This window comes from Phacochoerus africanus, chromosome 5 (genome assembly GCF_016906955.1).
Source record: "Phacochoerus africanus isolate WHEZ1 chromosome 5, ROS_Pafr_v1, whole genome shotgun sequence".
NCBI lineage: Eukaryota > Metazoa > Chordata > Mammalia > Artiodactyla > Suidae > Phacochoerus > Phacochoerus africanus.
The window spans coordinates 11,172,951-11,314,309 of record NC_062548.1 but is presented as its reverse complement, the minus strand read 5'-3'; the positions used below and the strand labels follow the sequence as shown (position 1 = coordinate 11,314,309).

At 49.9% G+C, this 141,359-nt stretch overlaps 4 protein-coding genes across 12 annotated transcripts in view; 2 read left to right on the top strand and 2 right to left on the bottom strand.

The window, feature by feature from the left end:
- The window catches only part of LOC125127177 (NADPH--cytochrome P450 reductase), a 62,130-nt gene extending 17,649 nt beyond the window's left edge, over nt 1-44,481 (top strand). For 3 of the 4 annotated variants that reach the window (XM_047779822.1, XM_047779823.1, XM_047779821.1), the window contains exons 2-16: nt 18,950-19,141; nt 33,830-33,878; nt 36,539-36,667; nt 38,122-38,271; nt 38,703-38,827; nt 39,237-39,326; nt 39,679-39,777; nt 40,560-40,676; nt 40,780-40,898; nt 42,635-42,816; nt 42,898-43,047; nt 43,200-43,470; nt 43,570-43,715; nt 43,789-43,874; nt 43,978-44,481. In XM_047779822.1, the coding sequence (XP_047635778.1) occupies nt 18,963-19,141; nt 33,830-33,878; nt 36,539-36,667; nt 38,122-38,271; nt 38,703-38,827; nt 39,237-39,326; nt 39,679-39,777; nt 40,560-40,676; nt 40,780-40,898; nt 42,635-42,816; nt 42,898-43,047; nt 43,200-43,470; nt 43,570-43,715; nt 43,789-43,874; nt 43,978-44,122 (2,037 nt within the window). In that variant the 5' untranslated portion in view covers nt 18,950-18,962 and the 3' untranslated portion in view covers nt 44,123-44,481. Of the gene's footprint in view, nt 1-6,599; nt 6,678-18,949; nt 19,142-33,829; nt 33,879-36,538; nt 36,668-38,121; nt 38,272-38,702; nt 38,828-39,236; nt 39,327-39,678; nt 39,778-40,559; nt 40,677-40,779; nt 40,899-42,634; nt 42,817-42,897; nt 43,048-43,199; nt 43,471-43,569; nt 43,716-43,788; nt 43,875-43,977 lie in introns of those variants that run through there. The other variant, XM_047779820.1, reaches the window with a different exon arrangement.
- A 122-nt stretch (nt 44,482-44,603) lies between these two features.
- On the bottom strand, nt 44,604-50,609 carry TMEM120A (transmembrane protein 120A). Its single transcript, XM_047779832.1, has 12 exons — nt 50,433-50,609; nt 48,676-48,794; nt 48,332-48,448; nt 46,343-46,402; nt 46,085-46,180; nt 45,922-46,011; nt 45,739-45,804; nt 45,591-45,652; nt 45,397-45,489; nt 45,208-45,272; nt 45,041-45,109; nt 44,604-44,945 (listed from the first exon to the last, which is right to left on the bottom strand). Exons 1-12 carry the CDS (start codon nt 50,511-50,513, stop codon nt 44,832-44,834), a joined length of 1,032 nt encoding a protein of 343 aa, XP_047635788.1. The 5' UTR covers nt 50,514-50,609; the 3' UTR covers nt 44,604-44,831.
- A 1,386-nt stretch (nt 50,610-51,995) lies between these two features.
- Nucleotides 51,996-128,571, bottom strand: STYXL1 (serine/threonine/tyrosine interacting like 1). Of its 6 annotated transcripts, none has more exons than XM_047779829.1 (10): nt 127,601-127,802; nt 117,408-117,511; nt 85,188-85,249; nt 81,471-81,612; nt 76,825-76,970; nt 70,147-70,292; nt 64,799-64,896; nt 63,118-63,230; nt 52,440-52,488; nt 51,996-52,236 (listed from the first exon to the last, which is right to left on the bottom strand). In XM_047779829.1, the coding sequence occupies exons 2-10, from the start codon at nt 117,508-117,510 to the stop codon at nt 52,208-52,210; spliced, it is 888 nt and encodes a 295-aa protein (XP_047635785.1). In that variant the 5' UTR covers nt 117,511; nt 127,601-127,802; the 3' UTR covers nt 51,996-52,207. The 6 variants fall into 6 exon arrangements, with proteins under 6 accessions (XP_047635785.1, XP_047635783.1, XP_047635784.1 ...); XM_047779827.1 differs by lacking the exon at nt 52,440-52,488 and adding an exon at nt 120,321-120,505 and having other exon boundaries at nt 127,601-127,800; XM_047779828.1 differs by lacking the exons at nt 52,440-52,488; nt 127,601-127,802 and adding an exon at nt 128,318-128,571.
- Nucleotides 127,816-141,041, top strand: MDH2 (malate dehydrogenase 2). Its single transcript, XM_047779824.1, has 9 exons — nt 127,816-128,006; nt 131,566-131,734; nt 133,144-133,227; nt 133,669-133,778; nt 134,875-135,000; nt 137,619-137,696; nt 138,656-138,755; nt 139,005-139,156; nt 139,905-141,041. Exons 1-9 carry the CDS (start codon nt 127,941-127,943, stop codon nt 140,034-140,036), a joined length of 1,017 nt encoding a protein of 338 aa, XP_047635780.1. The 5' UTR covers nt 127,816-127,940; the 3' UTR covers nt 140,037-141,041.
- The last annotated feature ends 318 nt before the right edge of the window (nt 141,042-141,359 follow it).

The following is a 141,359-nucleotide window of genomic DNA, read 5'->3' as shown; positions in this document are numbered from 1 at the left end:
CTTGTCCACTGCCGCCTGTCAGCCTATGACTCTGAGAACTTGTATCATCGCATCAGCTTCGGGCCCCAGAGCTAAATTAAGGCTTCGCTGTTAGAAGTCGAGGTGGGCCCATCGAGAGTGGCCGAGGGACGATGAGTGGAAACTCCACGTGCTCCTGCTGTGGGAGGCGGGGTGGTCCCTCCACTGCATCTCAGCCGCAAGGCAGGCTGCGGGGATGGGACAGCGCTGGGGGTTGTCTTTCGTCTCAGCAAAGGTCCCATTTCTCCAGAGCTTTTGGGGAGGCTCTCCAGATCCAGGAGTTTGAGGAGTCACCTGGACTGGCTTCGAGGGCCAGAGCTGTAGTGTCTGCCCCTTACCTGTGTCCTCCTGGTTGTAGCACACCCAGAAGACAGGGCGCAAGACAGAGTTGTGGTTGTCACCTTTCCTTCCGCAGGTGTCACACTGGGCACCTCTGTTGTCTCACATAATGTCAGCAACCGCCCCTGTGAGATGGTACCATCAACCCTGTTTATAGATGAAGACACCGAGGCTCAGATTTCACGATTCGCGTGTGTGTACATGTCAGGGCATAAGTTTAAACGTGTGATGCGTTTTCAGGCACAAATGGTGTGCGTGAGTATCGAGATGTGCTTTCCCAGGACCCTGCTGCCTGCTTTCCGAGTCGCCCGCTGCCCTGCCTTGACGGTCTGGCTCAAGGTCTCAAGGAGCAGGTGATGGGTGAGTCCGCAGCCAGACAGCCCAGAGGTGGAACTTGCGGGTCCCCAGGCTGGTGTGTGGTTGTGACCCAGGCCGTCACCTCCGGCCGTACACCTTTCCCACTTAGTAGCACAGAGGGTCTCATCGACCGGCGCGCTTTCCATGGTTGGAAGGGCCCCGTCCGTCTGTACATCCATCTCTGCAGTTTCTTGTCTTCGTCCGCCCTTCTGGGCACAGGTGTCCTTACCTTCCTGGGCGCTGATGGATTCTTGTATTTAGGTGGGGGTCTCGCACCCCCACCCCCCCCCGGCCCCGGCCCCGTTTCCTTCCCGGGCTTATGGACTCGCTGGCGTACTCTCCAGGTTAGCAATGTGCCTTAGAGAGGGAAAGAAGGCTGCAGAGAAACATTGAAAATAAATTGCTTTTGGAAAATAATTAGACAGTCAGTCAGGAGTCTTTAAAATACTCCCTTTGATTGGGAAATATTTCTGAGATATATTAAGAAACTCTATTTTTGAGAAAATAAGCAGAGGTGCACAAAGATTTCTCTTGAAAAGGGATCAGTCTTCATGTTTACCATGGTGTTGTTTATAATAGAAATATCCAGCAAACTGCTCCTATATTCATAGGCTAGAAGAACATTTGAGATTTTATAATGTTCACAACTCAATCAATGAAGACAGCAGGACAAAATTATATGTAGTCTCAAAGTGATAATGTTAAAAATAAATGTGTTTTATATAATGTACATGTAAAACGCAGGTGGGACAAAAACAACTAGGTGTTCCTTTATGTTCTTAAACTTAGCATATTTTCTCCAGCAAGCATGTATTTATTTTTAACTTTTAGTTACTGTTTTTTTTTTTTTTTTTATTCTTTTTATGCCTGCACCTGCAGCATATGGAGGTTCCCAGGCTAGGGGGCGAATCAGAGCTGCAGCCGCCGGCCGACGCCACAGCCACAGCAACGCCAGATCCAAGCCTCGTCTGCACCCCACACTGCAGCTTCTGGCAGCCTCAGATCCTTCACCCATGGAGCGAGGCCAGGGAACAAACTCGCATCCTCACAGAGACAGCGTCAGATCCTTAACCGGAAGAGCCACAACGGGAACTACTACAACTTCTTAGTTTTCAAACTGTTTCAGATTGACAGGAAAGTTACAAAAATAGCGCAAAGAATTTTTGAAGACTCCTTACAACAGGTCCCCAGATATTAAAATTTTGCTATGTTTATCCTCTCCCGCTCCCTTTTTTTTTGAAATTGAAGCGTAATTGACATGCAGCTCTATGTTAGTTCCAGGTGCCCATCTTGGCACCTGCATCACAGAATGATCACCAGGCCAAGTCTGCTCACCCTCGGTCACCGTACAGAGTTATTACACTGTTGGCTCTAGTCCCCATGCTTTACATTTCGCCTCCATGACTCAGATGTTTTGTAACTGGAAGTTTGTTCCCCTTAATTTCCCTCATTAATTTCATTCATTTCCCTATTCCACTCCCCTCCGGCAACCACCGCAACCACCTGTTTGTTCTCTGTATCTGTGAGTCTGTTTTCTATTGTTTTTTTTTTTTTTTCTTCTTTAGATTCCACATATGAGTGCAATCTTATAGCACTTGTCTTTCTCTGTCTGACTTATTTCACTTAGTGTAATACCTTCTAGGTCCATCCACGTCGTGGCCAATGGCAAGGTTTCATTTTACGGCTGAGTAATTTTCCCTTTTATACATACACCATATCTTTCTTCATTTGTCTATGGATGGGCACTTAGGTTGCTTCCGTAGCTTGGCTGTTGCCAATAATGCTCCGATGAACATAGGGGTGCATGTATTTAAAAATTTGTGTTTTTATTTTCTCTGGAGAAATACCCAGAAGTGGAATTGCTGGACCATATGGTAGTTTTATTTTTGATTATTTATTTATTTTTTTATAATTTTTTTTTTTTTTGGTCTTTTTAGCTATTTCTTGGGCCGCTCCTGCGGCATATGGAGGTTCCCAGGCTAGGGGTCAAATCGGAGCTGTACCACCGGCCTACGCCAGAGCCACAGCAACGCAGGATCCGAGCCGCGTCTGCGACCTACACCACAGCTCACGGCAACGCCGGATCATTAACCCACTGAGCAAGGGCAGGGACCGAACCCGCAACCTCATGGTTCCTAGTCGGATTCGTTAACCACTGCGCCACGACGGGAACTCACTATTTTTGATTTTTTGAGGCCCCTCCATGCTGTTTTCCACAGTGGCTGCACCAATTTCCGTTTCGTAAGCAGTGTATAAGGCTTCTCTTTTATTCACATCCTCGCAGCACTTGCCTCTCTCTCTCTCTCTCTTTTTTTTTTTTTTTTTGTGTGTGTGTGTGCTTTTGGGGCCACACCTGCAGCATATGGAAGTTCCCAGGCTAGAGGTCAAATCAGAGCTGCATCTGCCAGCCTGTACCACAGCCACAGCAATGCCAGATCCTTAACCCACTGAGCGAGGCCAGGGATGAAACCCGCATCCTCGTGGATACTGATCGGGCTGTAACCCACTGAGCCATATGGGAACCCTTCTCTCCTCTCTCTCTCTCTCTCTCTTAATTGTGTTTTCTCTTGACCTCATTGCGACTAAGTTGCACATATGGTGCTCATTTACCCCTAAGTACTTCAGTGTTTCTAAAGTTCAAGGGCATTTTCTTCCTTAGCCATACTATAATAATCCATACTAGGAAATTAACATTGACATACTGTATTGTCACATCATAGCACTTATTCAGATTTTTTTTTTATAATCTTATATGTTTAATGAGAAATCATATTTTGGTGACTTTTTTCAAAAGTAGTTGAGGGTATTTGGCTTGCCAAATAAAATGATTAAAATACGGAAAGAGGAGTTCCCATCGTGGCGCAGTGGTAACGAATCCGACTAGGAACCATGAGGTTGTTGGTTTGGTCCCTGGCCTCGCTCAGTGGGTTAAGGATCCGGCGTTGCCGTGAGCTGTGGTGTAGGTTGCAGACGTGGCTCGGATCCCGCGTCACTGTGGCTCTGGTGTAGGCTGGCAGCTACAGCTCCGATTGAACCCCTAACCTGGGAACCTCCATATGCCGTGGGAGTGGCCCTAGAAAAGGAAAAAAGACAAAAAAAAATACGGAAGGAAAATATACTTATTTATTTACACATCAGGTTGCAAGAGATCATGCATACGTTCCGATTTGCCACTAAGGTCTTTTAGAGCCAAAGAAAAAATCTACCCCCAGTCCCCCACCCCAACCCCGCTTCTAGTCCAAGATTGCATTGAGCTGTAAACACTCCTTAACTTCCTTGGATCTGAGGCGCCTCCGTCTTTCTTTATCCTTCGGGACCTTGACATTTTTCAAAAAGTCAGGCTCTCCCTTTATAGAATGTCCCTCCGCGTAATTTGTCTGATGTTTCCTCATGATGAGGTTCAGCGTATATGTCTTTGGCCGAAATATCATGGAAGTGGAGTTTTTGTCCTGAGAGCACCGTGGCAGGTGGCCGGTGATGTCACTGTGCCCTCTCCCTTGGACTTTGATTGTTGCCCTTGTTTATGGTGTCAGCCAGGTTCTCTGCCACCAGGTTCTTCTCTTTTGGATGTGATCAGCGTGTTTCTCATCACACTTGCACCCCCAAGTTTTAGCGTGTTGCTGATTCTCGTCAGCATCAGTTATTACCATGCTTGTTGCCCGTTGGTCATTTTCAGAGTCCTTCACTCCCTCTCCACTTGTTAGCTGCACTCTGTGCCAGGGAAGACGTTTCCCTCCTCACGTCCGTGTGTGTTCATTTATGTATTTATATCAGTATCGACTCATGTTATTCTTTTATCCTATGGGTTATAATCTGTCGCCGATGGTATTTATTTATTTTTATTATTATTATTATTATTTTTTGCTGTTTCTTGGGCCGCTCCTGTGGCATATGGAGATCCCCAGGCTAGGGGCTGAATCGGAGCTGTAGCTGCCAGCCTACGCCAGAGCCACAGCAACGCGGGATCCAAGCCGTGTCTGCAACTTACACCACAGCTCACAGCAACACCGGATCGTTAACCCACTGAGCAAGGGCAGGGATCAAACCCGCAACCTCATGATTCCTAGTTGGATTTGTTAACCACTGTGCCACGATGGGAACTCCGCGCCACGACGGGAACTCCCGCCGATGGTATTTAGTTTGATGCTCGAATTGTCCCAGATTTCCCAGTGGGGACCCTTCAGGTGGACAGACGCCTGTGTCCTTGAGACCTGTCCCTGTCATCCGTCAAGCCCCTCCCTCCCCGGGCACAGCAAGGTGATCCGGGTTCATCCACTACTCTTTGTGCCCTTGGAGAAATGAGTCAGCCGTTTCTCCAAGGAGCCCTGGTTGGGGTCCCTTTGATGGAAAACGGTGTTTAGAAGCCAAGATTTAGGTGCTAGATGGCTCCTTGCTCCTGGGGTATCATTGCTTCTAGGCCCTCGCAGCAGATAAAACTAGAAAATAGACACACACACACACACACACACACACACACTTCTAAGTCTGTCTTTATACAGTTAGAAAGCGTGGTGTATACTGACAGTTCCTGTTTCAGTCCATCCCACAGCATTTGTTCCGATCTCCCTTCCCATACTCGTACCTCCCTTCTTCATCAAGAAATCCAGCCCCCATGTCTCGTGTCAGAACTAACACATGAATACCAACCGTCTCATTTCAAAGACCAGACCAAGCAAAGGTCCCAGTCGTAGACATTTCCTTCAGGAAATCACTGTTGTATGTGTATATCCTCTTGGATCATTTTTCTAGGGAAATACATACTTTTGCTTTTATTTCATTAAGGGTTGTGTAATGAGAATATAGCTTTCTTTTTGATTTAATGCATTTTGGCAGTCTTGCAGTTGCGAGCACCGTGGGTTCCATGTAACTGTTTTGTAACTGTTGCATAGCGTTCCATGACTTGGGATGGGAAACCCAAGCATCCAATGTGAGACTGGTACGCGCCGTGCTGAGCTCAGGGGGAGGCACAGTCCGAGAAGAGAGCCACTAGACCCAAGAGTCTGGGCTTTTTTTTTTTCCATAAGAAAACAGCTTTAAAAATGTTTTTCTGGAGTTCCCGTCGTGGCGCAGTGGTTAACGAATCCAACTAGGAACCATGAGGTTGCGGGTTCGGTCCCTGCCCTTGCTCAGTGGGTTAATGATCCGGCGTTGCCGTGAGCTGTGGTGTAGGTTGCAGACGCGGCTCGGATCCCGCGTTGCTGTGGCTCTGTCATAGGCCGGTGGCTACAGCTCCGATTCGACCCCTAGCCTGGGAACCTCCATATGCCGCGGAGCTGCCCAAGAAATGGCAACAACAACAACAACAAAAGAAAAAGACAAAAAAAAATGTTTTTCTGGAGTTCCTATTGTGGCTCAGTGGGTTAAGAACCCGACTAGTCTCCATGAGGATGCGAGTTTGATCCTTGGCTTGCTCAGTGGGTTAGGGATCCTGCATTACCTCGAGCTGTGACATAGGTCCCAGATGTGGGTCAGATCTCAGCGTGGTTGTGGCTGTGGTGTACGTTAGCGCCTGCAGATCTGATTCAACCCCTAGTCTGGGGGCTTCCATATGCCGGAGAAGCGGCCCGAAAAAGAAAAAATACATGTATTTTTCTGATTAGGTAAAGAGTGCACACCCATTGTTTTAAAAGAAGCAAGTAGTGCACTAGAAATAAAGTGGGGAAAAAAAAAATGAAACTCTCACCCCAGAGATCATATTCTGGGGATCCTTTCATTTATCCTCTTATATATACTCTTGCATAAATATTTCTACATCACTGAGGCATGGTACCTATGCTGTTAGGTTGCGGATATTTTGCAGTGGAACTTACATTCGGTAAAGTGCACTATTTTTAATGTTGACCTTGATGAATTTTATGTAACTCCCCCTGTACCTTCCACTGCAGACAAGACACTGCACATTGACCAGCACGGCAGAAGCTTCCCTTGTGCCTCCTCCCCCACTCGTGACCCTTGACCCAAAGGTAACCACTGATCCGAGCTCTTTTTTTTTTCTTTTTCTTTATTTATTACTCAAGTGAATTTATCACATCTGTGGTTGTATAATGATCGTAACAATCTGATTTCACGGGGTTTCCATCCCTGATCTGAGCTCTTGTCCCCATAGATTGCTTTTGCCTTTTCCTGAAGTTCAACTATAAATGGAATCATGGAATCATACAAGCTTCTCTGCTGTGTCCGGCTCTGCTCATTCAGTATTTGGTCTGCGATTCCCCTGTGTTACTTTTTCTTGGCTGCGGGTACTTTATCCTTTTTATTTTTTACTTCTTATCTTTCAGTTTCTATAGGGCTAACAGCTACGTTTATCATAGCACATACTCTGTGCTAGGCACTGCTCTAAACCCTTTACAGGTTCAGCTTGTTGAATCCTCACAGTAACCCAGTGAGGTAGATACTGTTATTGAAATAACATCTGTGACTCTTTATCAGGTCGATAAAGCGCCCTGTCATTCCTAGTGTGCTGGGTTTTTTCATCATGATGAATGAATGATCAGATGCGATTTCTCCATCTGTTGATGATCACATGGGGTTTTTTTTAAGGCCTGTTGATGTAGCGAATTACAACGATGTTTGGATATTGAACTAACCTAGTATTGCTAGAGACAACTCCGTTTGATCATGACATAGTATCCTTTTTACATAGTGCTTGATTTAATTGGCTAATGTTTTATTTATTTTTATTTATTTTTTGGTCTTTTTAGGGCGGCACCCGAGGCATATGGAGGTTCCCAGGCTAGGGGTCCAATTGGAGCTGTAGCCACTGGCCTACGCCACAGCCACAGCAATGCAGGATCTGAGCTGTGTCTGCAACCTACATCACAGGCTCATGGCAACGCCAGATCCTTACCCACTGAGCGAGGCCAGGGATCGAACCCACCTCCTCACGGATGCTAGTCGGGTTAACCACTGAGCCATGACGGGAACTCCGGATTGGCTGATATTTTAAAAAGATTTTTTGCGTCTGTGCTCATGAAGGCAGTTGGTCTGTAGTGTTCTTTTTTGTACTCTTTCTGTCTGGTTTTGGTATCAGGATAATACAGGCCTCATAAAAGAGTTGGGAAGTCTTCTGTCTTCTAAAGAATTTCCCAAGCCAGGGATTGACTCTGAGCCACAGCTGTGACCTCTGCCACAGCTACAGCCATGCCAGATCTTTAACTCACTGCACTGGCAGGGACTGAACCCACATCTTCCCAGTTACCCAGGCTGCTATAGTTGGACTCTTAACCCTTGGCACCTACAGCAAGAACTCTTAAATGTTTGATAGAATTTTCACCAGCAAAGGAGTGCCCATTGTAGCTCAGCAGAAACTAATTCGACTAGGAACCATGAGGTTGCACGTTGATCCCTGGCCTTGCTCAGTGGGTTAAGGATCTGGCCTTGCTGTGAGCTGTGGTGTAGGTCACAGGCTCGGCTTGAATCTGGCATTGCTGTGGCTCTGGCGTGGACTGGCAGCTGTAGTTCCAATTAGACCCCTAGCCTGGGAAGCTCCATATGCTGCGAGTGTGGCACCAAAAAGAAAAAAAAAAAAAAAGAATTTTCAACCAGCAAAGCTGTCTGTTCGTGGGGTTCACTTTTGGTGAAGGTTTTAAACCACTAATTTGAATTCTTTGAGAGAACTCTTAGCTCCTCTGAGTGAGTTCTGATGGTTCAGGTCTAAGGAATGTGTCCAGTTCCTCTAAGTTACCAAACGTTGACATGAGGTTGTTGGTCGTGTCCCACTTACCTTTCAGCATGTGTAGAATCTGGGGCTATCCGCCTTCTCATTCCTTGTATCGGTAGTTTATTCTTCTGTTTTCTTCCTGGTCAGTCTGCCCGAAGTTATCTTCTTTGGAAGCAGTGCATACGTCAAGAGTTATAAACATTCAAATTGAGTCAAGAACTTAAGGATTTTTTTTTTTTTAAAGCAAAAGCTTTTCGTGGATGCTTCTCTTAATATTATTTAGGGGGGATCAGAATGGGGCTTAGTAGCAGACACACATTTTAACTCAAGCTCTACTACCGCTGTGTGACCTCAGGCAAACCTCTCAACCTACTTGAGCGCTGGCAGTTACCATTCGCGATAATAGTAACTCCCACATAGAGCAGCGGAGACAGTGACGTGTGCCCCAAAAGTGCCAGCCAGGTGCCAGCTTATGTGGGGCACCCTGGTACCTGTTACTCAGAGTGAGGGATTGGAAACAGCTCTGCCAGAATCGCCGTGTGTGGCGTGTGCCCGCATCTCCCTGGGCAGCTGCTCACCTCTCCCTTCTCTCTGTCCCCGCGGCACTTCCCAGACACTGGTTTCATAGCATTTCTCACATGTTGACCGTGGGATCTTCTGTGTTTCCTTGACCGGATCGTGTACTTCTGCTCACCAGGCCGGGGTCTTTCTCCTCGCTTTCCCCCTGGTGGCCTATACGATTTTAGTGATGAAAAAAATCCTTAATAGGTGTTTCCCGCTACGGCACTGTGGGTTCAGTGATCCTGGCTTGTCTCTGTGGAGGCGCTGGTTCGATCCCCAGCCTGGCCCAGTTGGGTTAAGAATCCAGCGTTGCACAGCTGTGGCACAGGTTGCAGCTGCAGCTCTGATTCAGCCCCTGGCCGGGAAACTTCCATATACCGCAGGGCAGCTGAAGAGAAAAAAAAAAAATTTTTTTTTTTTCACTAAACCAACAGAGTAGGAAAGTAATGAATAATGGTACATCGAATCAGTGGTCTGTGAGGCCCATCAAAGTCCACATGAGCAGGAATATCATTATAAGGATCCTCTGGCAACCTAAAACTGGTTTACAAAACGAATACATTTGATCTGCTTTTCATGTGTGTATGTAGGCAAGTGGATATCACATATGTGGGGGGGGATGCAGGAGACGCTAAGAGAAAACAACTCCGAGGGTGCCTGCCTCAGACCTGACCTCTCGGCATTTAAGATACCCAGGTGAGAAGGGGGTGGGAGGCGGTGAGTCCCCGGTCCAGGTGCCTTCTCTTTAATAGGTGTTCCCGCTACGGCACTGTGGGTTCAGTGATCTGGCTTGTCTCTGTGGAGGCGCTGGTTCGATCCCCAGCCTGGCCCAGTTGGGTTAAGAATCCAGCGTTGCCACAGCTGTGGCACAGGTTGCAGCTGCAGCTCTGATTCAGCCCCTGGCCGGGAAACTTCCATATACCACAGGGGCGGCTGAAAGAGAAAAAAAAAAAAATTTTTTTTTCACTAAACACAGAGTAGGAAAGTAATGAAATAATGGTACATCGAATCAGTGGTCTGTGAGGCCCATCAAAGTCCCACATGAGCAGGAAATATCATTATAAAGGATCCTCTGGCAACCTAAAAACTGGTTTACAAAACAGAATACATTTGATCTGCTTTTCATGTGTGTATGTAGGCAAGTGGATATCACATATGTGGGGGGGGATGCAGGATGACGCTAGAGAGAAAACAACTCCGAGGGTAGCCTGCCTCAGACCTGACCTCTCGGCATTTAAGATACCCAGGGTGAGAAGGGGGTGGGAGGCGGTGAGTCCCCGGTCCAGGTGCCTTCTCTGCCAGGGTTTAGACCCCAGTCCTCCCTCTTGTGGCCAGAAGGAGCAGTGACCTGCCATCAGGGACCAGCACTGTTGTCTCTGCAGACTGAGCTGAGTTGGAAACGACGTGATGCAGATGGGATGACGGTGGGCTTGGGGGGCTGAGAGCCTTAGTGACCCCTGAAGATGCTCCCCCTCAAAGCCAAAAGCCCAGCTCCGTTGGAAGCACGGACCGTTCTTGGAACCCGTTTCTTAATTCAAAAGAGTTCGTACTTCCCTTTCCTTGCCCTTTCAGCGTCTGCCCCGAGCCTCCCTGGTTCTCTTCCTCTTTCCTGAGTCCTTAGGCGGTGCGGTGGAGCACGTATCCCTGTGTCATTGTCTGCCTTTACTTTCCATAGTTCCTGTTTAATGTAAACTGGAAATTGTGTGTGTGTGTGTGTGCACGCATGCATATAAGCGTGCATTTGCAAGGGCTCAGGGACAGAAGGTCCGAGGGTCAGTGCTGACGTATTAACTCAGGTCAGAAACTAGGGGTTTTCTTTCTGTCATTGTCACCAATCAGCCGCTTCGGTGTAACCATCCTTAGTTTGGCAGGTCTGTGTCCCAGGCGCCTGGGGTGGCAGGCACTCTGCCCTTAAGCCCTGGTTCCCCCGCCTTGTGTGAACACAGCTCCAGCAATGGGGGCCGAGGCTTGCCTCTCATCAGCTCCTTCTCTTTCTAAGCGCCTTTGTCAGAAGGCTCTTCTTGGAGAATGTGGCTCTCTGTCCTCGTTTCCACGTCTGCGCTCCTCTGTCTTCTATGACAACCCAGAGAAGGGTTCCGCTGCCTTGGAACCTCCTCTTCAGGGTAAACCTCTCTGTCCCTTTGCAGCTTCTCCCAGGACGTGTTTGGGGGCCAGCCCGTTCCAGGGCCCTCTCTGCTGGTGTCCCGGGTGGTCTCTAATGCTCGGCATGGAGCCCGTTTGTAACTCTGCTAACAGGCCTGAGCTCAGGGTTGCTGCAGGGGGGTCCTGTTCTCTTCCGTAAAGGGGAGGCGGCCGCACCTGTGCCTCAGGCATTCCGTGTGGATGTGCCAGCTGGATATGCCAGGTGAATGGTAACGTGCTCTGCCAGAGGCAGGCAGTGGGGGGCTCCGATGGCCCCCAGGGGTTCTCATCAGACTGTCGCCCCGTACTCCTGATGGTGCGCTGGAGGCAGAAGCTGGCTTCAGAGCAGGCGTGCCCAGAACTCGAGTAAGCCAAGGTAAGTAACCCATTTCATCAAGGCTAACGAAGACAAAGGAGGGATCAGAAGGATGAGCCGTATGAACTTGGCTTAGAAAAGCCCAGTCCTTCCTCCTGGGTCCCTTCTTTACTCTCTCACTGTGACCACCCGCACAACACTTCTGACCCAAGAAGTCTGTGCCACCAGCTGGGTGTCCTACAGTCTACCTCACCTGAGGCACTGTCACCTGTGAGTCAGATCCCACAAGTGAGGCTGAGCCCTGGAGACTGACCCCACCCCCACTGCAGATGCCAGTCGCAAGTCTAGGTTGTCACCTGTGCTCCTGTCCAATCGGCCGTAAGTGGGGGTTCCCACAGCCCCCCCCCCCCCCCGCCTCGGGTTTGATTCATTTGCAAGAGCAGCTCACAGAACTCGGGAAAACGCGTTTAGCGGTTTATCATAACTGAGATCAAACTGATAAACACGTTGATCGTATTAAGCCTGTGATGGAGGCTACAGGTAAACAGCCCAATGGAGAGGTTCGTAGGCCAGGAGGGTCTGGGAGGGTCCTGAGCCCAGGAGCTTCTGTCTGCGTGGAGTTAGGGTCACCCTCCCAGCACGTGGATGTCTCCAACCTGGAAGCTCTCCGAATCCATATTTCCGGGATTTTAGGAGGCCTCCTCATGTAGGTGTGGTCAGTCTTTTCCTCCATTTTCAGCTGGGCTCCCCTCTCTGGAGGAGGGGGTGGGGGCAGGGGCTGCAGACTCCAAGCTTTCTCATGGGGTCTGGTCCTTCTGGTAACCAGACCCCATGAAGCCCACCCAGAGCTGCATTCAAACAAAGGATGCGCCTATGCTCGTAACGCTTAGGAGAGTTCAAGGGTTTGGGGAGCTCTGTGCCAGGAATAGGGGGCCGGAGATCAGTTTTTTCTATTATCTATTATATAGTTTCTTGTATTATCTCACTGACCTCCCGCGAAGTCCCTTGTGCCCATAAATTGCCCGGGGCCAACTCGGAGTCGTGTTACTAAGCTGTACCCTCAGAATGCCCCAGAGTATGTTACCAAGGGCTTAGGGGATCTGTGGGTTTGCCCCACTTGGACGTAAGGCCATGTGGCCAAGGCCCCAGAGAGGCTGATAGAAACAAGGCCGCCTGGCCGTCCCGACCGGCTGCAGCTCTGGGGGTCAGCGCCTCTGGGGCTTTGTCAGCTCCACTTGTGCTGAGTGATGCTAGCTCGCTCTTCTGCCTGATTCTTGCCGAGTCATGCTTTCATGGATCCAGCTCCCCTGGCTGCCTTCCTCTTTCGCATCATTGCATCAGACACAGCGCCAGTCATGTGTGTCCGGACCCCACCCGCAAGCCCTGTTAAGTGGGGGAAAGGTTGTCACCTGGGGCATTTGGGCATGTGCTCCGGAACACTGGCCCGAGCGTGTTCTCGTCTAGGGTGCCTTAGTCATGGCTTCAGGACTGTATTGATCCTTTGGGTGCCGCCCCTGTTGAGGGTTACCACCCTGTGGCATGACTCTAATCAGGCCACACCCTCACCTTGCCATCGCCGCTGCCCAGGGCCCAAAGATCGCAGACACGTAAGCGCTCCCAGGCCTTCCTCACGCTGGTCCGGGTCTCTTTTTAAAGGTGTATCGCTTACTCACCACCCTTGCCCCCCACCCCACAGATGCCTCCCGTCATACCACTCTTGAGTCACCCCAGATTCTGTGACTACTCTTCTTTGATCATTTATGTCTTGGCACGTGCTTCCTGTGCCTGGAACTTCTCTTACCTTCCTTACCTGACTCTTGGGCCCTGGTCCTGTTTCATGCCCCAGCTCAGAGGTTGGCTCCTGGTGTCCCTTCTTTGACTCTTTGGACCGTCTTACCTCCTCCTTCCTCAGAGCTCCCTTTCCCCCTGTGCCTGGCCTCCCCATGGGGTTGAAAGGGTTGGAATATACCTACGAAGGACTGCAGTGAGTTGGCACCCTCTATCCCCCCCAGGGTGGCAAAGGAGCCCTGACAAAAGAGAGGATTTAAATAAGGTTTCGAGTATTATACTACCCCACGTGTTCAGGAGACGACAAAAAAAATCACTCACCGTACCAGGAACTAGGGAATTCTCAACCCGATTGAGAAAAGGCAGGCATACAAGATTTAAAGACGAGCCAAACACCTTAGAATTGAAAAATACTATAGCAAAAAATAGATAAACCAGAACTTGGTGGATGGCACCACAGGACAATGGAGACAACAGAGGAAATTGCCAGCAAACCTCAAGATAGAACGCTGGAAATTACCCAGTCCGGGCCACAGAGAGAAACCAGACTGATGCAACTGAGCCGAACCTCAGGGACTCGCAGAACTATTAACACAGCACGTTTCTCTCATCGTGGCCCCTGGAGAAGAGCGAGCATGTGGGGCTGAGGACATGTTTGGAGAAATAATGGCTGAAACGTTCTCAAACCTAGATGGAGATTCAAGACCCTAAGCAAATCCCAACTAGGATGAACCCAAGGAAAGCCACCCCTGTCTTGTCTTGGTTTAGATGATCTGTGCTGTGGACACCTGAGCTAGAGGGGAATCTGTTCCAGCTGCTCTTTTCTGGGGGGGCGGGGAGTGGCCACACTCATGGCATATGGTTCCCAGGCTAGGGGTCAGATCAGAGCTGTAGCTTCTGGCCTCCGCCACAGCCAGAGCAACGCCAGATCCAAGCCACGTCTGTGACCTACACCACAGCTCACAGCAACCCACTGAGTGAGGCCAGGGGTCGAACCTGTGTCCTCATGGATCCCAGTCAGATTCGTTCCTGCTGCGCCACGACGGGAACTCCCCAGCTGCTCTTTTGAGCAGTGCGTCAGCAGGCTGCTGTGGGGAGGCGCTTTCCGTGGGCATCCCTCAGGCTCTGGGGGATAAGCTGTTAAGGAAGAGCGGGGTAGCTTTCCCTGAGGGTTTTCCCTTGTCTTGAAGCCACTGAACCTTGACCGAGGTTTGTGGCACTGAGCAGGCCCTGCTCCCTCTGCAGCTTGGGGGTCTGGGCTGCCTGGAGGTGACAGTGACTGTTTGCCTGGGCGGGGTGCACGCGGAAGGGGACGACTCGATTGCTTGCTGGCTGCCTTCCTGTTTTGCATCCATGACCGGCTCGGTGTGACATCAGCGCCAGCTTGGCTGATCAGTCAATTACTGGCCAGAAGCAAAGGCAACCGAAAGTACTTCCTGGAGGATGATTTTATGCTCCGGTGTTGTAAACAGTCAGATGGAGGAAAAACCCTTCTGATCTTGCCTCATTTGCCCTTTCAGACGCTGGCAGAGTTCTCTCCTTGCCCTTGGCCTGGGCAGCCAGCATTTTGTCCATCTTGCTCTGTAGGTTATCAGGGTGCCTGGAGACTGGAGTCGCTGCCTTTGGCCTTCGGCCTCAGTGGGAACCGGCTAATTGGTGAAATTTAGGAGACATAGCACCTGTCTATCTATCCATGCCTCTTTCTGTATGTACATTGTCTTTTATGATACAAGTGAAAACCTAAGATACAGACCTAATTTGTAATAAAAGATCAGATCAGATCTGTTCTGTTCGGGGTGAGGTAGACCTACTTGGCTGATCTTTTGTGTCCTGGAGGATTTGTTTGGGGACCTGAGTGTGCTACATGGGCACACTCCCAGCCCCAAATTTGCTTCTTTCTTTCATTCTTTTTTTTTTTCCATTGCTGTACCTATGACATATGAAAGTTCCCAGGTTAAGGATTGAATTGGAGCTGCAGCTGAAAGCCTACGCCATAGCCTCAGCAACACCGGATCCGAGCCACATCTGCGATCCACTCACCAAGGTCAGGAACTGAATCCACATCCTCCTGGTTACTAGTCGGGTTCTTAACCCACTGAGCCACAGCGGGAACTCCTTCCGCCCCACATTTCTTTTTTGGTCTGCCTGCGTCCTGTTAGTGGTTCATGTAGATGTTACATTCTGAGTGTTGTAGTGAATTCATGGACTCTGTTCATTGTACGGGAGTTGTCACGTACTAACTGATGTGCCAGGCCCTGTGTCAGGGAAGTGTGAGCCCAGGAAGTGACGGTCGAGCCTGAGGTCTGAGCCAGGAAGCAAGTGGAGGGTCACCCTGTGGGCAGTGGTAGAGATGCAGGCTGGAGAGGTGGGTGGGCGAGTTCGTGGGTGTTTAAGCACCAATGGTTTAAGTGAGGTTGTAATAATGGATTTAAAGCTTTTTCTCAGCTTCAGCGCCCATGCATGCTGCTCGGATCTAGTGGGAGACGTAGGGGTGTTTTTCCTCCCAGGTTGGCTTCCTTTGTGCCAGCCTGCCAGCCCCTCCTCCCACCATGTGTCTGATACGGGGGTGCCTCCAGGACTGTTCTTCCCTCGGATCTCACGGCAGAGCAGGGGCGAGACCCGGGTCTACTGCCCCCCCCCACTTAGATGGGTAGGGAGCCCAGCCCTCCCCTGGGAAGCTGGTGCCCCTTGTTGTGCCGCTCAGGTGAGCCGCTTAACCTCTTGGGGCCCCCGACTCCCCGTTGTGGATCCGCTGGTCTCCAGCATCCTCTCTTCCCCCTTCTACAGCCCGTGTCTGTCCGACGTCAAAGCTGCTGGGGACACTTTCAGACCCGTGGTGTCCTCAGGTCTGTGCACCTGCTGCGGGGGCTCAGCCACATTCCGAGCACCTGCTCATCTCTGCAGCAGGGTGGGGACTGGTGGTGTCCTGACTGGGCTCAAAGGGAGAGGCCCGAGATGCCGAAGGAGGCAGCAAAAGCACAGGTGTCGGAGGTGGAGGGAGAGTGGAGAAGAGGGAACACAGCCGCACGCCCCGTCGTCGTCCTGGCTCCGTGTCCTGCTTTTCGGGTTATGATTTGCGTGCTGCGCTTTGCCCGCCCAGTTACCCTAGAATCCCATGCTTGTTCACTCAACGAGCTGCTCCGTCTGACGCCCATTATTGGCCCCTGGGGACTGACCCTGTAGTGAGGGTGACGGCCAGCGGGGGAAATGTGTAAATAACATACTGCCAGCGAGTGATCAGGGCTGTGACGGGGGAAGCGCGGGGAGAGTGACCAGACACTATAGCGAGGCCACGTCTCTCTGAGATGGTGACCACTGAGTGGAGACCTGAATGAAGCGAGGGAGGGAGCCCTGCTCATAACTGGAAGAGAGTCCAGGCAGCTGTCTTAACAGGTGCAAAGGCCCTGAGGCACGAGCAGGCCTGGAGGCTTGAGGAGTAGCTGGGAGGCTGGCCAGAGCAGTGCGAAACGGGGTGGGAGTGGTCCAGGGGCCAGGCCAAATGGGGCTCATTGACTGGCGTGGGACATTAGATGTTGTGCACAGTATGACATGAAGCCGTTTGAGGGTTTTGATTAAGGGAGGTAGCATGCTCTGACCTGCATTTGCAAAGGCTCCCTCTGGCTCCTGGGTGGAGAACAGCTCGTAAGGCGTCTCTGGCAGCAGTTTGGGTGGCTTGAGCCACAGGTTGTTAGGACAGGGTTGTGAGGAGTTACCTGGTGGCTCACCCGGTGAAGAATCTGGCATTGTCACCGCAGCGACTTGGCTTGCTGCTGTGGTGGCAGGTTCGATCCTTGGCCCAGGAGCTTCCACATGCCGTGGGCACAGCCCAAAAATAGCAAGCAAAAGCAAACTAAAACAAACAAACAAACAGAAAAGAAAGAAAAGGGTTGAGTAAAGTTCGTGCAGTTCCCCTCGCTCTGCGGCACCGTCATTCGGACTCCTCCTCCAGGGCCGAGCTTCCTCTTCTGCGTGATGCAGTCAACTAGCAGGCATGTCAAGAAACAGTCATTCAGTTTCATGGGCATTAGCCCCCGGCCCCGCCCCCATCAGTAAAGGAAGGGCCTGGTCAGCCGGATTCCAAAAGGCGGGGGCACAGGGGCAGGCGTCCACTGACTGCTGCAATGTGAGGGGCGGCAGCTGGGAGCTCTCCCTCGTCAGCACATCAGTCCTGGCCAGAACCAGAGCTGCTTCCAGCCGAGCTCTGAGGGCCTTTCGCATCCCAGGCCTGTGGAACAGGTCCCCTCCACGTCCCCATGACAGAAAACATGTGGGCATGACCAGTGGTGACAGGAGAGAAAGACGTGACTAACCTTGAATATGCATCGTGTTTACTTATAAAATTAATACTTAATTACAGACAGTTTTCTCGGGGCTCCAGGGTTAAGTGTGTCTTTTAATATCAGAGATCTAGAAGGGTAAGTTGAGATGATCTCAGAAACTCAGCCTCTAGGAAAGTACCTCAGATGAGTGATGAAGCAAGAAGCCAGCTCGGGGGCCATCCTGAATGGTCCATTCCGGGCAGGTTGCACAGGATGGCAGGGCTGGTGCCCGGCCCCTGGATGCTCAGGTGCTCTAGCTGCGGGGGCCCACTGTGTGGTTTCCCAGAGGCAGTGACAGCTAACGGAAGCCAGATATGAAGTAACTTCCCATTGCCTGAGTTGCTGGGCTCTGACTAAGACATTCCTGACCACGTCTGGGCTCACAGTTGCAGCAAGAGCAGCCCACTCTGTGAGAGCAGTGATTGCAAAAGGCAAGATGCAGATGTCAGCTGTGCCCAGCCATGGGGATGAGAGGCAGAAGCCTTGATGGACTCACAGCTCCGTACCTGCAAGGCGTCCATGGTGGAAGGGCCAGTTGGGCACCTTTCAAGGCAGCTGAGTAGGTAGGTGTGGTGGGGGTCCCTGAGACCCTCTGGTTCAGTGGTTCAGCAGGACTCAGATAACTCAGAAAAGCTGTTTTACTCCCAGTTATGGTTTATTACGGCAGAAGGAAACAGACCAAAATCCACAAAAGAAAGACACTGTAGGTCTAGGAGGAACGAGGCAGGAACTTCCAGTTCTTGGCCAGTGGAGTCACATGACACCACGTAAGTCTCCCAGCAACCACAAGTGGCATCACATAGAAAGTGTTGCCATCCAGGGAAGCCACCCCCAGGGATTTTACTGGGAGTCAGCCTCAGAGGCACCTGTCTAAGCCACCTGCTCCATCTCCGGCACCCTGGAGGCCACAGCAGTGTGCGATTCAGAGCCCCGGATGTTCCTCTGAACCACATCATTAGTCTAAACCCTCTGCACAACCCAAGGTCTCAGGCGTGTGGAGATACTCTTATCAGGTGGCACATTCCAGGGGCTCAGAGGTTATATCCCAGGAGCCCTCCAGGGGCCACTCTTGAAGACCTTTGGAATGTGCGGGGTTCGGGCCATCCTGGCCGGGCCGCATGGCTAAGAAAGGGCTTGCTGTGAAGTGACTCCTCTCTCTGCTGTGTCCTCGTGGGGCCGGAGTCTGTGTTCTATGTTCATAGGGGGCCCGGTCCCCCTGGAGCCTGCGCCCAGGGCTGCACAGATGCCGGCCGGGCCACATACTCTTGTCATTCCCATCCGAGGCTGCAGCTGCACCCTGCCTCGGCCGGCAGCCCCGCGCCCATGCTCCGTCTGTTGCTGCAGCCTCTGGGGCACGAGGCCCAGGCCGGGGCCTCCGGGGCTCCCCAGCAGGCCTCAGGCAGGCCCTGTCCCTCCCTGCTGATGTCTGTCATCTCTCTCTCCTAACAGTTTCGTGATCAGCATGGGGGACTCCAACGTGGATGCTGGCGCCACCGCGTCCGAGATGGTGGCTGAAGAAGTGTCCCTTTTCAGCGCCACAGACATGGTCCTGTTTTCTCTCATCGTGGGTCTCCTGACCTACTGGTTTGTCTTCAGAAAGAAAAAAGACGAAGTCCCCGAATTCACCAAAATTGAGACCACGTAAGTGACACCGCGCAGGATCCCTCCAGAGCAGGCCTCTGCCATCCCAGCAGTGCCCTGGGCCTGGGCCTGGGGCAGGAGTGAGCAGCTAGAGATGCAGGATCCCTTGTGGCCTCTTGGCCCGAGTCTCGAGTTTGGCTGGCTGGCGGCCTCTTCTTCGGGTCTGCTTAACCAGCTGTCATGCTCACGCTGCACCTCGGCCTTCAAGGTCCTTTGATACCAGTGCTTGTTCAGACGTCACAGGAACCATGCAGAGAAGAAGGGCCCCTGCCGAGAGGTAGCCTGAGGCTCACGGCCCTCAAGGTCAGCAGCCTTCAAGGTCAAGCACCGAGGCAGCAGGGGCGCTGGCGCCGAGTTCATTAATATCCCACTCCAGACCCTCAATCTTTCCTTTCGTAAACCCGGGCTCGTAGAGGTGCTGTCCGCAGGCCCGGGAGCAAGGCGACCGCTCCTTTTGCAATTTCCTTTCAATCTTTTTCATTCGCGACAAGAAAAGAGGAAACCGTTTCTCCTCCTCTCGTCTCAGTGCCCACACTGAGCTTCCGTGACCAGACTGGCAGGCAGTCTGGTGTTGACGTCACCTAGCGCGGGTCCTGCCACCCGGTAGCCACTTAGTGTCTGTACCAGAAAGTGTTTAGTGCCCGCGCTGCCCTGGGCGCGCTACAGGGATGCAGAGATGGCCTTTACAGTAATGAGGCTCAAAGTCAGGACATTGAAAGGTCGTTTTTAAAGACAGTTTATGAAGTGCTTTCGCATGCGTTATCTAATCAGGGCTTCCTTGTGACAGCAGTGCCCACATGGCAGGGAGGGCAGCCTCATTGCACGGTATGAAGAGAGGCTGGGTGGCCAGGAGACAGGGCTCTGAGAGCTCCAAGAAGGAAGTCCCCCCTGGAGGGAGGGACCGGCAAGGTGGGCCGTGCTGCTGCTGCGGGGGCCACACCCCGAGGCTGCGAGGGCTTTGCTGGCCGAGGACCAGAGGGACGGGAGGCCGGGCAGGTGAGCTGGCGCCAGCCTGTTCCAGCCGGGGCTGAACAGGGATGTTCCTGGCGTGGCCAAGTATTTTTGGTGAAAAGGTATGGCACTCACGATAAGGGGACCAGCACCCAGGTCCCAGTTGAGGGGGGCCCCTGCGTCTCCCTGTCTGTAAGATGGAGGTGTCCTCGGCCTGTGCGACAGGAGGGCTCGGCACTCCCGTCCTCCCCGCCACCAAGGTCTCCGGCCTCACAAGATGGACTTGAAACAAAACCCCGGAGTTGTGTTTTGCAGGTTCTAATTGTCCCTCTTTGCCAGGCTGCGGCAGTGATGATTCCCTTCCGCATAATCCTAACGACGCCAGCCTGTGTGTTTCAGTCCCTTCCCGGCCCTCGCTCTGTCACGTGGACCGCCCCGAGCCCCGCCAGGCCGGGGAGCTTTCCTCGCGAGGCGTTAGGTCCTGGGCCCTGAAGCTGGGGACTGAAGGTTTGAATCCCGACTCTGCCCCTGTCTTAGCCGTGTGACTTTTGCCTCCCCTTAATCTTTTTGATTAAACTCAACTGTAAATCGGCGATGATAACAGAACTTACCTCCTAGGGTTGTAAAAATTAAATGGCATAATCCACCATAGAGCTCTGTGCCCAGCCCGGTGCCTCCGAGCCCACAGACGCCGTGTGTTTATCCTTGTTATTAATGTCATCTGCAGGCTTATAAGAGCCCTTCGAAGACACCGTTATTACCCCATTTCACAGAGAAGGAAACTGAGGTGCTGGGGATTGAGGCATTTGCCCGAGGCCACCTCACTTAGAAGTAGCAGCGCTGCCTTTTTTTTTTTTTTTTTTTGTCTTTTTAGGGCCGCACCTGCACCGCATGGAGGTTCCCAGGCAAGGGGTCCAATTGGAGCTACAGCTGCCAGCCTACACCACAGCCACAGCAACAGAGGATCCGAGCTGCATTTGTGACCTACACCCCAGCTCACGGCAACACCAGATCCTTAATCCGCTGAGCGAGGCCGGGCATCGAACCCGCAGCCTCATGGTTCCTAGTCGGATTCGTTTCCACTGAGCTATGACGGGAACTCCAGCGTTGCCTTTGAAACCAGATCTGCAGACTCCACAGCCCCATCTCCCCGACTTGCCATACGTGGCCTTCTGTCTCTGAAAGAAGTCGTTAATCTTCCTCTTTCAAAGGGGAGGAAACGGAGACTCAGAGAGGCCCTCCAGCGGGACCTCCTGCTCTGTGGCCTCATTGTTGTCCTGCCCACTTGCAGTTTCAGTGAACACACGTGGTTCTGGCCACAGCACAGAGCCTCCCTCACCCACCAGGCAGGGGACAGTGATCCGTGGGGGCTCGACTCAGCCCGTAGCCGCTGCCTGCAGATGCACCCGGGCCAGGATGGCACTCTGGGCTGGGCAAGCATCTGTGCTGGCAGGTACTCCAGGCAGTCCTTGCCCTCAGCGGCGGGGATGGGCAAGGGTTTAACACACCAGTCGGAGGAGACTTTGCCCGAATCCTCCCCCGGGGGCAGGTTCCTGCTCAGGCGCGGCCCTGTGGGACTGGAGTGCTGCGGGCGAAGCACCTCTGCCTGCTAAAGGGGCGGTGCGGGACCCGGCCAGAGATCCCGGGGACCGGCCTGGGGCTCGTCCCATCAGACGGATGAGCCCTTGCGACGGGCCCGTGAAGCGGAGGCCCGCCTTCCGGTCCCCTGGGAGGGGCAGTCCTGGGAAGAGATTCCTCTGGCGTCGCCGGAGCCGGGGAGCTGGGGAGCGCAGGGCGGGCGGCTCTGAGGCGCCTTTGGGTTGGTCTGTGGGTGGAGTCGGCTGTGGCCCGGGGGCGAGGAGGGCCGGGCCGTGTGGGTGGCAGTGCTCCGATTGTGGGACGGGGTTTGTGTTTGGGACGGGTGCGGGGCGGTGGACAAGGCAGGTGGGAGCCCCGCTTGCAGAGGGTCCTCTAGACCAGTGAAACGATGCCGCCCTGGCGTCAGAAGGGCCCCGGCTGGGGGATGGATGCAGGGCCTTCAGGAGGCAGGATGCAGGGGGCAGGGTTGTTCCAGTAAGGGGTCCAGAGGGAGGTGATGAGCCTGACAAGAGGGTCCCCAGCGGCAAGGACAGTGAAGGCACAGTCGGAGGGACCCAGGGCTGGTTGGGCACAGAGAAGCGGGAGGGACGGTTAGTTGAAGGGGAGGTGGAGCCGAGGTGCAGGCTCAGGTTGGGAAGGAAAGAAGGAGGGACCGGGTGGACGTCGCGGAGTCCCCGGGGAGTGGCTAGATGGGGCAGGGGAGCCGGGCAAACCCCACATCTAAGAGGTTTGGACCCCTCGCAAGCCGTGAGGCTGGGGTTGGTAAAAGGGAGAGTGAGGCGCCAGCAGGAAGACAGCGACATGTCTTTCCCCGGGGCCGAGGGAGCCCTTCACCTGCCCGCTGGTCTCAGGGCCGACAGGGAGCCGGAGACCAGGGAGGGCTCAGGGGCAGGTCGGTTCTGGAAGGCCTTGGTGGCCTCCTCCGTGGCCTCCTTGGGTCTTTGTTCCTAAGTTTTTCACTGAAGCACAGAACGTGGGGACGTAGAAGTGGACAGATCCTAAGCGCCGGGATTGAGTGCTTGTCACCAAATGAACACATTCACCTAAGAAACGGCCCCTCGGGCCCCTCCAGTCTCACTGCCTCCCAGGTCGCCTGCCCTCCCGACATCCCGTGATGGAGACAAGTGTCTGTGCCTCAGGTGGTGTCTTCATCGGCCTCTTTCTCAACACTTTTTTCAGGTTTAGCCACAGCTCTCTCATTGCTGCATAACGTGTGCTGTCATTCATATTATTCTGTCGTGGCAGTAAGCCGCTATTTATTCATTCCGATGGTCACGGCCCGTTAGATGGCTTCCAGCCTGAGGCGCTATTGCCAGCGGTCCTGCAGGGAACAGGCAGGTGCGTGTGGCCTTAGCTCCGCCAGGTGCGTGGTGGATGTGGCATCGGGGGTCTGCGGGAAGGCCCACACGCACCTCTGTTAGAAGTGGCTGGATTTCCCGCGTGCTGGTACCAGCGTCCAGTCCCACCCCTGGCATGCAGGGGGTCAGCCGCTTCCCATCCTCACCAACTTGTCACTTTTTCTTTTTTTTTTGTTTTTTTTTTTTTGCCTTTTTAGGGCCGCACCTGCGGCATATGGAGGTTCCCAGGCTAGGGGTCCAATCGGAGCTGTAGCCACAGCAACTCGGGATCCGAGCCGCGTCTGTGACCTACACCACAGCTCATGGCAATGCCAGATCCTTAGCCCACTGAGCAAGGCCAGGCATCGAACCCGCAACCTCATGGTTCCCAGTCGGATTCGTTTCCACTGTGCCGCGACAGGAACTCCAGCTTCTGCCACCTTTTGTATTTTAGCCAATCTAATGGGCCTGTGGTGGGATCTGTTTTAAAGTCTGATGACCCTTTCGTGTGATTTTTTTGACCGCCGAGATACCTGTTGTGAAGGTCCATTCAAGACCTTGCCCATTTTTTTTTTCTGTGGCGTTAGTGGCCTCGTTGATTTGTCACAGCGGTTCATATAGTCCAGATTCAAATCCTTTGTTAGGTGTCCATGTGTGGCCAGTATTTTTCTGTAACTTGCCTTTTTCCTCTTTTAAGAGTGTCTTTTGATGATCAGAAGTTCTTGCCTCAAACTACTCCAATTCGTTGACATTTTGGTTGGCCTTCACTTTTATTGGTAAGGCTTTTACATCCCATTTAAGAAACCTTATCTTGAGGTCGTAAAGCTGCTCTTTTGAGTTTTCCTTCTGAAAGCGTCACTCCTGTAGCTTTTATACTTTCGCCTGCCAACCAGCCGAAATTGATTTTGGCGGGCACACTGTCACAGCGCTTCGAGACTCGTTTGTTTCCTTATGGCTCTCCATCCTCTCGATCCAGGGCCAGTTCCTTAGTTAGTTTTCGGCCGTCCCCCGGCATGTGGAGTTGCCGGGCCAGGGATCAGATCCAAAGCCACAGTTGCAACCTGTGCCACAGCTGGGGCAACACTGGATCCCTGTGCTGGGCCCAGGATCAAACCTGCATCCTGGCACTGCAGAGATGCCACCGGTCCCTTTGTGCCACGGTGGGAACTCCTAGCACCGTTATTAAAAAAGGTTGTTCTTTTCTCGCTGCACTGAAGCCTCGCTGTGGATGTAAATCAGGTGACCATATAGATGGGGGCCGGTTCCTGGATTCCTTGTTCTGTTGATCTGTTTCCCGTCCTTTCACCAGTAACCGCACGGCTGTGTTTTGTCTGGTTTTACAGTGACTCTTGACTTGGCATCTGGTGGTCCAAGTCCTCCAGGTTTGTTCCTCTTTCTTAAGCTTCTCTCGGCTTTTTTGGGTCCTTGGCATTTCCGCTTCTCTTGGAGTCGCCTTGACAGGGTCCACCAAGACAAACCAACAAGAACACCTGCCGGGATTTCAGTCGGGATTGGAATCTGTCGATGCATCAGCGTCTTTTCATTATCGAGCCTCCTACTGTGTGAACCTGGTTTTTATCCCCCTGGGGAGATCTTTGGAAGGGTTAGTAAGAGCGTTTAAAGGCTTGTTAAAGAGGAGCAGTTACCGGCCTCGCGTTCTCTCTGTAATAATCCTGATGACGTTTGAAGTCATTCTTTGAGCTCCACTCCCACTCGCTCCCCAGCTCGCCATCCCTGGGCAGAGCCTCCAGACCAGGGAGCTCCGGATGGAAGGGAGCCCGCAGGATGGTGGCTCCCACAGGAGTCCCAAGTTCGGGATCCCCTTGTGCCCCCACAAAGTTTTTTCTCACACAGGGAATACGGCACCCCTCTTGTTGGGTGGCAATTTGTGGATGTTTCTGCTCCCACAGGGCAGAGATAACATCCCCGTTCCTCTCTGGGTCCCTCTGTGAGCACAGGGCCTGCGTGAAGATGCTCAGAGACAGGCGGTTGAATTAGTAAACGCCAAATCTGTGCGGGTGTCTGTCTGCCTCCAAGGCACGGGGGGCTCACAGGCTGGCTGCGGCTTACCTGCATATTTTTTCGATTTTTAAATTAGAACATTGAAAGCCTGGCAGGTTCACAGCAGCAGAATTCATGATTCGAAGGGATCCTCCGCGTTTTCCATTGTAAAACCAGCGTCAAATGAATGTGCCACACCGAAGAATTCTAGTTTTAAAATGTGAATTATTAAATAGGTAATATGCTTTCATTGAAAAACCTATCAGTTCTGGGTTTCGTTTTGTTTTTTTGTTTTTGTTTTTTAAAGAATCCGGTAATTTCACCTCAAGTTTTAACCTCAGACATAGCTTCTTTTGGGGGAGAAAAAAAAATTTTTTTTTAAAAAGACAACCTGGCCAAACTGGGCTCAGAATGACCCCTGTCAGCCGTGGCGGGGTCCGAGCAGGGCCTTTTTTTGAGACGGGGCCTGCACCGCAGCCTCTGCTGTGCTTACAGCCCCGGGAAGCACCCTCCACCCCAGCTCTGCTTCACCTGGCACCTGCGTGCTTATGCAGCATTTCCAGCATCAGAAAGCATGGGGCTCATCACCCGGTTTTAGCAACTGTCCGCTCCCAGCCAGGCCCGTTTCCCTCCCCCCTCCCCACGGTTCCCGGATTGTCTTCAAACATATAATTTTATAATTAATCATGTAATTCATCTGAATTATGAAATATTTCCTGTGGAATTTTATGGAAGTAGGAACTCAGTCCTCTCAAATTCAAGGACTCCCTGTTTTAAACCTTACACGGCGCCATGCCCCTCAGCCCTGAAAGTCCACAGAACGCCTCAGTGTCATCCCATACCCAGCTGGCATCGTTCATAGCTCCCTGAGTGACTGATCAGGTCTTTAAACCATTTTTTTTTTTTTCTTAAGTTCAGGCTCTTAATCTGTGCTTTGCAGCTGATGACTAAATCTTCTAAGTGTCTTGAGGGGTCCGTGGTAGTCGAGGTGTCATTTGCATAGAGTAAAATTCACTTTTTTAAAGTGTACAGGTGGGAGTTCCCGTCGTGGCTCAGCAAAAACGAATCTGACTAGCATCCACGAGGGTGCAGGTTTGATCCCTGACCTTTCTCAGTGGGTTAAGGACCCGGTGTTGCCATGAGCTGTGGTGTAGGTCGCAGATGCGGCTCAGATCCCGAGTTGCCGTGGCTGTGTTCCTGTTCGACCCCTAGCCTGGGGCGAGCAGCTATAGTTCCTGTTCGACCCCTAGCCTGGGAACCTCCTTGTGCCTCAGGTGCGGCCCTAAAAAGAGCCAAAAGAAGCATGTAGTTTGATGAAGCCTGATAGGTGTGTGCAATTGTGTAACCAGTGTTACAGTCAAGATACAAAACACCCCACACCCCAAAAAGCTCGCCCACCAGGTCCCTTCGCCGTTGGCACCCCCCAGCCCCCAACCCCAGATCAGTGGCAACCACTGATCTTATTTCCGTCCCTGTGGTTTTGCCTTTTCCAGGATGTCATGCCGATGGCGTTAGGCCGCGCTGGCCTCCAGGGCTGGGCTGCCTCCCTTTCTCGCGGTGCCAGGGCCGCGGGCTTCCTTCTCCTCCTGTGATTGCCTTGAGGCATTTTTGTTGAAGAACCCGGACCATATGTTGCCTGGGGTTTCCCACAATCTGGATTTCACTGAGGATATTCCTCTGGGGGTGGCTTCCGAAAAGCCACTCGAGAGCTCATTCTTCCCGCGCGCTCTCGCCAGAAAGGCCAGGAGAGCTGGAGGCAGGGCTCGGGGCCGCCTCTCTCCAGCCTTGTCTCCTTCCAGCAGAGGGAGAGGGAGCTGTTTTTTTCCACACCAGCTCAGGGCCGCTCTTCCCAGAGAGAGGACATGACAGTTTTCTTACAAGGAGAGAAGCGGGAGGAAAGGCTGCTGTGGCCGCGGGGGTGGGCAGTGCCCGAAGCCTCCTGCATCCGAGGAGGAGGCGGAGGCAGCGTGGTCTCGGGGTGTTCACGCTACCCCTGCGAGCACAGGTGTGGCTTTTCTGCTGCCACCTGACTGCCGAGGGCCCAGTCCTGTCCCCTGATGAGACTGGATAGCTTTGCTGTTGAAGCCGCTGCCTGAGACCTCCGACTGGCCTGTCTGGGAAAGGGATTCGGAGCCGAGCATCAGCGCCCCTGGCCTCACCGGTCCTCATCAGAGGCACTTGGCGCTGGGGGCCCCACCTCTGTGGGCCAGGCAGGGACACGCGACGTCCTCAGGGGCTCACGTGCGTTGGGGGTCATGCGGGTGGTACAGTGGACGGTGCCGGGAAAGCCCAGGTGGTGGGGCGCAGAGGAGGGACATCCCTCCCTCGGGGGCACATCAGGCTGCAGGTGCCCCTACCCCCGAGCTGAGTCTGGGAGGCTGAGGACAAGGCTGGGAAGAGGCTGCATGTGCAGGAGCCCGGGCCGAGGACGAGCAGGGCCGCTCTGGGCAGGGCGCGTCTTGGTAGAGCCAGGGCGTAGGTCCCCAAGGGAGTCGGGGGTCGTGAAGGGAGCCGAGACAGGAGAGCAGAGGTCAGGGAAGCCCTCAGGAAGCCCAGGGAGGGCTCGTGCTGGGACAGGGCCCCGAGAGCAGACGTCCCCGAGTGCAGTTTGGAGGAAGGTCGTCGGGGGCGTTGGCATCGACCTGGGTCTGTGGCATAGATGGTGAGCAGGGCACCAGCGCAGAGGTGTCAACGGCTCGGAGAAACAGTGGGTGACGGTGACAGGCTGTTCTGACACTTCCTTCTCCGATCCCCGTCGCACAAAAGGCAAAGCTCATTGGAGGGGAGGCAATTTAGCCACGGCTGAGAATGAATAAGCCCCAGAGCAGGACCTCAGGCTGGGGCCTCGCTGCCCCCACCCTGCCCTCGTCCCCCTCCCACCCCGCTCTCTTCTCCCTTTGATTATACTCCATGGCAGGGCCACTTTCTCTGTGACAAGAGCCAGGTCATCCAGTGTCAGAGGACGTGGCTTTCTCTCTGCCCCGGACAGGCTGGATCCCCTGAGCAGTACCCCGGGCCTCCATCTCGGCAGTAGCGCCAGCCCTGACTGGCACCTGCCTGGCCCGAGAGGGGACAGGCCGCCTGGGCCACGCAGGCTGTGGAGTCCTGACGAGCACGGTGCTGAATACATGTTGAAGGCTGTTGGGGGAGCCATGTGGGGGGAACAGCCGGCCCCCGAGCCTCAGAGCACCCTGAGTCCCAGGGGGAGGCTCCCACACCCACCTCAAGCTCCCACCTGCCAGAGGCCAGTGTCACAGGAAGCAGTGTCCTCACCGCCTTCCGTGGGTGCTGGTTCCCGTTCTCGGCCGTCAGTGGAGAGAGCTGCTGTTTTTTGCTTAAGCTCCTGCGAACCACTTTGCCCCAAAGGCAGCTCTTCCAAACCATTAGCCTCCTGCCCCGAGGCTCTGGGCCAGCTCAGGCCGTGGGAGAGACACCGGCTCCTTCCAGCCAGCCTCCCCCGCTCTGCCGCCATCGTCATCGTGTGTCTGTCCCCTCTCCCATCATGGGTGCCTGCTGCCCCCAGGGATGGAGAACTCGGCCCGCTCTAGGCTTCGGGAGGGCACTGGTCAAAAGCAGCTCGCTGCCCTGTGTGTCACCGAGGGCAGGGAAAAGTCCCGGAAGGCATCAGGTCCATTCTGCAGAAAATTAAATTGCAGCAACCCTTCTGCGCGTTGCCTGGGACTGGAACCAAAGTGAATCAGGCCGGGCCATCGTGGTTCATCTCTGTCCAAGTGACTCAGTGCTTTTGTCCACCCTCGTCTCGCCTTCCCGACCCAGCGGGGCCGCAGGTGACTCTGAAGCCCAAACCAGAGACACTCGGCTCCCAGTTGGGTGTGGGGAGCCCTCATTGGAACCTTTTGGGCTCCGTGCTGGGCCGGCTGCGGCCTCTTGAGCTTGGGTTCCTCCGAAGGGGGCTCCTCCCTGGGAATGTTTCAGCCACATGTGCGGTGCCCGCCTTGCCCGGGTCCCGCACGCTGCGCCACGGGAGGCGGCGGGGTGCCGCTTTGGCACCCGCTCTGCTCGCAGGTGACCCGGCATCTCGGGCTCTGTTGCCCGCGGTTGAGGTGTAGGGAGAAGGCCGGGAAGCAGATGTAATTTAATGTGACCCGAGGCGGGATCGATGCCTCGCCTCACGGGAGCCGTCCTCCCATGGCAACGCGCGTCCAGAAGAGCTTTGTCCAGCCGGCTCGACTTCCTCTCTCTCTCTTTTTTTTTTAATGGAAAGGGGGGTTGTGGGGAGAAAGGGCTGTGATATTGTCAGTTACCAAGGAGACCCGAGCCGGGGTTGGAGAGGTTTTCTCCTTCCCTCGCCCCGTGCAGGGCTCCCGGGAGGCCTCAGCCTGGAGTCCCGGGCCCTCCCTGCCGGCGCCGCCGGATGCAGCAGCATTCCCAGGCTGGGGACCGAGGCGGGTGGGTGGGCGGGGGCTCGGCGGGGCTTCCGAGAGGACCGGGTGTCCAGGAGGATGCTCAGCGACCGGGGGCCGGGCCGCCTGCCGCCAGCGCTGGTGGAGCGCGGACAGAGCCCAGCTCGCTAGCCGCCGGCTCCCTGCCTGTTCCCCAGAAAGCAGCCTGCCTTTCCTCTCAGTCCCGGAGCTGGGGTGAGAAGCCATGGGGTGCGTGTACTCGGCTCCGCAGGACGAGCCCCCCCTGACAAGGTCAGTTATGGAGAGCATCCCCGCGGGCAGCCCTCCCAGGAGGGCATGGAACTTCCTCCCAGGCGGGGACACCTGGAGGCACAGGTGTACAGGTGACCGGCAGATTTGGGGGCGGTTCTGGGGGGCTCACTGGGGCATGGCCACCCTGGCCCCTTCAGTCCTGGTTTGCCGGCCGTGTTTCTCTGCTTGTAAAGGAGGGGGTTTCGACTGGAAACCAGGAAGGCGCCAGCGCCCCCCTTCTCCGCCTGTGAAAGCTAAGGTCCCAATGCAAGTCCCGGAGCGAAGTTGTGGGGGGACGGGCTTGGTAAAGCCACCCGAGGGCACCCAGGTGTAGACCTGCTTGGGGGCCCCCAGCCAGGAGTCACAGTGGGCAGGCCGCTCCCAGTCCCACTGCTGCCCAGCAGGCCAGTTATAACCACTGGGGATGTGGGGAACCTGCCCGGGTCGGCCAGTGACTAGCGGCTCGGACGGGCCTTCCCTTTTCCCCTCGGGGGTCTGAGGGAGGGGTCCTCCCTTTCCCGGGGCTGAGGCTAATGACGGGACCAGCGGCGGCCTTCAGAAGTGCAGGCCCTTCTCGGGAGCACCTGCTCCCTGGGGCCGGGGGGCACCCAGCACATCTTGCCTGCCCTCTGACACCCCCAAACAGACCTGGGGGGGAGGGCTTCCCTCTGCTCCTCTCCCCACTGCCCCAGCCTCATCCAGGGCCCCTCAGCTGCCGGCCTCTGTGCCTCCCCTCTCGGGAGCCGTCTTCCTCCATGAGAAGAGTGCCCAGCGCTTCCCAGATGCCTTTCCCCGTCTCTTCGGCCACGGTGGCCGCTCCCCCGGAAGCCCCGTGGCACGGCGTCTGCTCCATCCACCGGTCTTCGTACATCCCACCTTGTGCCCCTGGGTGTCTCTGAAATCACAGGGTGACCCGGATGGCTTTCTTCTTCCAGAGAGCACCCTCTCTATCCCTGAGCGTTAATCTCCTTTCCAGGCGCCGTGCAGGGCACCGGGGCGGCTGCAGAAGCCGAGATGCAGTGTTTTCAGTTGAGGGATCCAAGGCCTCGAGGGGCCTGACCTGTCTAGTCACAGGCCCACTTGGTGGCAGAACCAGGACCCGAGTCTCTGCTCCTGATGTGTGGCTGCTTCCCTTCCTCCTGATTTTCCTGGGTGCTGCCTTCCCAGCCTGGTGATTGCCCTTGGAAGGTAGAGGCTGCCTCATTTAGTCTGGCACAGTGCCCACCCACCCTGGCGCATGTCACCTGAAGGTGGAGGGAGGGCAGCCGGGCGCTCACTATGCACTGGGGGTGCCTCTGGTCCCTTTCTTCAGCGAGGCCTCACATCCACCTGAGATGAAGCTTTTATGGAAACCTCTGTCCTTTGAGAAAAGTGGGCTTTTCCATGGAGGTCAGATCCTCTCAGGGGGCAGGGGAGCCTCCAAAGGCCTCTCAGGCCACCTTGGCCAACTTTCCACTGGGCAGACTCAGGACTGACTACCAGAAGCCAGTGAAATGCCATGTGCCGGGCGCCAGGCATGGTGCCAACCGCAAAGAGCTATGCAGATGGCTCCGGAGTGTGAAGCCCAGGCTGCGAGCTGAGCAGCGAGCACACACTGAGTTGGGTGCCCCAACAGGGCACGAAGACGGCTGGAGCTAGTGACAAAAACCTTACGTTTGACAGGTGCTGTGGGGCGGAGCTTGCGCCTGTGCGGTGGGGGATGAGCAGGAGCTGGCGGGCAAGGGTTAGAGAAGGACGCTCTAGGCCCAGGCCACGGTGGGTCTGGGGGTACAGAGGAACCAGAACGGCAGGTTGGCTCTTGTGGGCAGAGCAGTGGAAGCTGGGGGTGTGGATTCTGAATCGGTGGTCTCTCCTTTCTCTTACGTGGACTAGCTTCTCTGGTGTGGTTTTATGTCTAGCGGGTGATATGTGCTCAGGACTCAGTTCACAGCTACTCGGTGGAGGAACCCGTGTCATCGCGTGTCTTGCTTCCTTTCTCTAAGGGCAGGTCTTGGCGAGCACGCCGCGTTAGTGCCCAGACAGCGTCATAGGTCAGGTTCTAGTTCAGGCTCCACATCACTAGAGGGCTTGAGAGGACACAGCGTGGTCACATGTCCAGACCCCAGGCCCCTTTGGAGTGTGGGTTGCAGTGGGCGTGGGAAGGTAGGGTCCAGGCCTGAGGGCCTCCATCCGTGCTCTGGCCCTGGCCCTGCTGAGGGGAGGGATGGGCCTGCCCAGGGGATGCCGGGGTGATGGGGGGTCGGGGATGGGCCGTCAGAATTGGAGGAGAGAGGCTGGCGTGGCCGAGCCAGGCGCCGGGCTTCTGCTCCCCCAGGGCCCCAGTGTGATGTTTCTTAACAGCGAGGCCCTGAAAGCAGCATTGGTCCTGTACCTATGAACCTAGTGAGAGACCCAGCCGGGACTTGGACATGAAACTTCCGTGTCTCCATGTTTACAAACACCTGTTGAACAGCTTTGCAGGCACCTTTGCAAAAAAACCCTCACGTAACACGTGTCTCCGGGGACTCCAGGCGTCTAGCCGGGGTGCGTCGCTGTCACACTTGACTGTGCGCCGGAGGCCACACAGGGTGGTGAGAAGGGCAAAGAACGCGTGTCTTTTGGGCGCCAGGAAAGCACCCCCTGCGGGGCGCATATTGCAGACTGAACCACTGGGCTCTCCGGTCCCGAGCTGCCCAGCCCCCCGTCGCCCTCCCCCAGCCGCATGCAGAAATTCCAGTTGCTCCATAACGTCACCTGCTGGGGACCTTGTCATCATCCTTGAGCCGCCCTCCGTGGGCGCATCGTAGACCCCACTGTGGTTTTCATTTCCAGTCGAGCAGCATTCCCTGCATTGCTGGGCCATTCAGATGCTCTGAGGAAATACCTTCCAAGCCTTTTGACAGCGTTTCTGTTGGATTATGTGTCTTTCTGACTGGTTTGTAGGGACCCTTAGGTTCTCAACCCTGGCCCTGGTCAGTCAGGTGTGCGTGCGCCGCGGCCTCGTCTCCCGTCTCCCAGGCCGGGGCTCGCCTTGCACACCCTTCACAGCGTCTCGGAAACAGAAGCAGCTGTATTTGAGTGTGCAGGTTTGTGCCTTGATTCCGACGAGAAAGGGAACGCGTTGCCTGCCTTGCTGTCCTGGGCCTGGAGTCCCCGGGAGGCTCCCCAGGCTGCTTTCCGAAGCCCCGCAGGCCTGGGGACAGGACCGAGAGGAGAAGGACAGGGCGTGGAGGCGGGGGCCGGAGGCCGGAGCTGGGAGTGGGAGAGCCGTCAGGCGTGCCGGGCAGTGACGCTGCTCTTTCAGGGGACGGGGTCACAGACAGGGGAACACGGAAGTGTGGCCCCAGGGGAAGGGGGCGAGGAGCTTTGGAATCCCAAGGGAGTTGCTATTTAGGTGGGGCCTGGAGGGGAGCAGGGGGCTGGGGGGTGAGGACGCTCTGGGCAGAGGCGATGGTGTTGACAATTCTGAGGCCCATCCTGAAGGGATGGTGTGTGGAGGGGGACGGCAGGCGAGGCGGGGGACAGGTGCTGGAGGGACTTGTGTACCCCTGTCCTGAGGTCATGGGAGCCATTAAAGGTTTTAGAGTGGAGCAGTTGCATAGCCAAAATCTTACTTGGGGGTTCCTGTGTGGCTCGGCGAGTTAAGAACCTGGCTGGTAGCCATGAGGATGCAGGTCTGACCCCTGGCCTCGCTCAGTGGGTTAAGGATCTGGTGTTGCTGTGAGCTGCAATGGAGGTCACAGTTGCAACTCAGATCTGGCATTGCTGTGGCTGTGGAGATACAGCTCAGGTTGGACCCCCTAGCCCGAGAACTCACATATGCCGCAGGTATGGCCCTAAAACAAACAGCTTATTTGGGAGACTCCTGGTTGCCTTGTGAGGTGGAGACCGGACGGGAGACCAGGCTGCAGGAGCGCGGGCTGTGGTGCTGAATGAGCCAGGAGTGAGCATGAGCCTTTGTTGTTCTCATGTACCTGGTCAGGCAGGCCCTGGCCCTGCAAGGTGTTGGACTTGGATTTCCCAGGCCTCGGAGCCCGCTCCTGCCTCTTCCAGCCCCGGCTCTGGACAGGGGTGGCCGCTGGCGTGGCCACTGGCACATGCTGGGCTGCAACGCCCATCTCCACGGCACGTGCCTCCCTTGCCCATCGGACGCTTTTGTCTTCCAGGACCTCCTCCGTCAAAGACAGCAGCTTCGTGGAAAAGATGAAGAAGACGGTGAGTTTTCTGCCGGGGCTCCTCCCAGGGAGGCATGGTGGCCCTGGGGGGACGCCTGGGGGCCCACTGGGCAGGGGGAGAGGGCGGGCAGGCCCCAGCTCAGCTCAGCGCCCACGGCCACTTGCTGGTCTAAGCTCGGCCTCGAGGCTGCTGCTCTGCCGTGGCCTCTGCTGTCTGGATGTTTGTCTCTTGCACAAACCAAACTCTAAGAAGAGACCGACTCTCTAACGCACACACGCCGCCCCGTCCCCTCCCTCCCAGACCCGGCTCTGTCCGTCCGTCTGGGGGCAGATGGAAACCTCTCGTGGGTGCGGTCGCAGCACCGCTCCAGCCTTATCTCTGTTTTTGTTTCTTGAAGGTGTTGGCTTTTGTGACAGGGCCCTTCACTCACGAGGTTAAAAATCCACACCATAAACTATTCAGAGGAAAGCTGCTCTCCCATCACTGCCCCTCATCCCTGTCCTTGTATGTTATAGATCATTCCAGAGTTTCTTTCTGCGCATATCTTAAAAAGAGACTTTTATTTTGCACTTTAAAAAAATCCATACACCGTTACAGACCTGAATTTTCTTTCCACGGAATGACACGTCTTGGAAGTCCTTACCCAGGAATTCAGAGGCACCTCCCTCTTTCTTTGCAGTCATCCAGTGAGTCCTTACGTGGCCACAAGTACTGTAATTTGTTTTAACACTGCCCTGTCAATGGCACTTGGAATATTTCCGATAGTTTTTACAGACCACGCAACCGCTGCTGTGACTGTGTAGATCAATTTACCAACACGATAAAATCCCAGAAGTGGAATTGTTGGCGCAAAAGGTATATCTGCATTTGTGATAGAAGCTGCCAGATCACACGCCACCCCCGACAGGGGTCACACCAGGGCCGTCCCTGGCAGTGTGTGAGAAAACCTGTTCCCCACAGCCTTGCCAACAGAGACTTTTGCTTTTTAGGGCCACACCTGTGGCACATGGAGGTTCCCAGGCTAGGGAGTCGAATCAGAGCTACCGCTGCCGGCCTACACCACAGCCACAGCCATGTGGGATCTGAGCCATGCCTGCAACCTCCAGCACAGCTCACAGCAACACCAGATCCCTGACCCACTGAAGGAGGCCAGGGATGGAACCCACATCCTCATGGATACTAGTCGGATTCACATTCAACTTTAGAGTGTTTTTTCATCATCCTCCAAAGCAAGCCCACGCCCCTTGGTAGTCAGTCCCCCACCGTGAGCCCTAAGCCCCCGTCCACCTACTTTTTGTCTCTGTGGAGCTGCCTGTGTGGACATTGCCTGTGGAGGGAATTGTCCAGTATATGGCCTTTCGTGGCATCTTTTTCTCAGCGTGTCCTCGGGGCTCAGCCACGCCGTGGCAGGTGTCAGCGCGTCATTCCTTTGTGTCGTCAGGTGCTGTTACAGTGGATGGACGCCTGCTGATTTTTCCACAGGACTTTTAGGATCACATTGTGGATGAAAAAGCAGTTCAGGGTTTTCTTAGGGTCGTGTGACAGTCCTGTCCTGATGGGGGAGAACTGACATTGTGTGTGTTGCGTCTTCCTGGGCAGAATCAGGGTGTTTTCCCAGTTGGTTGCGTCCCTGTCACTTGGAAGCTTCTCGCATGCTTCTTGTCTGGCTTATTTCTAGGTACTTCATATGTTTCGATACTACCGCACATGTTTGGCTACTGTTTCATATCTTGCTTTGTTTCCATAATGTGATATCATAAGCATTTTTTCCTTTATTAAGTAGTTTTTATAGTGGTTATTTTAAAAGATCTCCTTTTAATGACTTTAAAATGATTTCTAGAAAATTCAGGGAACGTAAAAGGGATGAGAATACTTTATAGCAGTTGTAATCCCTGCGCTTTATTTTGCCACTTGGACCTGTCAGTTGGGGCTCGGTGCAAAACCAGAGACCCCTACAGGCATTTGGGGCCTTGAGAGGCTGTTGCAGAGAAACCTCACAGCCACACAAAGGGGCCAGACGATAGCCTGGGCCTCGCGTCCACGTTACGGCTCTTGCAGAGTGCCTCCGGTCGGCTGGATCAAATTTGCTGCATCTCTGGTTTCAGGGAGTCTGGGGAGTAGCGTTTGGGCTTTTCCAGAGCTGCTGCAAAAGGGCACGTGAGGAGGGCGGAGGGCGGGGAGGCGTGTGCGAGCTGGTCCATAGGTTTAGGTTTTTATTATAAAGCATATGTATGACTTTTGTAAACATCCAGAAAAATGTACATAAATTCCCCATTTGGGGACTCCTATTTCATGCCATTCCTTTCCTTTGAGTGTGTATATGTCTAAACGACATGCATACACACAGATGTGGGGTGGGTACGTAAAAAAATGGGTTATGCCATACATAGTTTTTGCACACCGCTTTTTTAACTGAATGTTACTTCTGCTTTTTTCACACGTCATTTGAGACTCTGTCCAGAGTGTGCTTTTGAGCAGCTGTGTGTCGGGGGCCTTGCTGGCTCCAGCCAGTCGGCTGGGGGACCTGCGACCCCACCGGCTGCAGCGAGGGGGCTGGCGTGAGTGCCTCAGGAAGGGCCTGACGCAGGAAGGAGAGGGGGTGCCGTGGAGGGGCTCGCCGGCCCCGCGGTCACCGTGAGCCTCCGGAGGAGCCCGCGGCTCCTGGCCGCTCGCTGACCCCGCGTGTCTGGCGCCTCCAGGGCAGGAACATCGTCGTGTTCTACGGCTCCCAGACGGGGACGGCGGAGGAGTTCGCCAACCGCTTGTCCAAGGACGCCCACCGCTACGGAATGCGGGGCATGGCCGCGGACCCCGAGGAGTATGACCTGGTGAGCTCCCGCCTCGCCCGGCCCCTTCCTGTCCCGCAGGGCTGCCGCACAGCCCTAGGGATGTCGTGTCTGGGTCATGGAGACACCCGAAGGGCCGAGGTCGCCAAAGCCAGAGCCGGGAATAGGCATCTCTTGTCATTGGTTCCAGTAGCCGGGTGGCCCCCATTTTAGGGACGTTAGGAACAGTTGGTCGGGTTGTGCACGTGGGTGCTCCCCGCACCACCCACGCACCTTCCTTCTTGTGGGCTTCCCAGTGCCGGGCAGGTGCAGGCAGAAGGGATGTGGGCACCTCGTGGGTTGACCGTAGTTTAGAAGTTGAAAGGGTCCCAGCAGGTCAGGAGAGGAACTGTTTCGCATCTCCCCTCAGCCCCCCACCTCCTGAACTGCAGGGGGTGGGAGCTGGAAGGAGTCGGGGGTCTGGGCGCTCAGCCCGCTCTGCCCCTGGGCCGGCCCCACCCTGCGCGTGTTCCTTGCCGTCTGCCAAGGGGAGGGGTGTTAGACCATCTCCAGGAACCCCGGAGCCGGGCGTTGGTGTGAGGCTGTAGATTTGCGTGTCTGGGCGTGGGGAGAGGCCAGGGGAGCCTGAGAACAGGGGGAAAGGCCCCCACTGGGAGCTGCAGGATCCCTCCCGTCAGCCATCCTCAGCACGTGGCTCCTTCGGGTCAGCACAGGACGTGTGCAGGATTCGGTCCCTGCGTCCTGGCCCCAGCCGCACGCAGCCTGACTCGGAGGGCCGTCGGGGGCCAGCTCACTTGGCTCACTCTCCTGTTCAGAAACTCCCAGCAGCCTGCTTGCCTGTTTCTGGGGCAGCCAGGCCAGCGCCCAAGGTGGACGCAGTTGGCAGAGGTGGGGGAGGAGGTGATCCTCAGGCACCCAGGGTGGGCGAGGCTGGCAGGAGCAAGTTGTCAGGCTGCCCTGGGAAGATGCCCCCAGGGAGACACCTTCTTGCTTCTCTCCTGGTGGAGCCTTTGCCAGCCATCATGTGGGCTAATGCTGCTCCAACACAATGAATGAACTTTCCCTTAGAACCGCTCTCCCCCGAGTGCCAGCTGCTTCCCACGCGAGCCACTCCTCTCCCACACCAGACCCCCATTCCAGTCCTCTGCTTTTGGTCCTGGTGGGGGCCCCACAACCCCTCTCTTCCAGCCTGGGGTTGGAGTTGGCAGCCAGCTGGTTAGGAATGCGTGCGAGCCCAGGCCCTGCTGTGCCCCAGGGACCTTATGGCACAATGAGGTTCTCCCGTGGCCAAGGCTGATGCCCAGGGAACCATGTTCCAAGTGCCAGCTTGTACCTGGGAAACTGACAACACCCCAGGCCCTCAGCTGTGCTCTTCTGGGGCTGTCCCCTTTGCTCTTGAAACGCACCCCGTGCACTCGAACCCTGGGCACGCCCATCTGCACCTGTGTTGGCAGCAGGCCCAGTCATGGTCACTGGGCCTGTCCCTGCCTCCCCAGTCTGACCTGAGCAGCCTGCCAGAGATTGAGAACGCCCTGGCAGTGTTCTGCATGGCCACCTACGGCGAGGGGGACCCCACTGACAATGCCCAGGACTTCTACGACTGGCTGCAGGAGGCAGACGTGGACCTCTCTGGAGTCAAGTATGCGGTGAGTCACCCATGTTGCGGCAGCCTCTGGAACCCCATGTCCAAGGGGCCCTCCTCCAGTGTGCACCTCGTTCTGATCAGCCAGGGCAGGCTGAGGTGCCAGGATGGGCTTCAAGCCCATGGCCTTGTGGGGAACTCACAGGGCGACCCTCCCTCCACCCTAGGGCTGGGCCCTAAGAGCTCCTCCCCATGTCCCAGCCCTGCTCTGCTCCAGGGGGCATTTGCTGCTGGAGGTTAAAGAGGAGTGGTGGGCTCACCTGGATTTGTCTGGGCAAGAAAACCGAGCGGTGAACACCCTGCTGCCACCAAGGTCAAGGCCGACGTGGCTCTGGACGGCCTGGGCTCCAGGTCACCAAAAATAAAGCTGCCTCTGGGGCCTCACAGCGCAAGGTGTGGCAGGGACCGCTGACTGCCGACCCCTCCTCCATGCAGGTCTTCGGCCTTGGGAACAAGACCTACGAGCACTTCAACGCCATGGGCAAGTATGTGGACAAGCGGCTGGAGCAGCTCGGGGCCCAGCGGATCTTTGATCTGGGGCTGGGCGACGACGACGGCAAGTGAGTGTCCCTCCCCTTGTGTGCACACGTGCAGACGCACACGCACCGCCATTGTCTGTCAGGAGCCTCAGCTCAGGGAGGGCAGAGCCGTGGTGTCGGCGCAGCTCCGTCACCCGCCTCCCCAGGAAGGGAAGGCGATTCCCCACACCCTCCCGCCTCATCCAGCTCCGACAGGGGCCGCCCGTGGCCGCTGCAGACCCTCTGGATGCTTCCTGGTGCCCTGGGCTACATCACTGGACAGGCTGGTGTGAGATGAACCCTCGAGCTTAGGGGTTGCCAGGGGAGAGAGTCCGGGCTGGCTCGGCAGCCCCACCTGGCACCAGGCTGTTGGGGGTAGTCAGCGCGCCCTCAGGGTCTCGCTGCCATGCTTGGGCTCCCTGGGGCCCGGCTCATCCCCTCTCGTCCCCAGCCTGGAGGAGGACTTCATCACGTGGCGAGAGCAGTTCTGGCCGGCCGTGTGCGAGCACTTCGGCGTGGAAGCCACTGGAGAGGAGTCCAGGTGAGTGCCACGGTGGGCGGGGCCTCCCGAGGGCAGGAGGCTGGCCTGGGGGTGCTGGGGCCGGAGGAGGCTCGGTCCGGATGCCAGAGAGGCTCAGGCCCGTGGGCTTCGCACGGAAGCGACCGTCAGGCAGGCTTCCTCACCTCCCCACCTCGGGCCTGCCGGAGCCAGGCTGCCCAGCCCGCCCGCGTCCCGGCTCTCCTGCCTCCCACGCTCACACACCTCCTTCCTCGTGGGTCCCGTCTGGTCCCGCAGCCCCCAGGGCACGTCCCGTCTCCTCACAGTCCCCCTCTCCCCTCTCCCGGCCCTGCCAGCCGCCGCCCTCACCTGGGTCTCCTCCTCCTCCTGCTAGCATCCGCCAGTATGAGCTCGTGGTCCACACAGACATGGACGCGGCCGTGGTGTACACGGGCGAGATGGGGCGCCTGAAGAGCTATGAGAACCAGAAGCCGTGAGTAGAGAGCGTGGCCCGTCCACGGGCCTCCTTCGCCCGCCCTCATCCTGGAACGGCTTAGGTGGTCCCGCGGGCCCCCGAGGAGACGGGCACTCGCTCTGTGTGGACCTCATTTGGCCCGTACACATCCCGGGGTGGGGCGTCCACCAGCACCTGGACCAGCACCTGGCGAGCGCAGCTCTGGGTCTAGGCTGCACTTCGGCAGAAGGGTTCGCTTCCTTAAAATCGGCCTCGACAGTTGGCCTTTTTGTCCAAAAACTTAGTGTTCCTCTCTGGGGCCCCTGACGTGCCCCTGGGTGCCTCCCAGACACCTGCTGGAGCCGCCCAGGAAAGTCCTTGAACCCCCGGGCTCTGAGATGGCACCCTGCTCTAGGCAGCCCGTGGCCACAGTGGCCGGGAAGCCCGACGGGTCAGTGCCTTCCCGAAGTGCACGTTCCCCTCCTGCTCCCGGTTCCAGGCGTGTAGCCAAGGAGCTTTGCTCCAGTCACTCGGGACCCAGGCCTCTTCGGGCCCTGGAGCCGCCTTCCAGGGCCTGGCCCTCCCTGTGCTCAGTCCACCGACGGTGGGGTGTGCGGGGGGGCCCCCAGGTTTTCAGGGGCCAGCCTCAGTTTCCATGTCTGTAAGTGGGACCCTGAGGACGAACTCTGCCACCTCGCGGGTGCCATGAGCACTGCTTCGACTGCCCTTCACCCCCACCCCGGGGGGAGGCTGCCCGTGCTGGGGGCGGGGAGGTGTAGTCTGAAGCCCTGGCCGGTCACAGCACTGCTCTCCCCACCCAGCCCCTTTGACGCCAAGAACCCGTTCTTGGCTGTCGTCACCACCAACCGGAAGCTGAACCAGGGGACCGAGCGACACCTCATGCACCTGGAACTGGACATCTCAGATTCCAAAATCAGGTACCAGCTGCCGCCAGCCCCTCTCCCCAGGCCCTTCGCGTGGGCCTCCTATTGGGGTGCAGAGCTGCCTTCCACCCTCCTCCTGAGCCTCGAGTCTCCCCAGGTATGAATCTGGGGACCACGTGGCTGTGTACCCGGCCAACGACTCTGCCCTGGTCAACCAACTTGGCGAGATCCTGGGCACCGATCTGGATGTCGTCATGTCCCTGAACAATCTTGACGGTGAGTCCTGAGGTCCAGCCTCCGCCCCTGCCTGGGCCTGGGCCGCTGGTGGGAACAGGCGCCCTGGCAGGGCCCATAATTGAGCTTCTGTTTAGCCTCAATGGCGCCTTAGTGCTCTTATTCCCAAGATCCCAGAGTTTCAGGTTGTGGAACAAACTCAGGGCCGGGGGGCAAAAATAGCTGTGGGGTCTGGACTCTCTCCCTTGAGGACCCCCCATCCCCCACTGCCATTCTCCCTGGAGGGAGGGGGCCCTGGAGCCAGAACCAGCCCCACTGCCCACCCAGCCCCCATCCTGAGGGGAAGAGGGCACAGCTGGCCACCCAAGGCCCTCTCTCGGCTCCCGGGTCTCCTCACCCATGAACGCAGGGGTCTGAGCCCACGATCCGCAGCCTTCCAGGTCCATGCAGGGTGCTTGGTGTGCCGTGGGGCGGCCAGGCCTGAGCCTCTCTCCGTGAAGCCCTGGGCAGCCCTGCTGTCCACTCACCCGGGGCCCAGCCACCCTTGTCCACAGTGCCCTAGCCTGGGCTCCTCCTCACCAGCTGGAGTCAGCCCTGAGCAGCAGTGCGAAGGGCCAGGTTTCTATCCGAATTCATCCAGCAGCAGACGCACAGTGGGGCCCTGGCGGGGGGTGGGGGGGCCATCCCTTTTGCCATCTGAGGCAGGACTTTGCTGGGGAGCCGTTTGGTGCTCACTCTCCCCACAAACAGAATGTGAGCCCCTGCGAGGAGCCCCTCGCTGTGAAGAGCTGCTCGGAGAGAGGGCTGTGGAGGCACAGAAACTGAGACAGAAGTGGGGCTTTAAAAGAAGCGCCCACACCTGAAGTGCGAGGCCTGAGCCTGGTTTCTGGCCCACACAGGCGTGCTGGGTGCAGGAAACACCTGCTCCTTGATGTGGGGGGCTGGGGAGGGAGGGCGTTCAGGTTAGGAAAATCCGGCAGGCACTGGATGCAGGTCATATTTCAGTAAGAAGCACAGCTCCCGCCCCCAGAATAGACCCAGACCCCTAAAGGCTGAGCAGCCCTCTGCTAGGCCCTTCCCTCCCCCCTCCATGTGGCCCGGCGGCCTTCGCAGGTCTTCGGTGCCCAGGAATAAACACCCTTGCAGTCATGCCTGTAAGAGGTGGGCTTGCTCCTGTGTCCAGTCCCACTCTGGCCTGGTTGCAGGGAGGGTCAGTAGGGCCGACCTGCTCACTGGCAGCGGAAGGCCCCCGGCAGGGGGCTCACAGGAAGCCTGTGCCAGCTGCTGCCTCTGCACGTGCTGGCTACTGCCCAGGAGCTTGGCCTTTGGGTGCCCCACGCACAGACCTCCACATGCGTCCAGCACAGAAACTGACCTGGAGGTGGCCCTGCTGTCACAGCTGAAGGCCCCATTTAGGCCTCGCACAGTCCTGAGGCCCCAGAGGACCAGGTCCGGCCCACAGGCAGACAGCACACACCTGGGGCGGGGGGGGGGGGGTCTGCTCCTGCACCCTCTGTCCCAGCAGCTCTCGGCAAGGGGGGTCCCCCGCGGGCTCAGAGTCTCCTGGACGGGGCCGTGACTGCCAGGCCTCCCCCAGCAGCATCCTGCCTCGGATGAGGACTGCCTGTCCAGCCTAAAACTTGAGGGCAGCCAAAAGCTGAGACTTTGTCCCAAGGCCGAGGAAGGACCAGAAAGAGCTGGCCCTGCTCCCAGCGCCGGCTGGGCCACCTGCTCCCTGGGAGGCTTCACGCTAAGCCCTGCCTGCCCTGTCCCTGCAGAGGAGTCCAACAAGAAGCACCCGTTCCCCTGCCCCACCACCTACCGCACGGCCCTCACCTACTACCTGGACATCACCAACCCGCCGCGCACCAATGTGCTCTACGAGCTGGCCCAGTACGCCTCGGAGCCCTCGGAGCAGGAGCAGCTGCGCAAGATGGCCTCGTCCTCCGGCGAGGGCAAGGTGGGCGCCCGCAGCCCCGGCCCCTGCGGCCCAGCTGCTGCCCGGGCCCCCGCAGCTCACCCGCATCTGCCCCTTCCCCAGGAGCTGTACCTGAGCTGGGTGGTGGAGGCCCGGAGGCACATCCTGGCCATCCTGCAGGACTACCCGTCCCTGCGGCCCCCCATCGACCACCTGTGCGAGCTGCTGCCGCGCCTCCAGGCCCGCTACTACTCCATCGCCTCGTCCTCCAAGGTAGGAGGCCCGGGAGCTTGGCTCCGCGGAGGTGCCGGGGCAGCGGGCTCGGGGGACTGTGGGCTGCCAGGGGAGCCACCTCTGCCGAGGGCTGGGCGCGTGAAGGGGACCCTGGGGCCCGGGGCACTGGCACGCTCCCTCCTGCCCCCCAGGTGCACCCCAACTCCGTGCACATCTGCGCCGTGGTGGTGGAGTATGAGACCAAGTCAGGCCGCGTCAACAAAGGTGTGGCCACCAGCTGGCTGCGGGCCAAGGAGCCGGCCGGCGAGAACGGCCGCCGGGCCCTGGTGCCCATGTTCGTGCGCAAGTCCCAGTTCCGCCTGCCCTTCAAGGCCACCACGCCCGTCATCATGGTGGGCCCGGGCACCGGGGTGGCCCCCTTCATCGGCTTCATCCAGGAGCGCGCCTGGCTGCAGGAGCAGGGTGCGTGGCGGGGGTGGGGGGACCCCGGGCGGCAGGAGGCGGGGAGCGGGGTGGCGGGGGGACCCGGGCGCCCCCTCATCCCGGCCTCCGCGACCCCAGGCAAGGAGGTGGGGGAGACGCTGCTCTACTACGGCTGCCGCCGCTCTGACGAGGACTACCTGTACCGCGAGGAACTGGCCCAGTTCCACGCGAAGGGCGCCCTCACCCGGCTCAGCGTGGCCTTCTCCCGAGAGCAGCCCCAGAAGGTGAGGCGGCGGCCGCGCCCCGGGGCAGGCGGTGGGCGGCGAGCGGCCCTCCTCACGGTGCCCCCGCCCCCAGGTCTACGTGCAGCACTTACTCAAGAGGGACAAGGAGCACCTGTGGAAGCTGATCCACGACGGGGGCGCCCACATCTACATCTGCGGGTGCGTGCGGGCGGAGGGTGGCAGTGGGGAGGCGGCGGCGGGCTCGCTGTGGCGGTGGGAGCGCTTGGCGCGGCCCCCAGTGCCACCTCCTCTCTGCCCCCAGGGACGCTCGGAACATGGCACGGGACGTGCAGAACACCTTCTGCGACATCGTGGCTGAGCAGGGCCCCATGGAGCACGCCCAGGCTGTGGACTATGTCAAGAAGCTGATGACCAAGGGCCGCTACTCCCTGGACGTGTGGAGCTAGGAGCCGCCAGCCGCCGCCTTTGCCCTCACGCCCCAGACTCTCTTCCCCTCCTAATCACTTCCTCACTCTCTTCTGCCAGCTGCCCACGGGGAGGGGCGTCTGCTGGGCTCTGCCCAGGGAGGCAGGCCCGGAGACGGAGACGGAGACGGCTCCAGGTCCAAGTTGTGCCTCCCGGACCCGCCCCCGGGGGCGTGGCCAGGGGTGACAGGCCTGAGGTTTGATGAACACCCGGGGTCCTCCGGGGCTGAACAGAAGGGGCTCCTCTCAGCTGAGTGGGGCCTGGCCTCCCTGTGATTTTCAATGAGTGTAAATAATTTTAAATAAGCTCCGGCCCTTGGAATAAAGTTCTGTTTTCTGTATTGGCCTGGTATTGCTTGTGCAGACCCCAGAGAGACCTCGGCAGTCCCTAGGCCTCGTGCAGTGGTGGCCCAGAGCCTCCAAGCTCCTCTCTCACCCTCGGGAGAATACACACCGAACCACCTGAGCCTCCGGTCCTTTATTGAGGCTGCTGTCCCACCTCCCTGCAGGGCGGGGACACAGGCCCAGGTCTTCCTCTCTCCAGCGCCGCCTTCAGGGCCGACAGAGCCCACAAAACCCAAGGGAGAGCAGACGAGACCTCCCCGGATGAGGGGAGCCTCCACCCCTCAACACGAGATACAGAAGCCCCCTCTGGGTCAGGGGTGTTGTGGGGAGCTGGGCCCACCCAGCCTCAATCTTTCTTGCCCCCGTGCTGCTGGTTGTGGAATTTCTGGTGTACAACCCGCAGGGTGGTGAAAAAATTGCCGAGGAAGAGGAGGAGGAAGGGGAGGCCGCACATGAGCACCTGGGGGAGGAATTGGGGTTAGGGCAGAGCCAGCCCGGTCCCCACCCACCAGCCCACCCCCCGGCCCGGCATCCTCTCCAGGGGCCCCGGCTCACCTGCCACTCCTTGCACTCAGGGTCCCGGGCCAGGCTGAACAACGTCAGTGCGTTAAAAAGCTGCCAGAACTGGGAAGGAGGGGGGTTTACACAGTAGAACACAGTCCCTGCTCCAGCCAGAGCTGGGGACGGACAGCCAGGGGCACAGGGACACAGGTACAACTTACCTGTCCAAAGAAGAGGAAGGGCAGCAGGAAGGTGAGGCCCCGCCACATCCAGGACTGGAAGCCCTCTGCGGGGGTGGGCACAGCCAGGGACAGACACGGACCCCATCACTCAGACCCCAGTCAGGAGAAGGCCTGCCCTGCCAGCTCCCCGGTCAGGATTCCAGGGCGGCACGGCCATGCCCGACTCACCCACGGTCAGGTCCATGGTGTGCCTCTCGCCCAGGGCCCGCAGGCGGTACAGACAGCCGCTCTGGTAGTAATATTGGAGGAACTGCACAAAGCCTGGGGAGCGGCCCGGGGCGGGGGGGGTCAGCACGGGCTGGAGCCCCAGTCCCCTCCCCTCCCGCCAAATCCTAATTCAGAGGGGCCTCGGAGACACTCACTCTGGTACATGGAGAAGGACAGGAACTGGTTCCGGAACTTCTGGTACATGAGGCCGTCGGGCCTAGGGCAGAGGCCAGGGGAGGTGTGGGCCCTCGGGGACGCCATCGCGCCCTGTTCCGCTCCCCTGGGACCCAGCCAGCCACTCACCACGTCAGCATGACTCCCGACAGGAACGTGGACACGTAATGGTGGAACACCCACCAGCCTTTGATCCTGTATCAGGAAGCGGCCGTCACTCCTGTCCCCTCAGTTCCCCAGGATCAGTGCTGGGGGACAGGACGTGGGGCTGAAGGGGGACGAAACCCGTGCCCCGGCCGCGGCCTCACCCACCGGGAGCCGTTGTTGATGAGGATGCTCTCCCGGATGGTCAGGGTGCAGTAATACCAGACCAGCAGGAAGTTGAAGGCGGCGTCGGTCACCCTGGCGGGGAGGACAGAGGGTGGGTGCTGGAACCCGGGGGGCTCGGGCCAGCCCCGCACGGCAGGACGCCCACCTGGAGTTGAGGAGGAAGCGGCAGGTGAAGGAGACGAGGATGAGGATGATGGTGAGGTAGAGCTTGAACTTCTCGTACTCGGCCTTGTAGGCGAACCTGGGGGGGGACACAGGCATTCCCGCCTCCAGACGCCCTGCCATGGGTGGCACGGGGCCAGCAGGGGGGAGCAACCCCTGAAGGCCGAGCTTCGCCGGGGAAGGGGAGGCAGGGGCAGGGGCTGGGGCCGGGGAGGACGGGGCGTCCAGCGGCTGACGTTACTTAGCCTGCTTGCTCAGGAGCGTCACGTTGACGTTGCCCAGAACCAGGCTCAGGTACAACCTGGGGAAGGAAGCACCGCATGAGGAGGCCCCAGACGAAAGGAAAGCCACAGGGCACTGAATCCTTCCCTCCCCGGCCTTCCCACAGCCTCTGCTGAGGATGCTGCAGGCTGAGTCTAGGAGACGCTGGCGCCCGGCCTTTCTCCCTGCTGCCCCCGAACCCGGCGCCCGAGAAAACCAACAGGTCCACCCTCCCTTGTCCTCACCAAGCTCCCACCCCAGGGCCTCAAGGGCAGCCTGGTGGTCCCACTCCGGGTAGGCAGGCCCACACCTCAGATCAGCGCTGCGGGCCTGGACGGAGGACTCAATACCTGTGTGTGTGCTCACCACCCATCGCCCGCCCAACGGTTCTGTGACCTCAGAGCCCCAAGCCCACTGCAGCGACCCACACCCATCACCAGCCACCATGACCTCCTTCCAACCCAGAGGGCTTTCTGGCTGTCCTCTGAGCCCCAGTTCCCCAGCCTCCCACCCACAAGGCCCTTCTCCCCTCCTGACACGCCCAGGACCTCCAGATCCAGGTCTCCCTTCCTGAGCCAGCTGAGCCCCCAAGCCCCACTCCACGACATGTCAACCACTTTCGTGCCAGTCCTTGTATGGCCATCACCCCCATCATCTAAACTTGTCTCATCCTTTACTGCCAGAGAAACTCCAAGAGGTGACTGAGAGTCAGGCATATACCAGGCAGCTGGACTCATGCGGGCTCTTGCTCCCTCATGGCACATGAGCCATGTGCAAGGCTCAGTGTGGTTCAGGGACTTGTCTGAGGCTGCAAAGGGGTGATGGGGCCCAGCGGGGCTCAGGCCAGGCTGCCTCTCAGCATCAGCACCAGCTCCCTCTTCCATTCCCAGCAGTGACCTGGTCCAACCCTCTCTCAAATCCTCCATCCTGTCTCCCTCTGGAAGGTGGGCAGGTGACATCTCCCCTGCCTGTATCCTCACTGTCGTGTCTGCACCCCTTCTCATTCCAGACAACCAGGGCCCTCGCGCACCCCTTCCCATCTCCCCAGGGACTTCCCTCCTTGTCTAGTACCTCGTCTGAGTCTCTCCCTCTGCCGGCCCCCCTCTCGGCAGGTAGAAACACTCAAATCTCCCCACGCACCAAGTTCCACACACGCCCCAGCAAAAGCCGCTCCTCGACCGTCATGCCGAGTTCTAGTTACTGGCTTCCCTTCCACGCCAAGCTTCTGAAGCGTGGCCTAAACTCGGCAGTCTCTTCTGTCGCCCCCAATATCACCTTCCACCCCCACCCTCCCGGGACGTGGCTCTCTCCAATGTCACCCTGACTTCCAGGCAACATTCCCCTTCCACGTCACATCTGACCGGCTGCCCACCCACCCTGGGCCACCTGATCTGCGGCTACTGGCCACTCCTTCCTCCCCGCCTTCCGTGACGTTCTCTCCCAGTCATCTTACTGCCTGCAGTCTCCGCATTGTTTTCCCTCAGCCTGGGACTCTGCCCTGCCCTCTGCGGGGATGGCAGCTGATCTGAGTACATAACTGGCCTGTCATTCTCCCCTGCCCACTGGGCCAGAGGGGAGCTCTGCAGGCTGGCTCTCACTCTGGTCTCACTGCAACCTCTCACCTCCTACCCTCAGCTCCAGCCACACCACCTGCTGTTTCTGTCTTCCTGTGTCTTCCTGGCTCACTCCCCTTTATCATTTAAGACTCAGCTCAGGCATCGGCTACTCCAGAGGGCTTGCTCCGACCTCTCAGGGGGTTAGGTGCCACTCACTGTGCTGCCCCCCGCCCCATACTTCCTCCACGAAGCACCATGGCAGTGAGCTGTCAGTCATTCAGGCTGTCCCTGAGGTAGGACTGTGTCTGACTGCTCAGCCCAGAGTGGGTCCAGGTAACCAAGCAGAGACGGGCGGCGCTTCAGGTCTCTCCCCCAGAAATGGCTGTGAATCAAGCCTGGGAGAGGAGTCTCACCCATTCTTCTTGGGTAAGTAGGCCTCCATATCAAAGAAAAGGCCTTGTCGCTCCTTGATTTGGCTTTCCAGCTCCTGCGCAGCCTCCTCAGCCTCGGACGGAAGGGAGTGTTTGCATCTGCAGGTAGGACCAGAGAAGCCAGAGTCAGAGCAGCAGCTCCCCAGGTATCCCACCCAAAACCTGTGGGGCAGGAGGGCAAATGCAACCGAGAGGGGGAGAAGCCATGCCCAAGGACACCTAGAAATCAGCACCATCTCCATCCCACAAGGTCAGACAGCCGCCCCCAGTCCAAGGTCAGGCGTATCAGGGAGGGGGCATGGAGAGTACGGGGGGCAAGTCCTAACTTCTTCAGGACAAGGGCCAGCTCCTGGAGCCGCTTCTTCTGCCGGGTGATGGAGCTGGTACAGTTGTTCTGCAGCTTGATCAGCTCTTCCAGCTTCAGGCGGTACAGTCGGTGGGTCTCCTGGGGACCAGTTTGGGGGAAGGCTCAGGATGGCTAGGGGCCTGAGCCAGAGCCTGCTGGGCAGGGAGCGGGGCATGGACTCTCCTAGGGCTCCTTAGGAGGGTCTCAATAGGAGAGGAAGTAGCCAGCTGTGCCAGCCCAGGGGACTCCCTGAGGGTATTCTCTCCCCAAGACTGGCAAGGAGACAAGGGTCTTCCTGCAAGCCCAGAAACCCCCATAACACCCCTCTCCCAGAAACCATGAGTTCTCTGAAGGTTTTCTTAGTCTCAGCCCAGCTACTAATGGTTCCCGCCCCTCTCTGTCCTATGTTGAGTCTGGATTCTAGACCCATAGGTCCACCTTCTGGACCAAGCAGGCTACTAAAAGCCATCCCTGGCCCTCTCAGAGCATCCTGTCCAGGACAGTCTGCAAGTGCAGGGAGAGCTGAGGTGGTCCAGGACGTCTGCTGGTCCGGTACTCCCAGCATCTTCCTCCTGCGTAAAAGGTCCTCAGGCTTCAGCCCTGGGACCTCCTGCTCTAAGGCCATTCCCCTCGCCTTCCCCCAGCACCTTTGGCCCAAGGCTTCCCCAAGCACTTTGCCCTGATGAGTCTTAAGCAGCAGCAGCCTAGAGACTGGGCAAGGGGCAGTGTGAGGAAGGTCAGGTAGGGGCTAGGGCTAGGATAGTGGTGCCCAGGCTGGCAGATCAGGTCTGCTCTGCTCAAGGCTCTGGGGAGAAGCACTAATGGTAGCATCTTGGCCAGGCCAGGGGGCAGCCAGGCCTCAGTGTGGACAGGAACGGGCTGGAACCAGTCCAGGCAGGAGAGGTAAAGGCCTAATCAATTACCCAGCTGGCCTGGGCTCTACTCTGTCTGGGTCTTGTTTCTCATGCCCAGGAGAGGCCACCTCAGCCTACCCCCAGCCACCACCCTCTCCTGTCTGCCTCCCCACAGAACAGCACAGTGGCCCATACCAGCCAGATAATTTCTCCTTTAGCTTCCTACTGGTCTCAGAGACACTCCAATCCTGGCCAGGTGCATGAGATCTCTTGGTAAGGTCTGGTCCACCCACTTCTCCCCTCACTCTCTGCAGCAGCCACATGGTCCTGTCTCGGTGGGTGCTGTCCTTCACCTTGGATTGGCCCCACCCCCATCCAGGCCATGGGCTTTACCTAAACACCACTTCCCCTGGCCTAGGCTAGATTGCCTCCCGGGCTGCTCCCTAGCAGCACTCATCGCAAACCGCAGGGCCCGAGGGCAGGGAAGGTGCTGCTCAGCAACCTGCCAGGCCGGGCCGGGGATAAAGGCGTGTTTGCTGAGTGACTGACCGGACTGGCCCCAGTCAGCTTGGACACTCCTGGGAGGGGAATTTTTCTGAGGCCACTGTGTGAGGCCCGAGGTCCGCCCGGGGCCAGTGGAGGCATCCCAGGGTTGTGCCGGCCCCGCGGGCCAAAGGTGCCGCCGCAGAACATTCATTTGAAGCCAGAGGAGATTCCATCCTGGGACACCAGGATCCGAGACCCCGCAGCCCTTGGAAGCGACGCCAGGGTCCCCAACCCCTGACCCCGAGGTCCCTGCTGCCTGACCTGGGGCTACCCGACCCTTGACCTCGAGCCAGATAGACATGGCTCGGGACCAATGGGCGCCCGCATCAGCACTCACCTGGATGCCTTGGAAGTCCTGCTGCAGTTCCTCCCAGTCCCGCAGACAGTCGCCCAGCGGGTCTGGAGGCAGGGGATTCATTGCTACCAGGCTGTGGGCCTGGTGAGCCCAGACTCGAGGACAGCGCCGCAACCCCGGCCCGCCCAAAGCACCTCCGCCTCCACCGCCTCCACCACCGCCTCCACCCCCTCTGCCCCGGTCCGCTTCCGGGCTCGCGCCGCTGCGACCACCAATGGGAAAAGGCCTGGGACAGAGAGCGTGCTGGCCCCGCCCCCTGCATGAACCAATCCGGACCAGGGGCGGGGCCTGGGCGGGGCCATGTGCCGAGTTGCGCTGGCCCAGCAGCAGTTCCCAGACTTGGAAGACGGTGGCAGCAGACCCTAGCCTGGGGCTCTACGGGTGGTGCCAACCCCGTGGTGCAGCCAGCAGTGTCGTTGCATGTCATGCTGGAAGTAAACCAAAGCCCAAGGAGGTGACACCTGCCTCAAACACTTTTGTCCTTGGGAAGCTGCTCTTTGGTGGGGAGGATTCTGAGTCTCTTCTCTGGCTTGGAGTTTTACAGGGGCCTCTTTACTATCTCCCAGCCTCCCAAGTTCACCTCTACTGTCCCTTCACAGCGTCCAGACTGCCCTAATTTTATAAAACACAAGGCTAAATCCCCATCATGTCCTTGCTGTAAACCTCCCAATGGCCCGGCCGTGCCCTGCCTACCAGGAGGTCCCTAAGGTATGTCTCACATCCTTCCTAGGCTCTGTCCCAGTTCAGGTCCTGATTAAAGCCTATACTTCCTGAAAAGCCCTTACCTCTCTAGGCAAAACCCCACTCCCTGAGGGCTTGGGCTTCTGTTGGGGCACGTGAGAATGCTCCTCCAACCCACTACCAAGAGACCTAGGAGGCGACATGGACTTCAATTCGGTCCCATTCCTACCTAGGTGGCAGGGAATGTTTGCTGAATGAACATGGACAGACAGCCTAACTCATCAGTCCCCTCGTCTCCTGACTCCAGGCTTGTTCCGTGGGCCATGCCAGCACTCAACAGCACATTCTGAGGAAAACTCCCTTTAAGGCCTGAGGATTTCTACAAACCTGGGTGTGGGGGCTGGGAGGGTGGGCATCTCTTCTCGGTGAAGACAGCCAGGCAAAAATGAGTGAAGTGCAAGGAAAGAAAATCTGTATAGGTGATGGACCAGCAGAAACAGGAGTGCTGGGACTGGGGATGAGGCAAGGGTATGCCCTTGTGTCAGGAGCTTCTCAAAGCTGTGAAGCCTGGGGTCTGAGCCACGGCTGGGCCTGGCATCTCTGGGGCTGGAGGATCTCTGCCCATGGATGGGCACTGTGACACCCCATGGACCAACACAAGGCTGGGGGAACCCTTGGAGCTCCCACCAGGAGCTCCAAAGTGTCCACATTATGGGGGGGCATGAGGGACAGCTGCTCTGGTAGCCAGTTGCTCCTGCAGAGGCAGCCTCAGGAGTGCGGTGGGGGTGGCCCCAGGGATGGGGGTTCTTGCTGAGCCTGAGCAGAGTGCATGTGCTATATGAAGAACCACTCTGGGGGCTGATACAAGTCTCCTGGTGGCAATAGCCTTCTCATTCCTGGTTATACACCCTGACCCACTACCCACAAAAAGCCCCCAAGCCAGGTTCACAGAGAGGTTGGGCCTCAGAGAAGATCAGTAGAGTGGATCCAGGATGTCTGTGACAGTGTCTCCAAGGACGACCTTCTCCCACTCTGACAGCTGAGCCACCAAGGCCCGGTTTGGACGCATGTTGTTTTCACACTTCTTGACATAGGCCCAGGACCTCTGTGAACACAAGGAGAAAAAACAGACTTTAGGGCTGGACCCAGGACCTTTCCACCTTGACCAGAGCTAGCTCAGGAGGCACTTGCCCAGGGGTTAGCAATATAGCTTAAAGTCAGGACACAGAAATAGCAGCAGCATATAGTTAATAGATTAGGGCAAGGAGCTATAGGAGCTTGCTCTGCCTTGGGCAAGCCCTTCTTCACCTTTGCCTTTGAATATGGAGAGAGGAATCATTCTTATGTGAGACGGCTCCTGTGAAGGTTGAGAAAATATATGTGTCACCTCTTGTGAACAGAAAGGTACCATGCCCATGTCTGGTACTCAGTGCTGACTCAACAAAGGTTTGCATTATGAGTGGATAAATGAATAGAAAGAGGATGACAACTTGGGCAAATTCTCTGAGGAAGGAAAACCGAAGCTGCCTTCTTTCAGGCGTCCACTCCAAAATGCAGCAAAGATTATTACATGAAGCACGGTGACCAGCTGGTCTCCATCTGTACTGAGGACAGAGGAAAAAGGAAAAGGCAAAATTGTGCCTCAACAAACTGTGGAATAGAAGAAAACTATCTCAACATAGTAAAGCTCATATATGAAGAGTCCACAGGTAGCATCATACTCCATGGTGAAAGACTGAGTGCCTTTCCTCTGAGATCAGGAACAAGGCAAGGATACCCACTTCTGTCAATATTGTACTAACCGGAGCAATTAGGAGAGAGAGAGGGGGAGAGAGAGAGAGAGAGAAATCAAACTGGAAAGGAAGAAGTAAAATTATCTGTTTGCGGATGACACAAATTTGATCTTACATGTAGAAAATCTTAAACAAACAAAAAAAAACTTTAGAATAAATGAATGTAGCAAAGCTACAGGACACAAAAATCAGTTGTGTATCTAACTGATGAACAATCCAAAAGAGAAATTAAGAAAATTTCATTTACAATAGCATCAAAAGAATAAAATACTTAGGAATAATCTTCACAAAGGAAGTGAAAGACGTATACCCTGAAAAAAGCAAAATGTTGCTGAAAGAAATTAAGGAATACCAAAATAAATGGGAAAACACCCAATGTACATGGAATAGAAGATTTAATATTGTTAAGATGTCAGTACTACTCAGTAGTTTAAAGATTTAATACGCTTTCTATCAAAATCCCAACGTGTTGTTGTTTCTAAAATTCATACTGAATCTGAAGGAACTCCCGAATAACCAATATAATCATGAAAAAGAAACAAAGTTGGAGGTCTCACACTTCCTAATTTCAAGCCTTTGACATTGTTACAAAACTATACTAATCAAAAGAATGTGATACCGGCATTTAGACCAATGGAATAGAATAGACAGCCCAGAAATAACTGCTCACATATGTAGTCAAATGATCTCAATGAGGGCGCAAAAACTATTAAATGAAGAGAGGACAAATTTTTCAACAAATGGTGTTGGGAATATTGAATATCTACATGTAAAAGAAGGAAGCTGGTGTAAGACACCTTATATATCATGTACAAAAATTAACTCAAAATGACTGAAGACCTAAAAAGCTAAAACTATTAAACCCTAGAAGAAAAACATAGGGGAAAAGCTTCATGGTATTGGATTAGACAATTATTCTTGGATGTGAGACCAAAAGCACAGGCAATGAAGAAAAAAATAGGAGTTCTCTTGTGGCTCACCAGGTTAAGGATCTGGCACTGTCACTGCAGCAGCTTGGGTTACTGCTATGGCACAGGTTTGATCCCTGGCCTGGGTACTTCTGCATGCCACAAGTGCAGCCAAAAAAGAAAAAAGGTGTATGGGGGGGGAAATAGATAAATTGGATTATATAAAAATTAGAAATTTTGTGCATTAGAAGATGCAATTAACAGAGGGAAAAGGCAAGTCAAAATGGAGGAAACATTTACAAATTACATATCTGATTTTTTTTGTTTGTTTTTTTGCTATTTCTTGGGCTGCTGCCACAGCATATAGAGGTTCCCAGGCTAGGGGTCTAATCGGAGCCATAGCCACTGGCCTATGCCAGAGCCACAGCGACACGGGATCTGAGCCGCGTCTGCGACCTATACCACAGCTCACGGCAACGCCAGATCCTTAACCCACTGAGCAAGGCCAGGGATTCCCCCACAGCCTCATGGTTCCTAGTTGGATTCGTTAACCACTGAGCCAGGACGGGAACTCCACAAATCATGTATCTGATTTATCCAGATATATACTCAAGTGTTAATATGAAGATTATATAAGGAACTTCTAGAACTCAATGACAACCAAAAAACACTGCAATTAACAAATGGGTAGGAATAGATAGGGCCACTATCCTATTTTATAGATGAGAAATGAATTTGAGTGATAATTTTAAGATCAGAGAGCTGGCAAGTGCTAGGCTGGTACTTAGATCCAAACCTTTCAGTGCTTTTCTCTGCAGACACAATATGTCTCTTAGATACCATCTGATAAAATCCAATGAATACAATAGCATAAGTAATGGAATCTGTCTAAAGAATAAATTTCTAATTCCACAAAAGAAAACAAAAAACAAAAACAAATGGGTAAAGGATTGGAACAGAATTTCTCCAACAAAGAAATATGAATGGTCAATAAGCCCAAGAAAATATGCTCAACATCACTAATAATTAGGGAAGTGCAAATCAAAACTATGATGAAATATCTCCACAAAGCTATTAGGATGGCTACTATAAAAAGGAAGAAAGACCCAGAATAGCCAAAGTCATCCTGAGGAAGAAAAATGGAGCTGGAGGAATCAGGCTCCCTGACTTCAGACTATATTACAAAGCTACAGTCATCAAAACAGAATGGTACAGGCACAAAAACAGAACTAGAGATCAATGAAATAGGATAGAGAGCCCAGAATTAAAGCCATGCACCTACAGTCAACTAACCTATGACAAAGGAAGCAAGAACATACAATGGAGAAAAGACAGTCCCTTTAATAAGTAGTGCTGGGAAAACTGGACAACTACATGTGAAAGAATGAAATTAGAACACTACCTGATACCATACACAAAAATAAACTCAAAATGGATTTAAGACCTAAATGTAAGACCAGATACTATAAAACTCTTAGAGGAAAACATAGGCCAAACCACTCTCCAACATAAACCACAGCAATATCTTCTCAGATCTACCACCTAGAGCAATGACAATAAAAACAAAAATAAACAAACGGGACCTAATTAAACTTAAAAGTTTCTGCACAGCAAAGGAAACCCTAAACAAAATGAAAAGCCCACAGAATAGGAGAAAATATTTGCAAATGAAGCAACTGACAAGGGATTAATCTCCAAAATTTATAGACACCTTCTGCAGTTCAATACCCAAAAAACACACAAACAACCCCATCCAAAAAGGGGCAGAAGAGCTAAACAGACAATTCTCCAAAGAAGAAATACAAATGGCCAAAAAACACATGAAAAGATGTTCACATCAGTAATTACTAGAGAAATGCAAATCAAAACTACTATGAAGTACCATCTTACACCAGCCAGAATGGCTATCATCAAAAAGTATACAAACAATAACTGATGAAGAGGGTGTGAGGAAGAGGGAACCCTATTACACCATTGGTGAGAATGCAATTTGGTGCAACCACTGTGGAAAACAGTATAGAGATTCCTCAGAAAACTAAAAATAGAATTACCATTTGATCCAGCAATCCTATTCCTGGGCATCTATCCAGAGAAAACCATGACTTGAAAAGATACATGTACTCCAATGTTCATTGCAGCACTATATGCAATAGCCAAGACATGGAAACAGCTTAAATGTCCATTGACAGAGGAGTGGATAAAGATGTGGTACATATACACAATGGAATATTACTCAGCCATTAAAAGGAAAGAAATATGGCATTAACAGCAAAATGGATGGACCTAGAAATAATCATGTTAAGTGAAGTTAATCAGACAGTGAGATACCAATGTCATATGTTATCACTTACATGTGGAATCTAAAAAAAGGACACAATGAACTTCTTAGCACAACAGATACTGATTCACAGACTTTGAAATACTTACGGTTTCCAAAGGAGATAGGTTGGAGGTGAGGAGATGGGCTGGGGGTTTGGGATGGAAATGCTGTAAAACTGCGTTGTGATGATTGTTGTACAACTATAAATGTAATAAAATTCATTGGCTTTAAATAAATAAATAATTTTTTCAAAAAAAAGGAAAGGAAGGAAGGAAGAAAACAACTGTTGCCAAAGACATGGACAAATTGGAACCCTTGTGCACTGTTGATGAAATGTAAAATGGTACAGCCACTGTGGAAAACAGTATGGAGGTCCCCCATAGAAAAATTAAAAATAGAGCTACCATTTGACCCAGCAATTCTACTTCTAGATAAATACCTAAAAGAATTGAAGGCAGGGTCTCAGATATTTGCATACCTATGTTGCACACAGCATTATTCATAAAACTAAAATACTGAAGCAATCCAGTGTCCATCAGTGAATAAATAGATAAGCAAAATGTGGTACACATATACAATGGAATATTATTGGCCTTAAAAGGAAGGAAATTCTGACATATGCTACAACATGGATAAACTTCAAGGACATTATATTAAGTGAAATAAGCCATTCGTGAAAAAGACAAATACTGCAGGATTCCACTTATGTGAGGTACGAGGTACTATATGAGGTGTAGTCAAAATTATAAAGACAGAAAGTAGAATGGTGATTGTCATGGGCTAGAGGGAAAGGAGAATGAAGAGTTATTATTTAATAAGTACAGAGTTTCAGTTTTACAAGATGAAAAGAGTTATGGGGCTAGGTGGTGGTGATGGCTGTTCATTATGAATGCATTTAATACTACTGAATTGTGCACTTAAAATGGTTGAGACGGTAAATTTTATTTTGTTTTAATGCAATAAAAAAAAGCAAAAACTACAATGAGATCCCACCTCATACCCATTAGGCTGGCTACTATTTTTTCAAAAAGCAGAAAATAGTAAGTGTTAGTGAGGCTATTGAGAATTTGGAAGCTTATGCACTAAGTATGGGAATGTAAAATGGTGTATCTGCTATGGAAAACAGTATAGTGCTTCCTCAGAAAAGTAAAAAATAGAATTACCATATGATCTAGCAATTCTGTTCTGGGTCTATATCCAAAAGAATTGAAAGCAGGTGGCCAGGGGTGCTCGCATTCATGGGTTTAACAGAACAGTAGTAAACAAACAGTCCTTAACTGGATTATCAGCCCAGGGCTCATTGTAGAGAAAGCAGACAGAAACACCCTTCTTCCATTCTTCCCCTGAATGAGTTATATTTGCATATTTTAAAAGCTGCTGCCTGAGGGTCCAGCTTGCAATTAGCCTGAGATAACCAACCCAGGCAAGGGTTGAAAAATAAGGTTCATCTCTTACATGAGGGCATTCCTTCAACACTAGGAGAGTTGGATGATTTATCTAATGCATAGAAACCAACACAGAGTCAAGGAAAACAAAGAAACATAGGAATATGTTCCAAATTAAAGAAAAAGATAAAATGTCACAAAAACACTATAATGAAATGGAAACAAGTGATTTACATGATAAAAAGTTCAAAATATTTTTTGAACTAAAGATGCTCACCAAGGCTAGAAGAATGCCTGCACGAAGTGAGAATCAACTATGAGATACAAGATATATGAAAGAATAAAACAGAAATGACAGAGCTGAAGAATACAATAGCTAAACCAAAAATACAACAGAACAATTCAAAAGTAGACTAGATGAAGCATAAAAAAAGGATCAGCAAACTCAAAGACAGGACAGTAGAATGCATCCATTCAGAAAAGCAAAATAATAATAATAATAATAATAATTGAAAATAGTGAAGATATATTAATGGACTTATGGAACATCAAGAGATCCAACATTTATGTTATAGAGGTCCTAGAAGAGAGGAGAAAGAGGAAAGGACAGAAAACTTACTTGAATAAATAATGGCTAAAAATTTCCCTCTCCTGGAATGGAAACAGATTCCCAAATTCAGGATGTCCAGTGAATCAAAATAAGATAAATCCAAAGAAACCCATGCCAAGACATTATAACTAAATTGTTAACAGTTAAAAAGAAAGAAAAAATCTTAAAGGCAGTAAGAGAAAAACTCATTATTTATAGGGGAATCCCTATAAGACTGTCAGCAGATTTGTCAGCAGAAAATTTTCAGACCAGGAGGGAGTAGCATGATATATTCAAAGGACTGAAAGAAAAAAATTGCCAACCAAAAATTGCTCTACACTTGGCAAAGTAGTCCTTCAAAACTGAAGGAGAGATAGAGTTTTCCAGACAAGCAAAAGTTGAAGGAGTTCATCACCACAAGGCCTTGTAAGAAATGTTAAAGGGACTTCTTTAAGCTAAAACAAAGTGGTGCTAATTAGTAACAGGAAAACATATGAAAGTATAAACTCACTGGGTAAAGGTAAATATATAGAAAAATTCAAATTAGTCTAATATAAATGTGGTAGTTGAGTAATTTCAGATGTAAGAACACATAGACACTGAAAGTGAAAGGATGGAAAAAGATATGCAAATGGGAACCAAAAGAAAGCTCAGACAGCTATATTTACTCAGACAAATATGGACTTTAAGACAAAGACTGTAATAGACACAAAAGTAGGTCACTACAAAGGAGTCAATCTAATAAGAGGATATAACATTTGTAAATATTTACCCAATATAGGAGCACCTAAATATATGAAGCAGATATTGGTAGACCTAAAGGGAGAAATGGACAGCAATACAATAATAGTATGGGGCTGTGATACCCCACTTTCATCAATGGATAGATCATTTAGACAGAAAATCAATAAAGAGACACTAAACATAAACCATATGTGGACTCAACAGACATTTACAGAATATTCCATCCCAAAGCAGCAGCAGACACATTCTTCTTAAGTGATTATCGAACATTCTCCAGGATAGACCATATGTTAGACCACAAAACAAGTGTAAATAAATTTAAGAAGATTAAAATTATATCAAGCAACTCTTCTGACCACAATGGTATGAAATTAGAAATCAACTGCAAGAAGAAAACAAAAAAATTCACAAGTATGTGAAAAGTAAAGAACATACTGCTGAACAATCAATGGGTCAAAGAAGTCAAAAAATATCTTGAAACACATGAAATGAAATAAAACACACCAAAACTTACGAGATGTAGCAAAAGCAGTTCTAACAGGGAAGTTCATAGCAATGAATGCCTACATTAACAAACAAGAAAAATCTCGGAGTTCCCGTCGTGGCGCAGTAGTTAATGAATCTAACTAGGAACCATGAGGTTGCGGGTTTGATCCCTGGCCTCGTTAAGGATCTGGCGTTGCCGTGAGCTGTGGTGTAGGTCGCAGACATGGCTCGGATCCCGCGTTGCTGTGGCTCTGGCATAGGCTGGCAGCTACGGCTCTGATTAGACCCCCTAGCCTGGGAACCTCCATATGCTGTGGGTACAGCCCTAGAAAAAACCAAAAAAAAAAATCTCAAATAAATTACCTAACTTTACACCTCAAGAAATACAAAAAGAGGAGTTCCCGTCGTGGCGCAATGGTTAACGAATCCGACTAGGAACCATGAGGTTGCGGGTTCGGTCCCTGCCCTTGCTCAGTGGGTTAACGATCCGGTGTTGCCGTGAGCTGTGGTGTAGGTTGCAGACGCGGCTCGGATCCCGCGTTGCTGTGGCTCTGGCGTAGGCCGGTGGCTACAGCTCTGATTCAACCCCTAGCCTAGGAACCTCCATATGCCGTGGGAGCGGCCCAAGAAATAGCAGCAACAACAACAACAACAAGACAAAAAAAAAAAGAAATAGAAAAAGAACAAACTAAGCCTAAAGAAAATAGAAGGGAGGAAATAAAGATCAGAGTGGAAATAAATGAAATAGAGACTTAAATAAATGAAATAAAGACAATAGAAAAGATCAATGAAACTAACAGTTGGTTTTTGCAAAGATAAGCAAAATAGACAAACCTTCGGCTAGATTCACCAAGAAAAAAAGAAGAACTCAAGTAAATAATATCAGAAATGAAAGAGGAGACATTAAACTGATACCCAAAAAAATACAAAGATATAGGAAACTACTATGAACAGTTATACACCAACAAATGAGACAACCTAGAAGAAATGGGTAAACTCCTAGAAATATATCTATCAGGACTGAATCATGAAGAAACAAGAAAATCTCAACAGACAAGTTACTAGTAAAATTATTGAATCAAAAATCTCCCCTCCCCCCAAAAAAAGCTCCCAACGAACAAAAATTCAGCACCACCTGGCTTGGCTGGTAAATTCTAACAATCGTTTGAATAAGAATTACTACCAATCCTTCTCAAAGTATTCAAAAAAACAAAAAACAAGAACAGGAAAGGGAACACTCAAATTTATTTTATGAGGCCAGCATTAACCAAAAATAGACAAGGATACCACCAGGAGAGAAAATTACAGGCCAGTATCACTGGTGAACACATATGCAAAATTCTCAACGAAATGTTAGCAAAATGAATTCAACAATACATTAAAAGGATCATACACCATGATCAAGTGGGATTTGTTCCAAAGATGCACAGATGGTTCAACATCTGCAAACCAATCGGTGTGATACACCACATTAACAAAATGAAAGATAAAGATCATATGATCTCGAGAGATACAGAAAAAGCATTTGACAAAATTCAACATCCATTTATGATAAAAAAAAAAAAAACTCTTAACAAAGCATGTATAAAGGGAATGTACATCAACATAATAAAGGCCACCTACATGTGACAAGCCGACAGCTAACATCGTACTCAATAGCGAAAAGCTAAAAGCTTTTCTTCTGAGATCACAAACAAGACAAGGAAGCCTACTCTCACCATATTTATTCAACATAGTATTGCAGGTCCTAGACAGAGTAAGAAAAAGAAATAGAGGCATCCAAATGAGAAAGGTAGAAGTAAAACTGTCTCTCTTTGCATACCACGCAATACCATACATAGAAAATGCTAAAGGAGTTCCCATGGTGATTCAGGGGTAACAAACCCAACTAGTAACCATGAGGCTGTGGGTTCGATGCCTGGCCTCACTCGGTGGATTAAGGATCCAGCGTTGCCATGAGCTGCAGTGTAGGTCACAGACATAGCTTGGATCTGGCATTTCTGTGGCTGTGGCAAGGCCAGCAGCTAGAGCTCTGACTGCACCCCTAGCCTGGGAACTTCCAGATGCCACCAGCGCAGTGCTCAGTGGGTTAATGATCTGGCATTGCCTTGAGCTGTGGTGTAGATCGCAGATGCAGCTCAGATCCTGCATTGCTGTGGCTGTGGTATAGGCCAGCAGCTATAGCTCCAACTGGACCCCTAGCCTAAGAACCTCCATATACTGCAGATGCAGCCCTAACAATAAAAATAAAGCAAAAAGAAAAGAAAGAAAGAAAAGAAAACCCTAAAGACTTCTCCAAAAAGAAAACTATTAGAACTAATAAATTCAGTAAAATTACAGGATAAAAAAAACCAATATACAAAAATCAACTGTGTTTCTATACACTAATAACAAACTATCAGGAAGAAAAATTAGGAAAAACAATTCCAATTGCCATCAAAAAGAATAAAATACCCAGGAATATATTTAACCAAGAAGGTGAAAGATCTATACACTGAAAACTATGATACTGATGAAAGAAATTAAAGACACAAATAAATAAAAAGATATTCCATGCTTACGGATTGGAGAAATATTGTCAGAATTTCCATACTACCCCTAGCAACCTACAGACTGAACACAATCCCCCTAAATCCCAATGGTATCTTTCAGAGAAACAGCAAAATAATCCTAAAATTTGTATGGAGTGACAAAACGACCTCAGTTAGCCAAAGCAATCTTGAAGAAGAACAAAGCTGGAGGCATCACACTTCCTGATTTCAAACCATATTATAAAGCTATAGTAATCAAAGCAGTATGGTATTGGCATAAAATATATACACTTAGATCAATGGAATTGAATAAAGAGCCCAGAAATAAACATATATATATATATATATATATATATATATATATATATATAATAAATTAATTTAGGACAAAGGAGCTAATAATATACAATCATGAAAAATGGTTTCTTCCGTAAGTAGTGCTGGAAAACTAGACAGTCACATGCAAAAGAATGAAACTAGACCACTATTTTAAATCATACACAAAAACCAACTCGAAATGGATTAAAGGCTCAAATGTAAGACCTGAAACCATATAACTCCTAGAAGAAAACATAGGTGGTAAACTCCTTGACATCAATCTGGTGGTAACTTTTTGGATTTGACACTAAAACCAAAGGCAACAAAAGCAAAAATAAACAGGTTGGACTACATTAAAAAAAAAAAAAGCTTCTGCAAGGCAAAGGAAACCATCAACAAAATGAAAAGACAGCCTAAGAAATGGGAAAAAGTATTTGCAAATCATACAACTGATAATGGGTTAATACCAAAAAAGAACTTATACAACTCAATAGCAAATAATAATAATAATCTGATTTTTTTAAAGGGCTAAGAATCTGAATAGACGTTCCTCCAAAGAAGACATACAGATGGCCAAGAGATACATGGCAGTAGCCAAAATGCACTAGAGAACCCTTAACAAATACTGGCAGACAGATGGACGGCAATAGAGGACATCCAGTTGGTGTCACTGGCCCATCTGAGGGCAGCCTTGCTCAGCCTGAATCCCTGGGTCTGCCCTGTGTGCCCAGCCTCAGGCCTCCAGCCCAGATCCTGGGACCTTGCCCTTGGGTTTGGTGTGCTGGGTAAAGCCTGGGACTTGGGGCTAACCTCCCTGACCCTTCTCTCCCAACCCACAGTTAGGCCTCCAAGGCTGGGGCCCACATTTCTCCCAGGTGCAGCTCCAACCCCACCTCCTGGACCAGGGATTACCTTCAGGGTCTGCCCGTTCCGGTGCATAAGGTAGGCCAAGATGGCTGCGCAGCTGCGACTGATGCCCATGGTGGAAAAGACCAGGACGACAGAGCCAAGCTCAAGGTGCATTTCTGCAACAGGAAGGAAAGGTGGGGGGTCATGTGCGGCCCCCCTTCCCTGTGATCTGTAAGACAACTGGCTTCAGTGGGTCCAAGAGTGGGTTCAGAACCCCCACACCATGGTCTAGGCAAGTCACATGACATCTCTAGAATACTGTTTCATCACCTGGCAAATAGGGACTCTCAGACCCAGCTGGCAGTTCAGAAGAATCAGGCCTGGGCATCTAGCATTTTTATGCAAAAGCCTTTTCTGGGCTCTCCAGGCCTCAGGCCCAAGAAGATCGGCTACCAGCTGACTTCCTGAGTCTCAGGCAGGGATATGAGGACTGTACCCCAGGAATGCCGACAGAGGAAGCGTAGCCTTGGTGTGAATCACACCCAGTGAGCACAGGTTGTGGGACTTGGGCAGGTAACTCTAAGCCACAGTTTCCTCATCTGGAAAATGTGGTAACAGTATGCCACCTAGATCATAACCCAGGCTAAGGTTCTACACTGTGCTTAGCCCACTGCCTGGCACACCAGTGTCAGCTGCTCACACTCAGTAATGCCCCCGGTGCTGTCAATCTCACCCGGTGAGGGGCGGGAAGGCAATCTAGCCTGGCATCCTAGGCTGCTTAGTGACCCCCAAGAACTGAAAATAAACACAGCAAGGGCAAAATCTGACTGTCAGCTCCGGAGGAGGGCTCAGAGGATTAAGGTCGACTGCCTCATTGCATAGATAAGGAAAGTGGGGCACAGAGCAGGTGAAGGTTGGCCCAGAGCCACCCAGGCAGGTGGGGCCGGAGAGGGGGCCTCTCTGGGCCACAGGGTTCTGCCAATCCATGGGGCCCAGGGCAAGTCTCAGTCTTAGCTCCTAGGGATTCTGGGCCAAAATGCCAATGTTCAGGCCAGGGGGCTGTACTGGTGCCAAGCAGGCCATCCTGGGGTGGGCCTCTAACCTGACAGTCTTGCTCTCTCCAGGGATCTTGCTCTCTGTGGGCAATCTTGAGCCCTGGCGCAGACTGAAAACTCCACCCTCAGTGAGGGAAGCAACTGGTGGGCACTGCTGTGGGTGGAAGGAGGGCAGAGGGGACCCCAGGGATCACATACTGGGGATCATGGAAGTCAGGGATGGAAGGGCTCTGGAGTCTTCCTTCTACCCCACCTCACTGACCAGACAGGAGGGCCGGGACGGAGTGAGAGTCACCTTCAGGTCCCCAGAGCCGGCCTCCCTGAACATATGCATCCAGGATAGGCCAGCACCCTCATTTCACAACAGGCGCAGTGATGCCAAGACCAGGGCTTGGCCAGGCCTGAAAGGGCAGAGCAATCCAGCCAGGGCCAGAACATAGGCCACTCAGTCCAAATAAGAGGCTCCTATTTGGCCCTACTGCCCCCAGGGTAAAGGCGTGGCTGCCCAGATTGCTGAGGATCCCCGGGAAGCAGGCTTGGTCACAGCTGGCTGGGCATCTGCTGGGCCCCAGGGGTCACAATCAGCCATAGGCATGTGGATGGGGTGCCAACACCCCTCTGCAACCTGGGCACAGGCCAGTTGCTGCCTGCTTTAAAAATGCTCCTTATAAAAAAAGAAGGCGCCTTACCAATGAAGTGACAGAGGTGACGTAAAAATGGGGAAATGTTGGCTTCCGGGGAATCTTCTATCGGGATGTGCAGAAGCTTGTCGGCATCACCCACAAAACTAAACAGAAGAAAAGCACAGGAAATCAGGCAAACTCGCACAGAGCCCTAATGTAGCATCCTTCATCCACAGCAACAGGACCAGAGGGGAAGGATGCTGAGTGAGGCCAGGGAGATATGGGCAAATAACTCCTCTCAGAAAAACAGCACCCGCCTCATAGAGGCGTGGTATAGATTAAGTCAATTAATCTATGCAAAGTATTTAGCAGTCTCCTTGGCACAAAGTCGTGCTGAATAAATGTGACATTATTATCAACCAAACCTGATGCTTTCCTAGAATATAGTGCAGCTAATAAGGACGGGAAGGAATATGGAATGAGTCTATTATGGTAAATGGCGAAAGCAGGTGAGGGGGCGGAGAGCGGTGGGGCTGCTATTTCAGATGGGGTGGTCAGGGAAGGCTTCACTGAGGAGGTGACATGTGGCCAGAGGTTTAAAGGAGAGAACACAACAAACCAGGGAGTTATGTGAGGGGAACACAAGTGCCAAGGCCCTGAGAGCAGTATGTTTAGTGTGTCTGAAAAACAAAAGGGAGACCAGAGTGCTAGAACTTTATAAACAAGAGGGAGATGAGGCATGTGCATGTTTAATGAGAAGATGCCTACATGGAGCTTGGCACAATGCCTGGCATGCAGTAAGCACCTGGTCAACGTTTTTTATGAAAACTATGGCCTGCTGCTGACATTCATGCATTGTGGCATGCAGAAAGTTGCAGTAGATTCAGAAACAAAAAAATACACCAGTTGAGTTTTTACAGGAGCCCTTGCTGTGACAAATACAAGCACAACTCATCATCCATCCATTCATTCATCCATCCTTCCTTCCCTCCCCCATCCCTCTCTCCTCCCCACCTGACCACCCACCCATCCATTCATCCATCTCTCCCCAACCATTCATTCTTTCCTCACTCACTCAATGCCCACTGTGTGCCAGACCTTGGGCTGGACCCCAGTGGACACAAGATGAAGCAAATAGGGCCCCTCCCAGCCTCAAGGAGGTCCCACCGGGGCTCAGGGTTAAGAACATGAGTCGTATCCACAAGGATGTGGGTTCAATCCCTGGCCTCGCTCATTGGGTTAAGGATCCAGCATTGCCACAAGTTACAGTGTAGGTCGCAGACGTGGCTCAGATCTGGCATTGCTATGCCTGTGACATCGGCTGGCATCTACAGGTCTGATTCAGCCCCTAGCCCGGGAATCTCCATATGCCACAGGTGCAACTATAAAATATATATACATATTTACAAAATTGATTCTTTTAATTCATAACTGTGGCAATCCTCTATTTATTCAGGTAATCTTTAATAACATCCTTTAGTCGTTCAGGTAATCTTTAATCATTCACAACAATGCTGTGTAATTTTCTGTGTAGAGATCTCGCACATCCCTCTGTAAGTACAATCCCAGGTATTTAATATTTTAGTCCCGTTGTAAATTACACATTTTTTAAATTTCAGCAACCTTACTTAAGTCCAATAATTTATCTGCAGGTTGCTTTGGCTTTTCTGCTACACAGTTACGGTGACTAATCAAAGGTTTTTCCTTTTTGATTCCTATTTTATTTCTTTTTCTTGCCGTATTTCACTAACTAGACCTCCGATACAGGGTTAAATAGGAGTGGGGATCGTTGCATCTTTGTCTTGTTCCCAGGCTCAGAGGGAAAACTTTCAGTATTTTCTCATTGAGATGTTTGCCCTAGAGATTTTTATAGTGTTTTTTTTTTTCATTATATCCAAGAAGTTCCCTTCTCTTCCCAGTTTGCTAACATTTTTTAAAAATCATGAACGCATGGTGAGTATCATCAAATGCTTTCACTGCAACTACTGTGAAATAATCGTGATTTTTCTTTTACATTATTGATAGGGTAAATTACATGGATTTTTCAGACACCAAAACAATCTTGCTACCTTAGTCATGCATTATCCTCCCTACGTACCTCTGTATTCAATGGGCTCCTATTTTAGGAGTTTTACATCTATGTTCACGAAGGAAATGACTACTTTTCCTGTATTATAAAGTCTTTCTCTGGATATGAAATCAGAGTTTGTGGCGGTCTCATAAAACAAACTGAAAACTACTCCTCCCTTTTATTCTTTAAATAAATTAATACTGGCTCCTTAAATATTAGGTAAAATTCACTGAGGCTATCTAGACCTGGAATATTCTCTATGAAAAATTTGTTTATTAGTTATGGATCCTAATAAAAATTTCTATTTTGTCTGATGTCAGTTTTAATGGGTTGTATCTTTGTTCAGTACATATAAATTTTTAATATTTATCACAATAAAATTTTCATAATACCTTAAGATCTTTTTAGTATCTGTAGGATATGGTAGAATCCCCTTTTACATACAGTTATTTGTGCCTTCTCTCTTTTTTCCCAAGGGTTTATCAAATTTACTAGTTTTTTTAAAACTATTCTGACTTTCTAGATCCTATTTTATTTTTTCTAGTTCAATTTTCTGCTTTTGTAATTCCTCTCCTCTTTATTTGGATCGAGTTTGCTGTTTCTTTGGTAATTTTTTGAGATGAAAGCTTAATTAGTTGATTTTTACCCCTTCTTTTTTGGCCACACCCACAACATATGGAAATTCCAGGGCCAGGTATTGAATCTGAGCCTATGCCACAGCTATGGCAATACTGGAAACTTAACCCACTGCCCTGGGCTTGTGATCGAACCCACACCGTCACAGAGACAACACCAGATCCTTAACCCACTGCACCACAATTAGAACTCCTAGTCTTTCTCTTTTTTTGCTTTTTAGGGACCCCCCAACCCCCGCTCTGGTATATGATAATTCCCAGGCTAGGGGGTCGAATCAGAGCTACAGCTGCTGGCCTATACAACAGCTCTCAGCAATGCCAGATCCCCAACCCACTGAGAGAGGGCAGGGATCGAACCCGCATCTTCATGGATACCAGTCAGATTCATTTCCACTGTGCCACAACGGGAACTCCTGGCCTTTCTTCTTTTTTAATAGATGCATTTAAAGCTATAGATTTTCCTCTTAAGTACAGCTTGGCTACATTCCACAAGTTTTGATATTTTATATTTTCATTATCATGCAGCTGAAAATGTTTCCTCATTTCTATTGTGAGTTGTTCTTTGATCCACGGGATATTTTGAAATTTATTTCTAAATTTCTAGGAACTTCCCAGTTATATTTTAACATTATTGCTTTCTACATGAATTTCACAGTGCTTGAAAGCCAACTGTATATAATTTTAATCTCCTGAAACTGGTTAAGTCTTCCTTTATGGTCCATCGTATTGTCAATTTTTATAAATGTCGCCTATAATTTTTTTTAAAAAAATACAGATTCGGCAGCTGCAGGGTGCCATTTTTCTGTATCTATTCTCAAGATAATTTTTCTTTCCTGGTCTGTTAATACAGTACCCACCTCCCTTATCCACCAGGAGTGGGCAGTACATTCCAAGACTCTTACTGGGTGCCTGAAACCACGGGGATAGCACCAAACTCTATATGCACCACCTTTTGTCCAGCACTCGACTCTTGTGCCTTGGAGCCAATATTAAGTAAAGCACGGATTGCTTGAACACAAGCACTGAGCTACCACGACCGCCCATCTGAGAACCAAGGTGGCAGGATTCAGTTTCTCACAGGCTTTTTGGCTGAGGGGCTTAATTCGTCACGAGCTGTTGGCTGAAGACCTTGAGGTCCTTGTCATTGGGACCTCTCCAGAGGACAGCTCACAGCACGGCAGCTGACTTCCTTCAGAGTAAGTGAGCAAGACCGAGCAAGACAGATGCCGCCGTCTTTCTAGGAGCCGCTATCAGAAGCGACAGCCCATTCTACCCACTGGTGCACATCAGCAAATCTAGGCCTCATTCAGTGCTGTGAATGGTAGGAGGTAGGAAACCCACGGAAACAAACATGCAGCCCATTTCCTTCTGCTCTCAGCGATTTCTATCGATAAGGTGGCGGTCGGCCTCCTCATGGCTCCTCTGAACGTCACGTCTAGCTTCTCTGCTTCTTTTAACATGTTCTCTCTTTCTTGGGTTTTCAGCAGTCCCACTAAGTGCCTCGATGTGGTTTCCTTTAGACTTACTGATTTTTATACAGTATTCTTTTCATTACCAGCTGCCTTAGGGAATTCTTGTGTTCTCTCTATACATTCTCTCTGAGCTGAGGTGGTTAGCTTTGATCTGGAGCTAGAGGAGGTAGGCTGTACAGTGCGGGGCCTTGGGGATCCAGTCTGGATGGGCACAGCTGGGGACACAGGCTGACAAGCGAGGCTGTGCAGAACTTTCCTCTCTTTAAACAATGGTGAGAGAGAGAGAGACCCTGGCACCAGGGGAAAACTGAGGCATAACTGTTGCTATATTGAATGTCTGGGTCCTCCCCAAATTCACATATTGAAACCTAATCCCCCAAGTCTTTGGAAGTGGGGCTCTGGGGAGGTAATTAGGTCATGAAGGTAGAAGCCCTTCTGAAAGGGATTAACACCCTGATAAGAGGGACTCTAGAGACCTTGGCCTCTTCTGCCATGTGAGGACACCTCAAGAAGATGCTCCCTATGAGCCAGAAAGCAGTCCTACATCACACACTGAATCCGCCAGGGCCTTAATCGTGGACTTCCCAGCCTCCAGACTCTAAGAAATTCTGTTGTTTAGAAGCTGCCTGTCTATGGTATTCTGTTGGAGCAGCCCAAAATGGACTAAGAGAAGGGTCACTTCTCAGAGGGCCTGAGACAGGAAAAGGGAAGTAACACAGGATATTTTGTACCAGGATGTTAAATCTCACCAAAAGTAATGCTTTCCTGGAACTTAAGTACGGGATCTCGGAGTTCCCATTGCGGCACAGCAGAAATGAATCTGACCAGGAACCATAAGGTTGTGGGTTCGATCCCCAGCCTTGCTCAGTGGGTTAAGGATCTGGCGTTCCCGTGAGCTGTGGTATAGGTTGCAGATGCAGCTCGGATCCCGGGTGGCTGTGGTGTAGGCCGGCAGCTGTAGCTCTGATTCAACTCCTAGCCTGGGAACCTCCATATGCCACGGGTGCGGCACTAAAAAGACAAAAAATAAGTACAGGATCTCGGTTAGGGGCAAAGAATTCCACAGCCACGCCGGGAACTGAACTGCAGGCCCGGACAGGAGAAAATAAGTACATACCCCACACTCCGGTGCACACTGACTTTTAAGAACCCTTTCAACTCTGTCAATGCATGGCACGAGGAATCATGTATAAATAAACCCTATTAACCCAAAAAATCAATGGTATTTCTACTTACAATGGCCCTATCTCCATGGAGACGTTGACATGTGCTTTGATTTTCAAATCCTTCTGAATTTTAGGGTCGCAGGCTTGCCTGAAATTGCCCAAGTAGATCTTGCCTGGCACAATCTCAACAGGGTATGGCTGGAAGGCATCCAGTTCCTGAGGAGGGGAAGGAGAAAAGCCACTCTGATAATAATTCCCAGAGAAGAAGTGGCTTTTGTTTTTGTCTCTTGAAATGTGGCTCAGCAAAAAGCTTAGAAAGACAAAACCAGGACAAATGAGACTGAGATGTGGGCATTCAGAGACAGTGGCTTAACACCTTGCACAGGAGCTAGAGGGCTGACGGTGACACAAGGACCGAGCCACAGCATCACAGTTCAGGGTGCCAAGTCAGAACACGGACAACCCACTTCTCCCCTCACTCCTGTTTGCATTCGCCCAGGTGCACAGAGGCTGGACTCCAATACCTGATGGCCTGGAACTGCGTAAACCCTGGGTGTGTCTGGTCAGGGGGCGGTAGGGGATAGCCCTGTTATTATGCTTGGAGGCCACTCGAGAACCTAACACCTTAAAACACAACACAAAACTACTCAGCAGAAGCCTACTTGCCGTTAGGAAATAAATTCTGATGAAATTCTGAGGTAGAGAGGTAGAACAGGACAGCACTTAAATGAAAGCTTTTGTGAAGTTGTGATAAGAAAATGTTTGGGGAGTTCCCGTCGTGGCGCAGTGGTTAACGAATCCGACTAGGAACCATGAGGTTGCGGGTTCGGTCCCTGCCCTTGCTCAGTGGGTTAAGGATCCGGCGTTGCCGTGAGCTGTGGTGTAGGTTGCAGACGCGGCTCGGATCCCACGTTGCTGTGGCTCTGGCGTAGGCCGGTGGCTACAGCTCCGATTAGACCCCTAGCCTGGGAACCTCCATATGCCGCGGGAGCGGCCCAAGAAATAACAACAACAACAACAACAACAACAACAAAAAGAAAAAAAAATGTTTGGTTTCTTTGAAAAACAAAACAAAACAAAAAAATAAAGAGAAGGATTTTTTCTACACGTCCCAAAGTGTGTTGTAAGAAACATGGGTTGCTCACAATGCACTGTGAAAAGAGGGCTCAGAGAACCAAGAATATATGAGAAGCAGCACTTGCGGTATCCTCTGTCAGAAGCTCCTATATGTACGTTAGCAATAAAAGCTTGAAGGCGGCCAGCAGTAAAGAAATCCACTGACCACAGCCGCTATGGATAACAGTGTGGAGGGGCCTAAAAAATTAAAACCAGGGGTTCCCGTCGTGACTCAGCGGAAAGGAATCTGACTAGCACCCATGAGGACGCAGGTTCAATCCCTGGCCTCCCTCAGGGGGTTAATGATGCAGCATTGCCATGAGCTATGGTATAGGTCGCAGGCGTGGCTTGGATCCTGTGTTGCTGTGGCTGTGACACAGGCCAGCAGCTGCAGCTCTGATTCAAGCCCTAGCCTGGGAAGCTCCATATGTCTCAGGTGTGACCCTAAAAAGACCAAAAAGAAAAGAGAAAAAATGAAAAACAAAGCTACCATTTGATCTAGCAATCCCGCTTTGCGGTATGTGCCCAAAGGAAATGAAATCACCATCTTGAAGACATACCAGCAGCCCTCATGAGCATTTGAGCATTATTTACCCAAGACAAAGAAACGACTGTGTCCACCCATGGCTGAATAAGGAAACCATATATATGTCACATGTGTATACAACGGAAAACTGTTCAGCCCTAAAAAGAAGGAAATCCTGTCATTTGTGACCACATGAATGGACCTGGAGGGCGCTGTGCTGAAGGGAATGAGTCAGAGAGAGAAAAACAACTATTCCATGCTTTCTCTCTTCTGTGGAACCGAAGCAAGCCAAACTTTCAGAAACAGACACTAGAGTGGAGGTGGCCAGGGGCTCTAGGGGTGGGGGAAGCGTGGACATGTCGGTCAAGGTTATAAACTTCCACGGAGTTCCCGTCGTGGTGCCGTGGTTAATGAACCCGACTAGTATCCATGAGGACACGGGTTCAATTCCTGGCCTCGCTCAGTGGGTTAAGGATCCCATGTTGCCGTGAGCTGTGGTGAAGGTCGTAGAGGCGGCTCGGATCCCGCGTGGCTGTGGCGTAGGCCGGGGGCTACAGCTTGGATTCGACCCCTAGCCTGGGAACCTCCATGTGCTGCGGGTGTGGCGATTAAAAAAAAAAAATGACAAAAATCAAAGTCATCTTTTAAAAATCTTCCAGATATAAGGCAAATACTTTTCAGAGATCTAATGTACTGCACGGTGACTACAGTTAACAACAGCACAGTGTGATACACTCGAAAGTTGCCAAGAGAACGTCGATCTCAAAAGTCCTCATCCGGGAGTTCCCGTGGTGGCGCAGTGGTTAACGAACCCGACTAGGAACCATGAGGTTGCGGGTTCGATCCCTGCCCTTGCTCGGTGGGTTAACGATCCGGTGTTGCCGTGAGCTGTGGTGTAGGTTGCAGATGCGGCTCGGATCCCGCGTTGCTGTGGCTCTGGCGTAGGCTGGTGGCTCCAGCTCCAATTGGACCCCTAGCCTGGGAACCTCCATGTGCCGCGGGAGTGGCCCAAACAAATAGCAAAAAGACAAAAAAAAAAAAAAAGTCCTCATCCTACAGAAACATGTGCAGTGGTGACAGTGTGAGACAACCGAGGTGTTCATCTTACGGTAAAGCTTTTGCAATATACGTGTGTATCAAATCATTGTGTTGGACCCCTGAAACTTACACAATGGTGTGGGTCAATTATCTACCAGTAAAGCTGGGGCGGCGGGGGGATTACTATATCTGATTGTTCCAAGGGGAAATTATTAGAGCCCCCATCTAGGGGCTAGAAACAATTACCATCGAACAGTAAGACTAATTTCATAAACAAGTTGGCAAAGAGCCGGAAAAGCATGACCGTCTAAGACGGCCCTCAAACTTGGCCTCGAGGCAACTGAGAGCTGGGCACACTTCCCTCGTGGTCCTTTGGGTGATCCCTTGTAGCTCACATGTTTCTAGTCACACCGTGGCTACGCATTTGTCATTGGCATGGATTGAAAACTTACTTGCGAGACACAGCAAGAAGAAAACCTGGGCATAAACTCCAAAGAAGAAAAGAAATCCATGAACATTGTGTAAACTGCTGGTTCTAAGATGATTTGTTTCGAGATCCCTCTTTTCCATCAGCTTTCCATGGGAAATGCTGACCTATGTGATTTCAAAGGTCCAGTCAGTTCTAAAATGCCTCTGGCTCCAAGTCTCACTCAGAAATAACACTTAAGTACCTCAAGCTATTTTGCTGTCCTCTTCAGCCTTTCAGAGCCTTCTGATCTCGGCACAACTCCCCTCCGGGTGAACCGACCACAAGCCCACCAAAATGTCAGCCTCCAAAGCCCCTATCAGTGAGCCAATTCTCAAGTTTGTGAGAGAGACACAGGGCCTTTCTACATGCAGGCCAGCCCACCCTTGCAGAGGTGACCCAAAGTGCTGCCCAGAATTTGGGCTGACCCTACCCAGAACACTCCGCTTGCTGCAGCCAAATGAAAACCTACTGGTGTCATTTGGAAAATCTCACTCAATATCCAACACAAATCTGTCAACTCTATTCCTGATGCTTTCAAGCCAGCTTCCTTTCCTGTGGTTGTAGGGGCTTCCGGGGCAGGGCGAGGGGACGATGAGGGTGTGGCATGGATGCAAACATGTCGTGCCATTACAGCCAGTGCCTGTTCATTCTACACGACACGATTTTGACAACTGCACCAACAAATGTAAAAGAAGTAGGTATCCCACATTAACACGTCCAGACTGAGCCCACTGCCTCCCCCCACAATGCCTCCTCTTCCTGTGTCCCCATCTCAATAAGCCACACCACTGGCCACCTCTCATCTGCACCGAAACCATGGCTATTCCTCCCTTGCCCAAGCCCTCCCGTGTCTCATCAATGCCACTTCCTACGTACTTCTCAAATCTGTCCGCTCCTTTCCTCTCCATCCCTGCCTCCTAGCAGGTCTCCCCAGACCACCGCCCCCCCCGGCCCCATTGATCCATGCTCCACTCCACCATCAGAATCCATCTTTCTAGAGGGTGATCTAAGCAGGTGCCCCTCTCCGAACTTAAAGCGACTCAGTGGCTCACCATCGTCTCTTTCTCGTGCTGTCTTCACACATGCTTTAGCCAAGGAACCCCTTTGCTCAAAGTGAAATCTTATTTAAGAGACGCCACATCTAAAACAGGAAATTAGAAGTCACTCTGTCTAAAGGAGAGGGGCAGTCCCAGAGCCCAGATTCTGTGCCACCATCCGCCTTGTGGAAGGACGCCCTGGGGGAGCAGTAGAGACACTGCTGCTTTACATTGTGTCAGAACAGTAAGGCAGTGGGGTCTGCATTTTTGCCCCTGAACTAGTCGCCAAGGTCCCAAAGCAGGAAGAGGCAAATACTAGGAACATACCTTCTAAAGAGGGCCACAGGCAATCAAAATAGAACTCACCCTCCAGGCTCTGCCAGATACCACGAGCCGCCACCCTATCCCTCTTCCCCAGTCTGCTTAAGAAGCAGGGAGCAAGGACAAGTGTCAGGTGCATACACATGTCAAAACTGACCAAACTGTACACTTTAAATATGTACATTTCATCTTGGGCCAATTCCACCTTATTAAAGCTATAAAGGAAAAAAGAAAGGGGTAGGAGTGGGTTAAGAATCCAACAGCAAGGACTGGGGTTGTTGGGGTGGCGTGGGTTTGATCCTTGGCCCAGGCACAGTGGGTTAAAGGCTCTGGCATTGCTACAGCTCCAACCTCTGCTTGGATTCAAGCCCAGGCCTGGGAACTTCCATATGCCGTGAGTGTGGCCAAAACAAAGTCGGGGTGGGGGGAAGAGGAGTTATCAGTATGTGCTATTTGCTGATCTTCCTCTCATCACTGCAAAGCCAGCAAGGGTGCTCCCCTAGGAGCAAGGAGCAGTGCCTGGCAGGGCGGGGAGACTGGCTGGTACACCTGCTGAGCTGAACATCACAGCTCAGTGGGAAAAGGGGAGGTGGTCCTTTGGGGAGCTTGACATGAATACCCAGCATGTGGGCACAGCTAAGACCCCAGACACGGGTCCCTGCCTTTGCACACAGGCTGGCTGGAGCAGTGGCGCCAGCAAGGCTGGGGAGAGGCCTCCCTCCCCACCGTCATACTCCCCTGTGACTCCTTCTGGGATTCAGGTGAGGAAATGTGGATGGGGTAGGAAGTCAGGAGCTGCCAAGGGAAGGGAATTGGGGGACCTCCTGGCAAGAATTCTTGGCTGGCTCGCTCTGAAGGCCCCTCAGTAACAGACTCAGCCCCCTGAAGAGGCCCCAAGAAAGCCAGCAGCAAAGGCCATCAGCAGCACACAGAACCAGGCTGGGCCAGCGTGAGAGGAAGGCACTTCCCTACCACTGACAAGCAGCCAGGCACACTGGGCCCCCAGCACCAAAGGGCCAGACCCAGAAGAGGGGGAGCGAGATGTCCATGAAGCCATCGCACGTCCTGGCCCCAGCCCCCGTCCCAGCCCCCAGCAAACGGAAAGCTACCCAGCTGCAACGGAAGCAGAGGCGATCTGACTCAGGTTGGAATGTTATGCTCGCCTAGCTTGTACTGGACTGATGGGTTCCCCCCCCCCGCCCCCGCACCGCCTTTTTAAAAAGTTATTTCAAAAATACACAAAAACAGAGAGAAGAATTTAACAAACCCCTGGATCTATCCCCTCTCTGCAAACATTATCAACCAGTGGCCCGTTTTGTCTCATCTATACCCTTAACTTTCCACCCTAGATTATTTTGAAGGAAATTCCAGACGTCATATCATTTTAATTATAATTACTTCATTATGTATCTCAAAGATAGGGACTTGCTTTGTTTTTTTAAACATAGCCATAATAATGTCATCACAACCTAAAAATATATAATCATTCCTTACTCTCATCAAATTCCAGTTCATCAGCATGTTTCCCCAATTGTTTTAGAATACGACCAGACTGAGATTCTTCATAACTCAAAGTGGCCGGAAAAGTATGGGATTTGCCCATGACGTTGCCAAGGGCAGGAAGGAGAGCACCACTGAAGGCAGTTGTTGGAAGCACTGAAACCTGGGCAGGTTCACACTGCTGTATATTCAGACTCTTCAAGAAACCAGATCCCGGGGACCAGCCCCCGCCCCCCAGCCCTGCCTTATTCGCCCTCAGGCAGTTCCCTTACAGTTTGGCTCCAGGAAGTAAGCGCCCCTCTGGGCTCCAGACATGTGGTCATCCCTTGGTCACACCTTGTCACAACCCTTGTCTCTCCTGCAAGACAAAGGACTCCTCACCCCCAGCTGAGGAATTGCTGCCTCACCCCTAGGTGGGGTTTGTGGGACCAGGCAGCGAAGAATGGAATCACGATGCCCGGGCCCGGCTACCTTTGACCCAGATCCTTGCCCTCTGAACCGGCCTGCTCTCTGAAATGCCACTCTGGCTTCTGCCTGACGCTGGTGATTACAAAGTCGTCATACTGGTCTGGACCTCCTGGCTGCCCCAAGTTCACTCCAAGGCCACCTGTGACATCTCTTGCATCTTTTTCACAGTGTCTGTCTCTTCTGCTCCTTCTCCAACACTGCTCCCCGCCCGTGGGTCCCCAGGGGAAGGCCGTGCTCCCGTCGAGCCTGCCTGTGCTCAGCCCCCTGCCTTACCTGTGGCATCCAGATGCTCTTCTGCGTCCGGAAGAAGTGATACATGGCTGAGAAGCACTCATAGCCTCCTCTCAGGATATGGACGGGGTGGCGGGTGAGGTGGGTCAGGGCTCTGCCGCACTCAAGGGCCGCTCCGAGCACCACTCCTAAGAGCAGAGACCAAAGAGATGACGGTCCCCTGGGTGCTCTCTATTTGCCTAAAGGTCCAGGGCACAGGCGCTCCATCCTGAAAAGCAATTCTCTAGGAAGCTGAGGTGAATATAGAGATGAATGTTACCATTAAAATTTAAAAAGCAAAGACACATGCACCCGCACGTTCATAGCAGCACTATTCACAATAGCCAAGACATGGAAATAACCTACCCGTCCATCGACAGATGACTGGATTAAGACGTGGTACATATACACAATGGAATACTACTCAGCCATAAAAAAGAACAAAATAATGCCATTTGCAGCAACATGGACAGAATTAGAGACTCTCATATTAAGTGAGTCAGAAAGAGAAAGACAAATAACATATCACTTACATCTCAAGTCTAATATATGACACAAATGAACCTTTCCACAGAAAAGAAGATCGTGGACTTGGAGAACTGACTTGTGATTGCCAAGGGGGAGGGGGAGGGACTGGGAATTTGGGGTTAATAGATGCAAACTACTGCCTTTGGAATGGATAAGCAATGAGATCCAGCTGTGTAGCACTGGGAACTGTCTAGCCACTTATGATGGAGCATGATAAGGTGAGAAAAAAGAATGTATACATGTATGTATAACTGGGTCACCCTGCTGTACAGTAGGAAATTGACAGAACACTGTAAACCAGCTATAATGGAAAAAATAAAAATCATTATAAATAAAATTTTAAAAGTGGGAGTTCCTGTCATGGGGCGGCAGAAATGGATCCAACAAGGAACCATGAGGTTGCAAGTTAGATCCCTGGCCTCACTCAGCGGGTTAAGGATCTGGTGTTGCCGTGAGTTGTGGTGTAGGTCACAGACATGGCTCGGGTCCCACATTGCTGTGGCTGTGGTGTAGGCTGGCAGCTGCAACTCCGATCCGACCCCTAGCCCGGGAACTACCATATGCCATAGGTGCAGCCCTAAAAAGCAAATAAAGTAAAATAAAATTTAAAAAGCAATTCACCACATAAGCTGATCTTTTTCTGTCAACGCTGAGATTTCATATTTTATTTCATATTTTTTCAAGGAAAAACATAAGGGAAATATGTATGCATATGTACAATATGTACTACATGCCACATAATTTTTCTATTTAAAGTATATAAATTAATATTGTTAATATATTCAGCTATGTAACCATCACTGCAACCAATTTCAGAACATTTTAATCACCCCTAAAAGAAGTCATGTACCAGTTAAAAGGTTTCATTCCTCATATCTTCCTCCGAACACCCAGCTCTAGGTAACCACTAATCTAATTTCTATGGATTGACCTAATCTGGACATCTCATAGAAATGGAATTATACAATATGTAGCATTTTGTGTCTGGCTTCTTTCATTGAGCATAACGTTTTCAAAGTTCATCTATCTTACAGCAAATATCAGCACTCCATTCTTTTTCATAGCTGAGTAATACTCCATTGTGTGGCTCTCCGCCTTTTGTTTATCCATGTGTTGATGAACATTTTGTAGCTATTATGAATAATGCTGCTGTGAAGACCCATGTGCAAGGTTTTGTGTGCATGTGTTTAACTTTTCTTGTATATATACTGGGGACAAAGAATGTATCAGTGAACAGAGGATGCTGCAGCCATCAATCCATCAGCCATGCAACTGCCCCTGACTGTGCCCAGAGGGGATTCAGGATGGAAAATAGCAGGATACTGGCTCTGGATGGCTGAGGTGCATATCAAAGAATGATTGCAATGAGCCCAGACCCTTGCATCTCCCCATACATAGGAAAGCACTAGTTCATTAACTTGAGATGTCTGGTTTTCTTAATTAACAGTAACCTTTTATGTTCTGACTACCTTTTTCTGTTGCAGAACTCTTATATACCCAGGCTCCTCCGTTACCTCTTCGGAGCCGTCCCTCCGAGCTGAGAGGCTGCCTCCTGGGCTTCAGTCCTCATATCGTCACCAAATAAAACATCATTCTCAACTTTTAGCTTGTGCTTTCGCCCTCCCCCGCAGGGAGGAAACACCTAGGAGAACTGCCAGACCATATGCAACAATGCTTAACTTTTTGAGGAAGCACCAAACCATTTCCCCCCTTTTTACATTCCGACCAGCAGTGTATGAAGGTTCCAATTGCTCCACATCCTCATCAACACTTGTTATTACCTGCCTTTTCGGTGACGGCCATTCTAATGGGTGGGAAGGGATACCTCATTCTGACTTTGACATCCGTTTAATCTTAACTGCCTCCCTCAATCTGCAGAACCACTATTAGACTGTACACAAATTAGATCTGTGTGACAGGATAGAAGAAAAGGTGCCTTGAGGGGGCAAACTGTACGTGTGTGATTCGGGGGTTTTGCTGTTCTGCGGCTGTGATTTCTTCCTGAGTGAGGATGAGGGCTCCGTAACACTAAAGGGAGGGAGGGAGGTATAAAGGGTAGAGGGGGTGTCTTTATCAACCACTCTTTCCAAGGATATCCAGGTCCAGGCTACAATCCTAGGACTGCAGGTGGGAGTCCAACAGGATGAGTTTAGGGAAGAGGGGACAAGATCCTGGCTAAGGACCTCCTACGAAGACTGGTTTAATGAAAGGTGGAAGCCTAGCGCCACCTAGTGGCCACTGGTGTGAATGCCCAGCCCATGGAACACCATTCCCACATGTTAGTCTCAGAGTCACAAAGAGCAGGGTGCAGTGGGGTGGGGGACTGGGCGGGGAATGCAGCAGAGCAGATTAGAACTGACCATGTTCCAGCTCAGGGCTGGAGTGATTGCCCTGTTCTCTAGCATCACCATCCAGGACTTAGGAGACCAGACAGAGCTGAAGGGCCTGGCTTTGAATTTTAGCCCCACTACTTACTAGTGTGGTGGTTTAAAAAAATTCTCCCCCTGGAGTTCCCGTCAAGGCATTGCTGTGGCTGTGGTGTAGGCTGACAGCTACAGCTCCAATTAGACCCCTAGCCTGGGAACCTCCATATGCCGCGGGTATGGCCCTAAAAAGATAAAAGACAAAAATAAATAAATTCTCCGCACAAATTCTTTCAAATGCCTCCCTTTAAAAGGTTGAGTTTAGGGGTTCCTGTTGTGGCTCAGTGATCAAGAACCAGACTAGTATCCCTGAGGATGTGGGTTCGATCCCTGGCTTCGTTCAGTGGGATCTGGCATTGCTGTGGCTGTGGTATAGGTCAGCAGCTGCAGCTCCAATTAGACCCCTAGCCTGGGAACCTCCATGTGCCGTGGGTGCAGCCCGAAAAAGCAATCAATCAATCAATCAAAGGTTGAGTTTAGTTCCCCTCTCCTTGAGGACAACTACATTTGGTGACTTGCTTCTAATGAACAGAATGTGGTGAGAGTGACAGTTAAAGTCCCAAGACCAGTTTGTAAAAGGTTCTTGGGGGGTTCCCAGCGTCGCTCAGCATATTAGAAACCCAACATAGTGTCCGTGAGGATGAGGGTTCCATCCCTGGCCTCGGTCAGTGGGTTAAGGATCTGGCATTGCTGTGAGCTATGGTTTAGGTCACAGATGCAGCTTGGATCCTGCGTTGCTGTGGCTGTAGTGTCAGCCAGCAGCTATAGCTCCGATTCAACCCCTAGCCTGGGAACGTGCATATGCTGCAGGTGCGGCCCTAAAAAAAAAAAAAAAAAAATGGCCCATGGCTTTCCTGCTCTCTTTCTCAGATCACTCGCTCTGGAGGAAACCAGCTCCCCTGTCGTGAGACCGTCTGAGCAGCTGGTCCAGGCGACAAGGATCTGAGGACTTCTGGCTGTTGCCATGTGAGTGACTCATCTCGGAGGGACCATCCTGGCCCAGTCACATCTTCACAGGACAACGTGGACAGACACTGTACGAGGACTGTCCAACAAAGCTGCTCTTGAATCCCACAGAAACCAGAGATAATTCATGTTTCTGGTATTCGAGTTTTGGGATAATTGGTTACACAGCAACAGATACCCAAGGTCCCGCACCTGGGGGATGAGTTGAGTCACTTCACCTTCCTGGACCCCAGTCTCATCTTGAAATGGGGGTGCGACCTCTCAGGAAACAGGCCTCCCAGCCTTTCATGCTTCTACACATCCTCTGAACAAAGGCACCGGCTTTTCCAGGAGCTCGCATAACCAACAGCGTTGGACGAGAGACACAGTTTCTCCCCACAGTAAGGCCTTGTGCCCTTTTGCGAACCAAGATTCAGGCCCCCTAAGCGCCGAGTTCTCCGATAATACCGCCCACTGCATACAGGCTACTTTTACTGCTCTGAGAAATCAACAAAAAGCCTCTGTTTGTCTCTGACTCAGGAGCCCCACGTCTTTTGCCAGCATCCATGGAACCACGGCGGGCTCACTCATCAGCTGGCAAGGAAGGAAAAAGGCCAGACCCTTCCCAGTTCTTGACACTGCCAGGCTCATAGGGTTGTTCTGTGGTTGGCAGGAGGAGGACCAGGGGGAGTTCCTGGCATGTGGTGAAAGTGCTCACTAACTTGTGTTCTTGCTGCTACTGGCAAAACCTACCTCCGTTGTCATCGTCAGTGTTGTCATCATCACTGTTGTTTTTCAAGATTATCTCCAGCGAGCTGGTGTTGTTATCATAGACCACACAGTATTTCACGCACTCCAGATCCACAGACTCCGGGATAAGATATTCATCTGCTCGCTAAAGAAATGAGAGAAGCCTGTTGGCAGGTGGGCTCAGCTGAGTCCCTGCTCCCTGTACCCCAGCACCGGGAGGAGCTGGGGGTACGATGCTGCCTGTTTCCTTGACTACACACAGCCATGGAAGCACTGCCAGGGGACCAGAGAGTCTGCTAAATTCCAAGGATCTTCCACACCCGTATCCCCTCCTGGGGAGAGCCGCACAGCTGACTGGACCAGAGATAAGTGTCTGAACAAAGAGCAGTGGTCTGCTGGCAGCAGGGCTGTGAGGTGCCCTGGCACCAGTGCTCTGAGAGCCGTCGTGGCCACCTGAACTAAAAACTACATCCTCTTTCTGGGGAAGAGTGTTGGTGATGGGGACCGCATCCAAAATCGGCCATATAAAGGGCAGTAAGCAGAAGGCTGGAACACACAGAAGTCCTAAGTGAGCAGGGGTGATGAGGCAGAGGGTCCACTCAAATGGAAGCTCAGTGACAGCAGGAACTTTTGTCCATTTACAGCCACTGATGTATCCCGAGCTTCTCAAACAGTGCCTGGCACCCAGTAGGACATAAATATGGTTAAAAGAAGGACTGGGGAGTTCCCGTTGTGGCTCAGTGGGCTAAAAATCCAACTAGTATCCATGAGGATGTGGATTCGATTCCTGGCCTCACTCAGTGGGTTAAGGATCCAGGGTTGCCGTGAGCTATGGTGTAGGTCACAGGAGTGGCTCAGATCCCACATTGCTGTGGCCGCAGCGTAGGCTGGCAGCTGGCTCTAGCTCTGATTTGACCCCTACCTTGGGAGCATCAATATGCTGTGAGTACAGCCCTAAAAAAGATAATAATAATAATAGTAAGATGATGGCCTGAGCAAACAAGAGCCACAGGTCAAGAGGAGGAGCTGGGGAGTGGCCGAGTCATCATTCTGGTGGGCCACCAGGGCAGGAACAGCAGCCGCCATCTGCCAAGAATGTGAAGGCCTCTCCCAGCCCCACGATGGCCCTGGACCCCAAAGGGACACTCAGAGGTGAGTCTTCTCTAGTTTTCCACGCTTCCCGAAAACCCCTGCTACTCGGGAGACCCTGAACCTGACTCTGTCCCTTGTGGTCTGAGTTGGCTGTCACAGAGGCCCTGACAGGGGGCCTTCGGGTGGGACAGGACAAGTGCACACCTACTGCGCTTCAAGGCAGAGAGGTAAGGTCTATGGGGGTACAGGCCAGGGACATTCCCCAGGCCCATGGGGAGAGAAATCCTATCTGTCTGAAGGAACTGGCAGGCAGCGGGTGCTCAGAGGGTGAGCAGGATGTCACTGGGTGATAGTGAGCCGAGAGGCCTGGATGTGCAGAAGAACGTGAGCAAAAGGGCAAAGTGGGATCAGCCCCAGAGGCCTGAGCAGGTGGGAGAGCCGGGGCTGGACACCCGTTCTCCAGTCGTTCCTCGAGGGCTCCCCTTGCACGTACACTGGCCTAGGCTCTGGCACACAGAGATTCAAAACAAAGGGAAAAAAGAGACATGAAAGGCCTGGGTTGGCCCGGAGGTCTCGGAAGGGCCGCGTGGGGGAGGGGGCATTTGGGACGAGACCATGAGAGCAGGCAGAAATTCGCCAGATGGACAGAGGCTGGGGGAGTGAGGCAGGCAGAAGGAATAGGTATCAGTCATTCATTGTTTAGTCAACAAATAGTTACGGAGCACCCACCAGAGGCCAGGGACCAGACTGAGCACCCAGGATACAATGGAGAACAAAGCATTCTTTGTTCCTGGGTCCCAGACAGCAGTGTGTCCTGGGGACCACACACGCTGTCATTTCCTACACTGTAAGAGAACACTGGTTGTGTAAGATGCACCACCAATTTCACAGCGGCCGTGACCAGGAGCATCCACAGAAGGAATGTGCTGCCACATAACAAGAGTTCAAGCAGGGAGGGAGCAACCAGCCCTGGGAAGACCTGAACTCTAGCACCCAGGCCTCCCTCCCGGGTGCTGCTCCTTCTGTGTTCCCTGCACGCTGGCTTCGCCTTCTCAGACCACTTTGTCCTGAAGCCTGAGTCACAGCCACCAGCGATGATCAGAGTCCCATCCTCCAAACTCCACCAGCAGAAGAGAAAGAGCCACTTTCTCGAAATCTAATTCTGACTTGTTATTTGCTTCCCAGGCCTATCCCATGGGTCTGGATCCTCTTCTGGGGAAGAACCAGTAGACCCCATGGTGTGAGCAGAGAGAGGAGGCATTCCCCTCTGAAGAGAGGGGGTTCCCAGCAGAAAAGATGCTGACCACATTCACTTTGGGTGGTGGGGCAGGGACTGTCACTTTAAGGGGCAGATCAATTGTCAGATATATTCCAACTTTACAAGAGTTAAAACATGAGGCTATATGCACGTCTTAGAACCCAGGACACGGGGCAGGGCAAGGTCGTGGCGTCCAGGGAGAGTGGAAGCAGGCCGGACCCAGATCCTTGAGGGCTGTGAACCCTGACTTGAGGGCTGTGTGTCCTGCTGGGGCTGGGCTTCCCCGAGGCCTGTAGTCCGCTGGCCAGAAAGGAGGGGACGGGAGGCCTGAGGTGTCAGCCTGGCTGATAGGTTCTGAGGGGCTGAAGCCAGGAGAATACCTCCTTGCCAGAGCTGGGGGTGCTGCCAGAATCAAAGGAACATGCGGATGAGAGGAGCGAGTCAGAAACTGAAGGTCTAACATCACTCGGGGCTCTGAATACGCACGAAAGGCCTGAAATGGAGACAAAGAGCAAGAGTGTGAGCTGGAAAACTGAAAATCCAGGGAGGAGAAAAGCAGACGACAAAGAGGCACTAGGGCAGGGCAAGGGCAGGGTCCCGGCAAGCTTACCCCAGACACACCCCGGGGCAGGGGGCCACTCCGGCCGGTGCTATGTGGGGAGGCACCCCAGGAGGAGCACACAGCCCTGGGAACTGGGGAGTTTGGGGGACAAAATTTTGGAAGTAAAACTGATGAGACGGGCAACGGCATATGGAAAACCAAACCCGTAAGCGTGGGGCAATCTCTGAGCAAGAAAGCGCACTGACGGTCAGATACACCAGAGCAGAGGAGCGGTTCTCAGCAGGCGCCAGCAGGAGAACAGGAAGCCGAACCCAGAGAAGAAACCAGGGGAGCCAAGGAGAACTTGGAAGCCAAGAGCAGAGAGTGTGGTCAGGGCTGCAGGGGTCAGAGGGGCCCAAAGAGGAAGAAGACTCCCCATGGGGCCCTCACAGCAGGCTTCTACTCACTCTGCAGCTGTCTGTCCCCTGAGCCCCACAGAAGCTCCGAGATGCAGGAACAAGGAATTAAGATCAGCTTGTATTCTACTGTATCCCTGGGTCTGGAACACTGCCTGGCAGTCAGGGAATTAAATCAGTGTGATTTGCTCAAGAAAGCTGTTCACCATGACTGGGGTAGGTGGGGGGCACCTCAGGAAGTGTGTGGCAGTGGAGGAGACCCTCTTTATGGGTGCGTAGGGGCGATCCTGCCTCTGCTGCCCACAGTATCCAGTCGTCGGTGCCGCCTCCTGGACGTCGGATAAAACCGCCCGTTCTTCCCACGTTCCGGTGAGGTAGCGAGTCTGCCCCAGACCCTGACTTTGCCCATATACCTTCTTCACGAGAAGGGCTGTCATCACGTGGCTTTCATCATACTCCCGTTTGGTCCGCACGTCTGGAAAAGAAAAGTATTTTGCAAAGGAACACATGACCAAACCACCCAGAGTCCTTACAGCAACAACTTAGCGTATCTTTGTTTGGCAGTTCAGCCACAGTTGCAGTCAGTTTAAAATTCAAGCTGTCCTGTCCTAGGCTGCCACGCAACTCCCTTGCCCCAGCATACCCACACCCACACATCCTCTTAAGCAATAGCGAGACTCTGCATCTATGATTTGGGGGCGTTCTCTCTGAGGTCCAAAGAAGCAGGGAAAGGAGAAATCAAAGCCAGAATGGCCGCATAAAAATACCCTCCTGAATTTTAGACCCAAATCTAGACTAGAACCTAGGAATTGAGGTTTTTACGCTCCTGCTGGGTCAGAAGGTATAGTATTGATGTCCTCAAAGTCGGGAAGAACATGGAATATCAATCCTAAAAAGGACTGTTACGCATAAGTCTTAAGGACCGTTATCCAAATTACACAAAGAATTCTTAAAATTCAACAAGAAAAAAAAAAATCCAAATTTTTTTTTGGCTGTACCCCCTGCATGTGGAAGTTCCCGGGCCAGGGAGTGAACCTGCATAGCAACCCAAGCCACTGCAGCAGCAACAACACTGGATCCTGAACCTGCTGTGCCACCAGGGAACTCCAATCCAATTTTAAAATGGGCAAAAGATATACACATACCACATCGAAGAGATACAGATGGCAATGCTATAAAATTGGGATGTGACGGTCATTGTACAACTACAAATAAAACTTAACGAAGTTGAGAAAAGATCTATGGATGGCAAATCAGCATATGAGAAGATGCTCCACGTCACATGTCATCAAGGAAATACAGATGGAAACAAGTTACCACTGCACAGCTGTTTGCGTGGCAAAACTCCAAGACAGAGACCACGTCAAATGCTGGTGGCGAGGACGTGGAGCCACGTGACCTGTCGTTTGTTCACGATGGAAATGCAAAATGGTACAGCCGCTTGGGAAGACAGTTTGGACATTTCTAATAAAACTGCATATGCTCTTAACAGCAACTGCAATTGTGCTCCTGGTATTTACCCAAATGAGTTGAAAACGAAGAGCCGTTCCCACTGTGGCACAGGGGGTTAAAGGAGCTGGCGTTGCCACAGCTGCAGGACAGGTTGTAGCTGTGGCTCCGATTCATTCCCTGGCCCAGGAACTTCCATATGCCGTGGGTGCACCCATAAAAATACTAATTGATTTAGTTCTTAAAAAAGAAAATGAATGACCACAGATGCTTATAACAGCTTTTTCATAAGTGCCAAGACTTGAAAGCAGCCAAGATGTCCCTAAGGAGGTGAATGGATAAATAAACCATGGTATATCCAAACAATGGAATTTAGTGAGACCAAAGAAAAAAAAAAAGAGAGAGAGAGAGCGAGCTATCAAGTCCTACCAAGTCATGAAAAGATATGGAGGAGGAGAGTTAAGCGACATAAGCGATATAAGTGACAGAAGCCAATCTGAAAAGCCTTCATGTTGTGTGGTTCCCACTATATGACATTCTAGAAAAGACAAAACAATGCAGAGAGTAGTAAAAAGATCCGTGGCTGCCAGGGGTTAGTGGCCAGGAAGGGTGGATAAGCAGAGCGTACAGGATTTTTAGGTCAGGGAAAGTATTCTGTATGATATTATAATGATAGACACATGTCCTTATGTATTTGTCAAAACTCAGAGAATGTACATGGACCCTAATGCAAACTGCGGGCTTTGGGGGATAATGATGTTTACCAGTGTAGGTTCACCAAAGGTAACAAACAGGCTTTCTAGGATGGGATGCTGATAGATGGGGTGGGAGGGGCTGTACCAATTCGGGGTCAGGGGCTGTACAGCAACTCTCCGTATTTTATGGTCAATTTTACTGTGAACCTAAAACTTCTCTAAAAAATAAAGTCTGTTTTGTGTTTGTTTTTTTCTTCTCACAGCCACACCTGAGGTCTATAGAGGTTCCCAGGCTAGGAGCAGAATCAGAGTCATAGCCACTGGCCTACAGCCACAGCAACACTGGATGATCTGAGCTGCAGCTGAAACCTACACTGCAGCTTGCAGCCGGCGGCAACATGGGAGCCTTAACCCACTGAGCAAGGCCAGGGATTGAACCTGCATCCTCAAGGATACTAGTCGGGTCCTTAACCCACTGAACCACAATGGGAACTCCTAAAACCTATTTTTTAGAAAAAGACGTAAGAAAGCACTAACCACCAAAGAAAACATTGATAAGTCTAATCCTATTAAAATTAAGAACTTCTCTTTCCATTGAAATTCAACGTTCAGAAAGTAAAAGGGCAAAGCCAGAGACTGAGAGAAATGATCTCTAGTACAAACAACGAACAAAATCTTGTATCCAGAACTTATAAAGAACTTATCAATCAATGGGGGAAGGAAACGTCCCATCTGAAGATCTCTTTATCCGAAGACGTGGGGATTACAAGACATCTTTAGAAACGGCTCAAGACCACGTCCCTAGGCCTGACTCCACCCCTTTAAAGTGCCCGCCTAAGATAACTCAAGGCTGCCCAAGAACCGACTGTGTGTTCCGGCTGACACCTGAAGGTAGGCCCCTGTCTCCCAGCCTCTGTGGAGGCTAAGAGCCTCACTTGGATAAGCACCAGTTAGCAACCCGCCTTGGGTTTTACACGGTCCAACTCCCATCCCCTCTTGGTAGGTTTTTACTTCCCTGACTCTGAGCCTCACCCCCCCCCTCCCCCACTCTCCCTTTAAAAGGCCCCCATCGCCGCCGGTGTGCAAACCGAAGTGGAGCTCTCTGCCGTGTTGCAACAGTCTACTACCGCTTCAACTCTGTCCTCACCACTGCAACTAGTGTCTGGCTTTGTTTATCTTTAACACTATTTAACAATAAAAATGAACAAACTACAGGATGGCTACAGACTACAACATAAGCGAATCTGAATCATAAATCTTGAGCAAAGGAAGTCACACACATGGTCTACGTGGCGTAAAAACAGGTGAAACTACTTGTATAGTACATTGTAAACACAGATGTAAAAACCTGAAATGACTAAGAAGCCAAGTCTAACAATGTGCACCAAAAAAAGTATATCACGGAGTTCCCGTCGTGGCTCAGTGGAAACAAATCTGACTAGCATCCGTGAGGAGGCAGATTCGATCCCTGGCCTCGCTCCATGGGTTAAGAATCCAGTGTTGCTGTGAGCTATGGTGCAGGTCGCAGATGTGGCTCGGATCTGGTGTTGCTGTGGCTGTGGTGTAGGCCAGCAGCTATAGCTCTGATTCAACTCCTAGCCTGGGAACCTCCATATACTGTGGGTGTGGCCCTAAAAAAAAAAAAAGACTAAAATAATAATAATATATCATGATATAGTAGGAACTATGTCATACTAGATTAAGAAAATTTTTAATTCATATCATGAAAAAAAGTTCTCAGTAAGTTAGGTATATATGGTAACTTCTTTAACCTGATGGGTAAATTACTAAATATTTATAGCAAGTATCATACCAATTGATAAAGTGAGAAACTAGACAAGATGCTCACTATCACTGTAACAGAGAAGAACAAACCTGATTCCATACTGGATCTATCCCTTTATCTCTAACCTTTGTGTTCTGTTGCCTGTGCTTAGTCATGCTGGCTGTACACTTTTGTAAAGGAATGTTCCCTATAGCCTGAAATATAAATGGTAGCCCTTTCTTAAGGTTCTCTCAGGCTTGACCCCCTCGCCTTTAAGTATAAAAGGGGCCTGAATTTTAACTCGGATAGGATAATTCTTTGGGACGCTAGTCCACCATGTTCTTGGTCTGCTGGCTTTCTGAATAAAGTTACTACTCCTTGACCCAGCACTTTATCTCTTGATTTATTGGCCTGTCATGCAGCAAGCAGTACATGCTTGGACTTAGTAACACCACTGTCCCTTTTGAACACTGTGATGAAGGGCAAAGGGCATAGGAAGGTAGTGAGATAAGAAAAAAATAAGTGTGCAAGAATTGAAACAGAAGAAACAAAACTTGTTATAAGCAGGGAAACAATTGTCTACACAGAAAATCCGAGGATCGCAAATAATTAGAATTAGTAAAAGAGCCTATCAAGGTTGCTAAATACAAATATATTTTAAAAATCAGTAATAGACTGAAAGTAGAGAAAAAAGATAATGTTTTCAAAGAGAAAAAAGCTTGTAGTATTGAAAAAAAACAGCAGAGACTAAAGAGATGGGTGTTCATACAGGCAATTATTCAGAAAAATCTTATGAAACCAAGAAAAGCTACAGGAAAATATAAGCTGAAGCCCATTCCTCAAAAAATCCTGTGAATGATGAAGAACTGGGACAAAAAATAGAAAGAAGGTATAAAGCCAATTCAAAAATAGTCACCAAGTGTCAAAGGATGATAGCAAAGTAAAGGAGAATAAAAAACATAACTGTATGAAAAAAAGTACAATAATAAAAACTCTGAACTGTAAATCAATTTTTAAAAAGAAAACTAGTGGAGTACTCTTGTGGCACAGAGGGTTAAGGATGTGACTGTCGCTGCAGTGGCCAGGCCACTGCTGTGGCATGGGTTCGATCCCTGGCCTGGGAATTTTAAATAAATAATAAAAATAAAACTATTAGAGCTCATCAATGAATTTTGTAAGGCTGCAGGATACAAAATTAACACACAGAAATCTATTGCATTTCTAGACACTAACAATGAAAGATCAGAAAAAGAAATTAAGGAAGTAACTCCATTTACCACTTCATCAAAAAAAATAAAAACCTAGGAATAAACCTACCTAAGGAGGCAAAAGACCTGTACTCTGAAAACTGTAAGATGCTGATGAAAGAAATCTAAGACGATACAAACAGATGGAAAGATACACCATGTTCTTGGGCTGGAAGAATCAATATTGTCAAAATGACTATATTGCCCAAGGCAATCTACAGATTCAATGCAATCCCTGTCAAATTAACAAGATAATTTTTCACAGAACTAGAACAAAAAATTTTTACATTTGTATGGAAACACGAAAGACCCCCAAACAGCCAAAGCAATCCTAAGAAAGAAAAATGGAGCTAGAAGAATCAAGCTCCCTGGTTTCAGACTATACTACAAAGCTATAGTAACCAAAACACTATGGTACTGGCACAAAAACAGAAATATAATTCAATGGAAGAGGATAGAAAGCCCCCTCCCAAAAAATCCCCACACACCTAAGGTCAATTAATCTACAACAAAGGAGCTAAGAATATACAATGGAGAAAAGACAGTCTCTTCTATAACAGGTGCTGGGAAAACTGGACAGCTTCACATAAAAGAACGAAATTAGAACATTCTCTAACACCATACACAAAAATAATCTCAAAATGGATTTTAAAGACCTAAATTTAAGAGCAGATACTATAAAACACTTGGAGGAAAACTTTAGGCAGAACACTCTTTGACATAAATCACAGCAATATTTTTTTGGACCCATCTCCTAGAGTAATGAAAATAAAAACAAAAATAAATAAACAGAGCCTAATTAAACTTACAAGCTTTTGCACAGCAAAGGAACCTAAACAAAATGAAAAGATAACCCACAGAAAAGGAGAAAATATTTGCGAACAAAGCAACTGACAAGGAATTAATTTCCAAGATAACCAAACAGTTCATATAGCTCAATATCAAAAAACAAGCAATCCAATAAAAAATTGAGATGTAAATAGACACATTTCCAAAGAAGACATGCAGAAGATCAAAAAACACATTGCTAATTATTAGAGAAATGCACATCAAAACTACAATGATGCATCGCCTCACATGGGTCAGAATGGCCATCATTAGTCTATAAACAGAAGTTCTCCTGTGGCACAGCAGGTTAAGGATCCAGTGTTGTTATTGCAGTGGCTTGGATCACTGCTGTGGCGCAGGTTCAATCCGTGGCCCAGGAACTTCCACATGTCATGGGTGCAGCCAAAAAAAAAAAAAAAAGTCTACAAACAATAAATGCTACAGTGAGTGTGTAGAAAAGGGACCCCTCCTACCCTGTTGGTCAGGATGTAAATTGGCACAATCACTATGGAAAACACTATGGAAGTTTCTTAAAAAACTAAAAATAGGAGTTCCTGTCTCGGCGCAGCAGAAACAAATCCAACTAGGAATCATGAGGTTGCGGGCTGGATCCCTGGCCTCACTCAGTGGATTAAGGATCCAGCATTGCCGTGAGATGTGGTGCAGGTCAGAGACGTGGCTCAGATCCAGTGTTGCTGTGGCTGTGGTGTAGGCTGGTGGCTACAGCTCCGATTGGACCCCTAGCCTGGGAGCCTCCATATGGCGCAGGTGCAGCCCTAAAAAGACAAAAAACAACAACAACAACAAAACAACAACAACAACAACAACAAAACAAAAACCTAAAAATAGAGGGAGTTCCCTTTGTGGCTCAGCAGTAAAGAACCTGCCTAGTATCTATGAGGATGTGGGTTCAATCCCTGGGCTTGCTCAGTGGGTTAAGGATACAGCATTGCTGTGAGCTGTGGTATAGGTCACAGACATTGCTTGGATCCCGAGTCGCTGTGGCTGTGACGTAGGTCAGCAGCTGTAGCTCTGATTCCACCCCTAGCCTGGGAACTTCCATATGCCCCAGGTGTGGCCCTAAAAAGACAAAAAAATAAATAAAATAAAAATAGAACTATCAGCAATGATATCACAATCCAGATCCTGGGCATAGATTCAGAGAAAGCCATAATTTGAAAAGATACGTGCACCCCAATATTCATCACAGTACTAGTTACAACAGTCAAGACACGGAAGCAAGAGAGCAACAGATCAAGAAGATGTGGTACATATATACGATAGAATATTACTCAGCTATAAAAAAAAAAAAGAATGAAATAATACCATCTGCAGTAACATGGATGGACCTAGAGATTTTCATACTAAATGAAGTCAATCAGAGAAAGATAAACATCATATAATATCACTTATATGTGGAATCTAAAAAAAAAAAAGATACACATGAATGTCTTTACAAAATAGAGTCACAGGAGTTCCCATCGTGGCTCAGTGGTTAACGAATCTGACTAGGAATCATGAGGTTGTGATTCGATCCCTGGCCTTGCTCAGTGGGTTGGGGATCCGGCGTTGCCATGAGCTGGGGTGTAGGTTGCAGACACGGCTCGGATCCTGCGTGGCTGTGGTTCTGGTGTAGGCCAGCAGCTACAGCTCCGATGAGACCCCTAGCTTGGGAACCTCCATATGCCGCAGGAGTGGCCCTAGAAAAGGCAAAAAAAAAAAAAAACTTATGGTAACCAAAGCGAAAGGTGCAGGGAGATAAATTATGAGTTTGAGATTAACATATTCACACTACTCTACATAAAATAGGTAACCAACAAGGACCTACTGTATAGCACAGGGAATTCTACTCAATATCCTGCAATAACCTATATGGGAAAAAAAAATCCAAAAAAGAATGGAGATTATATGTATATAACCGAATCACTTTTCTATACATCTGAAACTAACACAACATTGTAAATCAGCTATAACACAATATAAAATAAAAATTAAATTTAAAAAAAAACAGAGTTTCAAAACACATAAAACAAAAATTGGGAGTTGGCTCAGACCCAACATTGTCTTTATGAGGATGCAGGTTTGATCCCTGGCCTTGATGAGTGGGTTAGGGATCGAGCATTGCCACAAGCTACAGTGTAGGTCACAGACACGGCTTGGATCTGGTGTTGCTGTGGCTCTGGCGTAGGCCGGTGGCTGCGGCTCCGATTAGACCCCTAGCCTGGGAACCTCCATATGCCACGGGTACGGCCTTAGAAAAGACAAAAAGATGATAAAAGAAATAAGAGAAATAAAAATAAACAAATAAAATAAATAAAATAAAATATATTTTAAAAATAAAATAAAATAAAAAATAATAAAATAATAAATAAAATTAGTAGGACTAAAGGAAGATACAGGCAAAACCACAATGGTAGTTGGGGACTTTGACAACTATCTCTCAGTAATTGATAGAATAAGGAAACACAAAAATCAGTGTGTATGTAAAAGGCTGGAACGGCATCTCCACCAACTTCCCCTAATTGTCACATATAATATACTAAATTCAACAACTGCAGAGTATGCATTCTTCTTGAGTAAAAGATTCAAGTCAGACCATACACAGGCCCTAAAACAAGTCTCAATAAAATTTTAATGCACCAAAAAATTTTAAAGTCATATAAAGCTAAATCAGCCTTATTTTTACTGTTGAAAAACTGTGTTCTGTGTTTATTTTAAAAAATAAAGGGGAGTTCCCGTCGTGGCGCAGTGGTTAACGAACCCGACTAGGAACCATGAGGTTGCGGGTTCGATCCCTGCCCTTGCTCAGTGGGTTGACGATCTGGGGTTGCCGTGAGCTGTGGTGTAGGTCACAGATGCGGCTCGGATCCCGCGTTGCTGTGGCTCTGGTGTAGGCTGGTGGCTACGGCTCCAGTTAGACCCCTAGCTTGGGAACCTCCATATGCCATGGGAGCAGCCCAAGAAATGACAAAAAAAATAAAAATAAAAAATAAAGATTTGAGCATAAATATCTGTAAGAGCAGTACAGACCTCATATATTGACTTAGAGGGAGAAGATACCTCTAGACATTTGAGATAAACGCACACAACTGCATCGTGTACTAGCTAATGTTCCTAAGTGAACATGCAAAGAACTCTATAGCTAATTTTTATTATATATAATTTTTCTACAATAAGGAATATACAACTTGGACAAAAAAAATAAAATAAAAGCAACAAGACTGCTGATGGGAGGGGCCTGCTAGGGTGAAACCAACTTCTCCCATTGATCTTCTTCTCCACATGGGGCCTATTCCCAAAAGTCTCCTTCCCAAAAAGATAATCAAGAGGAAAAAGCTGACATGCAGAGTTAATCGAAGGGGACGTGCAGGTGCAAAGGATCTCTTACCACCAACACCACTGCTGCCAAAGGAAAACTTAAAAGGAGTCAAAAACCCAAAAATTACTCTCCAAAGGGAAGGAAATAGGCTCCCCTTCAGAAAGTAGAAGCAGCAGGGGCAGATAAGAGTCTAGCTGGTTTTGCTGCCCGTGCATATGGTATTTTTATCCTCTGAACAAAACCAGTGAATATGCCGGAGGTTGAAATTCCAGATGGTTAACATCAGGCTGACACTATGCTCTGTCAAACAGGAAATGATCAAAACACAACAGACGAACTCTCGGGTAAAAACTCAGAAGTTGGAGAACCAATTACACCACTGCTTCTCTCCCAACAGAAAAATATGGAGCAGTGTCCAAACCTGCACGGGCATCACCTCCTGTTACCATGACAACAGAGGAGTCTCAAGAAATGATGAAGATGCATGCATCCACATTCATGATGGGGTGACCGAAGTGAGAACACGTCAGAGGGTAGCGATGATGCTGGACTGAATGGGACTCAGCTGGTGGCACAAGAAACTGGCAGGGAAAATGCAAAGAGGTCTTGGCAGTCTAAGGGGCTGAAGGAGATTTTGATGGTATCTTCTGTATTCCTTCTTTTAGAAAAGAAAAAGATCACAGCAAACATTTCCATCACCCTTTGTTATCGTACACTTCCTTGGAAAAGCAGCTACAGGGAAGAGTAATTAAACTGTGGACAAGGCTTCATTCAGTTCTTTGTAAAATCTATCCCATTTTATGTTTCTTCACAGCAAAAGACAACCTTTTATTTTGAAAACTGCTTTGTTTCTGATAGTGATTTTTATTTTTAAAATTAAAAAACTGATTTTTTTTGGCAGGGCCCACAGCATTCGGAAGTTCCTGGGCCAGGGATCGAACCCGAACCACAGCTGTACCAACAGTGACACACCACGGCAGTGACAACACCAGATTCTTAACCCCACTGAGACATGAGGGAACTCCCTAATGTTGATTTTTAAGCGATTCTCTTTTCCTTAGGATTTTATGTATACCTGTTGATTGTTGTATAAATGTTAGCAAATCCAAGAGAGTTAGCATACTAAACCAGCAGATGCCTCATCTGTTAGCGTGGTAGGGCCCTCCCAGAACAAAGGGAAGGCAGCGTGGCATAACCAGCATCTGTGTGTGTGTCCATAACTCTGTGGCAGCAAGACAATCAGTATCCATGTGCAACTTTGTAACACAGACCATCCAACCAGACCTTACAGAACATATGTTACCTTATAAGGGGGACAAAGGGACCAAAGTGTAAAAGAAAAAAATAACAGAATAGATAAGACAGCACCCCGCTGCGTGTTGGGGTTCAGCCTTTGGATATGAATCCACTGAGCCAGTGCCGGCATGAATAAACACTGATTCCTGGCAAATAGCCTCAGAGTCCCGTCTCTCTGTATGAGAATCCTCCAACATTAGTTCATGTGTTTAATTGAGATAAGAAGGCCAAGCAGATGTAGTATCATTCTATGCCTTGTGCAGCTACAACTTGTCAGGTTTTCATTTTACCTTATTCTCAGCTCCTTGTTTAGCTCTATTAAAAATCAGCATACTTAATAGCAAATTATGTGAAGAATTTACCTACTTTACATAAATTTACCACTCCAAAAAACGTGAGATGGTAACAGACATTTAAGTTGAAGTCAATGTTCCCCAAACTCTGAGAAAAAGAGATCCGATCGAAATCAAAAGGACGTCGTTAGGACTGCAGCCCAAGAGACATGATTCAAAGAGCACTAGAATTGTGTTCCACCAGATTACAAAATGGGGGAGGCTTATAAGGGGCAAAGACAGACACAAAAAACCTCACAAGGTTACACACACCGATTGTCAAGAACTAGGATTGGAGCTTAGCAGTACGAGTTCTTGTTAAGCAAGGACTGATTGGGGATTAAGATAATTACACAGCTTTTGTTGGGGGACGAAGAGCCTGGGCTTTGGCACTAAAGTTGCAGCTAGTAGCTGCTAGCAAATGCTGTTCTGAAAATGGCTGATAGTGTCCTTAAGTTTTATACAGTTCAGAAAACTCAAGTTCTCAGTGATGCAGGAACACGTCTGAAGCCATATCCACAATGGCTGCCCAGCTCCATTTGGATGCCTGAACCACAGTTACTCTGTTTCGGTTTTTGGATGATCTTAAATATGCCATCAAAAAGTTTTCCCAACAATTGACACCGTTTATCAGTCCGGGCATTGAATTCCTGAAATTTGATCAGTATTTCTTATTTGGGGATGCATACAAACAGTGATTCTGGTGTGTTTTTGTTGCTGCTGCTGCTGCTGCTGCTTTAATGACTTAAGATGTTGCACCCTGCTGTGGTTTGAACCTATGCAGCTTTTTCTAGAAATAACATTTGTGTTGAACTGTAACGCTTTATACCAATGTTTATTTTGGGCTCTTTGGAGGAATGAAAAGAGGATTATGTTGTCTCTGCTGCAATTGTGTTTTGCGGAATATTAGCCTGTGCAAGTTTGAGCGACAAAACTTATAAATTCAATCCATATGAAGTAGGAAGTAGATGGGCCCCTGGACTAAACACCTGGAGTTTGTCTGGCTGAGCAAATTGGAGCTTGCCTCCCCTGACATTTCAGAGAGAAAGTTAATGGCAGAAGCAGAGAGGAGCTAAGCTCTGCTGGAGTAAAGAGGTAAAATGACCCCATCTTTTATTTTCAAGGTCAAGGAGACCTCCCTGACTGTACATGCACGGAAAAGTTCCGGGGGGGGGAGGTCAAAAAGGGGAGGTACTAACCCACAATATGTCCTATCAACACCCCAGAGACCCGCCACACTGGAATCCACTTTGCTAAATGATGCACACACATATCGGGGAGGGCCTTAAAGTCAGATCAGATCTGGGAATGAAGCAAGATGACTGGCCAGCAGAAGCAAAGACCTGGAAAAACTGGCCCCGGATAAAAGATTTATCAACAGCAAAAAAGCCAACCACCCAATGGAAAAATGGGCCAAAGACCTGAGGAGACTGTTCTCCAAGGAAGATATACGGATGGCCAACAAACACATGAAAAAATGCTCAACATCCCTGATTATTAGAGAAATGCAAATCAAAACTACCATGAGATACCACCTCACACCAGTCAGAATGGCCATCATTAATAATTCAAAAATAACAAGTGCTAGAGGGGGTGTGGAGAAAAGGGAACCAGCCTGCACTGTTGGTGGGAATGTAAGCTGGTACAGCCACTATGGAGAACAGTTTAGAAGTACCTTAGAAATCTATACATAGAACTACCATATGACCCAGCAATCCCACTCTTGGGCATCTATCTGGACAAAACTGTCCTTAAGAAAGATACATGCACCCATTTGTTCATTGCAGCTCTATTCACAACAGCCAAGACATGGAAATAACCCAGATGTCCATCAACAGATGATTGGATTCGGAAGATGTGGTATATATACACAATGGAATACTACTCAGCCATAAAAAAGAATGACATAATGCTATTTGCAGCAACATGAATGGAACTAGAGACTCTCATCCTGAGTGAAGTCAGAAAGAGAAAGACATACCATATGATATCACTTATAACTGCAATCTAATATACAGCACAAATGAACCTTTCCACAGAAAAGAAAATCATGGACTTGCAGAATAGACTTGTGGCTACCCGGGGCAGAGGGAGGGAGTGGGAGGGATCGGGAGCTTGGGGTTAACGGATGAAAACTATGGCTCTTGGAATGGATTTACAATGAGACCTGCTGTGTAGCACTGAGAACTATGTCTAGATACTTACATCGCAACACAACAATGGGAGGAAAAATTATGTATACATGTATGTGTAACTTGGTCCCCATGCTGCACAGCAGAAAATAATTATAAACTTGAATCCAAAAAAATAAAATAAAATAAAATAAAAGATTTAAACCACACTTTTAGTGTGTTCCTCGTTGGCGAGGACACCCACACATGCTGTCCTTCCAATAAGCTCTATGCCTGTTTTACAACCTTGGTCTCTTTGAAAAATTCTTTTTTTCAAAGTCAAGAGCCAGGACTCTACTTCTAGACACTAGCACCTGGTGGTCTAGCAGTTAGGATTCCTCATTTTCACTCAGGCAGCCCAGGTTCAATTCCCAAACAGAGAACTAAAATCTCACTTCAAGCCATCACACACGGCTGACACTCCAAGATCACACTGAATTTGATTTTCACATTTGCTCTCTATGCCAGAATTCATATTTCGTATGTTACTTATTTTAAATGGATGTAGTAAATTCACAGCTCTGTTTTTATTTTGTAATCAATCAACCACTAGGCGCTTTTTTTTTTCCCCTGCCTGTTCTGGTAGAGCCACTTCCTAAATGACAGCATGAAATCCGGTATCTGAAAAAAAACCTTGAGTAGTCCATACGACTCCTCAACCAAAAAAAGAACTCTTGAGTAATATGTGGAAACTACAAACCTGGAACAAGGAGATGTGATGATTCCTTCAAATTATACGGAATCTCACTTGTATGACAGCTACCTATGGCTTCAGAATCTCACAATTAATTCAGGATAAGCAACGTAGGCTGAGTGGTGGAGACCAGCTACGACTTCCTATGAACACAATGAAAAAAGTTGGTAAAACCTATGTATGTTCCAGGAGTTCCTGTCATGGCTCAGTGGTTAACTAGCATCCATGAGGACGCAGGTTTGGTCCCTGGCCCCTCACAGCGTTGCCGTGAGCTGTGGTGTGGGTCACACACTCGGCTTGGATCCCGTGTTGCTGTGACTGTGGCGATTTGACCCCTGGCCTGGGAACCTCCATATGCCCCAAGTGTGGCCCTAAAAAAGACAACACCAACAACAAAAATGTATATTCCAGATTAAAAATCCACACTTCCTCAGCAATCTTCTCAAACTGGTGAGTGTCCTGGCCAGCCCTATGACAGCCTCTTTCTACAGACAAAACCGCAAATGCACCTGTTCCTCCATTTGGACTATGGGGGACTCTGAAAAAGGGTCTGTCCTCCTCAACTTTTTGCAGCTTCTCTAGCCAGTCACCCAAGGGTATAAAAAACAAGATTCCTGGCACTTTTGTTAGCAGTCGTTATTCACCGCAGTGGAGTGAAACCTGATCCTAACAAGGAATCTTAATTCTGACCATCCCGGGTTCTCTTCCAAAATGGCCACTTTTTGATTTATTTTCTTTTATCTGATGATCCCTTTGAGGCAGGTTTCAGATTTTGCCAAGTACACATGAAAGATGAGGAAAGCACTGGTGAAGTGTAAGTGGAAAACCTGTCAAAAATCTGAGAGTGAATGGATAAGCAATGAGATCCTGCTGTTTAGGATCAGTATCTGAACTGGAAGCTGTATCTTCTAGTCACTTATGATGCAACATGATAATGTGAGAAAAAAGAATACGTTTTTGTGTGACTGGGTCACCTTGCTGTACAGTAGAAAATTGACAGAACACTGTAAACCAGCTATAATGGAAAAAATAATCATCATCATTACAAAATTTTAAAAAGTCTGAGTGAATTCTGAGTTAAGAGATGTTAAGAAAGGGTTAGGATTTTAATCAAGCTAAATTTCAGTTGAAAGATAAAAGACTTGGAATTGACTGGGAGACCAAAGATTTCAAGCAGAAGGTTTTATCAAGAGACAAGAAGTAGGTTACATGATAATGGTAAATGTTTGGGATGCACAAATGGGAATTAGTAAATGATACTGATTTCTAAGCTCTATCAATCATTGCTAACAAGATCAAGCTGTAAATACATATGTTTTAAAACTTAAGCTAGTTAAATGTCTCTAACAACTGGTTTTAATGTTCATAGGTATATTTTATGAAAGTTACCTTTTATATTTTATATAAAAAGACCTATCTTTTTTTTCTTTTTAAGGCTGTACCCACAACATGTAGAAGTCCCCAGGGTAGAGGGTGAATCGAAGCTATAACTGCCAAGCCTACACCACAGCCACTGCTGTGCAGGATCCTAGCCATGTCTGCGACCTACACCACAGCTCACGGCAATGCTGGATCCTTAACCCACTGAGCAAGGCCAGGGATTGAACCTGCATTCTCATGGATATTGGGTTGGTAACCCCTGAGCCATAGTAGAACTCCCAAAAAGACTCATCTTAAGCACTATTTGGAGATTGAGAATCAGGTTGGGGGAAGAGGTTTAGGTGGATTTTTTCATATTGCAAAAGAAAAAAAAGGAGTTCCCATCGTGGCGCAGTGGTTAACGAATCTGACTAGGAACCATGAGGTTGCAGGTTCAATCCCTGCCCTTGCTCAGCAGGTTAACGATCCGGCATTGCCGTGAGCTATGATGTAGGTTGCAGACTCGGCTCAGATCCCAAGTTGCTGTGGCTCTGGTGTAGGCTGGCAGCTACAGCTCCAATTTGACTCCTAGCCTGGGAACTTCCACATGCCACGGGAGCGGCCCAAGAAATGGCAAAAAGACAAAAAAAAAGAAAAAGAAAGAAAAATATTGCCTCATGGGAGATTCAACTAATTTCTAATCTAGTTTTAAGACTGGAATGTTAAATGGAAAAAATATTAAGAAAACTGAAATAGGAGTTCCTGTTGTGCCTCAGCAGTAACGAACCTGACTAGTATCAATTAGGATGCAGGTTCGATCCCTGGCCTTATTCAGTGGGTTAAGGATCCGGTGTTGCTGTGAGATGTGATATAGGTTGCAGACTTGGCTTGGAACCCGAGTTGCTCCGACTGTGACTAAGACTGGCAGTTGAAGCTCTGATTTGACCCCTAGCCTGGGAATTTTCATATGCTGCAGGTGCAGGCTTAAAAAGCAAAAAAAAAAAAAAAAAAATTGAAAAGTTTATATCAGTAATATGCATTTCTGATCCAGTTGGTAGTTCTTCCTTTTGAAAACTGATATCTGCATGAAACTGTTTAAATCTTATTTTCTAAGTTTCCCCCTGATTGGATAGAGTTGAAGCTAGAATTTTATCTTGTGATAAAGGAACAAAAAAAAAATGAACATGTTATTTGTAAATTGATGTTTAGTCACTAGCAATAAATTTGAAATACTAGAGTGTATTATAAACCTAATCCTAGGTAGTCTTATGAAAATAGATCTCTAACTATCTTTTGAATTTATATTCACCCTGGTTTTGTTTTTTTTTTCTTTTCTTTTGTCTTTTGTCTTTTTAGGGCTGCACCCTCAGCAGGTGGAGGTTCCCAGGCTAGGGGTCCAATCGGAGCTGTTGCTGCCGGCCTACACCAGAGGCCACAGCAATGCCAGATCAGAGCCACCTTTGTGACCTACACCATAGCTCATGGCAACGCCGGATCCTTAACCACAGAGCGAGGTCAGAGATCGAACCTGCAACCTCATGGTTCCTGGTCGGATTTGTTTCCACTTCACCAAGACGGGAACTCCTCACCCTGGTTTTCAAGACATTTTAAAGATACATTTTTTTCCCTCTTTTTTTCAAAACTGCTTCTTCCTTTTAGGGCTATTTAAGGCTTTTTTTCTTTTCTTTTTTTTTTTTTTTTTTTTGAGTTGCAATTCATAGGCAGTCACTTTTTTGTTGTTGTTGTTGTTTGTTTGTTTGGTCTTTCTGTCTTTTCTAGGGCTGCACCACAACACGTGGAGGTTCCCAGGCTAGGGGTCTAATCGGAGCTACAGCTGCTGGCCTACACCACAGCCACGCCAGATCCAACCCGCATCTATGACACAGCTCACGGCAACACCAGATCCTTAACCCCCTGAGCCGGGCCAAAGGTGGAACCCTCATCCTCATGGATACTGGTCAGTTTCATTACCGCTGAGCAACGACGGGAACTCACAGGGAATGTTTTGCATACGAGTGCAGATACACATCTTAACCCAAGTCCACCTTGTCACACGTCCCTCGTGAATGCTGACTATGGAGCTAATGCCTTGCCTATAGTATAATATCAGTCTAGATGATAGGAAATTATGTTCCTCCTTTTTTGCATAAAGCAGAAAAACTTAGATCGAGTGTGCCAAGTTTCTTTTTTTTTTTTTTTTTTTTTGAGTGTGTCAAGTTTCCTTACTGACCTCAGGAGATAAATTGAGCTGATAGTGTTAATTGGGACTCAAGAAATTATCTGAATCTTGGTTGTACAGATTTATCAGCTGCATGAAATATTAACTCATCAGATGGCTCTTATGGTTTCGCATGTGTACATAGGCTTTCCCCCTCCATACACATCCATCAGTTAGTGAACTTTGTAAACTGGCACTGAAACCACACAACAGTGTTTTGTTATAACAATTTTATAAATGTTTCCAGTACAATGCCTATGATTTTCCTGAGGCAAAGCAAAGGTAAATTTCTCAAGGTTCTTACTGCTTGCATCTGATGGAGTATCTTTTACACTTTTGTAATAGATGAAGAATAAACCATCTAACAAATCCTTTTCCCAATGTTAAACTATGCACCAAGTTTTCAGTCCAAACTATATACAAATTAAGCTTAAATTGCTTTTTTTAACCAATAAGCGTGTACTTAGTTATGTTGAAATAGTTTTAAAAAGCAAAAAATAAAATAATGCTCTTATATACCAGCAATTAAAAATTTTAAAAACATTATTTTTTTGTCTTTTGTCTTTTTAGGGCCACACACATGGCATATGGAGGTTCCCAGGCTAGGGGTTTTATCAGAGCTACAGCTGCTGGCCTACGCCACAGCTGTATCAATGCCAGATCTGAGCTGCATCTTCGACCTACACCACAGCTCATGGCAATGCTGGCTCCTTAACCCACTGAGCAAGGCCAGGGATCGAACCCACAACCTCATGGTTCCTAGTCGGATTCGTTTCCGCTGTGCCACGATGGAACACCAGAAAACATAATTTAAATGAATAGCATTAAGTCAATTGGCTGTGTCTACAGAAAGAAAATAAAATTCCCTACCCAAAACAGTATCCAAAAGTAAATTCTACATGGCTAATGTCTTAAATGTACAAAGAAAAACTTTCAAGGAAAATAGAGGAGTATCTTTATGACATTAAGTTTTCTCGTGATTTCTAAATTAGACACAAACGGGAAAATAAATCTTAAAGGAAAATGTTGATCAGCGTTGACATACTGCAATTAAAAACAGCTATTGATAAAGTTACTTAAATAATTTTTTTAAAGCCAAAGATGTTATTTGCTAAAATTAAAAACACATGCCCTTTGACCTAGCAATCCTACTCTTGAGAAATAAATTCCATAGAAATGTGCACATCAGTACAAGAGACATGGTCAAACATGCACAGAATCACTACTCATAATACCTGAAAAATGAAAATAACCCCAATGTCCACCAACAGTAGAATCAATTCATTAATCATGATATGTCCGTAGAAGAGAATGTCGCAAAGCAGTGAAAAGGAAGCAACAGCTACATGCAATAACCTCAGTGGATCTCAAAAACGTAACAAGGAGCCAAAAAAGACAGACACGAGAGAGAAGGCGCTAAATGGTATCATTTAGATAAAACTCAAAAAGCAGGCAAAATTACACTATGGGCACGTATGCATAGGTGGGAAGACCGTAAAGAAAACTGAAGAGATTCAGGACCGTGGTTGCCTCTGGAGGAGGAGGAGGAATACCATCGTGAGAGCAACAGGGCACAGCAGGCCTTCTGGGGGCCGATGTCCTATTTCTTGATCTGGGTGGTAATTCCATGGTGTTTTGCTTTGTCATAAATCATTAAGCTCAAATCTTCTATTTAGTACTTTTAAGTGTATGATGTTTCACAAGAAAAAAGTTTGAAAAAAACAATAAAGTGTGAGAGAAGGTGGAGTTCCCTGGTGGCTCAGTGGGTTAAGGATCTGGCATTGTCACTGTTGTTGCCGGGCTCACTGCTGTGGTGCAGGTTCAATCCCTGGTCTTTGAACGTCCACATGCCATGGGTGCAGCCCAAAAAAAAAGGAGTGGGAGAAGTTATCTGCAACATGTGTAAATGACAAAGACTAGCATCCAAAGTATATAAAGAATTCCTACTAATCAACAAGGAAAGGACAAAGGACCCAATAGAGAAGTGAAGAAATTTGAATGGGTACTTCACAGAAGAGGAAACCAGAATGGCCAACAAATACATGAAAAGATGCCCAATCTTATTAGTGATTAAGGAAATGAAAATCAAAACATCATAATACAGGATTTCCTGTCATGCCTCAAAGGAAATGAACCTGACTAACATCCATGAGGATGCAGGTGTGATCCCTGGCCCTGCTCACCGGGTTAAGGATCCGGCATTGCCATGAACCGTGGTGTAGGTCACAGACACGACTCAGACCCCATGCTGCTGTGGCTGTGGTGTAGACCGGCAGCTACAGCTCCAATTCGACCCCCAGCCTGGCAGCTACCATGTGCCTCTGATGCAGCCCTAAAAAAGACAAAACAACAACAAAAACCATCATAATACAAGATAGGATTCTGAGCAGATGGTGGAGTAGGAAGAATCAGGAATCCTTCTCCCCACCCAGGCAGCAAATGCACTGGAAGAATCTGTCCGATGTAACTATTTTGGAACTCTGGAGTCCATTGAAGGCTTGTAACTTCCAGAACAAGGCTTGGTTTGGATGGTAAATTGTGATTAATTTTAGCCCAATTCAGCTCTCAGCACAGTAGCAGCTACCCATACCCTAACTCCATCCTCACGGCAGGCAGCCGTGCACATGTTCCTAAAAAAGACTGCAAACAGCTTGTGGGAGCCAGTTTTGAACGCTGTCATCCAAACACTGATTGATGTCAGTATCCTCTGAACACTGATTGATGCTTACGATCTCAGAGGGACAAAGACACGGGTGGGCCTTGTTGCTGCGCCTCTCCATACTGTCATACGCCCCTCCCCCTCTGGCTGAAGTGACTTAAAGCAAGGAGAATTTAAGGGCTGGCGCCCTTCTTCCCCCACTTCATTGTTCTCTTTTTCCTCCTTTGGGAACCAGACATTTAGAAACAAATGCATCTATGGGGAAAAATCAGAAAGTGATCATGCATACAGAGAGAAAGGTACAAACTTGTAACATACCCAAGAAGACCTGAAGTTTACACCTCAGGCTGATCCTTGGCACAGAGAAAGCCTACAACAATCAAAAAACCAAAACTAGTAAAGAAAAACAATAGCAAAAGACAGTAAATCCAAGAGAAGGAGAATAATCCAATTTCCAGACTTATATTATTAGATTCAAATGTCCAGTGTTCAACCAAAAAAAGAAAACTACAAGGCATACAAAATAAAACAGGAAAGGGAGTTCCCATTGTGGCTCAGTGCTTAAGGAACCCGACTAGTATCCATGAGGACACGGGTTTGATCCCTGGCCTTGCTCAGTGGGTTAAGGATCTGGCATTGCCATGAGCTGTGCTGAAGGTCACAGATGTGGTTTGGATCCTGTGTGGCTGTGGCTGTGGCGTAGGCCAGCGGCTACAGCTCTGATTCAACCCCTAGCCAGGGAACCTCCATATGTCTCAGGTGCAGTCCTAAAAACAAACAAACCAGGAAAGTATGCCCAATTCAAAGGAAAAAAATAAATGTACAGCAACTGTCCCTGAAAAAGATCTGATGGGAGTTCCCGTTGTGGCGCAGTGGTTAACGAATCCGACTAGGAACCATGAGGTTGCGGGTTTGGTCCCTGCCCTTGCTCAGTGGGTTAACGATCCGGCGTTGCCGTGAGCTGTGGTGTAGCTCGCAGACGCGGCTCGGATCCCGAGTTGCTGTGGCTCTGGCGTAGGCCGGTGGCTACAGCTCCGATTCAACCCCTAGCCTGGGAACCTCCATATGCCGCGGGAGCGGCCCAAGAAATAGCAGCAGCAGCAGCAGCAACAACAACAACAACAACAACAACAAAAAAGACAAAAAAAAAAAAAGATCTGATGGTAAATCTACCAGTTAAGACTTTAAAACACTGCCTTTAAGATCCCAAGAATCGACCACATATTGGGACACAAAGCTAATCTCAATAAATTTAGGAGCATAGAAATTATCTCAAGTATCTTCTCTGACCACAATGCCATGAAATTAGAAATCAACCGTGGGAAAAGGAAAGAAAAAACCTACTGCATGGAGACTAAACAACATGCTACTAAAAAACCAATGGGTCAATGAGGAAATCAAGAAGGAAATTAAAAACTACCTTGAAACAAATGATAATGAAGACACAACCGCTCAAACTCTATGGGATGCTGCGAAAGCAGTGCTCAGAGGGAAATTTATAGCAATACAGGCCTTTCTCAAAAAAGAAGAAAGATCCCAAATTGACAACTTAACCCTCCACCTAAATGAATTACAAAAAGAAGAACAAAAAAGTCCTAAAGTCAGCAGAAGGAAGGAAATTATAAAGATCAAAGAAGAAATCAATAAAATAGAGACTCAAAAAACAATAGAGAAAATTAATAAAACCAAGAGCTGGTTCTTTGAAAAGGTAAACTAAATTGACAAACCCCTGGCCAGACTCACTAAAAAGAGGAGAGAAAGAACCCAAATAACCAAAATTATAAATGAAAAAGGAGAAATCACAACGGATACAGCAGAAATACAAAAAACCATAAGAGAATACTATGAACAACTATACGGCAACAAGTTTGACAATCTGGAAGAAATGGACAATTTTCTAGAATCTTACAGCCTGCCAAAACTGAATCAAGTAGAAACAGACCAACTGAACAGACCGATCACTAGAAATGAAATTGAAGAGGTCATAAAATCACTCCCTACAAATAAAAGCCCAGGACCAGATGGCTTCACAGGTGAATTCTATCAAACATATAAAGAGGAATTGGTGCCCATCCTCCTTAAATTCTTTCAAAAGGTTGAAGAAGAAGGAATACTCCCAAAGACATTCTATGATGCCACCATCACCCTCATTCCAAAACCAGACAGATACCACCAAAAAAGAAAACTATCGCCCAATATCATTGATGAAGATAGATGCAAAAATTCTCAACAAAATCTTAGCCACCCGAATCCAACAACATATCAAAAAAATTATACACCATGACCAGGTTGGGTTCATCCCAGGTTCACAAGGATGGTTCAACATACGCAAATCAATCAGCATCATACACCACAGCAACAACAACAACAAAAGTCAAAAATCATATGATCATCTCAATAGACGCAGAAAAAGCATTTGACAAAGTCCAACATCCATTCATGATCAAGACCCTCGCCAAAGTGGGCATAGAGGGAACATTCCTGAATATACTCAAAGCCATTTATGATAAACCCACAGCAAATATAATACTCAATGGGGAAAAACTGAAAGCCTTCTCACTCAAATCTGGAACAAGACAGGGATGCCCACTCTCACCACTGCTCTTCAACATAGTTTTGGAAGTCCTAGCCACGGCAATTAGACAAACAAAAGAAATAAAAGGCATCCATATAGGAAGAGAAGAGATCAAACTGTCACTGTATGCAGATGACATGATACTATACATAGAAAACCCTAAGGACTCAACCCCAAAACTACTTGAACTGATTAATAAATTCAGCAAAGTAGCAGGATACAAGATTAACATTCAGAAGCCAGTGGCATTTCTGTATACCAGCAATGAAATATTAGAAAAGGAATACAAAAATACGTTACCTTTTAAAATTGCACCTCACAAAATCAAATACCTCGGAATACACCTGACCAAGGAGGTAAAGGACCTATATGCCGAGAACTATAAAACTTTAATCAAAGAAATCAAAGAAGATGTAAAGAAATGGAAAGATATCCCATGCTCCTGGACTGGAAAAATCAATATTGTAAAAATGGCCATCCTACCCAAAGCAATCGATAGATTCAATGCAATCCCTATCAAATTACCCATGACATTTTTCACAGAACTAGAACAAACAGTCCAAACATTTATATGGAACCACAAAAGACCCAGAATCGCCAAAGCAATCCTGAGAAACAAAAACCAAGCAGGAGGCATAACTCTCCCAGACTTCAAGAACTACTACAAAGCCACAGTCATCAAAACAGTGTGGTACTGGTATCAAAACAGACAGACCGACCAATGGAACAGAATAGAGAACCCGGAAATAAACCCTGACACCTATGGTCAATTCATCTTTGACAAGGGAGGCAAGAACATCAAATGGGAAAAAGAAAGTCGATTCAGCAAGCACTGCTGGGAAACCTGGACAGCTGCATGCAAAGCAATGAAACTAGAACACACCCTCACACCATGCACAAAAATACACTCAAAATGGCTGAAAGACTTAAATATACGACAGGACACCATCAAACTCCTAGGAGAAAACATAGGCAAAACACTCTCTGACAGCAACATCATGAATATTTTCTCAGGTCAGTCTCCCAAAGCAATAGAAATTAGAGCAAAAATAAACCCATGGGACCTCATCAAACTGAAAAGCTTTTGCACAGCAAAGGAAACCCAAAAGAAAACAAAAAGACAACTTACAGAATGGGAGAAAATAGTTTCAAATGATGCAACCGACAAGGGCTTCATCTCTAGAATATATAAACAACTTATACAACCCAACAGCAAAAAAGCCAATCAATCAATGGAAAAATGGGCAAAAGACCTGAATAGACATTTCTCCAAAGAAGATATACAGATGGCCAGCAAACACATGAAAAAGTGCTCAACATCGCTGGTTATAAGAGAAATGCAAATCAAAACCACCATGAGATACCACCTCACACCCGTCAGAATGACCACCATTAATAAGTCCACAAATAACAAATGCTGGAGGGGGTGTGGAGAAAAGGGAACCCTCCTGCACTGTTGGTGGGAATGTAAACTGATACAGTCACTATGCAGAGCAGTTTGGAGATACCTTAGAAATCTGTACATAGAACTTCCATATGATCCCACAATCCCACTCTTGGGCATCTATCCGGACAAAACTCTAGTTAAAAGAGACACGTGCACCCGCATGTTCATTGCAGCACTATTCACAATAGCCAGGACATGGAAACAACCCAAATGTCCATCGACAGAGGATTGGATTCGGAAGATGTGGTATATATACACAATGGAATACTACTCAGCCATAAAAAAGAATGACATAATGCCATTTGCAGCAACATGGATGGAGCTAGAGAATCTCATACTGAGTGAAATGAGCCGGAAAGACAAAGACAAATACCATATGATATCACTTATAACTGGAATCTAATATCCAGCACAAATGAACATCTCCTCAGAAAAGAAAATCATGGACTTGGAGAAGAGACTTGTGGCTGCCTGATGGGAGGGAGAGGGAGTGGGAGGGATCGGGAGCTTGGGCTTATCAGACACAACTTAGAATAGATTTACAAGGAGATCCTGCTGAATAGCATTGAGAACTTTGTCTAGATACTAGTGTTGCAACAGAAGAAAGGGTGGGGGAAAAAATGTAATTGTAATGTATACATGTAAGGATAACCTGACCCCCTTGCTGTACAGTGGGAAAATAAAAAAAATAAATAAAAAATAATAATAATTGAATTGCTAAAGAAAAAAAAAAAAGATCCCAAAGAACAGAAAGAACACATAGACAAAGTCCAGAAAACATTGTAGGAACAAAATGGAAATAGCAATACATATAAAACCTAAAAAAGAAACCAAAAAAGTTCTGGAGCCAAAAAGTATACAACTGACTAGCGATGAATAAGTGACCAGTGGAATTCAAAAGTAGATCTGAAGCAGTAGAAGAATCAGCAAACTTGAAGACAGGACAATGGAAATTATTGAGTCTGAGGAACAAAAAGAAAAGACTGAAGAAACGTGAACAGAACATAAGAGACCTGTAGGACACCATCAAGGGGACCAACATACACACCGTGGGGAATCCCGGGAGAAAATGTCAAGGGGCAGAAAGAACATCTGAAGAAATAATGACTGAAAACTTTCCACGTTTGATGAAAGTCATGAACATAAACGAGAAGCTCAACTAACTCCAAGGAAAATGAATTAAATGAGACCCAACACTGACACATTATAGCTAAACTTTCAAAAGACAGGGACTAACATGGAGTTCCCATTGTAGCTCAGCAGGTCAAGAACCTGGCTAGTATTCATGAGGTTGCGGGTTCGATCCCTGGCCTCGCTCAGTGGGTTAAGGATCCGGCATTGCCACGAGCTGTGGTGTAGGTCACAGACACAGCTCAAATCCTGCATTGCTGTGGCTGTGAGAGTAGGCCAACAGCTGCAGCTTCGATTCAACCCCTAGCCTGGAAACTTTCATATTCTGCAGGGGAGGCCATAAAAAGAAAACAAAAAGAGAGACAAGGTGTAATTGTTTTCCAACATTGTGTTAATTTATGCTATGCTGAAAGTAACTCAGTTATACATATATACATTCTTTTTTTTAATACCCTTTTCCGCTATGGTTTTTCCCAGAAGATTAGATATAGTTCCCCGTACTATACAGTAGGACCTTATTGTTTATTCATTCTAAATATAATAGTTCAAGAAAACAAAAAGACAACTTACAGAATGGGAGAAAATAGTTTCAAATGACGCAACTGACAAGGGCTTAATCTCTAGAATATACAAGCAAAGTACACAACTCAACAACAAAAAAGCCAAAAAAGCCAACAACCCAATGGAAAAATGGGCCAAAGACCTGAAGAGACATTTTCCCAAAGATGTACAGATGGCCAACAAACACATGAAAAAATGCTCAACATCACTAATTATTAAAGAAATGCAAATCAAAACTACCATGAGATACCACCTCACACCAGTCAGAATGGCCATCATTAATAAATCCACAAATAACAAGTGCTGGAGGGGGTGTGGAGAAAAGGGAACCCTCCTGCACTGCTGGTGGGAATGTAAACTGGTACAGCCACTACAGAGAACAGTATGGAGATACCTTAGAAATCTATACATAGAACTACCATATGACCCAGCAGTTCCACTCTTGGGCATCTATCTGGACAAAACTTTCCTTAAAAAAAGACACATGCACCCACTTATTCATTGCAGCTCTATTCACAACAGCCAAGACATGGAAACAACCCAGATGTCCATCAACAGATGATTGGATTAGGAAGATGTGGTATATATACACAATGGAATACTACTTGGCCATAAAAAAGAATGAAATAATGCCATTTGCAGCAACATGGATGGAACTAGAGACTCTCATCCTGAGTGAAGTTAAGTCAGAAAGAGAAAGACAAATACCATATAATATCACTTATATCCGGAATCTAGTATAAGACACAAATGAACCTTTCCACAGAAAAGAAAATCATGGACTTGCAGAATAGACTTGTGGCTACCCGGGGAAGAGGGAGGCAGGTGGTTGGGGAGCTTGGGGTTAATAGATACAAACTATTGACTTTGGAAGGGATTAGCAATGAGATCCCGCTGTGTAGCACTGGGAATTATGTCTAGTCACTTATGATGGAGCAGGATAATGTGCGAAAATAGAACGTGTACATGTATGTGTAAATGCGTCACCATGCTGTACAGTAGAAAAAAATTGTATTGGGGAAATTAAAAAAAAAAAAGCAGTTTAAGAGAATCTTGAAAGCAAGAAGTGACATCACATATAAGGGCTCCTCAATATGATTATCAGCAGATTTCCCATCATCCTCTTTGGAGGCCAAAAGGCAGCAGACTAATATATTAAAGTAATAAAAGAAAAAAAATTGTCAAGAAAGAATCCTATATCCGCAAAAACTGCCCTTGAAAAATGAGGGGGAAATTAAAACATCACCAGAGAAACAAAAGCTGAGGGAGTTTGTTAGAACTAGACCTGCCCTGCAAGAAATGCTCAAGGTACTTCTGCAGTGTGGGCTGAAAGTACACTAGACAGTAAACTGAAAACGTATGAAGAGGAGTTCCCATCGTGGCTCAGTAGTTAACAAACCTGACTAGTATCCATGGGGACGTGGGTTCAATCCCTGGCCCTGCTCAGTGGGTTAAGGATCCAGCGTTGCCATGAGCTGGGGTGAAGGTTGCCGACGCAGCTTGGATCTGCCGTGGCTGTGGCTGTGGTGCAGGCCGGGGGCTATAGCTCTGATTACACCCCTAGCCTGGGAACCTCAATATGCTGCAAGTGCAGCCCTAAAAGGCAAAAAAGGAAGGGAGGGAAAGAAAATGTATGAAGATACAAAGATCTCAATAAAGCTTAAGTACATGGGCAATAATTAAAAGGTAGCATTATTTTAACAACAGATTGTAATTTTACTTTTGTTTTATATGATTTAAGAGACTAATACATTCTAAAAGTATTAATCTATAAGTCAGTATTTTGTAACTTCAGTTTATAACCATACATTCTGCTTTCTACCTAATTTAAGAGATCAATTGCACTTAAAAGAATTATTAGTTTACGCTTTTGAGCATAGAATGTATAAAGATGTAATGCTGTGACATCAGCAACTGAAAGGACTGGGTAAGAAACTATAAAGGAGAAGAGCTTTTGCAGGCCATTGAAGTTAAGATGGTATAAACTAATCAATATTATAGCCTTAGGATGTTAAATGTAATCCCTACGGTAACTACAAACAACGGAGCTACAGAATAAATACCAAAGGAAATAACTTAAACATTTCACCACCGGAGTTGCTGTCATGGTGCAGTAGTTAACGAATCTGACTAGGAACCATGAGGTTGCGGGTTCGATCCCTGCCCTTGCTCAATGGGTTAAGGATCCAGCGTTGCCATGAGCTGTGGTGTAGGTCGCAGATGCGGCTCGGATCCCGAGTTGCTGTGGCCTCTGGTGTAGGCCGGTGGCTACAGCTCCTGTTGGACCCCTAGCCTGGGAACCTCCTTATGCCGAGGGAGCAGCCCAAGAAATGGCAAAAAGACAAAAACAAAAACAGGAGTTCCCTTCATGGCTCAGTGGTTAGCGAATCCGACTAGGAACCATGAAGTTGTGGTTCGGTCCCTGGCCTTGCTCAGTGGGTTGGGGATCCGGCGTTGCCATGAGCTGTGGTGTAGGTCACAGACACGGCTCAGATCTGGCGTTGCTGTGGCTCTGGCATAGGCCGGCGGCTGTAGCTCTGATCCCACCCCAGCCTGGGAACTTCCATATGCCGTGGGAGTGGCCCTAGAAAAGGCAAAAAGACAAAGAAAAAAAAACATTTCACCATCAAGGAGTTCCCGGAGTGGCTCAGCAGTTAATGAACCTGACTAGCATCCATGAGGATGTGGGTTCAATCCCTAGCCTTGCTCAATGGGTTAAGGATCGGGCATTTCCGTGAGCTGTGGTGCAGGTTGCAGACCCAGCTCAGATCCCAAGTTGCTGTGACTGTGGCATAGGCCAGCGGCTACAGCTCCAAGTAGACCCCTAGCCTTGGAACCTCCATATGCCACAGGTGTGGCCCTAAAAAGATAACTAATAAATAAACATTTCACCACAAAAAAAATCAACAAAACAAAAAACAAAAATGAAGACAGTAATGTAGGAAATAGAGAACAAAAAAACTATAAGGCACATAGAAAATAAATAGCAAAATACCCCACTTCAATATTGCTGTCACAATGACTAGAACAACCAGACAGAATTAAAGAACTAGAGAACTTAAACAACACAAGAGATTAAGTCAATCTAACGGACACATATACAACATTTTTCCCCAACAACAGCAAAATACGTATTTTCTAAAGTACGTAACATTTTCCAGCATAGGCCATATGCTAGGAGAGAAATTAAGTGTCACGAAATCTTAAAAGATAGGTATCACATAAAGTATTTTCTCTAACCACAATGGGATGAAGTTAGAAATCAGTAACAAAAATAAAACTGGAAATTTTATGTATTTGGAAATGAAGAAACAACATACCATCTCATGAGACCCAGTGATAGCAGTGCAGGAAAGTTACAGCTATAGATGCTTACACTAAAAAACAAGATCTCAACAACCTAAATGTCCATCAACAGATGAATTAAGAGATGATGTGGTATATATACACATTGGAATACTACTCAGCCGTAAAAAAGAATGAAATAATGCCATTTGCAGCAACATGAATGCAACTAGAGATTCTTACACTAAGTGAAGTAAGTCAGAAAGAGAAAGACAAATATCATATGATATCACTTATATGTGAAATCTAAAATATGGCACAAATGTACCTTTCTACAAAACAGAAACAGACTCACAGGCAAAGAATAGATTTGTCATTGCCAACGGGGACAGGGGAGGGGGTGGGATGGACTGGAAGTTTGGGGCTAATAGATACGAACTATTACATTTTGAACGGATAAGCAATAAGGTCCTACTGTATGGCACAGGGAATTTTATCTAGTCTCTTGGGATAGACCATGATGGAAGATACTCTAAGAAAGGCAATGTATCTTCATGCATTACTGGGTCACCTTGCTGTACAGCAGAAATTACAACATTGTAAATCAACTATACTCTAGTTAAAAAACAAAAAATAAGATCTCAAATCAACAACCTAACTTTACAACTTAGGGAACTACAAAACAGGAGGGGATGGGTAATAAGCGATATCAAAAGCTAGCAGAAGTTAAGAAATTATAAAGATTAGAGCAGAAATCAATCAAATAACTGAAAAACAACAGGGCAAAAAAAAAAAAGAATCAATGAAGCCGAACCAAAAGTTGCTTATTTTAAAAGATAAAAATAACAAACCTTCTAACTGAACGACTTTGCTGTACAGCAGAAATTAACACAACGTTGTAAATTAACTATACTTTGATTAAGAAAGAAAAATAAATCTGAAAAAAAAAGAACAGAAGAATGACAAACCTTTAGCTAGATGTACTAAGAAAGAGACTCAAATTACTAAAGTCAGAAATGAAAATAAGCACATTACTACCAATTCTACAGAAACAAAAGGATTGTAAGACAGTACTGTGGGTAATTATATGCCAATAAACTGGATAACCTAGATAAAATGAATAAATTCCTAGAAATACAAAACATACTGACATTAAATCATGAAGAAACAGACCATCTGAGCTGATTTATAACCAGTAAGGAGATTGAATCAGCAATCAAAAATCTTCTGACAAAAGACTTGTGGCTGCCTGATGGGAGGGGGAGGGAGTGGGAGGGATCGGGAGCTTGGGCTTATCAGACACAACTTAGAATAGATTTACAAGGAGATCCTGCTGAATAGCATTGAGAACTTTGTCTAGATACTCATGTTGCAACAGAAGAAAGGCTGGGGGGAAAATGTAATTGTAATGTATACATGTAAGGATAACCTGACCCCCTTGCTGTACAGTGAGAAAATAAAAAAATTTTTTTTAAAAATCTTCTGACAAAGGAAATCTCTGCACAGAACATTCTAACACTCTAAAATTACAAAACTGGATCTTTACAGAGTGTACAATGACAGACAAGGGCTTAAACTATATTCCATTTATTATTATAATTCACACATATACTTTCCAACTGGTAGAGCTGAAACAAAGCAGAATTATAAGCCAAATATGATATGGCCACTGAGGCTTTCCCCTTGTTTGTGGCCTTCTGAATCCATTACCCTAAAAAGGGCCTTTCCCATATCTAATTAACCAACCAATAGCCGCTCTCAGGAAAGCACCTCATCCATCACTCCTTGGAAATGTAACACTTTAGAATTCAATGTATCATTTATTGTCTTGAAGGATGATGACAAACCTCTTTAAATTCATACAGTCTCAGAGAAAATGTTCATGTGATTACTAAACTGTAAATGTTTTAAGTGGAAAATTACAAAGCCCCAAAACCGGATGGATTCACTGGTGAATTCTACCCAACATTTAAAGAATTCATAGCACTCTTTCTCAAATTTCTCCCCCCCCAAAAAAAAACTGCAGAGAAAGGAACACTTTCTAACTCATTCTCTGAGGCCAGCAGGACTCTGATACCAAAGTCAGACAAAGACACAAGAAAACTATAAATCAATATTCCTTATAAACACCGATGCAAACACCCTTAACAAAATGCTAACAAACTGCTTTTGGCAACATGTTAAAAGGATTATACACCATCATCAAGCAGAAATTATTTCTGGAAGGCAAGAATGGTTTGGCCTTCAAAAAAAAAAATCAATTAACTTACCACTTCAAACAAATGAAAGGGGAAAAAAAACTACACGATCACCTCAATAGATGCAGAAAATATGAAAAAATACAACACCCTTCCAAGATAAGAACACTTGACAAACTAGGAATAGAAGGAAATTACCTGAATATAATTTTTGAAAAAAATATGTATAAAAGACCTACAGTGAATATTTTACTCAATGATGAATGACTGGAAGCTTTTTTTTTTTTTTTTTTTAAAGGAAAAAGACAAGGATGCCCATTTTCATCACTTCTACTCAACAAAGTGGTGGAAGTCCTAGATAGAGCCACTGAGCAAGAAAAAGATACAAAAGGCATCTAAATTGGACAGGAATAATAATGTCAACTAGGTTTGCAGAAGTTATGATCTTATATCTAAAAAATCCTTTAAAAAGTTCCTGTTAGAACTAATCACTGATTTCAGCAAAAGATAAAGTCAACACACAAAAATCAGTTGTACAGTTGAACAACCCCGTTTGAACTGCTCAGGCCCACGAACGTGCAGATATTTTTCGACAGTAAGTAAGTACTACAGTACTACACAGTCCAGGGTTGGTTAAATCCATGACTGCAGAGGAACAACAGACAGAGAGCTGAGCTGACTATAACTTACACACAGGTCAACTCCCATGTTGTTCAAGGGTCATTTGTACTGCTACACACTAGTGATAAACAATGTGCAAAGAAAAGTAACAATTCCATTTTCAATAGCATTAAAAAGAGTAAGATACCCAGGAAGAAATTTCAATCAGGGAAGTAAAAGACTTGGACCCTGAAAACTACAAAATGTTGCTCAAAGAAATTAGAGGCAAATGGATGAAAAAACATTCTGTGTTTACAAATTGGAAGACTTAGGAGTTCCCGTCATGGCTCAGTGGTTAACGAATCCGACTTGGAACCATGAGGTCGTGGGTTCGATCCCTGGCCCTTCTCAGTGGGTTAAGGATCCAGGGTTGCCGTGAGCTGGGATGTAGGTCCCAGATGTCGCTGAGATCCTGCGTGGCTGTGGCGTAGGCCGGCAGCTATAGATCCGATCAGACTCCTAGCCTGGGAACGTGCATATGCCACAGGTACAGCCCTTTAAAAAAGAAAAGATTTCACTAAAAACAGTAACAAGCAGATTCAAACGCGAGTCTTCCAGGAACTTCTCGTCTATGTGTGTTTAACTTGAGGGTGCTCCAAGTCGTATGACAACAGCAGCATCTTGAGCTATGCCTCATGAGTTTAACAGTTTTCTAAAGTAATTTACTACCCCCCAGCAAAGTGTGTTGATTCATCAAAAATAATCTTCGAAGGAGACTATTCACAATATTTTTATAGTACTTACCCAATAAACAGAGATAGTTGGGTTCGGTTAATCTGGAGAGTTTTGTGACCTGATTCAAGATGTTGTAAAGCTCTGTTGGTTCACACAGAACCAAACCAGTCATTCTACAGGGAAGAATCAATAATAGAGAGCTCAGCACATCTTTCTATTTTAGATCAATGACTACCAAGTAAGATAATTAAACTCTTTCTTAACATACCTTCAAAACAAAGATGAAGATAATCACGAAAGTGATCGGGGAAGCTTCAAAAACGTATAGTGAACTGTGTGTGGTGGGAGGCAAGCATGGCCCACAATGTATCTGAATCATATAAATACAAAGCACGAGTTCCGCTGTGGTGCAGCAGAAACCAATCCAATTAGTATCTGTGAGGATGCGGGTTCGATCCCTGGTCTTGCTCAGTGGGTCAGGGATCCGGCGTTGCCGTGAGCCATGGTGTAGGTCACAGACACAGCTTAGATCCCGCATGGCTGTGGCTGTGGCCAGCAGCTGCAGCTCCGATTCGACCCCTAGCCTGGGAACTTCCATATGCTGTGAGTGCCACCCTAAAAAGACAAAAAAAAAAAAAAAAAAGTTAGGGCCACTTCAGAATTAACAATATGATGCTCCCCAGAGAAGCGAACTCCTCAACCTGGGCCCTGGATCCCTCTCACCTCCTCAAGGACTTCAGTCTTTAACCTCCCCTCCAACATCGTTCATTGCAGCCTCCGCGTAGATCATTTCCTAACGCGTGTAAAAACCCTCTGCACCCATGTCTCGTCTCCTAACAGCCACGACGACGTCTCCCAAGGGTGGTGTTGACTCTCTGCCTCCACTTCCTTCCCCCCAACTCTCAAGGCCCCGATCCCTGATGTGCCACTTAGTACTGGCTGCCCGACCTCAGGGAATAATTCACCTCCTGTGCCTGTTTCCACCTCTGTAGAATGGGGGTCAAGGAGAGAGTATTGCCGCTTCTGCCAAACAAGGATAACAGGACCCGCTGTGTGTGGACTCATGAAATTAGGCAGGTAAGACATTCTGAGCAGGGAGCAAGTGCTCAGTAAGGGTTGGCTATTGGTACAAACTTCTCCCCTGGAACGTCCAACCCCAAACCACAGAAGCTGCTTTTACGAAGGTCACCAAAAAGGCCCACCCTGCCTAATCCACGAGTCATCCCTTTGCTCTCAAACATGGAGCCGCAGCAGCACCTTACCCAGGGCAGTGCTCTTCCTTCCCCCAAACCCCATCCCGCTCCCGGGGCACCCCACGCTCCAGGCCTCCCTCCTACCTCTCCGACGGGTCCTGCTCTCTCTCCCCATGACCACACCCTGGGGCACAGGCCCTGCACTGCTTCTCCATCTACACGCTCATGCTGGGCCAGAGCTTCTCAGTTTCAGCACCACTGACAGCTGGGGCCAGATAGTCCTTTGTTGTGGGGGCTGACCTGTGCACTGCAGGGGCTTTAGCAGGACTCCTGGCCTCCACCCAGTAGATGCCAGTAGTAACCCTCGCCCTCCAATCCGAACCACCACCAATTCCCCCAGACTTTGCCACGTGTCCCAGAAGAGGGGCAGCGTCTCTGTTAGTTGAGAACCACCACCCCAGGACCCAGAGTCTAGGTGACTGATCTAGTCCCTGGAATACCCCTTGTATACTACGGACTCCCACACTGTAACCCTCACGTGACTCCCCACGGATGCCTGACGGGCATCTCAAATCTAACATGGCTAAAAAAGGAGGCTTAAGTTCCACGTGCCCAGACCTCTGATCTCTGCTTGCCTTTTCGCCTCCCTGTCTCAATAAACAGCACCAATACCCACTGGTGTTACCCGAGGTCACACCCCTCAGTCCCTCACACCCCGTCTATTAGCTCTACTGCCCAAATACATTCCAAACCCATTCACGTCTCTCCATCTCCAAGGCTAACGTCCTAGACCAAGGTCCTAGCATCCTTCTCTTAAGGGTGCAAATACTTCCCAACTGGACGTCTTGCTTTCTCCCTACAGCTCCCTAATCTTCACATGGAAGTCAAGGTGAGCTTTGCAAAATATGAGTTTATCTTCACTTCACCACTTTATTGTACTCATTTGTTTGCTTGTTTTATCATCAGTCTCCTCATAGTGAAACAAACGGCTCACAGGGGTGGGGACCTTGTACTTTGTGTTCACTGCTGTGTCCTCACCCGGTGCCCAGGATTTCTGACGCCGAGTAGAGGTCAACGAGCGCATGTTGGAGTTCCCGTCGTGGCGCAGTGGTTAACGAATCCGACTGGGAACCATGAGGTTGCGGGGTTGATTCCTGGCCTTGCTCAGTGGGTTAAGGATCCAGCATTGCCGTGAGCTGCGGTGTAGGTTGCAGACACGGCTCGGATCCCGCGTTGCTGTGGCTGAGGCATAGGCCAGCAGCTACAGCTCCAATTCGAACCCTAGCCTGGGAACCTCCATATGCTGCGGGAGCAGCTCTAGAAAAGGCAAAAAGACCAAAAAAAAAAAAAACAAAAAAACAAGTGCATGTTGAATAAATAATTAAGTCACCATTCCTGCCTTCACCAATGCCATAGCAGAGCCCTGCGTACGACCTCCTAACGCATACCCCCAGGTTGTCTGCCTCGCAAAGTCCTCATCTCAGGCCATTTTGGAGGTGGTGAGCATTGGGAAGAGAGGATGGGCTTTGTGTCTAGTCCCACGACTTCATTAAGCCAACCTGAAGCTGGTGCCTACCCTATCTGGTCTATTGCTCAGAGCCCACCCTCCCGCTCCCACCCACCTTTCCCCATCACAGATTCCATCTCGTCATGCATGAGCCAAGGGATTGTCTCTGGGCCTTTAGGTCAACAGCCAGTCCAGCCCCAGGAACCAACTCCTTCTGATGACTCTCCTTCCCAAACAGGGCCTTCTCCCTTGTCAAGCAACAACTACCCTCCTGAAGTTTACCTGCAGGTGAGGCAAGCGCAGTCCTGAACCTGACAGCACACCTCGGAGAGAAGACGTGGCCCTGGGCGCTGCGATGAGGAGCTCCACTAGCCTAGGTGGGCAGAGGACCAGATGCAGCTAATAGCCCTTTCAGCACCACTCTAGACTCTGAAGAGACTCCGATGGTCTTGCCCACTCTTCGGGCCCTAGGAATATTTTGATTTTGAGCTTTGGCAGAGAACCATTAAGCAAACATTGATGAGGTTTTGCCAAAAGTATTCATCATACCCAAATTCCATTAAGCCAGTTTAATCACTTAACTGATTGTCCGTATTTCAGTTTACCAATTCCAACTTTTTTCACTTTCAATTTTGTGTAGTCAAAATTATTTTTCCCAAGAGCAAGGCTTGTTTCCCTGTGAATTTTACAAGAAAGATTTGATCCCTTGGTCAGATTCTTATTGTATCCGATTTTACCAAGTATAGTTTCTGCTACTGTGAGTTTCATTTGTGTTGACTGTCTCTCTCAAGTCTCTTTTTCCTGGTGAACTAGTCAAAACAGTGGAGTCAGGATGGCAAGTACAATCCATTCCCCTTTGGGCTCCTTCTGCAGAGCACAGCTCTCAGGACACTGTCAGGGCTTTTAGCGCAATGGTCCTCGCAAGGGTGATGCACAGGCAGGTGGGAGGCACCACCTTTGGGGGACCTGGCTTCTGGGGTGAGAGACCAGTCTTCCTAGGAGCTAACCCATCTTGGACATCCACACAGCTTTGGGGGTGGCAAGGAGCCACCTGCCATCAAGAGAGCAGGGTACCAGCACAGGGCTTGTCTCTGCACACTGGACACCCACCAGCAGGAAGGATCTTCACCCTCCCTGTGATGATCTGGCCTGAACTTCTAACCAGGGGGCCCATGTGGGGCTCTCTGGGTCCAGATGCAGCTGGGCTGGCAAGCTTAGCTCCTGTGAAAGCACAAGTCCATCTTTGGGAAAAACAGCCAAGTGGGGAGTTCCTGTAGTGGTTCAGCAGAAACGAATCTGACTAGCATCCCTGAGGACATGGGTTCGATCCCTGGCCTCGCTCAGTGGGTTAAGAATCCGGAGTCGCCATGAGCTGTGGTGTAGGTCACAGACATGGCTCAGATCCTGCGTTGCTGTGGTGTAGGCCAGCAGCTACTGTTCCGATTCAACCCCTAGCCTGAGAACCTCCATATGCCACACATTCAGCCCTAAAAAGATTTTTTAAAAAAACAAAACAAAACAAAACCAGCCAAGTTGCCATAGCCTGAGACTAAGGGAAAACTGACGGGACTCAGACTCTCTTGCCTCCTTGTGCCTGACCAATTCTATTCTGACTGATGACATCAGTGTCAGAGGCTGGGCCTCACCCCATCCTTCTCACAGGTATTTTATGATACCGAGAGCTTGGTCTACTGCTCAGCCCCAGACAGCCCAGGTGGGCACAATGGGCCTTTGCTTCCGGTGGAAAAGAGGCATCACTCAAAGCTCCTGGAGAAGCCAGACCCAAAACTTCACTTTGGGCTCCCGGCTCAGGCTGAGCAGGGACTGGAGAACAGCACAGACATGAGTCGGGGTCCACAGCCAACCCCACTACGCCCTGGTTCTCTGTGGGAAACCGAGGCTGTGCCAGGACAACACAGGCTTAAGTACAGTGACAGGCGTCAATGCTCTCACCTGTAAACTGAGGCTACAGTACACACGGCAAAGTCTGAAGGAACGTTGAGACAACCAAGATAAATTGCCCATAATGGGCCTGGCATAGAGCAGGAGCTTAGCAAGCAGAAATTCCTTGGCTCCTACCTTCTCTCTCTCTTTTCAACTTCATCTAGGAGCCTCTGGGAGCTACAAGTCCAGTAGACAGCAAGCACTATTCAGAGAATCTCAGGCCGAAGACCAGAGCAGGAGCTGGCTGAGTTTATAAATGGGGGAACTTGGTGACGTGACGTGGCCTGAGGGTCAGGCTCCGAAGGGATCTGGTACAGATTGTCCTTGATCCCGGCCAGACCCCTGCCTCGTGGCCTGAACCTTGACAAAGCTAGGACTCAGTCCCAGGCTGCAGCACCCCATAGATGCTGAGGCTGCAGCAGTGTCCCGAAACCTGTCTGAGCTCAGAAGAGCACCAGGTCCTGTTGCTAGTGACCACAAGTACCTCTGTATTTTGGAAGCAACAAGTATGGGCCAGAGGCCCAGAACCAGCCGCCACATCTCTGTCCCTTGTCTTCTTTTGCCTTCATTCCCAAGTCTCCAAACCTAGGCCCCCTACACTCCTGAGGTACCCTAGTGGTCCTGGGAGGGTGACAGGCCTACCCATGCAGCAATTCACCTGTCATAGGGGCTGGCGAACTGCTACACAAAAGCTGTAAGCCCCCTGTGTCTGGGGTCACCTCCTCCAACTCTGTCTCCAGCACTTGCTTCTCTGCTTGACTGGGCTTGTGCCCCACCTTCTGCTCCTGACACGGGGTCTGGATTCAGCTCTGTTCTCACTTGCCTGACCTCCGGCTGGTCTGAAGTCTCTGCTTCCCACTCAGATCTGCCACCATCAGCAACTCCCAGCTCTTGGGAGCGCTTCGCCAGCTGCCTCTGCTGTCACATATCTTGGAAAGCGAAATCCTTTGACTTCCGGCAGGTATGGGCCCCAACTGAAGGTTAAGCTATCTACCTAGACACAATTCCGCTTTAAAATGTATGTCCCTGCACCCGCATGTTCATTGCAGCTCTATTCACAATAGCCAGGACATGGAAACAACCCAAATGTCCATCAACAGAGGATTGGAATAGGAAGATGTGGTCTATATACACACAATGGACTACTACTCAGCCATAAAAAAGAATGACATAATGCCATTTGCAGCAACATGGAACTAGAGACTCTCATACTGAGTGAAATGAGTCAGGAAGACAAAGACAAATACCGTATGATATCTCTAACTGGAATCTAATATCCAGCACAAATGAACATCTCCACAGAAAAGATAATCATGGACTTGGAGAAGAGACTTGTGGCTGCCCCACGGGAGAGGGAGGGAGTGGGAGGGATCGGGAGCTTGGGCTTATCGGATACAACTTGGAATAGATTTACAAGGAGATCCTGCTGAGTAGCATTGAGAACTATGTCTAGATACTCATACTGCAACAGAACAAAGGGTGGGGAAAAAATGTATACATGTAAGAGTAACTTGATCCCCATGCTGTACAGCAGGAATAAAATAAAATGTCCCCATTTTCCAATACTAGGGCACCTAGAGAAAAATAAGGGACACTCCTCTGCAGGTGGGACAATTACAACCTTTCTAATTCATTTAAGCTCGAAGGATCTGAAAGCAAAGATTTAAAATACTTCACTTGAGGTACAATTTTAGGGTTCAAGAGAAGGCAGGTTAGCAGAGAACATGTGCACCTAAGGAAAAAAAAAATCTGATAGCTCATGACTATGGTCTAAGCCTATATATTATAAGGAAGAAAGTGGTGAGTGTATATATATATGTGTGTGTGTGTGGCTTTTGTAAGGGTGTGTCAAGGAGGATATCAATGTTATTTGTATATTGCATATAAAGATATGCTATCAAGAACGAGCAAAATTAATCTGTGGTGTTAAGTATCAGGAAGCAGCTCTCTGGGGCATGACGGAACTGTCTGGAATAACAATGTTTCTATGGCTTATTTTGGGTGGTGGCTACAAAGGTGTAAATTGTCAAAACCATTCAGTTGCCCACTTAAGATCTGTGTACTGCTCTGTATGTAAACCATATGGCAATCATTTTTCAAATCCCCTGCATAGAACCAGGTTTATGTGTTGAGGGATGTGAATATGAAGGTGTATATACGGATGCAAGTCTGTGTGTGGCCCCACCTGTACATCCATGAACTTGGTGTGGGGCCTGGTCTGTGAGAAACCACATGAACTTGGCCACACAGAAGGTATACACAGAACTTCAGTGTGGCTCTCACAGCCACCCATGATCCTTTGCTCATCATTCCTTATTTGCCCAGTATTTCCCCCGTGGCAACAACTGTCATCCAAACCTACGCCCAGGCAACAGCTTCTCTCATTATCTCATTCTGCTCTCACATTCATGCCTGGGAAGGTTAAGGCCACTGACTACTAAGAGTCCCACCCTACAAACTGCCCCCTGAGTACGCTTCAAGCTTCTTCCCAGATCAGAGGGATAAGCATCCTCTGACCTCATTGCCTCCCACTTAAATCCTTCTCTCTTTCTCCCTTTAGCATCTCAAAGCTCTTCATCTCCTTAGCATTTTTCTGATTTCAAACACAAGTCTCAGCTGTGTGTGTGTGTGTGTGTGTGTATCTTTCTAGGGCCGCACTTGCGGCACATGGAGTTTCCCAGGCTAGGGGATCAATCAGAGCTGTAGCCACCGGCCTACACCACAGCCACAGCCACAGCCACGCCAGATCCAAGCTGTGTCTGCAACCTACACAGCTCATGGCAACACCAGATCCTTAACCCACTGAGCAAGGCCAGGGATCGAACCTGCAACCTCATGGTTCCTAGTCAGATTTGTTTCCACGACACCACGATGGGAACTCCTCAATTTTCTTTAAACAGTTCATGAAGCCAGAAAGAAAATCCCTACAATAGCTTGGCTTGTGCCCTCTGAAGCTTGTGTGGGCAGAGGCTGGTGGTGGATCCACATCTGGACAAGTCTGACGCTGGCAGCTGCATTTGCAACAGCCTACACCCCTAGAATTTGTTGTGGAAATCCTACGTGTTTCCTATAGACAGGCAAGAGAGAAGGCCAACTAGAAGCCTTGTTAAAGGGGCTTTGCCCACAAGGGCCACCTGGGCAGACAAAGGACCAATTGCAGGTAGTGGGGGATTCCAGAAAACAGGGTTTAAGGTAGCAACTGGAAGCAGCAAAACTGAGATGTCACCACCGAGGTCAAGGAAACTACAGGTAAAAGAGACTCTCAAAAGCACTGCATGGAGTGTCAGCTCCAAATTCCCGTCAAGCTCAAAAGGACCTTTCCTGCCCCGTCTTTATTTTTACCACCCCCTCCACCAACACTGATGGCTCTGAAGCCTCAGCCATGAGAGGTATCGAGGAAGTAAGATGGTGAAATGGAGACGTGAACCACTCTCCTCTCCAAAAGCAGGAGCCAGAAGCAAGCTCAAGAGGGGAAGGGGGGGAGCCTTTTGAGTTAAGTTCGGAGTTTTGAATATTAATATGAACTGGACATTTAGGCTATTTATTGCAACAAGTCTGTCCTGGTGACTAGATGTAACTTGAGGGCAAGCAAAGATTTAAAAGATGAGTGGGAATGAAGACATACAACCATTTTCCGACTGCACTGGGCTTCTTGAAGGAAGCTCTGCCTATCTAGTATGACAGTTACACTACAAAGCAGGGCAGTGCCTGGTACAAGGTCAACCCTTAACACAGCAGCTGTTAAGATGATTATGAACCACCTTGGGATTTTCAAAAAGCAACTACGAGTTCCCATCATGGCTCAGCAGTAATGAACCCGACTAGCATCCACGAGGACATGGATTTGATCCCTGGCTTCGCTCAGCGGGTTAAGGATCTAGTGTTGCCATGAGCTGTTATAGGTCGCAGACACAGCTCAGATCCCAAGTTGCTATGGCTGTGGTGTAAACTGGCAGCTGTAGCTCCAATTTGACCCCTAGCCTGGGAACCTCCATATGCCGCAGGTGCGGCCCTAAAAAGACAAACACCGTCACTGATAAAGAACACGGCCCTCATGTCCCCACTCCCACAAAAATTGTTTACCGTCTCCTCCAGCTTTTTCTTTGGGCTCTTTTCTCATTCTTTCTCACTGGCACACTTCCCATTGTTAAAAGCCCAGCTCCTAGAGCTCCAAAGCCTTCCCAAAAGCCCAGCCCTCCTGCGCAGCTGAGCCTAACTCCTGCTTTTTATTTCCTTTACAGCTCAGCTTCGGTGCTTCATCCTCCAAAGTCCTCTCACGAGGCGCCACCCTCCACCCCAAGTCCGGGTGAGATAGACTTCCTCTGTGTCCCCACAGCCCCTCATAATTCTCCTAGGGTTGGCCATACCATGCTGCTTGCAATTTACCTGTCTCCCCCACTAGACAACAAGTCCCCTGAAAGCAGAAAATGTGTGGATCTTGCTCACAGTGGAGCAGCCAGCTCCAAGCTTGGGCTGGCATGTTTTCATAGCTCAATGAACAAGTGAAAAGGAGGGGCAAAAGCCAGTCATCATGTACTCCCTGCTCATGATTCCATCTTCGGGTCTTGTGCTAACTGTTCTTTGCACCCGCTGCTTCCCCAACCAATGTTCTCAGGCAGGCTCAGCCATGGGTCCTATCGGTCAGTTTGTACACTCCTCTATAGAAGCAGTAACCTGCAGCTCACTTATCTACCCCACTTGATTTTGAATTTTTTTTTCTTTTTAGGGCCACACCCAAGGCATATGGAGGATCCCAGGCTAGGAGTCCAATCAGAGCTGCAGCTGTCAGCCTACAACACAGCAACACAGGATTTGAGCCACACCTGTGACCTACACCACAGCTGACGGCAACACAGGATCCTTAGCCCACTGAGTGAGGCCAGGGATTGAACCTTTGTCCTCATGGATGCTAGCCAGATTCGTTTTCACTGAGCCACAATGGGAACTCTGACCCTGAACTTCCTGAGAGCAAGGAATTCTCTGTACGCCCATAAAATACAACGGGAGGTGTGTGTGAATGAAGCTTATAAATTAACTGATAAATTTAAATAAGCTTCTTCTGAACAGCAACCCTATCTTTATTTCTGGCCAGGTAGATTCTGAGTAAATCCACTTAACCAAGCTCAGCCAGTTTCTTTACCCCTTAAGCAGAAACAATGGGGCTGGGTTCACATTATTACTGGGCAGACCTGAGAAGTAAGGACTGGCAACTCATCACCTGTTTCTGCATCTATAACGTGGGGCTGCTTCCCTGTAAACTCAGGAAGAGTAGATCAGTGTTGCACACAAGACCAGTGCTCAGGGTGTCTCTAAAGCGTTCTAAACTGCAGTGGAAGGTTCTGGTTACCAGGAAGGATGACAACACTGGAGGGTGGACCAGGTCTGTGTGAGCAGGGGCGGCGCAGGGGGTGCACCGAAGTGATGATTAGAAGAGCCCCCATTTTTCCACCCGTAATCCCAAGATTTTCGGCCTCCCCGTCCCTCTTTCCTTTCCAAAGCTTTCCAGGGCTCGGAGCCCCTCCCGCCTCCAGGGGCAGGAGGGGTAGGTTTGGCCGACTCCGGACCCGCGGCGCCAACTCGGCCGGTCTCCCCGTCAGAGCCTCTGTCTGGGGCCCCACCTGCAAAATGGCTCCTCTAAGGCTCTTCCAGCCTCAAGCCCGTCTTCTTCCACCTCTCGGGTGCAGACTCTCCCTCCCACTCCGACCGCGTCTCCCGACCCGCGATATGACCTAGCCCTGGACCGGGCTCCGGCGGCGTCCCACCGCCCGCCACCGCTACAGCCCGAATGCGGCCGAGACACCGCGAGATCGGGGGGGGGGGGGGCCGCCGGAAGTCGGGTCAGTCTCGCGAGACTTGCGGAGCGGAGCCGGGAGGGCCGGTGCAGTGTGGAGGTCGTTGGAGTCACTTTCTTGCTGCCAGCTCCTTTGCCGGCCCGTCTGCTCCCCGCACGCCCCAGCCATGCTCTCCGCCCTCGCCCGGCCTGCCGGCGCCGCTCTCCGTCGCAGCTTCAGCACTTCGGCCCAGGTAGGCCCTGCGAAGCAGAGGCTCCCCTGCGTAGGCCACGTGTGTTGCTGGCTCGCTAGCAGCCTGACCCCCAGGTCAGCCTGGACCGCTGGGCCGCCCGGTGCCGACCCGCGGCTGTGGCCCCCTCGGCCGGCCCTGATACCCCGCAGCAAGTGCGGGAGTCGGGGAGAGGCAACTCTAGGACCGATGCGCTTCTCCGAGCCCCACAGCTCGCCTCCAGGTCCTCCAGAGGGCCTGCTCCTTCCAGGTTGAAAAGCCAGGGCTCTCGCGCCGAAAGCCACTTATTTTCCATAGTACTTTGAGAGACTAACCTCGTTCTTCCTGCAGCGTCTGTACAAATAGTGTGTAATTTTTAACTCCGTAGTGCAGATAAACGCTGAAGGTAGAGCACTGATTCAAGGTTACACAGTCTTTCGGCCAAAGTTTTAAAATTCAGCTCTCCTGACCACCGTCAGTGACTTTTGGAACAACAAGCTTTTCCTCTAAGGATTTGAAGACGCTGCTTCCTCTTAAGGACCTTTTGAAGGCTCCTTCCTGCTGCCGGCGGACTGGGCCGGCCCCCACGCGGTGTAACAGTACATGATGTGGGCCTGGGACTACTTAAGCCTAACCTATTTTTAGCCGTCTTCTAGGGCAGCGATTCTCAAACTCTGATGTGAGTTAGGATCACCTGGAAGCTGATGAAGATCGGAGGCGAAGGCTCATTAAAGGAGGTTGGGATCCGGGCCTAAGTATTTTTACCAAGTGATTCTCATACAGCCAAAGTCTGAGAAGCCTGGAGATACCCACAGTGCCTCTTAGGTACCACACCCAAAGGGGAGGTGGTTATTGAATGAGATTCCTCATTTCTTGTTTAGCTTCTGTCTTTCAGATCAGTTTGCTGTGAGTGGAATTCATTTTTAAAATATAGAAATAAGCGCATTGAGTATTCATGTTTGCCAAAAATTGTCCTTGGGGCTGCAGGTGGTACCATGATGGCTGCACTTTGGCCAACAAGGAATAAATGTAGGATAGGTGGAGGGGATGAAGATAGATGCTGAGGAGTGGGGGAAGGGAACGCACTGAAGCTAAGACAATGGGATTTGCTGACAGGTGATTTAACGAAGGGTATTGAGAGAAAGGGGACCATGGAGGATAGCAAGGCTTTGGGCTTTGGAGTTGAGGTGTGCCAAGGTGATACAGATTGTTAGAAGAAAAGGAGATGGAGGGGGCAGATATCCGGAGCTCAGAATTGATTTGTGTTGTTTAAAATGCCTATTCAGGAGTTCCCGTCATGGCTCAGCTGTACCCCGACTAGTATCCATGAGGATGTGGGTTCGATTGCTGGCCTCTTTCAGTGGGTTAAGGATCCGGAGTTGCTGTGGCTGTGGGGTAGGCTGTCAGCTGCAGCTCCCATTCTGCTCCTAGCCTTGGGACTTCATATGCTTCAGGTGCGGCCCTAAAATGAAGAAGAAAAAAAAAAAAGCCTATTGGATGTACAGGAGGAAATGTTGAGAAGGCAGTTTTTTAAGTCAGAAAGATGAGCTTGAGCCAAATGGTACATTGCCCTGCAGAGACCTTTGGATCGCATATCCTTATCAGGAAAAAAATGTGATGAACATTCAACCTAAATGTATTTATTTTTCTCTATATGTACTAATAAGTGTAACACACACAACAAATTTAAAAAGTAGCTATAACAGATTTTAAAAAGCAAGCTTGTAAGTGAAGTGTTAGAATATATCCATTTTCAAAGCCAGCTGCCAAATAGCACTCTTGACAACTACTCCTCCACCTGGAAAAGGTCATCAGATTAGGAGACAGTGCATTTACAAAGAGATCAAGAGCTAACCCGCAATACCAAAGGTCCTTATCTACCGTAAAGATTCCACCTCTTACAAACTGTGTGTGTGGGGGGGGGGGTTGTTCGTTTCATTTTTTGCTGCACCCGTGGCATGTGGAAGTTTCCTCCTATATGTCCAATGGGCCGAAGCCACTGCAGTGACACCTGACCCTTAACCCGCTACACCACAGGAGAACTCCCCAAACAGTGTTTTTGTAAATATTAACTAAGTTGAAATCTCATAATGTGCAAACACAAAACATCACTTCACCACACTGAAAGCAATCCCATCCTCCCCCACTGCTCCCCTGTGTTGTGTTCATCTTGTGTGTCCCTGATTCACTAAGGGACCCTAGTTGAGGGCACAGGTAGGTAGGTCTGTTTCTTGGTAGAGTTTAATTCTTTACCTGTTAGGTAAAAACAAAAGCACAAACTTTGACACTTAGGTCCTCACGGCTGTGGAACTGGCTTGTGCGTCCCAGGTCGGAACGCGTCAGTCTTGGGAGCCAGGCTGAGTCATCTGGGCGGCGGGAGGACCTTGAGAAGATTTTGTTGAGCCAGGAGACGATTAAAGTTTGAATTTTGGGAAGGACGGTATCGGCGTGGGGCTGAGGACCTAAGTTAGATGGTGGGATCTGTAGAAATCAAGGGCAGGTCGGGAAGACGTCTGAGATGCCAAGTCCTTCGTGCCCTAACTGGCTGTCTCTGATCAGGGAAGAGGCAGGAGGTAGTTCCACAGGTTTGGGTTTGGGTGAGCGCAGGTGCCGTTTGGGAACAGGGGTGGGAGAGTTATTAGAGAGGATAAACTTGTTTACAGAGTTGGGTTTGTGGGACATTGGTGCCTAACAAAACCGGGAATGTAGGATTAGAATTGGGGAGTCCCTAGGATTTGAGACAAGATAGGGGAGTGATCATTGAAGATCTGGAGGTGGGTGAGGTGGCCAGCCCTCAGGTTCTCAGTTCGTCTGACTCATTTTCCATGAAGTCAAGTGTCCGCCTTTAAGGCACCAGCTTAAAAAAAAAAGCATGAATTCCATTCTTAGTTGTCGTCTCTGCTTTTTAGAAATTTTAACGTCCGCAAGCAGATTACACCATGTGGGATTTTGGGGGGTTGGCTTGAGTTTTGATGGGCTTGATTTTGGGGGTTGATGGAAGCCCATTATTCATTAGCATCCGTTTCTCCCTTTGTCTCCTCCTCCCCTGGCAGCTGCCTGCCTGCTCCCCAGGAATCGGCCCCTTTCACATGTGTGAGTCGTTTAGAAACAGCTTCACTGAGGTTGGCTGTGATTTTGGTGAGGCCTAGAGGGAGGAGTGCCTTTTGTCTAATGGAAGTGAGCTTGGGGGCAGGGCTCAGCTTTAAGGCAGCCCTTTGCCCTCAAATCCTGTGCATCTCCTTGGCCTGTCAAGAGTTGGCAGGGGTCTGCTTCACGCTGGTAGGACCGGCTCACAGGTGGGAGCTCGTAAACGTTTGTTGAGTTTTTTAAACTGCAGATGGAAGATAGGGCTGCTGTCGCCAGTCCCGGAGGCCAGTTGAGTCAAGTCTGCTCCCCTTTGGGAGGGTGGAGGCGGAGTAAGCCCAGACTGTCGCACGTGGGTCTCCCCCATCTTCCGGGGCAGGGGTGGTAGAAATAGCACTGCATCTTCATGCGGCCCCACCGCAGTGTTCTGCAGCTCCCCGTGTGAGTCCTTTTAATGCTGATTCCATCTTCAGAGTCCTCTCTCTGTGCCTCTTTCTAGAACAATGCCAAGGTAGCCGTGCTGGGGGCTTCCGGAGGAATCGGGCAGCCCCTTTCGCTTCTCCTGAAAAACAGCCCCTTGGTGAGCCGCCTGACCCTCTACGATATCGCGCACACACCCGGAGTGGCCGCGGATCTGAGCCACATCGAGACCAGAGCGACTGTGAAAGGTACAGGGCACGCCAACCCTGGGGACCTAGCAGCTCTTCTCCCCGCCTGGGGACCTAGCAGCTCTTCTCCCCGCCTGGGGACCTAGCAGCTCTTCTCCCAAAGACCAGGGTCCAGGTTCCGAGTGAGATTCGTAGGTGAAACTAGATGTTCAGAGACTTGACCATTTTATTTATTTATTTTTTCTTTGGCCTCACCCACAGAGTGTGGAAGTTCCCAGGCAAGGGATCGAACTGGCACCACGGTAGTGACAACGCCAGATCCTTATCAGCATGTTAAGCCACCGGGGAACTCCTCTGTGTTCATTTTAAAATTAAAATTTTTAAGTTACTGCACCTCTTTTGGACTTGAGTCTATAAAAATTTAAATACCAGTATCAGAAAGACAACAGTGGTCTAATCTTCCCATTTTTAGTTTTTCTAACTTAAAAAGTGATATGAGGGTGGTGCAATGAGAAAGGCTGTCCCTGGTGAGGTGCCAGTTGCCTTCCCACCATGGGCCATCCCTCCGTCCCAGGATTGCCTCTGCGAGCTTCTCGAAAGCCCAGCCACCTTGGGGAAATCTAAAGTAAATTTAGGGAGTTCCTGTCCTTGCGCAGCAGAAACGAATCCGACTAGGAACCATGAGGTTGAGGGTTCGATCCCTGGCCTTACTCAGTGGTTTAAGGATCTGGCATTGCCGTGAGCTGTGGTGTAGGTCACAGACGTGGCTCGGATCTATCTGGCGTGGCTGTGGCTGTGGTGTAGGCTGGCAGCTACAGCTCCATTTCGACCCTTAGCCTGGAACCTCCATATGCTACAGGTGTGGCCCTAAAAGGACCAAAAAAAAAAAAAAAAACCCAAAAAATAAAAATTAAAAAAAATAAATTTAGGTACGTCATCCTAGAAGTCATTCATCGTAAAGTGAATATCATTCTGTGTCCTGTTTGTTTTACCTTCGCATTATAGCAGCGTTTCCCCGTGTCACCAAATTCTTGTGAAATTCATTTTTGAACATATACTGTAATTTATCCTTTATCTTCTACCCATGCTGCTGGCCATTGGGCTGCTTCCTGTTTTGCTCTCGGTGGAGCTTTTGTTAGGGCGACCGTGACTTGGAATAAGCAGCTGTTAGCCGGAGCCGGGAAGGCCTTGGAGGTGCTGGCCGGGCAGAGAAAAGACAAGCCGCCGGCTTGGTTCTGTGAGAGCGCAGAGCACTGCTCTGTTCTGAATCGGGGCTGGGCCAGTGGAGGCTGGAGGTAAGGGCACTGACGGGCCAGCCGTCTCAAGCCCGCAGTGGTGGATCTCGAGGAGACACGGGAGGACCTTCCAGTCTGTCTTGAGGCCCGTAGTGGGCCTGCCTCCCCGGGCTCTGTCCCCACAGACCTGCTGGCCTCTCCGGGTGAAATGGCTCACGTGGGTGTTTTTTCCAGGCTACCTCGGACCTGAGCAGCTGCCAGACTGCCTGAAGGGCTGCGATGTGGTGGTTATTCCAGCCGGAGTCCCAAGAAAGCCAGGTGTGTGTTGAAAGCCCCAAGCACCTCCCCAAGGGTCGGCTGGGGATGTCGTTTTCCATGAAAAATAAATCTCAGATCTCTGCTGCAGGAACACTTCCGAAAGCACCCCACTGCCCGAGGGGTACAGACAGAGCCCCCCACGTGCTGCTGGGCCCCCTCGCCCAATCTCACTGTGTTCTCTGTGCTCCTTTTCTGCGTGGCAGGCCCTTTCCTCCACCCGCCTCCGCCTGGATCCTCCTCAGATACAGTCCCCCCACCCCCCGCCCCACAGACGTCTGTCGTGGCTCTTGTCACACTGCTCTTTTCCCTGTAAGATGGACTTGCTGAAAACAGCCCCTGTCTCCCTCACCCTTGAATTTCCCGTAACACACAGACAGCACTTGGCGCGCGTTTGGAGACCCCTCCTGTGCTCTGTGAACATCTTGATTGGCTCGTTCTCAGGCATGACACGGGATGACCTGTTCAACACCAACGCCACCATCGTGGCCACCCTGACTGCCGCCTGCGCCCAGCACTGCCCCGAAGCCATGATCTGCATCATTTCCAACCCGGTGAGTGCCGGCTGCTGGCGGGTAGGCGGCTGCTGAGACCGCCTGAAAGTTCTCAGTTGGGCCAAGTGTGCTTCTGGGGAGAAGAACCAGGCTAGTGCGCTGAAATGGACGGACTGGACGGGCTCATAGGAGACCCTCAAGTTTATTTCCTAAGGATGCCTTCCGGCGTAAACCAAGCGTGTTTTCGCCTGGTGTCTGCATCAGCCGTGGGCCTTTGGGCGGATCACACCCCCTCAGGATCTTAGTCTCTCCGCCTGGAAAACAGGTCTGTTCCTGAGGCGGCCTGCAGCCTGTCAACCCCCGTGCTGCGTTCCAGTGCCGCCCCGGCCCCCTCTCTCCTCGCACTCACACGTGGGCCCACGCGCAGCCGCCCCGGCCCTGCTCCCTGGGCTTTGCAGGAAGCTTATTCTTCCGTTTAGAAACTCCAGCTGCCGTGTCCCCCTGGGAAGGCAGCCCTCGCCTGCCCCCGCAGGGCCTCAGGTTGCATTTCACCTCAGCCCCCTCCATGCCTCCCTCCTGGCTGACTCTGGAGCCTGGTGGCCGCGTACGAGGAGGCTCTGGGTGAAAATGCAGTGACTCTCATGTTGCCTGGGAGGCGTGGCTGCTCATAAACACCCTGCTTGTGCTGTGGCCTCTGAGAAAAGGGTCCTGCCTTTTCCAACCAGCTTGCCTTTCCTTGGGGCAACTGGTCAGGAGTTGCTGGGGAGCTGATTAACCGGTGCTGGTTTGGTTTTGGTTTTTCCTGTGTATCAGGTAATGCGTTAAGCACTTGTAAGTCACTTAATCTTCACAACAGCTTCATGAAGTCGTTGTCTCCCCATTTTACAGATAAAGAAACAGTCCTGGGGAGTTGAGGTAACTTGCCCAGGGTAGAGGTGCAGAGTGACAGGGCTGGGACTTGACCCCCAGGCCATCTGAGCCCCTGTGGAGCCTTAAGTCTGAGAGTCAGGGGCCTTCCTGCCCTGACTGTTCCACCACGAGGGTCACTTACCAGAGACGGCAATTTAACCTGACACCTTACGGCTTGTTGGCCTTCTGTTGCATGGCTCTGCTCTCAGAATTCAGGCAAAGGGCGTTTCTCTCTTGGGTTTACTAGGTTAACTCCACCATCCCAATCACGGCGGAGGTCTTCAAGAAACACGGCGTATACAACCCCAATAAAATCTTTGGGGTGACGACCCTGGACATTGTCCGAGCCAACGCTTTTGTTGCAGAGCTGAAGGTAAGAGCCGCATCGGGCATCTTTCAGGTTCCCTTTCTGAACCTTTCTGTCCAGCCTTGGCTCGTTTACGGGCACAGAAGACACCAGGGCCCTTGCAGGTCCCGTGTACCGGGGGTTAAATGTCTTTACGGCCTCTGCCCCTGTGGCGGGAAGCAGCTCTCACATTTTCTGCAGGTTGAAACTGACCAGCCTCTGTTAGACCAGCCCACTCTCCTCCCTGCATTTCTCACGGCCTAGACTGGGTTGTACTCTTCCAAGTACATTGCCTCTGAAAATAGGATTTACCTGCTAATCATTAGACAGATGATGAAATCAGCAAACACGAAGAACTTGAGAAAGTTCTGGAAATCCCGAGATACTGGATTGTCCCTGGGCTGTGGTCTGACTCCCATCCTTGGGTACCTGTACTTGGGTACTGGCCTCAGTTCTGCTGCTTACTTTTTTTTTTTTTTTTTCCCCTGTCCTTTCTAGGGCCGCACCCGAGGCATATGGAGGGTCCCAGGCCAGGGGTCGAATCGGAGCTGTAGCCGCTGGTCTACCCCACAGCTCACGGCAACGCCGGATCCTTAACCCACTGAGTGAGGCTAGGGATCGATCCCACAGCCTCCTGAATGCTGTTCAGGTTTGTTAACCACTGAGCCATGACGGGAACGCCTCAGTTCTGCTGCTTCTGGAGCTGCCGGACTCGTCCTGAGGTGGGTTTGCAGCGGCACCAGGTCTGGAGCCCTCAGTGCTTTTCACAACTCCGCTGCCTTTTTTGGTTGTGGAGCGCCCGGAACCACTTCTTCTGGTCCCAGCGAAGTGGCCCTCCTGAGGGTCAGGCCGTCTTTGGTGACTCTGCAGAGGAGAGGTCCTCCGAGCAGAGAACCGCAGTCACGCGCACAGCTTGGTGAGAAGGGCGCACCCAGCACTTCCCTTCTGCAGTGTAGACATACGATGCCCCGCCTCATTTGCACTGCGGCTTATTCCTGAGGCTCCGTTCCAGGTGTGGGGTTGGGTCCCTGCGACGGGGCCCTGGAAAGGAGACACGTGCATTCCAGAGACAGTCTGATCGAATAACACATTCAGCCCGCGTGTGTTCAGAGCGTGACGGGCTTCAGCCGGGAAAGGCTTTGCGGAGGAGGGCGGGTTGAAGCGGAGTCTGATCCCACAGGCGGGAAGGCGGGGGTTCTGGCTCCCCGGAGCGCATACCCCCAGACCCTCAAAGCAGTTATGCTCCTTCTCCTGGGGCTCCGTGGTGCTGCCAGCCCTCGGGGGACAAAGCACACGTTTCCCCTGGGCCCTTGGTCCGCCTGTGGCAGGAGGTACGTGTGGCCGGGTTAAGTAACTACATTAGAAACTCAGTCCTCCATTGCACCGGCCACACTTCAGATGCTCCATAGCCACGTCAGGCTGCTGTGGTCTCGGCCCCGTAGCTTTGCTGTGAGAGGGGGAGGAAGGGCGTCTCGGCCGGAGACTCTAGTGCTGGACGAGTCCGATAAGTGGTATGTCCTTCACCTCGGGCTGCCTGACAGTCCGAAAGATCCCGGAATTGTATCAAGAATGAGAGGCGGCCCTTAACCTCACAGCCCCTGGCTCCGCCCTCGGCCGCCTCCAGCCCCTTCTCCAGCGCCCTCCCTTTCTGCTGGCTTGCCCTTGGCCATGCGTGCCCTGCTCGTGTGCTGCACCCCCAGGTCTCTGCTCTTTCTGCACCTTTTGCCCAGAAGCCGCTTCCCCTGGCAGAGTCCCGCGCCCTCCGGGGTGACGTCAGCTTGGCCCCCGGCAGGCTTCTTCCAGGCTGGCTAAGGGCACCCCTGCCTTCCACAGCCACCTTGGAGGGCTTAGCCCTTCACAGTGGAGCATCTGCCTATGTCCGTCTCGTGTTTGGACAGAGCTGCTCAGAAGCAGGGGCTCTGTCTCCAGCCTGTGTCCCTGGTGACCAGCCCAGCGCCTCAGCCTGTAGGCGCTGCTCCAAGCACTGCGCTGCCGGCTCTGCCCACGCCTGAGGCCGGGCTCCCTTCCTAGGTGAGGCGGCTCCCTGGCTTGGGGCGTCTCTCTAGCAGCCCCGGGGCGGGGGGGGCGGGCAGCGCAGGTCGGAACCGCTCACCGCTTCCTGTGACTCCCGCCGGCTGCCTTTTCCGACCGCCTGGAGAATTAGCTGGTCTGCAGGCTCCTGGTTTAACTGCTCGGCCGTCCCAGCAGTAACAAACCGGGGCCCTGTGACCCCCTTCGTCCTTTCTGTCCCCATCTCTGCGCCGACAGACGAGGCACCGCCGCGTGTGCTGGGTTCTGGCGTGAAGGAAGGCGGGCTTGGCGGTTCTCTGCGGCCGAGGGCGGGCACGGGGTCTGCCTGAGGCACGGGGAGTGGCGCCTGGGCTGGAAGGAGGGCTCTCATCCCCATTCCAGGACCGATGGGGACCCTTAAGGGAGGCCGTCTTCAGTCCGTCGTGAAGGGAAAACGTGGCGACCTCGCCTGGTGGGCGCGTGAGCACGGCGGGAGGCAGGCAGCCCCTCTTCTCGTTTCTTTGTTTTCCGACGTCTGTGGGTTCTTCTGGGATTGGGGCTTTAGGTGGACGTGACGTGTTTTACCCTCAGAGTTCTTGTGAAACATGCCTCATTCTTCACCCTTTGGTGACCAGGGTTTGGACCCAGCTCGAGTCAGCGTTCCCGTCATTGGCGGCCACGCGGGGAAGACCATCATCCCGCTCATCTCTCAGGTGGGTGCGTCCCGCGCCCGGAGCCTCGGCTCCGCCAGCACCTCCAGAGGGTCACACCGGGGCCCTCGGGACAGGCGGGCAGAAGTCTCGCCATCTCGTTAGTTTGAACGGATTCCTGTTACGGGTGTGGCCCGACCCCAGTTGTCAAGGGGCCCCTGGATGGGCATGTGGGGCTGTGGTCAGGGAGTGAGTGTGGTCACAGGGTCTTCTAAACCGCCAGCTCCTGGAGTTCCCACTGGAGCACAGCTGGTTAAGCATCGGAGTGCAGGGGCTTGGGTCGCTGCAGAGGCACAGGTTTGACCCTTGCCCGGCACAGTGGGTTAAGGATCCAGCATTGCCACAGCTGTGGCGCAGGTCACAACTGCAGCTTGGATTTGATCCCTGGCCTGTGAACTTCCATATGCCGAGGGTGCAGCAAAAAAAAACCCCAAAAACCAGCCAGTCCCTGCACACAGTGAAAACTGCCTGACTAGGTCAGAGCAGGCCAAACTGCTTTGTTTTAAAATGAGGAGAAATAAGGTAAATCATCTCGTAAGAAAGTACCAGGAAGACACCTCAACCATGTAAATCCGTGGGCACTGAGCAGCCGGTCCCCTGGACAGACGTCATGAAAGACTGAGGAGTCGTGTGTGCTGTTAGTTTCCTGTCCTTCCTGATTCCACTGAGCTTATGTAAGATGGCAGCATCAGGCAGGGTAAGCTGGGTGAGAAAAAGTCTTTGCGCTATTTTTACAACTTTTCTCCAAGTCTAAAATTAGTCCAAAATAGAAAAGGTTCTTTAAAAATGAGTAGGAAACTCACTACACCTCCCACAACGTCAGATTTTTCTGTAAAGTAAAGCTCTTGAGCTCCCACGGCAGCGATGTCAGGGCTGCCAGGTGAGGGGCAAGGAGGGCGTGGGACCTGGGAGGTGCCCGGAGCCGGGCCCTGCTCACCTGTCCCCACGGCCTCCCCCTGCAGTGCACCCCGAAGGTGGACTTTCCGCAGGACCAGCTCTCCACCCTCACCGGGCGCATCCAGGAGGCCGGCACCGAGGTGGTCAAGGCTAAGGCGGGAGCAGGTAGGCTCGCAGGCAGCCCCGGGCGGGTAGAGCTGAAGACTCGCGAGGGCCTGGCAGGGGGCGGGGCCTCTGTCCGCGAGATAAGCAAGGCCCGGTCAGAGGGCAGCACAGGCACCTCCAGGCCATTCGTGAGTCTCTCAGATCAGACCGCAGAGCTGGGGTCCTGCACGGGCATTTAGCCGGCGGGCAGGCTGGCCTGGCTCTCGGGGTCACAGTCCTGGCTCGGCTGACCTGCCCGTGTCCTCCTAGGCTCTGCCACCCTGTCCATGGCATATGCCGGAGCCCGGTTTGTCTTCTCCCTCGTGGATGCGATGAACGGGAAGGAAGGCGTTGTCGAGTGTTCCTTTGTCAAGTCCCAGGAAACGGACTGTCCGTATTTCTCCACGCCGTTGCTGCTGGGGGTAGGTGTCCTGGGCCGGCCTCGTCGGGAGGGCGCCTCCTCTGGTTGAGACTCGGGGCCCTGCCCGGACTTTGTTCCGTGACTCGCGGCCCCTAGTGCGGGGACTGCCCCACCAACCGCCCGCCCGGCCTGGGCTTTCGAGGGAGGGAAGCACAGGGCCAGGCGCAGGGAGACGCCTCGGCCTGAGGGGCGTCTGGGACTCTGGGCGTCGGCAGCCGCCGCCTGGGTGTGTTTGCTGCTGAGCCCCTGGTTGGGCCCTAGGCGGCCCAGCCCACCTGCGCTCTCGCGTTCTCAGCCACACCTTGGGGTGTGCACACCCGCCGGACCTGCCAGTTCTGGTCCTGGTCGCACCGGTTTTCACCCTGGATTCAGTGGGTATTGACGTGAGTCTGCCGACCTTTACCAACTCAGGGAAGAAACTAGAGCCCAAGTCGACTCCGTGTCCGGGAGGACGGCGCGAGGGCTGCTGCTGCTGCTGTCCTCGCCGCCTCCCGTGAGGCCACAAGGAAACAAAGGGCAGGGAGCAGCTGTCCCGTGTGTGCACACCGTGGGCGACGCGGCCAGCTGCCAGCCCGGGGCCTGAAGGACTGAGGCCTGAGCCCTGGCGGCTCCGTCTGCTGCGGGCTGCCCAGGAGTCTCCGGCAGAGACAGTCTACGCAGAGCTGACTGGGGGACAAGCTGGGTTGTCTGTAACGGACTCATTTGTGGAAACTTTCTGGTAAAATTTTACCACCTCGCCTCTCTTTCAGAAAAAGGGCATCGAGAAGAATCTAGGCATTGGCAAAATCTCCCCTTTTGAAGAGAAGATGATCGCCGAGGCCATTCCTGAGCTGAAAGCCTCCATCAAGAAAGGAGAGGAGTTTGTCAAGAACATGAAATGAGCAGGCGGTTGGCGAGCAGTCCGCTTCCTTAACTTATTCGGGCATCATGTCACTGTAAAGCCATTTCAGACCCCTCTGTCTCCTCCCTTTGCTTTGGTGATGAGTGTCGTGTTCACGAAGCACCCCTTCCAAACCTCGGGGCGTCTCTCGGTGCATCCGTAAAGCAGGCTCTGGTCTTGTTTTTGAGAGTCTGCTCCGGTTGAATACTCGGCTTTCTTCCCCAACAGAGCTGACTGCAGAGTGTCCATCATGATTCGGAACTAGATGTGTTTTCAAAATAGAAGCATGATGGTCTGTCGGTAGCTTCAGATCTCACATCTTTATCATTAACTGCTTCTCCCACCCTGCCCTCTGCTCCTTCGAGTCCCTCGGGTGTGTGGGCGGAAGGAAGGGCTGGCTGCATCTGAGAGGGTGGCAGCCCGGTGGCCAACGCCAGGCTGCCGTCTTCTGTCCCAAGCTTGTTTCTGTGTGTATTTTCTGGCCAAGCAAACAGCACCATTGGCTGGATTTCGTTGTCTAATTCTGATCAAGCCCTGAAGTTCAGTGGCAGTGACAATCCACAGCCAGAAGTGGGAGGAAAGCTGGGCAGGGCAGGACAGCTGCACCAAAACACCAGCTGCCACCGCCGGGCTGAAGACATGGGGAAGGGGTTTCACGGCCTCATCAGTGACCTGAGGGGACTTCGTTGCATTAGCTGGGCTTAGGGTAAATGTGAGGAATTACAGGAGACCTGACTCCCTTAGTGTCAGGTGAAAACAGCTCCATACCTGGGGAAGAACTTTCTGGCAACGGGTGATGGATGACCTTCCAGTGAAAGCGCAGGTGAGGGTGGAGCCCCCCCCCAGTGGACAGATACTCATTTATCAACAGCTTTTTTTTTTTTTTTTCCTTAAAACTGAAATGGATTTTGTCAAGTGTGACATTGTTTTCTTATGCAAATAAATAATGTTCAGTTTAAAACCTAAAATGTAGCCAAATAATAAAATCAGGAAATAATGGCCAGTAGTAGCATATGGTCCTCTTAATTATGCATATTTCAAAAGTTGAGACTGCCTCTTGTCCTATTTTGTAGCCTGTTGTCCTGGTTATTACTGTGTAACACACAAAATTTAGTTGCTGTTAAGCCAATGGGGTCCCATGATTTTGGGGTTGCAGAGGTTCTGCTCCAGGTGTGGGACCTGGCCAGCCTGGCACGGTCACCATGACAGCTCTGGCACACGGCTGCCGCTGGGGAGGGTGGGGGACGGCTGGGCTTCTCTACCAGGGGCCCCGGTCCTTGGGGAACCAGCTTTGGAGGTTGCTCCCACCCAGGATTTTCTCACT

Coding starts and splice junctions, on each gene's coding strand:
- TMEM120A (XM_047779832.1), bottom strand. CDS start 50,513: ATGAATCCCCTGCCTCCAGACCCGCTGGGCGACTGTCTGCGGGACTGG. Junction 48,449..48,675: donor CTGGCCCTTGTCCTGAAGAA/GTTAGGACTTGC, acceptor TCCTACCTGCAG/ATGCAAACACTCCCTTCCGT. Junction 46,012..46,084: donor CGCTTCCTCCTCAACTCCAG/GTGGGCGTCCTG, acceptor CCTCCCCGCCAG/GGTGACCGACGCCGCCTTCA.
- STYXL1 (XM_047779828.1), bottom strand. CDS start 117,510: ATGACTGGTTTGGTTCTGTGTGAACCAACAGAGCTTTACAACATCTTG. Junction 76,971..81,470: donor CACTGACGATGACAACGGAG/GTAGGTTTTGCC, acceptor CTCTGCTCTTAG/GAGTGGTGCTCGGAGCGGCC. Junction 70,293..76,824: donor AGAGCATCTGGATGCCACAG/GTAAGGCAGGGG, acceptor TCCCCTCCTCAG/GAACTGGATGCCTTCCAGCC.
- MDH2 (XM_047779824.1), top strand. CDS start 127,941: ATGCTCTCCGCCCTCGCCCGGCCTGCCGGCGCCGCTCTCCGTCGCAGC. Junction 133,228..133,668: donor CGGAGTCCCAAGAAAGCCAG/GTGTGTGTTGAA, acceptor GCTCGTTCTCAG/GCATGACACGGGATGACCTG. Junction 138,756..139,004: donor CAAGGCTAAGGCGGGAGCAG/GTAGGCTCGCAG, acceptor GTGTCCTCCTAG/GCTCTGCCACCCTGTCCATG.